The sequence below is a fragment of the Myotis myotis genome, unplaced genomic scaffold, assembly GCF_014108235.1.
Source record: "Myotis myotis isolate mMyoMyo1 unplaced genomic scaffold, mMyoMyo1.p scaffold_m19_p_9, whole genome shotgun sequence".
Classification (NCBI taxonomy): Eukaryota; Metazoa; Chordata; class Mammalia; order Chiroptera; family Vespertilionidae; genus Myotis; species Myotis myotis.
This window is the reverse complement of record NW_023416401.1, coordinates 62839311-62980899: the sequence shown is the minus strand read 5'-3', so window position 1 is coordinate 62980899 and position 141589 is coordinate 62839311. Positions and strand designations below refer to the sequence as shown.

Genomic DNA, 141589 nt, shown 5'->3' with positions numbered 1-141589 from the left:
TTCCATCCCCTGTAACTATTAATATTCCCGAATGTGTCACAGAACTGGGTGTGTGAGGTGTGCACATCGGAGGGTATGTTTGCATCTGTGCCGCTGTGGTTGCTGTGTGTGTGTGTTTCTGTGAATTTGTGTGTGAGTCAGGAGCGCTGTTGAAGACCTGTGTATTTGAGTGTGTGTGTGTGTGTGTGTGTGTGTGTGTGTGCGTGTGTGTGTGCCCATATCCATGTGTATGTATGTGTATCAGTGTGTGTTTGGTGTGAATCTGTGTGTGGGCTTGAGAGGACCTCTATGAGGGGAGGAATCCAAAATGTTTAGTTAAAAGCCAGTAAGTGTACGTAGGGCAATAGAAGCAGTTACAGGGAAGGTCTTTTGATGCTGCTGTGGTATAGAAGAAAAGAAACAGCCTACAGCACTATAAAACCTATAAACGTTTCCATCTGGAACCTGTGAAGATTAGCTACTTTTAACAATAAGAGCAGTTTGTAAATGAACAGGAGTATTGAAGAACAGATTGTTACTGCCTCCATGTAGAGAGCACCTACTGTATATCCTTTCACATCCATGATGAGCTATGCTCTCATCACTATTCTGTGCTATCATTATGTCCATTTCATAGAGGAGGCAACTGGGGTTCAGAGAGGTTAAGTAACTTGGTCAAGGTCACACAGCTAGGAGGAGTGGAGGCAGGAGGAGAACGCAGGTCTGCCTGACTTCAGAGGCTGAACTTGCCCACCACTCCAGGCTGCTATCCTTCACTTGCACCAGCCACCACCCCCTGCCCCAGCCCAGCCCCAGACCTGGTGGGGTGAGCCCCAGGCTGTGAAGAAGAGGGGGTCCGGCTGGCAGACTGAACAGGGTGATAACATGGGAACAATAAAGCTCTAGGTCCAGCTGGCTTAGTGGTTCTGTGGCCTGGAGACAGCAGCACCTCCTCTCTGGACCTGTTTCCTCATCACGCAAATGACCATTTGGATTCACTGGTCCGGCAGGTCCTTCCATTCTGACTGTGTGGCCGTTGGGCAGGGGGCTTTGTGGGCTCCCCCACACACCTGGAGCGTGTTGGCCTGGAAAGAGGCTCTGTGTGGGGACAGAAGAGGAAGCTCAAGGCATGTCCACCCAGCGGAGGGTGCCCTTCTCTTTCCTTCCTGTGGGAGCCAGGCTATGCCTGCTGGGCCCTCAGCACCCATTTCCACCTCCTTCCGCTTCTCTCTCCTGTGCCTTCCTGGACTACAGAGAGAAAAGCGATTTTTCCAGACTCCCTTGTAGCTAGGGTTCTGCATGCAAATTCAATCCTGCCAATCAGCGAAACCTGTGTGAGGTTTAAACAGCAGGCATGAAACGGGTGGGGGGTCCTGCGGCTGTGTCGGCCGTCTGCTCCAGCAAGAGCAGCTGGAGGAGTGAGGCTCCTCTGCAGTAGCGTCTCGAACACCGGTCATTGCCTTAATGAGCGCAGCGAGGCTGTTGTGACAGCAGCTTGGTGTTCCCTGGCCCCAGATTCCACATCCCTGGATCATGACATGGTAAGTTCTTGAACCTACTATTTGCAGGGATGGCGGCCTGTTAGCCCACTGTTGATTGTGTAGCTGGCGACCCTGCAGTGTTCTGAGAGTCATTCCTAGAGGCTCAGTCTAGCCTCTAGCAGCACTCCCCCACCCTCCACACCTTTTAAATTTCCTACTTCCCTACATTAAACTCTTTTGCTTTTAAAAGCCCGGATGGTTTCTTTCTTCTGTACTGAGCCCTGACTGATTGATCACTATGATGCACTCTTACTCATCCTTCAAAACCCAGCCTGTCTCCAGCTCCAGGTTCCCTTCCCTCATCAGCCAGACTGGCCTGGGTAGCTCTCCTCTGGGACTCCGCAGCTGGCTTTATCTCAGACTTTCCCACATGGTGCTGAAATTAACTGTTTACTTTCTATCATTCCACCAGACCGTGATCCCCGAGGGCAGGGACCGGGTCTTCTCGGCCGTGCATCTGAGCCTTTAGCGGAGACCCTGACCTGTGAGGGCAGGCGCTCTGGGAGCATTCTGTGGAATGAACGCAGAAAAGGGAGCAACTTGTCAGTTCAATAGGATTAAGGAGAAACTGTAAGATTCCTGGACTGAGAAAAAAGCAATTTAATCTCCCCCTTTGGCAAAAAGAAACTTACTTCTTATTAGGAGCTATTATTAGGAGCAATGTACCTTAGGGAGCTCCCGGGATGGTGAGGAGTACCGCTCAGATCAAGCATCTCATTTCAGATCAAATATTCGGGATCCCTCAGTGGGTCTGGCCCCCTGCTGATGCCCTGGGGCTGCTCCTGAGGAATTCCAGCAGGAGAAGCAAACAGAGCCCTAGCTTTTGAGGCGGATGGTCTGGAACCACCACTTATGGGCTATGTGAGGACGCTGCTTCGAGCTCAGTTTCCTCACCTGCGAGGTGGAGTTAGTCATCTCTCCACCCTAAGGCTGTTGTGAGGGGCAAATGCGGTGGTTTAGGAGAAGCACCTGGCAGGGTGCTTTGGTTCTTTGGTACTTTGACACATGCTGGCTATGCTTTGGGCAGGAATTTGAGTGTAAGTTTTTTCTCTTCTTCATTTGGACAAAAGCACCGCCCACCACTGCCCTCTTTCACGCCTGGTGGCAGAGGTCAAGAGCGGGCCCCAGACATGTGGTCATGAATGCAAAGCCTGTAGTTCAGGACCAGAACAGAATAGTTGCCAATGGGAGCAGGCGTCCTTTTTTGCTAAGTGCTGTTTGGATCTTGCCCGGGACCTGTTCCCAGGTGGCTGGGAACGAGGGAGGCGCATCGTGGGTAGATATGACAGCAGGAAAGGGCTCGGACTTCATAGCGAGACAGACCTGGGTGCAAGTCCTGGCTCCACCACTTACTTGGGGAGTCACTTCATCTCTCTGGGCCTCAGTTCTTCATCTGCCAAGTGGCTCTACCGTGCCTCCCTCTCGGGTCACTGAGAGCTCACTCCGTACAGATCACCCACCCCTGTCCCTGCATCGCAGCCGGCACAGGGTGGCTCGCAGTGAGGAGGAGCACGTATGCATTTCCTGCTCTTGGCCAGCAGCCTGGCTCTGTGAGGAAGTGGCTCACAGCCGCGGCCTTGGGGGCAGAGCACTCGGGCTCCATGCCTCATATGAGCTGTGTGACCCCAGCCGAGCCACTGCCTCTCTGAGCTCAGGTTCTTCCCCTGACACAGGAAACCGTGCCCCTCGGAGGTTTGCTTGCGAACTAAACGAGGTGACACTTGGAGAGGACTCAGCGGTGACGTGAAGGCGGGCGTCATCGATGGGCAACGACTATTCGCCAGAGTAATAAAGTTCAGTTACCAGCTGAGGCAAAATAGGAGAGACGGAAGTTGTGCCCGTTGGGAATGAGAAATTCTCTCCCTGTCAGTTCATCAACTCGGTGATGGGCCTCTGTCGGCGCCTCTTGGCTGGGAGAAGAGCGCAGCTGCTTCCCCGGCATTGCTGCCGGAGAGCTCGCTGCCGCTAGGAAAATGGAAACCTCCCCTAGGTCTTTCCAGCCCTCCTCATTTTAGCCATTTTCCAGTGTACAATTCAGTGGCGTTTAGAACATTCCTGCTGTTGGGCAACCAGCTCCTCTATTACCAGAACTTTTTCATCATCCCAAACAGAAACTCTGTACCATTTAAGCAATAACGCTCCATGCCCTCCTCCCCTGCGCCCAGCCCCTCCCTGGGAACCTCTATTCTACTTTCTGTCTCCATGCACTTGCCAAGTCTAAGGATCTCATAGGAATGGAATCATACAATATGTGTCCTCTTATGTATGGCTTATTTCACTTAGCATAATGACTCAGGGGTTGCCAAAGATATAGCATATCTCAGAACTTCATTCCTTTTTATGGTTGAATAATATTCATTGGTTTATAGTCTACATTTTGTTTCCATTGATCTGTGGGTAGGCACTGGTTTGTTTTCACCATTTGGTTATTGTGAAGAATGCTGCTGTGAACACTGATACACAGTATCTGTCTGAGTCCCTGTTTTGGGTTCTTTGGGTGTATCCCCTGGAGTGAAATCACTGGGTCACATGGTTATTCTATTTTAACACTTTGAGGAACCACCACATTTCCCCCCCCGACCATGGGTGCTCCGTTTTATATTCATACCACAATGCAGGAGGATTCCTCAGAGGGTGGGTGGGGGGGTGGGAGGTAATCAACCAAAGACCTTGTATACATAACCCATGGATGCAGACAGTGGGGTGGTGAGGGCCTGGGGCAGGGGGCAGGGGTGGGCTGGAGGGGGTCAATGGGGGGGGGGGGGAAGGGGACACATGTAATACTTTCCACAATAAAGATTAAAAACAACAACAACAATGCACGAGGATTCCTATTTCTCCATGTCCTTGGTTCTTTGAGGTCCCTTGGGAGATCCTTCCTGGTTAGCTTGGCAAACTCTTACTCATCCTTCAAAGCCCATTTCAAATGTTATCTATTCACAGAGCCCTTTCTAAACATTCCTTACATTTCTAGGCAAGGTTCATCACTGCCATGTCTGCATCTTGCCTTGCTTTGCTTTTGCACCTACTGTACTCCATACATTTGTTATGCCTTCATGTCGCCCACTGGACTTTGAACTTACTGAGGGTAGGAACCACGTTGGATTCGACTCTCAGTCACTAGCGCCAGAGAGAAAGAGGGAAGTCAAGGATGATTCCTCCGTCATCCTGCTCAGTTCTTCTTGCCTCTAGGCCTTTGCCTATGCTGTTCCTCTACCTGGAAGACCACTCCTTCCCTTCGCCTGGGGAACGCCTGCTTGTGCACCAGTTCTCACTTATCTCTCACTTTCTACCAGAAACCTTCCCAGCTCCCCTCCCCCCACCCCCTACCAGGGAGCCCCTCTTCTGTGTTCCCACAGAATTCTAGGTCTCCTCCTAGCCCAGCTAGCAATGGCTGGGCATTGTCTGCTCATACATCTGTCTCCCAACCTGGACCAGGGGCACAGGGAGGGCAAAATTGTGTATGGCACAGGTCACTCCCAGGGCCAAGCACAGAATGCCATATTATGAGTCTTCAATATGAAAATATGACAGAGAGGGAGAGAGAGAGAGAGAGAGAGAGAGAGAGAGAGAGAGAGAGAGAGAGAGAGAGAGAGAGAGAGAGAGAGATTGAGCATTGATACACCTTCAGCACAGCCTCTGACTCCCGTCTCTGTTCCCGTGGCAGCCACACACAGACATGGCTCCGCAGGTCCTCTGAGATTCATGACGGGCACATTGCGGCAGAAAGAGCGATGCAGGAGGCTGGAAGCTGATGGGAGAGTGGGGACTAAATTCCACTGAAAACCTCCCTGCTGCTACCTTCCCCGTGTAACAAGTGAATAGAGAAAATGCACAGCTTTGTGGGCGAGACAGAACCCGGGCGGAGAGAAGCTGGGAAACAATACAACTCGTGGCTGGCGCACAAGCCTGGGCTCAGCAGCTGCTGTCAAGCTGTTCTCTGCCATTTTCTAGCCCCAGGAGTTGGTGCCAGTGACTCCCCTTCTCCCGGCCTCCATTCCTTATCTGCAAAGTAGGGGTGGCAGTCATGTCTCACTGCAGGGTCGTTGGGAAAATCAAGTGTATACTAGTAAATGGCTTACAGCAGGGCCTGGTATGTAAAAAGCCCTTAAGAAATGCTGGTTTGGGGCTTTGTTGTTACTTTTCTGTCTTCTTCCAAGTTCTTCCTTGTTCCTACCCAACAGAATGTTTCAGGGCTGGTTGTTCCAACTGCTGCCTGGTCTGTAGCCCGGTGAACCGGGGACCGCCGTGCACTACGGGCATGCAGGCAGCGTGCTGGGGCCTTGGAGCTGGTCCTGACACCTGCATGGAGCTGGGATGGGCCTCCCTCTTCAGATGACTCAGGAGCTCAGAGAGCCCAGGCATCCACGAGCTGCCCCCTAGTGAGTAAGCAGGACATCAGGATTCGAGCCCCAGGGAGCCTGGGCCGCTCCCATGGTTTCCCATCCCACGGGCTGCTGCCCATGAGGCTGCGATGGACGGGTGGCATCACCGAGCCTGGGACAGGGCGAGCTGTCTGACAGGCCTCTCTGGGGCTAGGGGAGCAAGCTATTCCCTGCCTTGTCCTGCGGTGCGTGTGTAAAGGACATTGTAGAAGGAGAGGAAAAGCAAGTGAGTGAACCATTTGCTGGGAGGCAGACAATAGACTCTGGGGGTGAAGGATGCTCAACAGTAATGGCTCACAGCAGGCTCATCCGCAGCATCGCTACCCGCCCCGTCTTTGCTTCTCTTTATGATGAACAATAGCCCAGAGAGGCCCCCACTCCTCTAGTCCAGTGCCTGCTGGGGCCCAGGAATGGAAGCCATTTATCCCATCTCTTGGAGACGTTGTTTATTCCAACGTTATTACGAAGAGCTCATAGAGGCAGAGCTCAGGAAGAGGAGAAGGAGGAGGTGAAAAATAAGGAGGATAGAGAGCAACTGCCTGAGGATTTGCACTTGGTGGAGGGGAGAAGAAGCTCAGCCCGGGCTCTCCTATTCCCAGGGAATCAGTAAACAGACTCCACCCAAGTCCTGGGGTTGCGAGGCTGAAAGCTAAACCTTGGCCATGGCCATCGGTCACGGGGGCTGGGGCTTCCACAGAGGCCCCTGCAAGTCGTTTCTATCTGCCTGTCAGACCCAATGAGGTGCTTGGGAATAGGGAACAGAAGGAGAACGAAGACAGGGTCCTGAGGAGTCCCCCCTCCCCGTCCCCCCGGAGGGAGGAGGGAGACCTCATTTTGAGGCTGGAGGAAGGTGTGCAGGGGTTGAGTTTTGGGGCTGGGGTCCACTCCCTCTCCCTCCCTGTGTGGCTAGGACCTCCCAGAACTTCAGCTGCCTTATCGTTTTGAGGATGCATTGTGATACCCATGCCACATGTTTGCCTGCTGTGAGGGTCCAGTGAAACATGGGAGGTGTCTCAAACATAGCAGGCGCTCAGCAAACGGCCCCTTCCACTTTCCTCCTCAGAATGAACAGGGAGAGGACGAGGCCCCAGAGAAGCGGGATGTGTCAGAGAGCGGATGATGTGATTAACCACTGGGGGTGGAGCCCTCAGTAAGTGTCGCTGCGTTAAGTGCTGTTGCGCACATCCTCTTGTTTCACCCTCACAAGAGCCCGATGTCCTGGATAGCATTACCCCCATTTCACGGAGGAGCAAACTGAGGCTGAAGCTGGAAACTTCTTTAAGGTCTCTCCACTGGCGAGTGGCAGAGACCTCTCTTACATTGTGCAGGTGGAGAGACTGAGTCCCAGAGAAGGAAGCTCCCAGCCTCCCCCATGGTGGGCAGATTCAGGCTTCCTGCCCAAGGAGGGGGGAGGGAGTGGGCAGGGACTTGGGGGCAGACAAACCTGGGTTTGGATTCTAGCTCCATGACTTATTTGCATGTCTTTAGGCAAGTGCCTCTGCAATCAAGCCTCTTCTTCCTCATCTTCAAGGTGGGCATAATAGTCACGACCTGGCCAGGTCTGAGGATTAAACCCAAGGGCTTCGACTAACTGCCTGGTGCAGATAAGCGCCCACAAAATGGGCAGCCCCTGGCAGACTTCTAAACAGTCACGCCTCCCACCAGACAGTGTCTGCCGTTGCCTGAGGAGAAACTCCCGGGTTCTCTTCCAAACGCGGAGACCCCTGCCGTCTGGAGGGTGTTTGCAGCCACGGGGAGTGCAGCCCGCAAGCTGCTGCTGGCCCAGCAAGGGGATGCGAGGCGGGTGTGCCCCCGCCCGGCGCGCAGGCAGGGACACATAGCAGCCCATATTTTGAGGGGGATTTCATGGTACTCGCTTTGAGTTGCCGCCAGAGAAAAGTCAACTGCCGCTCCTGGCTGCCGGGAAGGGCTGTCCTCCTGCCAGGGCTGCTTGTGCCTGGCACCGGCGCAGGCTTGTTTCAGCATCAACTGTCGTTTGCAGACAAATGTGTGCACACGCACAACCCAGCACACACGTGCACCAGCCACACGCGGAGTTGCCACGGCACACCGCCCAGGTGCTGCAAGCCCTGCCGGCTTCCGCGGCCACTTCCCCGTCTCTGCCTGTGTTCCGGACCCTCTGCCTCTGTCCCAACATGTTTGTCTCTCTGTCTGTGAGGGTTCTGAGCCCCTCTTCTTTCTTGGTTTCCTTACCTCTCTTCCTTGGACTCTCTGTTTCTCCCTGTCTCTTTGGGAATCCTCATCTCTGACCCTCTGGACACTCGTGTGTCTCTCTGTTTCTGATTCTCTCTGAAGCTTTCTGTTTTTCTCTGTTTGTCTGACTCTGTCTGTCTCCATCTGTCTCTATATCCATCTGACTGACTCTCTCTCCATCTGTCTCTCTCTTTCTCTCACTCCCCTTCTCCCCCCAGCACCCAAACCCTGTACCCATCTGACTATGTCTGTCTGTCTGTCCCTCTCTGACTCCCTTTCGGTGTCTGTCTTTCTCTGACTCTTTCTGTCTCTGTCCTCCCCTACCTCTCTCTTTTTTCTCTCTCTCTCTGTGAAACTCTCTGGGAAATGCATCAAAGACTGAAGTGGCCGGATTTCAAGTGACAAACAGCACTCCACCCAGAATCCACCCCCTCCCGTCGCACCGTTCCTCCTCCGCATCCCCTGTCACGAAGCCTATTGTGTGGGGCCCAGGGAGTTCAAGTTGAAGGGCCCTGGGCTCTGCGCCTCTGACTGCTCAGCGCTACCTCCCCCCATTGGCTCCGAGCAGCTTGCGCTCAGCAAAGGCTGAGCCACAGGGGGAGGCTCTCGTCCATAAAAGGGGGGTGAGGCACCAGAACTGCCATTCGAAGGGGCTTCGGTGGCGCTCACAGCCGCCTCGTTGGCACCTCCTTCCCAGCCGGAGTCAGGGTGGCCCTTGAGTCTTGGACCGACCACCTGCTGCCACCTGCCACCACCCTCCGACCTGCTCAGGCAGAAGCTGCCCAGGACAAAGCAGGGAGAGCACCGGTAAGAGCCAACGGGGTGCTGGGATTTTGTGTGATTTGGTTTTGCTGGTCCTCTGAACCTGGAGGTGGTGGGAAGTTCCCGCTGGGGGATTTGGGGTTTGGATCGACCTGGAAGACATAGTTAGTTAGGAGGCTAGTTTACAAAAGACAGACCAGGGGGAGACGGACTGTTCTTCGGAATTTCTCTCTCCCCACAGCCCCGGCTGAAACAGGTGGGTTTCTCTCTCCCGGGAGGACCACCCTCCGTTTTAGCTCCAGGGTCTTCTTGGTCCTACAATCCACCTCCCAGCAGTTCCCATGGGAGAGTGGGACCGACCCCTGGGTAAAGGAAGGGAGAGTTCTAGCTCATCAGAGTGGTTTCAAAGGTCAGTGATTCTCACTGGACTTTGAGAACAAGGGTTTGGGGACATTAATGAGGTCCCTGGCTCTGGCATTTACTGCGAATCGTGTACATCAGCGTACAACTGAGTTCAGCCTCTTCATCCTTTTTGGATCGCGTTTAATTGCTGACAGAGTCCTGGCTTGAGTGGCTCTCTTTGACATAATTCCACGCAGAAATGGGGCTGCCTTGTTGGGAGGGAGTGGGCAAGAGAGTGACACCGGCCAGCAGAAGCAGCCTCTGAGGGCTTTGCTTGTCCATTTTACTTTGAAAGGACTTGTTGCTTTCATGTAAATTGCAGTCTAGTCAGGCGGGAAAGAAGCCCTTTGCTCCCTGGTAAAGATATCCACACTCAAGGAAAGTGCTACAGAGCCTCAAAGTTTGACTGTAGCAAAACAGCTACTGAGTTTTGGGGGGTGGGGAGCGGGAGGGTGCCGGCAGGAGCCTGCCCAGGACTCTGAGGCTGAGGAGTGAATTCTGAGACCTGCTACTTTTTCGGGGCATCTTTTATGTGGAATCTTTACAAGCATCCCTTCATGATGCCTCTAAGCTTGGAGGGGGAACGGGCTCTTCCCATTGCTGGATCTGATTTCAATTCCCCTCCCACAGATCGAAGCCTCCCATACCATCTTTCTTAGGAGGGCTGGCGAAACAGACAGGGCTTGTCTTTCTCATTTGACAGGCATTCTAGCTAAGATCCAGTGCAGTTTCAAAATGTGAATCCTTTTATCTTCATTTCCTCCCTCCTGCTCCCCGCCCCCCATTGAACCTGCCACCCCAGCCCCACCTCTTCTTGCCTTTTGTTCTATTTTTGCAGGTCATTTACCTCCAGGCTTTGAGATCTGCCAGGGGAGCTGTTGCAGCAGCCCAAGCAGGTGAGTTACACTGCCTGAGGGGAGGGGGGGTTGCATTCGTTGAAGGGATCTCAAGCCCACCGCTTTGCCCCAGGTGAGCTAGAGGTGTGGGGGGTGGCAGGTAAGTCCTGTGATCTGCCAGCAGGCGGCTGGGAGCGAGTGTCCCAGTGGTTCCTGAGGAACCCAGCACATTTCAGAGGAGCAGGCAAACAGACCAGCCCTGGGGCTGTTAGAGAAATTTGCAATCTCCTTAAAACACAGGGAAAGGGATTCGGGTCTTGAGGTAACTCCATGTAGCATCTAAATGTCTGTCTCACAACACCCGAGACAGTGCTGGTCCAAATCCCTCCACTCATTTGCTGTGTGATTTGGGGATAGTAGCCGTCCCTTTCTGAGCACGAATTCTTCACTGGCACAGTAAGGATAAGAATAGCACTCACCTGCTGGGGCTGTGGTGAGACCCCTATGGGATATTGTAATGCTATGCCTGGCATGCACTAGGTGCTCAATAAATGCTAGTAGGACTGCTCAGGTTTTCCCTGTTCCAAGTGGCAGAGTTGGACCCCTCCCCCTCCCTCCCCCCCAATCTGCTCTAATCCTTGATCACCTCACTCATTATGTTGTGTGTCATAGCCACAAAGTAGCATCTAAAGTCTATTTTTTCTGTTTGTGGGGCGGGTGGGCACTGCTCTCCCCTCCCCAGCCCCTTCTCTCCACACAACAGAAGACTTTATTTCTTCATTGGATCGATCTTCCCTGACTCCCCGGCCCACTGCCAACCTCCTCGGGCCATTCTCACACAATTGTTGTATTTATTAGATGCCTTCCATCAGTCTGAGCGGGATCAATAGCTGGTGGTTTGATTTCAATGCGTGTCTGAGCAAGTGTGTCCAGCTAGCTGATTTCTCTCATCATTTTCGCTCATCTCAGCCCATAAATGATGGGCAATCTCACTGGGTTTGACAAAGGTCTAAAACGATTTCACGAAGACAGAGCTGGCCATCGTGGTGGCAGTAAACCTCAGGGGAGACACCGGTTAGCCAGGATCAGCCTGGGGGTGGTGTCCCTGAGTCCTTTAAGGTGGACCTCATTAACGCCTCCCACTCTGGGTCCAGATGATGCTCTTGGCAGAAGGAGGGTAAATGGCCCAGGTCCACGAGACACATCTCTTGGCTTGGGGGCTTCTCTCTGAGCCCATCCAGCCCTCCTGCTGGCCAGAGCGGTTGGCTGCAGGCTTATTCGCCAAGGGGCAATTTGTCCACCATCACTTGGCTCCTTGACCTATTCCTGGACAGTTCCGTTTAACCCGACAAGGGTTTATGGAATAGTTATTATGCGGTTGGGTCTTCAGTGCACTGGCAGGAGGAGAAAATTGATTTGTGATTCACATAGTAGGTCAACCTCCTGAATCAAAGTCCCCTTCCTTTCCTTCCCTTTCTCTCTCATTTTGTTTCCTTCCCTCTTCTTTTTACGCGCCCCCCCCCCCCCCGCCTTCCTTTTCCTACACCTTCTTCATCTCATTCCCATTCATTCTCCATCTCTGTTTCTCATCTTTACTTCCTTTTCCCAGGTTGTTTATCACCTCACATTTTGATTTTCTTTATTATTGTTGAGATGTCCCGCATTTCCCCCCTTTGCCCCTCCCCTCCCAGGCCCTGCTCCACCGAGGCCCTCACCACACTATTGTCTGTGTCCATGGGCTACGCATATATGCAGATAAGTTATGTGGTTAATCTCTTCCGGCTCCTCACCCGCCCTCCCCTCTGAGACCTGTCAGTCTGTCCCATCTCACTCTGATTTTCTAGGCGTCATTTCTCTCTGTGTGCGGACTGCGTCTCTGCTGCTCTTTTTTGTCTCTCTCCCTCTCTGTGGGTGTCTCTTCGCTGCCATCTCTCTCTGGTCCCCCCTCCTGTTCCTTCCTTCCCCCCCATTCCCTTAATTGCATCACGTAACAAAGGGTGGGCGTTCCATGGGGGTCCTGCTTCCGGAATACATTCTTTGAAAAGTGCAGTTAACAGTCCCGGGGTGACCATCATCGGCAAGCGTCTTTCACTCTTGCTTCTGGACAAGGAGTGGCCTGAGAGGTTGGCCAGCCTTCGGCGTGGGCCCTCATCCTATGTCTGTGTTTTAATTCTTGCAGAACTAAATAATGGCTCACTTCCCATTCAGATCTGAGCTCCCCATCTCCCTAAAATGATCATCCATTCTTTGTTAATGACGCTGCAGGCCTAACAAAAGCGCTGTGCTCTAGTTTTGGGGTGTCCCTTTGCCAGCCCACTAGAGACTCCCAGAGATGAACTTTATGTATTTTCTTTCCTTTTTTAAGAGAAAAGATTGATTTTTTAGAAAGAGTGAAAAGGAGGGTGGGGGGAAGAGAGAGAGAGAATCGGTTGTCTCCTGTGTGTGCCTGGGATCGAACCTGTAACCCAAGTATATGCCCTTGACTGGGAGTCAAACCCATGACCCTTCAGAGCACAGGACAATGTTCTAACCACTGAGCATGCCGGCCAGGGTGAACTTTATATATTTCTGAGTGAAATAACACTCCTGAAATAGCCTCACCATCAAGAATATGATAGTTTGGTGGGGGGATTTGATGGGCATTCAATGTGTACCGGCACCTCAGGGATGGTGTGGGGAGTGGAGTCACAGACTGACTGTAAGCCAGTTTCTGCTCTGCCTTGCCTGTTGGCCTTGACTCAGCCATTTCACTTTTCGGAGCCTCTGTTTCCCCATCTAGGAAAGGGGACTCACAGTGCCCAGGCTACTGGATTCTCCCGAGGGTTAAAATGCAGTAATTGAAATAAAACAAACAGCAATGAGCTTGGCCCCATAGCTGTGTCTTAAACAGTGAAGGTCAACTCTGCCCTGCCCTCGGTGCCCGGGACCTTGGAGGCACTTTGTCACTTGGCTCTCACTCTTCCCCCTGGAACCTGAGACTCATCATAGCCCCTGCCATGTGGGCTCCATGGGCGGCCGGCGGCACAGGGCGGGGCACAGAGCAGGGCGCAGAGCTCGCGGGCTGTGGCGATGCGTGCTGCTGAGGGTCACTGAGAGGACGCCATCCCCTCCCTGCGAGTCACGCCCGGTGTGGGAGGCCCCAGCTCCGGCTCCATTTCCCTCCTGATTCGTGATGTGACCTTAAACAAGTGATTTCATTTCTACCTTTTCCCATTTCCTCTTCTATCAAATAGGGATAATCATATGCGATAAAGTGCTTGGGGAGATAATTGCGATGTTAAATCAAGCCATTATTATTCCACGCTGGCTTTTTAAACAAAAACGCTCGCTGTTCCTCCAAGCCTCTGAATACAATATAGAAATGCCATCAAGAGGAGGTAACAGGGCACGCAGTCTTTTCCTTTTCAAGGAACTCTGGGCCCTCGGTGTAGAGGGGCCTGCCCTGGTCGGAGTGGCTCAGTTGGTTGGAGGGTCGACCTGTGCCCTGAAGGATCCTGGTGTTTATTTCCCTTCAGAGCACAGGCCCAGATTGCAGGTTCCATTCCCGGTCGGGCGCATGGCAACCGATCGATGTTTCTCTCCTACATTGATGTTTCTCTCTAAAAAATCATTCAGCCCTGGCTGGTGCTGCTCAGTTGTTAGAGCACTGTCCCACGTACTGAAGGGTCTTGGGTTCGATTCCTTGTCAAGGGTAGATCCCTGGGTTGCAGGCTTGATTTCCAATTGGGCACGTGGAGGAGGCAACCAATCGATGTGTCTCTCTCACATCAGTGTTTCTCTCTTTCCCAACCTCCCTTCCACTCTCTCTAAAAAAAGGGAGGGGGGATATCCTTGGGTGAGGATTAACAACAACCACAACAAAAATGAATTTAAAAACTCCCTTTTTCTAAAAAAAAAACCACCCCAAAACATAAAAAGGGCCTACTATGTGCTGGCCCTATAAATGATGGTGTCTTAGTCAGTCCTTATGGAGACATGGCAGGAAGGTGGTACCCCATTTACAGATGAGAATACTGAGGTTTGGAGAGAGACTTGATTCCCCTCTGATCTTCCCAAGAAAATCAGCTTTAAAACTATTAGAACAATTAAAATTATAAAATGGTTATAAAATTAATGAAGGCAGGGATCAGCAAAGGGCCAGACAGTTCAGTATTTTTGGCATTCTGGGTCTTTCGGTCCCTGTTTCAATATGCAACCGTGCTTTTGAGCATGGAGGCAGCCATGGACACTACGGCAACAAACGGAATGAGATATAGAAACGAGAGAATGTGAAAGAGATTTATTGTCAGGAATTGAATCATGTGGTAAGGAGGCTGGTGGGTCCAAAATGTCCTCCCTCCCCTCACCCCCCGGCCCCCGGCCCCTGCTTCCCTCGCTGGGCTGTCACAAAGCACCGTGAGGCGGTGGCTAAGGAAATGCTTCCAGAAGAAACCTGGAAGTGTGGAAGGTTTTTCTTGGGAGGCTATTAGGAGGCCCTCTGGCCTGCCAAGCCCGTGAAGGGGGCTCCTCGGTCACAGTGGGCCACGCAAGCCCTCCAGCAGGGTCTGTGTGCCTGCTGCCACCAAGGCGTTCGCTATCTACCTCTCATACCAGTGAATGGCCAAGTTCCTTTTCTCTTTAGCTCATGCCAAATCAGAGGCAACAAGCAGGCAGGACTACCTCTGATGTATGACTTTCGAGCAAATCCCCATAGCTGGCAGAAGAGAAAATACTCCCCCGGGACCCATCTGACATTGCTCAGTAATTGGTTTATTCCACCAAAGGAAGGAAACAGGATATCTTAGGAAAATCTCAGGGCTGATGCATCTTTATTAGAGTCACCTTTTAACCCAGAGATATCCATTCCGAAAGCCCAACACTCCCATTTCCAAGCCGAGTGAACTTCTCTCTCAGCCTCAGTCTTGTCCGCTGTATATCGGGTATAAAGACACTTACCTCTGGGTTGTCTGAGGATTAGAATAATGTGTGTAAAGTGGTAACACGCAGCCTGGCATCTCGTAGGCTCGTGAGAAGGGGTGGCTGTTTTAGATGGATGTGACTATGAATAAGGAGCACTCAGCTCTGCCTGGCACCCAGTAGGTCTTCCATATCTGACAGTCAGTTCACTCAACAACTTTTGTTTGTTTGTTTGTTTGTATCTAGTGTCCCAGACTCTAAATTAGCACCCCTTTTTGCCTTCTTCTTTTCCCCCCTCCTGTAGCCCAAGTAATATTGGAATGGAGCCTTCCTACTTTACTCTTTAAATCACCTACTATGTGCTAAACATTCTATACATGATCTTTTTTTTAAATTCCTATACCGATCCTCGGAAGTGTTATTATTAGCTGCCTTTTATAGTAGAGCAAATTGAGGCACAGCAGAGAGGGGTAATTTCCCCAAGCGGGCAGTGAGTGATGGGTCCACGTTACTGGCCACTTGGTGACCTTGCTTCTGGGTCAGGAAGGAACCAGAGGTCTCACCTCTCCTTTCTCACCAGCTGTGCCCCTACTGCCCTGTGTGCTCCTCCAAGTTGTTAGAGCTGTGAGGCAATCCAGGGGCTGCAAACTCAATCGTCTGCCAGGTGCTCAACAGGGACAGACATGAGGGGAAGCCACAGGATGCAGACAGTGGGGACCATGCTGAATGGGGCCTCTCTGTGATTGTTGCCAGATTAGAATGCAGACCTGATGTCTCCATGTCTCTGGGTGCAGAGAGCAAGGGGGAGGGAGAGATAGAGAGATAGAAACATCAATGATGAGAGAGAATCCCTGATTAGCTGCCTCCTGCACGCCCCACACTGGTGATCGAGCCTGCAATCTGGACATGTGCCCTGACCAAGAATCGAACCGTGACCTCCTGATTCATAGATCGGTGCTCAACCACTGAGCCATGCCGGCTGGGCTAAGGCTTTTGATTTTTTAAGACAAGTTGGAAATGGAGACTTTTAAAATGTAAAAATCTCCCAATTTTAAAATAATGGTATAAATGTTTTTAAAATCCCTGTGCACATCAGCACACCCTATGCCCATTTGCTGAGTTTGTCCTGCAGGTGGCCAGTGTGCACCTGTGGACACTGTGTTAGGCTGGTTTGAGGAAACCAGAGGCCTCCGCCCCGCCTGACCCTTCTGGACCCCTAATTTCTGTCCTTAAGAAAAGGGTACTTAGGTGATAGAGCCAGCACAGGTGACTGTGCGGGCCCAGAGGAGGGGTCTAATCCAGACAGACTTCAGGGGGAGGCAACTGAGGCTAAGGTTTGATGAACAAGTAAGAGTTGGGTCAGAGGGCGATGGGAGTGGGTAGGAAAGGGCTTCCAGGCAGAGGGAACTATGTGTGCAAAGGCTTGGAAGAAGGGGGTGCTTGCTTTAGAACTGCAGGTGGTGTGGCCAGGCCCAGGTCCAACAGAGCCTGCACCCAGTGTGGGTGCTGTATTTGCTGGGGTACCTTGGACAGATGGCATAATCTCTCTGTACCTCCATTTCCGCACCTGTAGAATGGGGAGAATATCTGTCCCAGCCTTACGGGTTGTTATAAAGACCCCTTATGTTAAGATGCGTATGGGACTCAGTGCGCCCGGATCAGTGTCAGCCCTTCTCAGCAGGAAAGCCCTTAGAGCAGTGGTTCTCAACCTGTGGGTCGCGACCCCTTTGGTCCTGCTATACCCCTTTCACAGGGGTCTCCTAAGACCATCCTGCATATCAGATATTTACATTATGATTCATAACAGTAGCAACATCACAGTTATGAAGTAGCAATGAAAATAATTTTATGGTTGGGTCACAACATGAGGAACTGTATTTAAAGGGCCAGAAGGTTGAGAACCACTGCCTTAGAGGCAACATGAGGCTGCTCTGGGGCCAGGAGGAGGCTGCTATGGACCCCTGGAGGGAGAAGCAGGAGGCTGGGAGGGGTGGAATTAAGGGGCTGGGTCAGTAACCGTGGTTACCAACGTGAGCTCCGGAGCCAGACCACCTGGGTGCGCATCCCAGCTTGGCCACCTACTAGCTTTTGACTCTCTTTAGGCAGGCGTCTTAACTTAGTTTCCTCCTCTGGAGAGCAGCATGACACCGGTGCTCACAGCATGCGGTTGCTGTGAGTATAAATGAGTCGTCCTCAGAATTGCTCAGAGCTTCAGAAGTGCTCAACAACCATTAGACCAGCTAGAATGATTGCTGTTAAATACAAAGTTAACAGATGAAAGGAAAAGATGCTGACACTGTTTTTGCCTGGGACAAGGAGATCTCAAATCAGGCCTCCTACTGCAGCAGCCTCGCTGTGTGGGGAGCCTCCGGCCAGCAGAGAGAGGGCAGTGTCGGCTTCCTTCCCCAGCTGGTCAATTCACTGCTCAGCTTGTAACAGCCCAGCCCAGCCCAGCCCTCGCTGGGTATCAAAGAAAACATGAGCTGCCTGCTCTGTGTCTGCATATAAGAGGCACCACTCGCCCACCTGGAACCCAATCCCCTCAGCAGCTGGTAGAGTGTGGGAGAAACTCGAAGGCAGGCGAGGACATGGGAGGGGCACAGGCCACCTCCCTCAGCTCTCTTCTCTGAGCCTCCCTGCTCAGGGGAGCCTCTTGCCCAGCCAGAGAGGCAGACGGACCTGAGTCCTCACCTTTAGTTGCTCTGCAACCTCAGGGGATTCCCCACGCCTCTCTGAGCTCCAGTTTCCTGATTTGTAAAGTGGGGATAGTGATGCCCACCTCTCAGAGTTGGCAGGTGGATTGAGAACAACATACAAGTCAAAGGCCTGTGCATGGGGCCCTCTGGGCCTCATGGAGGGTTCAGCTGTTAATGAGTCGGCTGTTCTAGAAACTGTGGTCATTAAGGGCACACGTGTGGTGAGTCAAACAGGATGACTTTGCATCCCAGCTTCCACTCACGGGGGCGGGGGAGGGGGCGGGGGGGGGATGGGCAATGCATCGCACTGGAAGTGCCCCCTCACTGGGAGGGATAAATGAGACGATGCATTTAGGGGTGTAGCTCAAGGCCTGAAGCACAGTAAGGGCTTCATAAATGGTGGCTGGGACCACTCTCAGGCTGGCTTTGATGGGGGAACCGACTGTGGGTTCTGAGGAGGGAGAGCTGCCCTGGGCTGCAGCGTGGGGCTCTGAGGCCCGCGGTAGAATCTTCCGAATCCCTAAAGACATGAGCAAACAGGACAATTTGCAGGATTGGGGCCCTTGGAAGAGGGAAGGACAGCCATCCCTGACAGCGGCATTGGAAGAGTCGGGTTACAAGGACCAGGCAGGGAGGGGCATGGAGCCCTGCCCTGCCCGGGTGGGTGTCTTGAGGGAACTCCCCATTGCCAGTTGGGAGAATTGCCTTCTGCCCCCATTTGAGTAACTTTGGGTCTTGATATTTGGTTTATGAAAGAAACAATGTTAGCAGGCTATTGTGAGGCATTCATTCATCTGCTTAGTGTTTATTGAGGGCCTACTGTGTGTTGGTCAGACTTGTCGGTGCTGATACCGCAGGGACTATGACCAATACCATCTGTGCTCTAAAGGAGCTAATGTTTCAGTGGGGGAATAATAATAGGGCAGCATGAGGTGTGATGTCAACACAGCAGGGTGATGTGAGAGAGGCCCAGGAAATGGGAAATGTTAAATACAGGGGTCAGCAAACGCCTCCCTGGCGACGGGATATTTAATTCACTTGGTTACAAGAAGGAGCGACCCATGGGAAAATCAGGTCAGAGTACTGCAGCCAGGGGAACAGGAAGTGCCAAGGCCCTGAGGTAAGCGCCAGCATGGCATGTTCGAGGAGCACAGAGAGAGAATTACAGAGACACAGACAAGACACGCTCCTGCCTTCATGGAGCCAAAGTCTGAAGCCTCACACAGCTAATTACCAGATAGTGGAATGTTTTCATGGAGGAGGCACAAGTTACTGGGATAATGCGAAGGAGGAGCTTCCCACAGAGCCTAGGGAATCAGGGAGGGCTGCCTGGATGAGGTGATATCTAATCGAGGACCCACAGGACAGGTACCAGAAGAAGAGAGGAAGGATTTCCAGGCAGAAGGAACAGGATGTGCAAAGGCCCAGAGGTGGGGCAGGGCCTAATGGAGCCATATGGTAATTAAGTAGCTGGATGTGGTTGGAACCCAGAGCAGAAGCGTTGGGGTGTAGGAGTGGGATTGAGGCTGTCCCTGACATTAGGAGAAGGCCACACATGGCCCACCCCAGCGGGTCTGATCACAGAATGGATATAGCTGAGCAGGGTGAGCAGGAGGGATCAGAGAAGGAACCGGAGGCAGGGAGGCCAGCGTGGAGGTGAAGGTGAAGCTGACCAGGGTGAGTAGAGTGCAGGGGTGGAGAAGGCAAATTCCAGAGACCTTACCCAGCAGAGGCCTGGCCTGGGGACAGCCTGAGCAGCGGGGACAGACAGGTGAGGGAAGCCTGAGAGAACTCAGAAAAGCAGATGGCCCAGTGTCTTCTGTCTTGGTATGTAATCAAAGCGGGGTTTGAAGGATGACTAACTCGGGTCAAGTCCTGGCTTACGCACTGCCCAGCTGTGTGGACAATCGCTCCCCCTGTCTGAGCCTCAGCGTCCCCACCTGTCCAATGGCACAGCCCGACTACCTTCAGAGCAGTTGTGCCAATTAAGTGTGAGCTGTGTAGGAAAGTTCCTAGCACATAGCACAGGCACTCACTGCATGTTTATTACCTTCCTGGACCCTTGACCCTTGGCCGTGGGCCCCCACTGTGCCTCTCTGGGCCTCTGTGTTGTCATCTGTAGAGGGGGAACGAGAATACTTGCCTTGTAGCCTGCCAGCAGGAACGGGTGAGTTCACTGCAGGCTCGGGATACAGCCTACAGGACAGGCGACCACAGATCTCATTGTCTCCTCTTTCTCCCCTCCCAGCAGGAAGAACCAAGACAGAATGGAGTGGCAGGGGCTGGTGCTGGTGGCTTGCCTCCTCGTGCTCCCCTCCGCCTCCGCGGACTGCCTGTCCCACTGCTCCTTGTGTGCCGTGAAGACCCAGGATGGGCCCAAACCCATCAACCCCCTGGTAGGTTTCAGACAAGGCTCCTGGCTGCCAGGCAGTGGAAGGGCCCATCTGTGGATTGAGCCCAAGGAGGGAAGAAGGCAGGCCTGGGCGGCGGTGTGCCTGTCCTGTAGACTCGTCCCATCTGTGCAGGGCATGCCCTGCTCTGTGGTCAGCCTGGGAGCCTGGGACTGCTGCTTTCTAGCTCCCATTCTCCTTCCAGACCTCAACAGTATGGCTGACTCAGGGCTGAGGCTGACTCAGGTTTCCAGGGAGCCTGATGCCTGGCAACAAGCAGTGTCGTTCATGAAGTGTGCTGACTTTGGGAGTCTGCATCCTTAGAGTAACTTTTCAGGGCTTCTTACCGCCAGGCTGATGGGCACCTCCAATTCTAGTCGCTCCCGTGGAGGGAGCTCTTTCCACCGCCCCTAAATACCAGGATCTGGTTAATGGGATCCAAGTCTTGACCCCTTTCTTGGGTCTGAGCATCCCTTGACCCAACCTTACTGGCTTTGCTTTGAGTCGAGCTTCCTCACGTTCCTCTCCTGTGACAGAAGTCTGGAGTAGAGGTACCAAGGGTGTGGTGGACAAAATGCAGGTTTGGTTCTGCTACTTTCTAGTTCCATGACCTTGGAAATATCTCTCTGAACCTTAGTTTCCTCATCTGCAAAATGGGAGTGATTCCATTAAATGATGATGATGCAAAGTTTTAAATTTACAATTCTAGCCACTCTTTATTGAAATGAGCACAGATCCCAGCAGGGAACAGCGGTTAAGCATGAGGACTTGTGACATTAGACTGACTGGGGTCCCAGTTCCAGAGTTGTCCAGTACTGTCATTATCATGTTTGAATACTTCCAGCACTCCTATGAAGTAGATGCTGTTGTCCCCCAGATTTGATGAACCCTTAAGCGTCCCCTCGTGTGTTCTTTCCACCGTTCTGCGTGGCTTTTGTCCTGCTCTATAAAGTGTCTGCAGCTCCTCCACACCTAGGAGAGGCTGGGAGAACCCACCACTCTCCCTGGAGTCAGAAGTGGAAGAGACAGGTGAGCTCAGCAGAGCACTGTGGGAAGATCTTGCTTCTAGTGTTGTCCCCGCCACCTGTAGCCATGTGCCCTGGGGAAGGCTGTTTCATTTGTCCACATCTGTCTCCTCATCTACGTAGGCACAGCGTCACCTGCCTTTATGCACCGCTGGACGCATTTGCGTGGGCAGCCTGGGCTTAGTGATCACAGCTGATGTTGGTTTTCTCAGACATGGGGCCGAGGACAGTTCAGTGGGGGTGACCTGCTTTCTAGCTCCCATTCTCCTTCCAGACCTCAACAGTATGGCTGACTCAGGGCTGAGGTTGACTCAGGTTTTTTGGGGTCTTTTGCAGACTTGCTCCCTGGAATGCCAGGCTGTCCTGCTGCCCACTGAGGAGTGGGAGAGGTGCCAGGGCCTCCTGTCCTTTTTCACCGCCTTCCCCCTGGGGCTCAACAGTAAGGAAGACTCGGAGAGCAAGGCAGCTTTGGAGGAGGCGTATGGTGAGCTGGCCAAGCGCGGGGCACCCTTCCTGAAGGAGCTGGAGAAAAGCAGATTCGCGGCCAGCACTCCGGCAGAGGAGGCTGCTCTGAGCAGGGGCCTGGCCGCCAGGCTCGGGGGTCTCTTCGGCAGGTGGGAGGAGGGATCAGAGCCGGAGCTGATGGGGGACACTCAGCTGAATGATGGCGCCATGGAAGCTGGAGCCCTGGATTCCGACGAGGAGGACCCCAAGGAGCAGGTCAAACGCTATGGGGGCTTCTTGCGCAAATACCCCAAGAGGAGCTCCGAGGTGGCTGGGGAGGGGGATAGTGTGGGCCATGAGGACCTGTACAAACGCTACGGGGGCTTCTTGCGGCGCATCCGTCCCAAGCTCAAGTGGGACAACCAGAAGCGCTACGGTGGGTTTCTCCGGCGCCAGTTCAAGGTGGTAACTCGGTCTGAGGAGGCCCCCGATGCCTACTCCAGAGAGCTCTTTGATGCTTAAACACCGCCCCATCCTGGAGATGAGTCAGGAGCTTCCCCCAGAGGAGTGCACTCATTCTTCCTCCCTCCGTTCCCCATCCCCACGCTCCATTCAGCATTGTCCACAAAGCATCCTACCCAGCCTGCCTCTCTTCTGCCTGGAGCGCAGTGTTTGTCTGGGTCAGCGAGGGGGAAGGAGGGCGGTTCCCCTCTTCAGGAGGCTTGTGCTTGGCTCAACCCTAGACTTCTAAAACCACCACTGTTCATGTCAGCCCCTCCACCCCACTCATGGGACTCGCCAGGTCCAGAAACCCAGGCTGACGACTTCATGCCTCTAGATCTGTTGTTCCCAAGCTTTGCTGGGCATATGCCCCTCTCAGAAGAAACATGAGCACACCTCCATGCAGATATTCTCATTTATCATAAAGCACAGCAAAGATAGAAATGTAAAGCAAGAGAAATAAACAAATAGATAGCCTCATGTTTTATTCCCAAACCTCAAAGGACCTCCTGTGCATCCCACTTTGAAGACTATGCTTTAGGCAAAATGCTCAGGCACTGCCTTTTATTGGAGCAGGGGTTTCTACACCAGAGGGTTCCGTTTCTAGCGGGTTGGATGTTCAGCCGGTGTGGTGGCACTCTGAGTTCTCGTTGTTTAGAAACACACAGCTGGAAGAACAGAGTTCCCGGACTTCAGTCCACGTTGGTACCCTGGACAGCGCCCACCTTCTCCCAGGAGAAGGGAGGGACAGCCCCTTCACGAAATGGTTGCGGAGAGCAGTTCTCCCTCTGAATGCTGAGATGATCCAGGAGGGAGCGAGGCAAACCAATTTGTTCTGTGCAACCAACTCAAAATGTGGACCAGCTCCCTCAGCCCTCATTAAACTAATTAAACTGATGGGTATCATACTCCCACCCCAGGACGAACTGAAGCTGCGTCGAGTTGATGAGGTTAAGCACAACCATGTTCTTGAGCAGCTGAATCTGCCACCAAGCGTCCAGGCCATCTGGCCAGACATATGCAGTGGGCACGGAGCGGGGGGATCCAGGAGCAACAGTGAGAAAGAGAAAGGCCCTCCTCAATCCCCAGGATGACGCTTTCCTCTTCGTGTCAAAGGAAACCAGAAAGAGGAAGGAAATGATTAAGTGCTTAATGCCGGATGAGTTCCCTTGATTCACACATCCCAGAATGAGAGGCAGAGATCTCCCGATGCCTCGATTTCAACCAGAGTTTTCTCTCTGTGTCTGTCTCTCCTGCTCACTTGTCCCCAGGCACTGTGGTTTGGTTTGTGGGTCCAGGGGGCTGGACTGGACAGGAGAGGGAATGGACTTGAGTTCGGTTAATTTGTATGAGACCCTACTGAGCACACCTCTTCATGCCCAACTCCCAGCTCTCTCATGATGTTCTGACATGTACTGATTGTTTTAGGGTTATTTTGTGTGCTTTTTAAAAACCCCATTTATGCAATTTACTTGGAATTTGCTTAATCCTTAGTGGGCCTGTGTTATTTCCCACTCCCTAAGTACAATAAATAAATAAAATTGCTGATGACTTGGGGGCTGTGTGTATGTATGCCTGAAGTCCCTAGAGAGTGAAAATACCATTTGCAGAAAAGAGAGCTGGGAAATGAAAAATACACACACACACACACACACGTTTTTATGTTAGAAAACTAAATGTAAGGGAATAGAAAGAGCACAAATGTTAGAGTGCGTAGCCCTAAGTTTGAGATCTGTGTGGCCTTGGGTAAGTCGGTTGGCCTCTCTGCACCTTCATTGGCTCTGATGGGGTCATATTTCCAATTCTGCGCGAATGCCAATCATTGTGGCTAGACTTAACACAATGCTAGGATCTGTCGGTACTGAACTACATGGATAATTAGAACCAGGGATGGATTCAATCCAACTCAAAGTAGCTGGACTAGGAGTAGGAAAGGGGGTGGTTCTCAAGAGGAGGACGGGAGCATGGTTCCCATAGGAGAGCGAGTGGATGCCAGACCATCCAACAGTAGCTGGTCACCTGCCTAGTGAGTGAAGGTGGCTGGTGGAGGGCAGGGCAAGCTGGAGAGTGTATACATGGGAATATGGGCCCAGCGTAGCCAGCTCTGATTGCTAAGAGACTGCAGAAATCTGGCTTTGCTTTTTTTTTCCCAATGTAGGCAAGTAATTTTTTGTTTTGTTTTTAACTATTGAGCAGGACAAACAACATGTTTGGGATGAGACACATCACTCTCTCACTACCCTTTTGTGACCTCTTTTTTAAAGGAGAAACACTCCTTTTGCTTTTTATTTTTAATTTCCCCATATGAGATGGGTTCCAGAATGGCACCCTTCTAGAATTCCTTTTCTGGATGCATTTCTCTTGGTCAAGGAGGATGCCCATACAAGGTGGACAGAGCATGGCTCGGGGCCACAGAGACCTGGGCTCAGGCCCCCCTTCCATGGGGACTGGGCAAGCCACTGCACTCACTGAGCCTCAGATTCTAATCTGTCCAATGGGGAGAAAAACACTGAGTTCTCCGGTCTATGACCCACTGACATTCAAGGGGTGTATGACACAAGTTGCTGCCCCGTCCAGATGTCACCCGAGTGAGGTTGAACGGACAAAATTCTCCAGGTGATAAGAAAAGGATGAAATTAAATGTTTTTTATTGACTATAACTTACGTGCTATCAAGTACACTTAATCGTAAGTGCATGGCTCAATGGATTCTTATATATGTTTACGCCCCTGTGACCACTACCCAGTCACCACATAGAACATTTGCAGCACCCCAGAGGGGAGATTATTTTTTGTATGAGCTGTTTGTGGAGATGGAGAGCAAGCCCGAGGAAAAATTGGAATAAAAACATCACCGACCTTGCGGGATACCGGTTCTTTGTCCGTGTCTCCAAGGCCACGGTGCAGCGATCATGCAGCAGGCACTGGTTAAGGGATGCCAGCATCCCGGCAACCTTAAAAAGCGTGTTCCTTCTAAGCACTCCGTTTCCACGACAACGCCGTACGCCACTGCCAGGGAGGAAAGTCTTGTCATCATGATCATGACACTCATAATGATTCCCTCAGATTCGCATCACCCCTCTCCCACCCCCAGCTCCGAACCCTTCACACAAACCAGCCCAGCGATGGGGCTTGTCTGTTAATTAAAGGCCCCACAAGCGAAGACGGCGAAAATCCCCACAACAGTGTCAGGAACAATGGGGCCCTAATAGATGTCATTTCAGCATTCTTGATTCATGTCTCCTCTCATTGTAGCTGTGGAGATTTATCACAAAGGTTTGTAATTACTCTTCTAATATGCAAATGCGCCCATGAGTTGTACTCCCACCCTGTTTGGCTTGTCTCTGTCTAACTCAGTCCAAGCCCCATTACTCTTGTCCCCAGGGCTCCCCTCATCCTTAATCTCCTTTGATGTGAAGCTTGCCATCTGAAAATGCCCACCTGGCTCACTCATAAACCACCACCCCTCCCCCGCCCGCATCACACCAGCTTGGCTCCTAAGGGACCTGCCCTGGTGCTGCAGAGCTTTCCCATCACAGGGCCGATCCCTGTGACGTTCAGACTTGGAGAAGGAGCACTAGACAGAGAGTCAGGGACCTGGGGACCTGAGTGTGGTCCTGTCTCTGCTGTGGGAGGTGGGCGTTGAGTCCTTCAGGACACGGTTTTCTGTAAAATGGTGCAGATAATATCCTTTCTGAGCTGTCGCATGGTGCCTGCTCAGCATCAGGTGCTGAGTCAATATGTGAAGAAGCAGGAGACCCTCCGTTTCCTCGTCTGGAAGTGGGCTGATGAATGCCACCCTGGCGGGTAGTGGGGGTCACGTGAGATGACACAGAACCCAAAGCTGTTGCATAATCAGTGCTCATGCCCTCCACCCACATTCATCCAAGCGCTTTTTAAAAGAACTTATTTCATTTTTTATGCAACAAGGCTGTGTTTAATGAACACCAAAACGCAGGCGAGGGCAGTAGGGGCTCAGAGGAAGGGCCGTGGTGATGTGGGTGGTGGGTAAGCGGTGACACCACCTCCCAGCACCTTTCCCCTCACAGCCTTTCAACAGTCCTGGGGGGGACAGCAAGGCAGGGGGGCAGCAGAGCCGGTGGCTGGCCCCATTCTACAGCCGGGGAAACTGAGTTCTGAACAGTTCACTGTTTGCCCAAAGCCGCACAGCATCCCTGGTCCTTTCTCCAGCCCCACTGTGGCCTGGCTCAGAGGAGAGCTGAGTAGGTGGAAGGAGGGAGGATGAACACCCCCAGGAAGAGCAGGCACAGTGTGCACATGGGCAGGGGTGGCTTGCAGGGACACTCAGGGGCTTGGCTGGAGGGCAGTCACCTTGACACCCGCAGCCCGGGCTGCTGCAGCACAACCACTTAAGTGTCTGCTTCTCCCCTCTTCCCTCCCGGGTGCCCAGGCCCTCAGCACCAGCTGCAGGAGGTCACGGGCAGGAGGGCTGCCCCCTGCAGTGCTCCCTGGCCAGTCTTCGCTTGGTGCCTGCCATGCACGAGTCTGGGGCAGAGGCAGGCAGGCAGGGTGGATGGGGAGAGGGGGCAGCACAGGAAGGTCACGCTGTGTCACCGACCACAGGGCTGTGACAGGGAGGCAGGGGAGGACACGTGCCATGCAGAGGGGCTCGCAGGGAAGGTGCCGTGTGGGCAGGGAGCTGGGAGGGTGCAGGCCTGGCACATGGACTCGTGGGCCCAACGAAGTGGAGGTGGGAAGCACTGGATGAGACAAGTGTGACACACTGAGGAGTCTGGATGGGGACCTGGGAAGCAGGTCACGGCAGTGACAGGGAGGAGGAATGGGGCCATCGAAGAGACTGCAGGGGAGCTAGACGGCCTGGCTGGTGAGGAGGAGGGCCGGAGAAGGCTCCGTGGGTCCAGGCTTCTCCGCAGGCCCCTGGGAGTGGGACTGGCTGGTTCGGGGTGAGTGGGCCCCAATCAGGGAGGCCTTTGCAGGTGTGAGTGCACAGCGAGGCCCAGCAGAAGCCTCAGGCTCCTGGGCATAGGCCTGTCAGTGGGCACCGGGGTCCTGGAAGCCCCGGGCCTCCATGGCAGTGAGAGGAAGTTCTCAGAGCAGAAGGGCTGGTTGTTGAAAGTGTCACAGTGGGGTTCAGGTTCAGCTGGGTGCCCCCTCCCCCTGTTGTGTACCCTGCATTGGGGGCGGGGGCAGGGGGTTCAGCAGTGGGTGGTTAAGTAGAGCCCCTACTTCACCCTTTGGGGAGGGGGAGAGAGACTCACAGTTTATAAATGAACACGTGGGTCCGTGTTTCAGGTGGCCGAGTGCTGTGAAGGAACATAAAAGGGGGCGGGCATGAGTGAGGGCAGGTGGGAGGTGCCCGTCACAGAGGTCACGAAAACCTCTCCGAAGGGGGGCATGAGCAGAGATGTGCAGGAGGTGAGGGCACTGTGGGTGTCTACCTGGAGGTGGCAGCATTCCAGGCCGGGGAACAGCGAGTGCAAGGGCCCAGAGGAGGGCTCAGGCTGTACAAGGAAGAGTAAGGGTGCTGAGGGGATGAGCGGGGACAGAGGGTAGGGAACAGGCCACAGAAGCAGCCGGGGACCCGATGGCACAGGCCCTCCAGGGACTCAGCACTGTCCTGGTTTCCGCTGTTACCCGTGGGGCGAGTAGGGCCCCCTTCACTCTCAAAGTGCCCCGGTTTGGACTCTATGCCATATTGTTGCCTAATGTATGGGCCGTGGAAAGGACCTTGACTTTTGCTCTGGGTGGGAAGGGAGCACTGCGGGGTAGTGGGATAGGAGGGATATGATCTGACATGGATTTGGATGGGCCAGGCTGGCTGCGGTGTGGCGAGCAGGCTGCAGGGGGCACCAGGGCAAAGGGCACCCACCAAAGATGCAGGGCACCTGGACGACGCCCTAGGCACAATATGCTCTCCTAACAGGCAGCAGTGGGCTCAGGCCACGGTCAGGCAGAGGCCGGTGCTCGGGACGCCGCCCGTGGTGCTGGTGAGCTGCCCTGAACCAGTCTGCAGAAGCCAACCGGCAGCACCCACTCCTGCCCCCGCCACACTAAGCCTTGAAAAATGTAGCCTTGGTGGTGTGAGCTTGGAGCTTTTGGGGAGAAAATTCCCTGAATTGGGGACTTGCTTTCCATAAAAGATGCGCCATTGGAAAGTGCATAAATGAAATTTTTGCAAATCAAATTGTATTTAAATGCACTGGGGAATATTGCTATTCAATTACCTTATTGATTTTATGGATTGCAACAGTGTCTCTTGCCCATTAAGGAACATTCGAAATCTCAGAAAAGCATCAAGCAGGCTCATGTGAAATGAACCAACAGTCAGGGTGTAGACACCATAGGTTTACTGAGCCCTTACTCTGGCCAAGGCACAGTGGGGATCCAAACATGCATAACCTTTGCCCTCAAGGACTTTACCATTCAGCAGGGAAGACCTCATAGAACAAATCGCAATGGAAAATGAAGGAAGAGTTTCTCTGAGGAGGGGTCTATAGCTAAGGGAGTCGTGGTGTGGAGAACAGGGGCCTGGCCTTTTGGAGGTGCTGGGGATGCTTCCAGATGCGACTTGAAGCTGAGAGCTGGAGGAGCAGGAGTTAGCTGGGTGTGAGTGTGGGGCGGTGAGAGGGGAGGGGAGGCGGGTCCAAGGACCGGTATGGGCAGAGGTCAGAGGTGGAAGGAATATTGTGTGCATAAGAGTCTAAAGGAGAGCCAGGGTGGCTGAGCAGGGACATAGAGAGGAAGCTTGATCTCACAAGACCTGTAGGCTGCGTTGTGATTGGGGGAGGGAACTTTATTTCAAGAACAAGGGAAGTGGAGGATTTCAAGCAGAGAAGTGACATGATCAGGTGTGCTGAACCAGAGTTTTCTAGAACAGGGCGAGGCATAAATATTCCTATATAATAAAAGGGTAATATGCAAATTGACCAATGGTGGAAGACCAGTCGCTATGATGCACACTCACCACCAGGGGGGCAGATGCTCAACACAGGAGCTTCCCCCTGGTGGTCAGTGTGCTCCCACTGGGGAGTGCCGCTCAGCCACAAGCCGGGCTGATGGCTGGCAAGTGCAGCGGCCTGCCTCCACGGCAGCACTAAGGATGTCTGACTGTTAGTCATCCCGGACTCCCAGACTGCAAAAGGGCACAGGCCGGGCTGAAGGACCTTCCTGCCCTCCCCCCCTCCCCCCGCCAGTGCATGAATGTCATGCACCAGGCCTCTAGTTTACATATAAACCTCCAACAAAGCAAACAAATATTTGATTCCATCTCTTAGAGATAGCTGTGATGAATATTTCAGCATAGCTCCTCCCAGGGCAGTTCTCTGCTTGTCTCTGAACACTGGATTGTATGCTTTCCTCACGTAACATTCTATGTCTTAAGCACTTTTTACACATTCTTTATAGATGTCATTTATAAATCTACATAATCATCATAGCTCACAAATTGAATAGACCAACACTTACTCAAGCATTTCCTGATGGGCAGAGACAGAACATCCCGTTTGCCTGGAATATTGCCAAGTTTGTGCCTTAGCTCTGATGTCATGGTTGATAGCCCTTCTCTCACTCTTCAGAGTCCCGGATGAAAAATTATTGAGTCACCCTTCCTACGGGGTAAACATGTGAGTGGCTTACATTATTGCGAATACTATTGTTACTGCTGTTGTAGGTAACCCTGTGATGAATATATTTCAGTCAATCGGCCTGAATAAACCATAGAGTCACACCAGTTCTTGCTGAAAGAACCCGCAGAATTCACCTTGTGGTGTTTGTCAAACTTCAGATGTCCAGGTGCCGTCTGCCACAGCCACACACTGCCAACACTAGCCTTTCCTAACATTATTTTAAATTCAACTTACTTTTAAAAACCTTCTTCGAACCTTCTGAGAATGAGTCGATTAAAGAAGGAAACTTTCTGTTACTACCACGAGTGGAGAGGCAGCAGTATAACTCCTAAGTCGTATAATGAATCCAAGGAACAGTACGATGAGGGACCAGCTCTGGGCTGAGTCCTGCTGGAGGCAGGAGAAAGAAAGTGTTGGCGCAAAACAGGGATGTTAAGACTCCAGCATCCATGGGAGCTTTTCTCTTTAATGGAATCAGGTTTCAAAGAGCATTTCTCCCTTTGGGGCTCCTGAGGCGAGGCTGAGCCCCGTGTCATCACTGGGGGCTAAGGTAGCTTCAGATCATGGCTTTGTACATGGAAATAAGTTCAGAATTCACTCCGAGGGTTTTAAGCGTGAGAGTCGTGTGGTTATAGCCCATTTTCATATAATGAATGCTGCTCTGTGCCAAGCCCTGAGCTGCCAACCGACTCTCACGGAGTCACTCACTCATTCATTATTCATTCATTCATCCATCCGTTCGTTTTGGGGGCTTACAGATTAGCTTCCTGTTCTGGAGTTCACGGTCTAGAGCAGTGGTTCTCAACCTTCCTAAATGCCGCGACCCTTTAATACAGTTCCTCATGTGGTGACCCCCAATATCATTGTTACAAATTGAACATAATTAAAGCATAGTGATTAATCACAAAAACGATATGTAGTTATATATGTGTTTTCCGATGGTCTTAGGCGACCCCTGTGAAAGGGTCGTTCAACCCACAAAGGGGTCGCGACCCACAGGTTGAGAACCGCTGGTCTAGAGGATAAAACAGTGATAAATAAAGCCCCATTTTAACTTTATATAAGTGAAATGCTGTAAGAGCTTTAATTTTAAAAAATTAATAGACCACTTTTTAATTTTAGGTTTAGAGAAAAATTGAAGAAAAGTACAGACAGTTCCATGTACCCCATCACCTTCCCCAGTACATCCAGTTCCCTCTGTTATTTAACATCCTGAGTTTGTTATAATGCAGCCAGTATGGATGCGTTATTATTTGGGTTCACTCTTTGTGCTGTATATTCTATGGGTTTTTACAAATGTATAAGGACATGTATTCATCATTACAGTATCATATAGAATAATAGCTTCACTCACTTAAAAGTCCCCTTTACTCCATCTATTCACCCTCCTGCTCTCCTCCCCTAACCTTTGACACCCACTGATCTACTGTCTCCACAGTTAAGTCATTTCCAGAATGTTATATAGTTGGAATCATGCAGTGTGTAGCCTTTTCAGATTGGCTTCTTTCACTTGGTAATATGCATTTAAGTTTCCTCCAGGCCTTTGCATGGCTTGATAGCTCATGTCTTCTTAGCACTAAATAATATTCTATTATCTGGATGTACCTCGATTTATGTATCCATTCATCTCCTGGAGGACAAAGTTTTGGCCATTGTGACTCCGACTGCAATAAACATCCTTGTGCAGGTCTTTGTGTGGGTGTGAGTTTTCAACCAAGAGCTTTCCTTTATATTAAAGTTATAATTTCATGCTTAGCTAAAGTTCTCTTTATTACTTTGATTGGCGGGGGTAAGATGAGGCAGTTTGGTTCTATTGACAACACCCTTAGGGAAGGTGACTTTCTAAATAAGACCTAAAGGGTAGAGCAGGGGCCCTGGGGGAGCTGAGTAAGAGCATCCAAACAGAGGGAGGGGGATTCACGGCAAAGGCCCTGAGGTGGGAGCACTGGGAGGGGGAGTGGCAGGGGGCCAGTGTGGCTGATGGGGGGAGGGGGGGCGGGAGAGCGAGGTAGGCCCCCAGGCCACAGTGAGCACCTGTCAGTGCCAGTGCTCTGGGAAGTCATTTGGGGCCTTAGGCAGGGAGTTAAGGGCTGAGAACCACCCGGTGTGGCAGACATTATCTCAGGGATCTCCCAGCAACCCCATGAGGTGGGGATACAGTCTCCACTTGCAGATCAGAAACCAGGCTTGGAGCAGGAGAAAGCGCTCGGTCTGTGTCTAACTCAACTTCAGGGGTGTTGCTGCACCGAGCATGGAGAGGGAGGTGTAGAATCCAAAGGAAGCCTCCTATTATTTATCTGAGTTGCAGCGTGGGCAGATGGAAAGGGTAAGAAACAGCTTCAGAATTCAATTATATGGTAAGGACATTAGCAAAGGAAGTCGGCCTTGACCTCGGGGCAGTGAGTGTGTGTGTTGGGGGGGGGGGGGCGTGGGTGGGTGGGTGGGTTATAGTTTCAGATCCGACAGAAGAATTAGGTAATGGGTATAGCCAGAATCTAATTGCTATGAGACCAACCTTGTTAGAGGAACTGGAGTCCCTTGTTGTCATGGCAACCAATTTTAAAAGGGCTCAGATGGTCATCCGCACAAGAGCCAATCACCTTGGACACTGAGCTCTCGCATCCCAGCAAGAATCCCTGGTCCACAGGTGCATCAGGGTTCGGTTCACCCAAAACCCACAGTGATGATGGCTTAAACCAGATCAGTTTCATTCTCATGAAAAAGCCAGCGGTGGCCAGCCTAGGGCTGTGTCTTATTTAGCGTTGCTGCATAAACAAACTGCCCTAAAATTTAGCGGCTGAAAACGGTGATGGTTTATTTCTTCTTATTCTGTGTGATGAGAGAGCGAGGCCTCCCCTGTGGATTTCCCTCAAGCAGCCACAGGCAGCGGGAGGGTTGCCTGGCCTGGGAGGTCCCATGCAGCAGCATTCTCGGGCCTAGCAACTGGTGCTGCTGGCGGGGACCCCATCCTGTGCTAGGCTACAATGACTTCCTCACGTGGGGTCTCAGCTCAGGACTCCAAGAGGACACAAATATGGAAGCTGGGTGGCCCCTGATGGCCTCGCCTCAGAAGTCACCAAGGCCGGAGTCTGTCGCATATGACTGACCAAAGCAAGTCACAGGACCAGTCCAGATTCAGGGAGGGAAACAGACTTCATCTCTTGCCAGGAAGAGGGCAGAGTCACATTGCCAAGAGGCACTGGGATGGAAGGGATCTTTCCAAACAACCAATCACAGGCTGAAGTGGCTGCTTTGCTTCATGAAGTGGCCAGAATCTCAGGACCCTCTTGGCTCACCACGCCACCATCCCTAGAGTAGGGTCCTTCCTCACAGGTTCAAGAGAGTAGCCAACGCCGACCATCATACCCATGGTCCAGGTGGCAAAAAAAAAAAAAAAAAAAAAAAAAGCGGGGGCTGGGGAGAAGGCACACACACTAACTGTATTTCCAGACAGGTTTCTGGTCGCTGCCACAAAACATTTCTGCTTATATCTCACTGGACAGATCTTAGTCACATCACCATACTTAGCTGCAAGGGAGGCTGGGAGATACTACTGTCTTTATTCCAGGTGGCCAAATGCTGACTCGGAATCTGAGGTCCTAGTTCTAAGAAGGAAGGGGAGCATGGGACCCAGTGGTTTCAGTCAAAATATGAAACCTTTGCCCCTGAGATGGTACAATGTACCGAAGGAAGTCACCCCGATCCAGTAAGGACATAGAAATGTCCCCTTATTAGGCAAATGACAGTAACCCTGAAAAGATTTAGAAGTCAAGCCCATATCATTGTGTATTTGGTATTTAAAGTATTTATCACATTGAAGAGACTTTTTTTGGCATATTAGAGTATGAACAAATTAGCCTTGTGACTCCAATTTAAAATGTGTAATTGATTTTAGGCTTATGAGCCTTCTGTCAAGAAGCATATGAACCTTCTCATACTAAATTTCTAAATGATACCAGAATGTATGAGAGATCTTGAGACTCACTGTATGTGCAAGTTTTCAAATTAGATTTTCCAAAGCGGTTTAAGTACTTTGGAAAGTTTTGCTTGCTGGGTCAGGCAATGGAAGTATTTAAGAATGGAAATTGAATGTGTTAAATTAGTAAGCCCTGTGTAAAATGCTGAAGATAATTTAATTAACCAAGTTTTGTAAATGGGATGGATCGTTTGACTGTGTGAGTGGATTGGCCATTAATCAAAAGCCCCTTAGAAGTGACTGTATAGAAATAGAAGAATGTTTTGTGAACTGAACTTACAGGCTTAGGAATGACTAGGTTATTTTAAAAAGCAACTGTAATACACTGAATACTAATTAAATAAAAAGCACTAACGAGAAATTTTTTCTGAATACAAAAAATCTCCCTGACACTGACATTCCCAAGCTCACTCAAGAGTTAAGTTGGACCTAGCTAGTTTGGCTCAGTGGATAGAGCATTGGCTTGCTGACTGAGGGGTCCGGGGTTCGATTCCTGTCAAGGGCACATGCCCAGGTTGTGGGCTCAATCCCCAGTAGGGGGCGTGCAGGAGGCAGTTGATCAGTGATTGTCATCATTAATATTCCTATTTCTCTCTCCCTCTCCCTTCCTCTCTGAAATCAATAAAAATATATAAAACATGGCAGCATCCTCATAAAAAAAGAAGAGTTAAGTTGGGATTTTTGGGGTGACCCCAAAGTCCTTGCTTGTGCCTTGGCCATACAGTGATGCCAGCCTTGCAGAGTGGGGGAGGGGGGATTGGCAGGACATGACACCTGCCTGGATGGGTTGGGACAAGAGAAAAGGCCTTGAGAATGAACTGCCTGCAGGTTGGGCACAGGTGTGTGTGCTCAGCAAGTCCATGTAGCCCCAGGAGCCTCTGGGAAGATCCCCACGGCCACATCCCATCATCTCAACCTCCCGGGTCACACGATGGAGACTTCCCTTTGGAGAGAGGAAGAGGTCCTGGGAGACACTTGTGAAAGAGTCAGGGCTGGCACTGAGGCCTTCAGAGGAGTTCAGGGAGAGGGGGCGTCTCCCTGAGCCATCCCTGCTCTCTGTGTATTGGAAGGGACACGTCCAGGACATGATAATAATCGGAAACATTCATCACTGACGTCTGTAGCTAGTGCTGTGGAGCCTCACCCAGACCCCTGCTGCTCTGAGTCTAGTCAGCCGTGGGCAAACTACAGCCCGCGGGCCGGATCCGGCCCGTTTGAAATGAATAAAACTAAAAAAAAAAAAAAAAGACCGTACCCTTTTATGTAATGATGTTTACTTTGAATTTATATTAGTTCACACAAACACTCCATCCATGCTTTTGTTCCGGCCCTCCGGTCCAGTTTAAGAACCCATTGTGGCCCTCGAGTCAAAAAGTTTGCCCACCCCTGGTCTAGGTGCTCATCGCCACTGTCTCTTCCCCGCGAGTCCACCCTCCCTCACCCCAGGCCTGAGGGTGCAAAATACCAGGCTTCACCTCCTGTGGGTGCCATTCACACTCCAAGGCTCACCTGGGATCAGGCTGAAGCTAGTCCACAGCTGAGACCACTTCTTGCTTAGCAACATGTGTAAAACGCTATTGGCCACCAGTCAAACTCATCTGAGGGTCAAGTTTCCTGTTTGCACCTCAGTTTCCTCCCATACTGGGTAACCATCACCAAAGGCCCTCAGTGTTTGTGGGATGAAGGGCTTGAGTTACGTAAAGCCCTGACACATAGTAGGCCCTCAAATTAGTTCCCATTGCCTCCCCACAGGCCCAGACTCTTCTGTGGTGATCCAGAGAAGTCTCCAAAGCATCCTCTTCCTCTGTAGGGACCTTGCTCCAGCCTTCAGGGCTGCACCTGGTCTTCATGGAGACCTTCAGAGGGCGGGAGCCCCCTGGTCCAACTCTTCTGGGTACGTCTGCATCCACAGGAGATGGCAGCAACGGGGCAGGTGGCTGGTAGTTACCTGTGTCTGATCTGGGAGCTCCCCCTCGTGGCGAGACCGAGCAATACATGTTGAGGGAGGTTTATCCACCATTCAGGTGGTCTTGTGGTTCAAACTCTAGAAGACAAAAAGAAAATACGGATTTCAGGCAGGAGCTCAGGCACCTATTTAATATCAATGGACAGTTGCTAGCATTACAATGAGAAGTCTTCTCGGTACTTCCTATGAAAGCAGGCCAATCTTCAGTGCTGTCTTTTCTCTTTGGCTGCAAATGATTAAGCAATTTCCCCACCGCAAAGAAAAGGAAATAAGGCCTGCCCTAGCTCTCTCTCATCTACACCGGTGGAGAGGGAGCTTGGGCAATTGGCTTTCAGAAATGTAAGCCTCACTAGAAAACAAAGCATGTTTCTTTCTCCACCCATTCAAAATTTAAAGTACGGATGAAAGCAGGCCCAACTTATTTTGTCACCTAGCCTTGCCAGAAGCTCTGGGAGAAATTTTAAATGATAATGATAAAAAGCAATAATAACAAACTATAAATGCTGAGGGCTCTCAACTAAGATGGAAATGCCTTAGTGCAGTGGTTCTCAACCTTGGCTGCACATTAGAATCACCTGGGAATCTTTTTAAAATCCTGATTTCTGGGCCTCATCCTCTGGAAATTGTTTCTTTGTTACTAATGTTGTGGCCCCACCCCATAACAAAGAAACAGAATTTCTGGAAGATGAGGCCCAGAAATCAGGATTTTAAAAAGATTCCCAGAGAACCAAGATGGCGGCATAAGGTATAAACTTGTATGTGCTGCCCTCCACAACAACATTAAAACTACAACTATAAGACAAAACAGCTATCATCCAGAACCACAGGAAAGCTGGCCGAGTGGAAGTTCTACAACTAGAAGGAAAGAAAAAAACACATTGAGACCTGGTAGGAGGTGCAGAGGCGCCAAGAACAGAGGAACAAAGGCGCGCGCGAGGCAGCTACACCTGGGTGCGTGGTTTTTTTCAATCGGAAGGGGATACAAGCTCTCGAATGCACTGAACTAATTTATGGCGAGACTCTGGGGTCCCAGACTCCTACGGGGAGAAACTGGACTGTCTTGCAGTGGGTCAGAAAGCAAGGGTAGCTTTCTCGCAGAGCTGCTCACAGGGATCATTGCTGCTGTGGGGGCGCAGGACTCGGGGACGCAGAGACGCGGAGACAACTGACGACAGCCATTGCTGTTTGCTCCGCCCTGGTGATTCTCTGAGACCCCGCCCCACTCAATTTACATCCCTGCCCAAGCTGTGCGCAGTGGCACAAAGGAATCACCTGTGCAGCCTAACCTAACAAACTGCATGCTGGGTCAAAGAGCTCCAAAACTTCCAAACCCCAAACAAAGAGGAGAAATCTGCTGATATCGCTGTAGCTCTTGCTGGGTGGACTCACACAGTGGTTGACTTGGAGATCCAGAAGCCAGGGTACCCCTGGTCAGATACCAGATTTCAACTCCTCACATCCATAAGGGGCACACTCAAGAAGCAGACTCAGTGAGCACCAAAGCCCCACTGAAGCAAGTCCTACCCCATAAGGGTGTTTCCAGCACAGCAGTTCTTCCACTGTAGACACAGTGGCTCCTCGCAGTCAGCCAAAAATACAAAGACAAAGAAACATGTCACAAATGAAAGAAATGGAGGAAAGCAAACTAATGGAGGACATAGAGTTCAAAACCACAGTTATAAGGTTACTCAAGAATCTTCTATGAACCTCCAAGGAACTTAGTGAGACCTTCAAGGATCTTAATGAGAATGCCAAAAAAATGGAAAAAGACCAGTCAGAAATTAAACATACACTGACTGAAATTAAAAATAAATACAGAGATCCAACAGCAGACTAGAGGATCCCAAGAATCAAGTCAAAGCTTTGAAATACGAAGAAGCAAAAAACACCCATCCAGAAAAGCAAAACGAAAAAAGAATCCAAAAATATGAAGATAGTGTAAGGAGCCTCTGGGACAACTTCAAATGTACCAACATCCGAATTATCGAGGTGCCAGAAGAAGAGAGAGAGCAAGATACTGAAAGCCTATTAGAAGAAATCATGTCAGAAAACTTCCCCTACCTGATGAAAGAAATAGACTTACAAGTCCAGGAAGCAAAGGGAACCCCAAATAAGAGGAATCCAAAGAGGACCACACCAAGACACATCATAATTAAAATGCCAAGGGCTAAAGACAAAGAGAGAATCTTAAAAGCAACAAGAGAAAAACAGTTAGTTACCTACAAGGGAGTACCCATGTGACTGTCAGCTGATTTCTCAACAGACACCACACAGGCCAGAAGGGAGTGGCAAGAAATATTCAAAGTGATGACTAGCAAGAACCTACAACCAAGATTACACTACCCAGCAAAGCTATCATGTAGAATTGAAGGCCAGATAAAGAGCTTCACAGATAAGAAAAAGCTAAAGGAGTTCATCACCACCAAACCAGGATTATATGAAATGCTGAAGGGTATTCTTTAAGAAGAGGAAGAAGAAGAAAAAGGTAAAAATAAAAATTACGAACAACAAAGTGACAACAAATTAATATCTATCAACAGGTGAACCTAAAAATTTAGTCAGAATAAACTGGTGAATATAATAGAAGCAGGGGCATATAAAGGGAGTAGACTGACAATTATTGGGGGGAAGGAGGTGTGGGGGGGTGCAGGAAGAGACTGGACAAAAATCTTACACCTATGGATGAGGACAGTGGCAGGGGGTAAGGGCATGGGGTGGGGTGGGAACCAGGTGGAGGGGAGATATGGGGGGAAAAAAGAGGAACATCTGTAATAATCTGAATAATAAAGATTTATTAATTTAAAAAAAAAAGATTCCCAGGTGATTCTAATGTGCAGCCAAGGTTGAGAACCACTGTCCTAGTGGAAGAGCATTTCATGAGTACAGAGCAGAATCCCTGGGTGGGATTCAGCTGCTTGGATGTATAAATGACCAACTGTACTTCTGGGAGAGGGGGACATAGTGGGAGCTCTGTAATATTAAAAAATACATACCCAGAAGGTATTTCAAGTAGTACAAAAGGAGCGGGAGAACTAGAGTGAGCTAACATTTGTTGAGCCCCTATTATAGCCACGTAGCTCTACTGCATCTTTACAGGAGCCTGACAAATAAAGACAGTCATCCCACTTTATAGATGGGGCAACAGAGCGGGGGAAAGTTAAACTCCAAGTGACAGCATTGAAAGGTAAAAGGCTGGGATTTGGATCCAAGTCTCTTAATGTCAGCTCTGATGTTTGCCAAGCACTGAGTCAACTGAACTACCAACATTCATTTGGTTATTCATTTATTCAACAGTTGTTTATTGAGTACCAACTATGCACCAGATAAACATAGCTATGATTGCTTGGGTGGCCCAGATTACCCATGGCATTCTCTCATTCACTTATCTATTTGTTCTTAATTTTGTTCATGCAAGGAGTTTACTTAATTACTTATTCATTCATTCTCCTAGTTACTCATTTTCTCATTTATTCACTCATTTACTCATTCACTTATGACTATTTATTTATTTATTTGCTCATTATTTGTTCTTTGACTTACTCCAATCATTCACCAATTTATTAATCTCTTCAATAATCCATACACTCACTTATTTGTACATCTTTTTATCCATCCATCCATTCATCCATTCATCCATCCATCCATCCATCCATCCATCCATCCATCCATCCATCTTTTCATCCATTGATTCCTTCATCCATTTCTCCATCTCTCCATCAATCCATCCCTCCGTTCGTCCATGCCTCCATCTGCCTATCCATCTTTTCAGGCCTCATGTTGACCCTGAAAATTAAGAAATGGCTAAAACCCAATTCCAACCTCAAAGGCACTTATATCCTTAAATGGTAGTAAATAAGAAGAAAGGCTATCACTTTGTTGTGATTAAAACTATGTCAAGGGCTTGGTAGAACACAGAGGGATTATAAATCACCTGGGAGGCCCAGCCAGTGTAGTACAGTGGTTGAGCATCAACCCAGGAACCAAGAGGTCGCTGGTTCCATTCCTGGTCAGGGCACATGTCCCAGGGTGCACGCAGAAGACAGCCAATCGATGATGTTCCTTTCTCATTGATGTTTCTATTGCTGTACCCCTGTCCCTTCTTCTCTCTCTAAAAATCAATAAAAATATATTAAAAAATAAAATAATTTAATAAATCATCTGGGAAAGGAGAAATTTTGGAGGAGATCAAGGCCATGCCCTAAAGGAAGAATTAGCCAATTGGAGTGTGATGGAGGCAGTAGGAATTTCATGCAGAGGGAATTATATGTACAGTAAGTCTTCACTTAATAGTCATCAATAGGTTCTGTGACTTTAAGCAAAATGATATATAATGAAACCAACTTCACCATAGGCTGATTGATATAAACAAGAGTTAAGTTCCTATAGCATCTCATCAACATTATGGCAAAACGATGTTGAATGAAACAATATTATTGGAGGACCCGCTGTACATACTCCTGAAAGCAGAGCAGGTACAGAGTGATGGGACCTGCAAGTGAGTCTAGAACTGAGAAACAGAGGGAGGGGGAGGGAGGCAGTTGGGGCGGGGGGTGGGGGTGGGGGGTCTGACTGCCTGGCGTCACACTCCTTTCTTTCTGGTATTGACTCTTAGGATGTTTAGCTTTGTGTTGTGAGGATGGCGTGTTTGGAGCACGGTCTGCTCTAATCCTTCTGGCACCCATCAGCTCTGAGAGAACAGCCTGCAGGACTGCAAGAAGTCCAGCTCCCCCACAGTGTCCCTGGTGACAGAGCCCACCTCTCCTGGTCACTGTCAGAGCCTTTAACCTTCCCCTCTGTCTGTGGTCATACTCTGCACAAGGCACCTCCACAGAAATATCTTCTAGATCCACTCCAGCACAGCCTTTCCCAGCTTCTGCCTCCCTTCCCCCCATCTGATAGGCCTACAGGCCCTGCCCATTCCACCTCTTCACTCTTTCCAACCCCTTTGTCAGCCAGACTGACATTGACCTAAATCAGACCCTCATTATCTCTTGCCAGCATCTCCCTACCCGCCTCCTTTCTCATAGCTCTGCTTCTAGTAGCTTCCCTCAGCCCCCACATGGCTGTCCCCTCTGCCTCTGCCGTGGCCCCTCTGAAACTCCAATAATCTCATGTTATCCACCTACATAAAACTCTCCAAGGGCACCTTGCTTCAGCCCTGAAGGTCATGCCCAAACTCCATGGCCAGGCGTTGAAAGTCCTTTCCCATCTGGCTCATTCTATTTCTCCAGGCTTGCCGGGTTCCACCTCCTCACATGTACCCTCCTTATCCAAGCCCTGGAAACTCCCCACATGTTCTGCCCCTACTGGCTCCTGCCTCTGTGACTTCTGGCTGTCTGCCTATGATGGTCTTCTCTGCCTTGTCTCCCCGCCCCCCCCCCCGCCCCCCCAACCCCAGAAGACTCCTGTTCATCCTTCAAAACATGGTTGGGTGCATCCATTATACCTTGCCATGCTGCTATGTCCTCAGTCATCACGCTTTATTTCAAAGACTTATTTTGCACCCCTCCCCTAGACTGGGAACCCCTGGGAGGCAGGAGTATTTTCACAGTTCTTACTGCATCATCAGGACTGAGAGAGAGCAGTGAGAGGCATACTGAAGGTGCTAGGTGACTCTTCTATGGGAGAATGGATGAATGAACAAGACGTCTTTATGGATGTCTGTGTCTGAATTAGACCAATAACCCTTCCTGGTCTTCTGAAGTTTGTGTCCAACCTAGCTATTGATCCTGCCATGGGAGCAACTCTGCGACCTTTGACAACGGCCCACCTCACATCATCTGAGAATGCTAGAATAATCTTGTTGTTTGGTATTTGGGACCAGCTTCCAAGGGCTCCTTTTCCCACAGAGATCCTGTCTCTACTGTTGACTGGCAGAACAGCATCGTAAGGGTGGGATAGGCCACACAGAGATTATCCATATGCTGGGCTGACAGCTGAACTCTGGAATCAAAGTCAAGGCCCTTGGGGAGAAAGTGGTGGTGGAGAAAGATTCATTCTGAGGTTCTGGCAGCTGTTTCCTGAGGCTAACTTGCTGCATCTCCGCGCTGACATTCCTTTGGCACAGGCTGGGAAGTCCTCGCCATTCTCATCCCCAACACAGATGGTCTTGCCTTGTTCTTTGGCCCAGAGGGAAGGGACCACACATGCAAGAGGCAGCTCAGTGGGAAGTTAGGGCAGGCTGCTGGGGCTGCCTTGCTCAGCTCTACTATGAGGTGAACGTGACAATTTCCTTCACTTCGTTGGGCCTCACTTTATAACCTCAGATTTAATGCAGGGGTGACATTAGCTCCTACCTCATGGGGCTGTTGGGAGGATTAGATGAGATAATATATCTCAAGCCCTTAAAACACTATCAGGCCCACAGGAAATGGTCAGTAAGAGTTAGCTTTTATCATCTCCTGAGTCTTTATTAGAAGGGCAGCAAACTCAAGAACCTAAAGAGGCCTAGCATATTGTGGACTTTTAATCCAATCTGACAATTTTTGCCCATTGAAAAAGGGTATTTCGACTTTTTACATTTTATGTAACAATTGATATGGTTGCATTTAACCCACCATCTTGATATTTGCTTTCTATTTGTCCTATTTATCTTTTGTTTCTTTTTTCCATTTTTTTCTTTTGTACAGAATATTTCTGATGAATCCATTTTATCTCCTTTGTTGGCTTATTAGCTAAAACTTTTCTTTACATATTTAAAGTCTTTAATTTTTTAGATCCATTTAAAATTCACAACAAAATTGAGAGGAAGGTACAGAGATTTCTCATATACCCCCTACTCTCACACATGTATGGCCTCTTCCATGATCAACATTACCACCAGAGTGGTGCATTAGTTACAACTGATGAACCTATATTGACACATCATTATCACCCAAAGTCCAAAGTTTACATTAGGATACACTCTTGGTGCTGTATGTTTGGACAAATATATAGTGACATTTATCCACCATTATAGTATCGTAAAGAGTAGTTTCACTGCTCTAATCTGTCCCACTACTGAGGCATAAACATTGCCAGTACTCTATTTCCCTGTGAATTATGAGATTTTTCACCTACGCTCCTGGGAACAGGAACTATTCCCAGCCCTGTGTGGGCTCCTGGGATTGTTTCCTTTCATCTTTGCTGGCCTCAGGTAGTTTCCACACATAAATGTTTTGATGGCTAATTTAATGTCAACTTGACTGGGCTAAGAAATGCCTAAATAGCTGTAAACCAGTACTTCTGCATGTGTCTGTGAGGGTGTTCCTGGAAGAGGTTAGCATTCAACAGACTGAGCAAAGAACACCCTCGCCAATGTGGGTGGGCCTCATCCAATCCACTGAGGGCCTGAATAGAACAAAAATGTGGAGGAAGGGTGAATTTGCTCTTTGTTTGAGCTGGAACTTCCATCCATTTTGTCCTCAGATATTGGTGCTTTGTTTATTTGTTTGTTTGTTTTAGAGAGAGAGGAACACATCTATTTGTTGTTCATTTATTTATACATTCATCGGTCGATTCTTGTGTCTGCCCTGACAGGACTGAACCTGCAACCTTGGGGTATAGGGACGATGCTCTAACCAACTGAGCTACCAGGCCAGGGAAGATACCGGTGCTCTTGGTTCTCACCTTCTGAACTTGGGTCAGGACTTATACCATCGGTCCCCGTCCCCAGTTCTTGGGCCTTGGCACTTGGACTGAATTACATCATCAGCTTTCCTTGTGGGACTTCTTGGTCTCCATAATCACATGAGCTAATTCCTATAATAAATCTCTTTCTCTCTCTCTCTCTCTCTCTCTCTCTCTCTCTCTCTCTCTCAGATTTTCTATATTGATTCTGTTTCTCTGAAGAACCCTGCAGAACAGAATTGTAAGAATCAATTTTCTGAATTGGCTCTGGCATTTTTGGAATAGGTTCTCTAATATGATTAGATTTATAGATGCAAATGACTCTATATTCAGTAATAAAGAGAGCTGATATTCCATGATGTGAACTATTTTTTTAAATAATTCTTTATTGTTGAAAGTATTACATATGTCCCCTTTTCCCCTCCATTGACCCCCCTCCAGCCCTCCCTCGTCCCCTGCCCCAGGCCTTCACCACCCTATTGTCTGTGTCCATGGGTTATGCACATATGCATACAAAGTCTGTGCTTGATTACCTCCTACCCACCCTCCCTCCCTTGCATTCCCTCCAAGATTCCGCACTCTGTTCCATGCTTCCCATGATGTAAACTATTTATAGTGATACACAAAATAGCTGCGTTGGATACTCCTATTCAACCTAATCAATACAAAGCAAGGAGCTGGGTGACTGTATGATACTTGTAAACATTTTGGGGAAACTAAGGAATATAATGACATTAGCTGCTTGGCCTAGTGTCGCTGAACAAAGTGGGGGAAGAAAAGGATGAGTTCAGGGATTCAAATTCCCAGCTCAGGCTCAGGGTAAGTGACCTGAGAGTGGCTATGTGTGCCCTGAAGGAGAGCCTTATCTCCCGTAGTCCCAAGGGTGAAACTGCTGAAATGCAAATGCAGAACATCCTCCTTCGAGTGGCTGAATTACAACGCAAGTTGAACTCTCAGCCTTACAGGGCAGTCTGCTGTTACAGTGAAGGTGTTGATTGGGAAGGATGAGATCCTGAAGTTGGAATGTGGGTGTGTGGGGACACTGAACCTCTAAATTCTGATGAGTCTTCTTTGCCAGTAGAAGAGGTTTCCTGACCCCCAGGATAATTGCTCCTCTCCTTCCCCAGCAAAAGTGGCTTCCCCAACCCCGGAGGTATTCACTTTCCACCTTCAGGTAACGGGATTAACCCTATATCACCTGAGGAAACTGTAATGACCTCCCTGAGACAGTTGCAATGCCACACAATGCTGATTCTCCTCAGGATCAACCACCATCACCCTTTTGTTGCTTCCAGAGCTATCACTAAACTTAAATCCCAGCAGGTCCGTAAACTTGAGTTACAAGGTGAGTTGATCCCTTCACTCCAAAAGAACGACTTGAGTTTCCTAATGAATCCCAGCAACATGTGCAGGAACGACACTATGGGTGTGGGGTGATGGTGGGAGGAACATGTGGTTGGGGCGTGCCAAAGTTATGGACCTGGGCTCACTAAGCAGAGAGTCTGCATGCACTGTGGTCGCTCAGGACGTCAGGAAGGGCACTCATAGAAATTGTCTCATTGGCTGAAACATGGACCAAAAGCTGGCTCACGGTAAATGAATTGGAAATGCTCAACCTCCGGTGGTTTAATGCAAAGGAAGGGATTCAGGGGTTTGGGGAGATTCGAACGTTAGAGTGGAATTGTCATTTAAGATCTACTACCTCACATTGGGAGGGTCCAGAAGACGCACGCTTTACCAATACTGCGAGAAATAGATTTGTGGGAGGAGTGCCAGCATTGAGGAGCTCCTTAACCACTCTCCTCTGTAGGCCAGACCTCATGGTGGGAACCGCGAAAACCTAAATGCCATGGAAGTTATTAGGGTGCCGGGGTGGTAGGAGGCACGTGGCTACATGGATCCACCAAAGGCAAGGTGGGCGTGGTTCCCACAGTGGACAGGAGAACCAAAGCAGCAATCAGAATAGTGCGACCCTCGTAGACCTATGGCGTTGGCCAGTTCATAATGGTGTTTGAAGATGTGAAATAGATAGGAAGCCTACTAAATTCTTACTTGACCTGTGTAAGCAGAAAAGGACTAGGTCAGGTGAACAAAAGTCAAATCTGAGTCATAATAACAGAGTTATTGTCCCTCAAGTAATTCCCAGACCTGAGCTGGTTTATAGACCCAGAACCCTTTGAATGAAGGGAGACCAGGTCCCCTTGAGGAAGGATCCCATACACTTCTGAAAATGTGTACTGTAACCCCAGGCTTCTCCCAAAAGGCCCATGGTCCCTTACATTAGGGAACAGGAAATAATCAGAGCGTTTGGGGATCGCTGTGCTCCTGGTGAGACAAGACCTCGGTTCTGGTCTTCTTGAAGAAAAGATTTCAGTCAAGAAACAGTGCAGCAAAGGAAGCAGGAAGTTACTGGCCACAGCAAAAGCACATGCAGATGCAGATGGGACATTTATTAAAGCCGGGGGCAGTGGACCAAGGACGGGCCTAGCGTAGAAGAAGCAGCAGGAGAGCCGAGGCTGGGCGGCTTTCGCTCACTGTGAAGTCAGAGAAAAAGAGGCCTTGGAGACAGGTTGGGGGGTTAGCCTGGGACAAATTGCAGCTGCCCCTTGTTCCCCTGGTTGCAAGTCTCCTGGGGCCCCTTCATACCTATGGGGGAAGGAGAGGGGGGAGGGAATGGCACAGTCATGCTCCCTGGAGGGAGAGCATGCCCTGGGTCCCTTTATCCTGAGGGTATCTCTCTCTCTCTCTCTCTCTCTCTCTCTCTCTCTCTCCTGGGTCCCTTTATCTTGAGGGTATCTCTCTCCTTCTCTCTCTCTCTCTCTCTCTCTTTCTCTCTCTCTCTCTCTCTCTCTCCTGGGTCCCTTTATCTTGAGGGTATCTCTCTCCTTTTCTCTCTCTCTCTCTCTCTCTCTCTCTCTCTCTCTCTCTCTCTCTCTCATAGGGGAAGTCTCAGGGGAGGGTCTCAGTAGAATATTCATCTACTTACCATGTGTGCTCTTTTAGGGTCATGGCCTGCACTCATTGGTCAGCCCAGGACAGGGCGGTCAGTAGTCAATGCAGCTGGTCCTGAGGCATCACATGTCTGGTTTTGCTGCTTTTCTGGGCCTGGATCTGAAATACAACTGAGGCCTAGATGTTATCTTTAGGGAGGAAAAGTCAGGGGGTCCAAACCACATGGCCAGTGATATGAAAGGTCAGGGGATCCACACCACAAGACCAGTGATATGCTGGCGATGACTGGAACTGTGAGATGAGAGTTTTCTTCCCCAGGGTCACGTCTTGGGATGCTGAAGAATGAGCTCCGAGGACCGGAAGATGTAAGCAAAAGTGTGGGAAATTATTACAGACTGATTCAGACCCCCCTCACGGGAGGGGGGCAATGATGGGCTGCCCTTTAAAGCCTTGTAGCCCAGGGGTATATATTTGCTACACGCCTGCTCTATAGCTCTCCGTGTCGTCACCTGGTTGATTCCCTCATTGTTCTTGCCCAGCAACGGACCTGAACTTTCCCTGTTTCTGTGTGTTCTTTCTCTGTCCCTATGCTGAACTTATCTCTGTTTCTATGCATTCGTACACCTTATTGTTGCAGGCCCTCCCTCGGTTTCCCTGGCCTCCCGCTTTGAGTCCAGAAACATTTTGTTATTCTTGCTTGGTTGGTTTCTGTGATTAGGCTGATCAAAAGGCAGTGTCTGCCCCGGCTTATGTCCCACCTGCCTTTGTTTTCCACTGGACCCCTGCCCTGCCTGCCTGCGTTTCAAGTTAACCCTGTCACTGGGGATGAAAGGTTACCCTGGGGGTGAGGTCCTTGCTTTTCCAGTCTTGCCCCTTGCTCTGTCACCAGCCCTGGTGACCTTCTACTAGTATATCTGGCCCATCATCCTTGCTCTGCTCATGTCTGTCTAACTGCCTATTACAACTGGACACTGGCTCTGAACTGACATTGATTCCAGGAGACACAGATGTCATTGTGTCCCACCATGTGGAGTAGGGCTTATGGAGGTCAGGTGATCAGTGAGGCTGTAGATAAGATCCATCTCACCATGGGTCCATACACTCACCCTGTGCTTATTTCCCCAGTTCAAGAATGTGTAATTGGAATCAACTACGTAGCAGCTTGCAGAATCCCCCCATGGCTTCCCTGACCTCTGCAGTGAGGGGTATTATGGTGGGAAAGGCCAAGCAGGAGCCATTAGAACTGCCCCTACGTAGGAAAACAGTAAATCAACAGCAACACCACACCCCTGGAGGGACTGCAGAGATTAGTGCCACCACCAAGGACTTGAAAATGCAGGAGCAGTGATTCCAGTGTATCCCCATTCAACTCTCCTATTTGGTGCAAAAGACAGATGAATCTCGAATGACAGTGGACTGTCCTAGGCTCAACCAAGGGGGTGGCTCTAATGGCAGCTTCTGTGCCAGATGTGGTTTCATTCCTTGAGCATATTGACACGCACACCCTCTGCCCCTTGTACCTGGTTTGTAGCTATTGACCTGGCAAATGCCTTTTTGTTCATACATGCCTAGATGGCCCACCAGAAGCAGTTTGCTTTGAGCTGGAAAGGCCAGCAATACCCGTCACTGTCCTACCTTTGAGGTATATCAGCTCTCCAGCCCTATGTCATAAAGTAGTTGGCAGGGGTCTTGATCTCCTTTCCTTTCCACAAGCCATCACAGGGATCCACTACACTGATGGCATGATGCTGTCTGGACTTAGTGAGCAGGAAGTAGCAACTGCTCTAGACTTATTGGTAGAACCTGTGTGTGTGTCAGAGCACAGGACATAAATATGACAAAAATTTAGTAGCCTTCTTCCTCAGTGAAATTTCTAGCATGTTGAGATATGCTTCTTAAGGTGCAGGGTAAGTTGCTGTGTAGAGGGCGCCTGAGAAGGCACATGGGCATTTCTTTAATTATTGTCAGCTGAATCCAAGGGCGCTAGCAAAGCCACATCCTGGAAAGAAGCCTTCTCAAAAGGCAGGAGTGTTGTCAGCTTGACCTTCAGCCCAGGTGCCAGAGGGTGGGTTTTGTTATTTAAATCCAGCCAAGCACCAGGAATAAATAGGACTCTGGCCCACCCAAGAATGCACATAATCTCCTTTGTCTTGACTTTTAGTAAAACTTCCTGTTTTTTGCTGTATAAAATAAACACGATGTATTGGCTCTGGGTCCCTGTCCCTGTCTCCATCAGAGGACAGTGGTCCCAGCTTTTTCCTTCCATCTCTGTGTCTGTCTATTTCTTTCATTTTCTCAATCCCCAGCCGCCCCTACTCAGGAACCGGACTGCTCTCTAGCCGAGCTGGATGCGGAGAGGAGAGAAATATTCACATTGCTGCATCTGGCCCTTTCCACAACCAGGAAAGAGGCTCAAGGCCTAGTGCACCTCTGGATTTTGGAGGCAACATATTCTTCATTTGGGTGTGTTACTCCAGCCCATTTTCTGAGTGATCTGAAAGCTGCTAGTTGAGTGGGGCTCAGAAGAGGAGGTGTGTGGCAGGTCCAGGCTGCTCGGCCACTTGGCCACCTGATCCAGCAGATCCAGTTACAGAAACGAGGACTGTCATTGTCATGAGTATCCCCCGTATTTTACGGTGGATATCTTTGTGTGTACATGTACAGGTATTAAGTAAATATCTTTGTTTTCTTTCTTCTCTTATTACCTTTATCATGTAACAGAAGATGTGTTCACTTGATGTCAGTGTTTAAGTGTTAATTTTGCATCATAATGTTTAAGCTATGGGACATCAGGAGAAGAGTAAACATCACTTAAGGACTTTATCTCCTCTTCTGGGGAAGGGATTAGTGTATTTTGGTTGTACACAGGATAATTCTATCGTGTTACATGGTATTATGGCTTTTTATTGTCTTTATTTGGAAGTTCAATGCGGTTTAAGGTCAATATAGATGTGTAGCAAATTGGCAAGGGGTAGACTGATGATGGTTATGGACCGTAGATAGTTTTCACACATGTTATGACGGTTAATTTATGTCTCTACTTTACTGGGCTAAGGGATGCCCAGAGACCTGGCAAAACATTTCTTTTTATATTTTCACAATTTCTATTTTTTAATGTATATTTTTAGTTGATATACAGTGTCTCCTGTTTACTCTCCCTTATCCTCCTCCTCCCAGTCCCTCCTTCCCACCCTCACCACCCGTCTTCACGCCCTATTGCCCTTATCCCTGGGCTATGCATATAAGTATGCAAGTTCTTTGGTTTATTTCTGAGCGTGTCTGTGAGTGGTTTTGGAAGAGATTAGCACAATGTGGGTGGGTCTCATCCAATACCCCGAGGGCCTGACTAGAATGGAAAGGTGGAGGAAGGAAGGGTGGATTTGCTCTTTGCTTGAGCTCAGACTCCATCCTCTCCTGTCCTCGGACATCAGACATCAGCGCTCCTGGTGCTCAGGCTTTCGGACTTGAACTTGGACTTACACTGCCAGTTCCCCTGGTTCTTGAGCCTTTAGACTCACATGGAATCACCACACAGCTTTCCTGGTTGTCCAGCTTGCAGATAGCAGATCTTAGGACTTCTTAGCCTCCATACCTGCATGAGTTGCCCCCCCCCCCCCAACCCCAATTCATGGGGGATACATTCCAAGACCCGCCCAGGGGATGCCTCAAACCACAGATAGTGCTGAGCCCCAGGTATACTATGTGGTTTTTTTTCTATACATACATACACAGATAGCTTGTCTTTGGCATATCCGCATTGCCAGCATCACTACTCTTGCATTTCAGGGCCATTGTTGAGTAAAATAAGGGTGACTTGAACACAAGTGCTGCGAAAACCACGACAGCCCATCTGATAACCGAGACAGCTTCTAAGTGGCTAACGGCGGATAGTGTATACAGCTGGACAAAGGGGTGATTTATGTCTCCGGCAGGAAGGCATGGTATAGTGTGAGATTTCATCAGGCTCCTCAGAACAGCACGCAATTTAAAACTCACGAATGGAGTATGTTTAAAATTTCCATTTAATATTGTCAGACCATGGTTGACCGTTGGCAACTGAAACCACGGAAAGAGAAACCGCAGATAAGGGGGTGTCGTTCTAGAAGCCTCTTCACCCCTTGGCTCTGCTTCCCTGGAGAATCGGGGCTGACAGAGACGTGCTCACAGCACTCAGAAGGTGTTCTGCAGGGCTCCTGAGCTTGCTCATGCTCTCTCTCTTTCAATCCCTCTCCCTCCCTTCCCCCACCACTCGCATTCTGTGCAGCTTGCTCCTCGGTGACACTCTGCCCTGTGAAGTCCAGCCACCTTGACCTCCCAGCTGCATCTTGGAGCTGCAACTCAGGGAGACAGACCACTGGGCTCTGCTGGGCTCCCCTCCTGCCCCGCGGCCTGTGGCCATCACGGGCTCCCTCTTTGGTTTTCTGTCTCTCAGGGATTGATGCCGTTGTTGTCTGACGTCCAAGTCTTGAAAACTGTTGTCTCACATATTTTCCCCAGGTTTTTGTTTTAGGTGAGAGGATAAACTCATTCACTGTTACTCCCTCTTGGCCAGAAGGAAAGTCAATGAATGAGCTTAGATCTCTTCTCGAGGAACCAATCTATCTCCAGGTGTTTCTATTGAGCAATTAGGGAGAACCATTGATCGGAGCCATCCCAATTCCTCTTTTAAATTGTTTTTCAAAAACACTGGATGGACTAAATAAGACCTTCTTAGAGTCTATTTTTTGGTGCTTTGAGACTTATACCCTACCTGTTTCCAGATATTTTTTTTATTTGTTGTTTTAACTTGTGTAAGCCTCAAAATGGATATTCCTTACATTGCACAAAGGCAGAAGTTAAGACTCAAAAAGGTTAGCAACCTGCCCAAAGCCACGAGCTGGGAGAGACAGGTTTTGAATGCAGGGCCTCTCTGACTTCCAAGCCGGTGCCATTTCCCACACGCATCCCTACCCCTTGGTCCTCTTCCGCACCGTTGCAGTTCACTTTGCTTCATGTGTATTGGCTGTGTGCTTCTTCCCCTCGCTGGCCTGGCTGTTGAGACTTCCTCACCTTTATCCCCGCCCCTCCATCTTCAGCAGAGGGCCTGACCTGTGGGAGATGATGGAGGAATTTCTGTTGAACAAATGACTTCTCTCCATCTGTTTGCCCTTAATGTTTCATGCCTGCTCTAGTCCACACCTGCCTATTAAGTGGGAGGTCTGTTACCAGCAGCACAGGTGGGATTTAAATCCGGCAGCTGTTACCTGTGAGCTGACGCCTCTGCGCCCACAGGGGTGAGGTGTGTGGCGTGATGCCAAGTTACAGTTGGTTCATTAGAGGGAAAAAGGGCTGGTTGCTTTCCTATAAACACAGGCTTAGAGGGATTAAAACACATTACTTTTTAATCCTAAGATATTGGAGGGGGTGATCTTCACCTTCACTAGTCATCGAGAAAATTCCAATGAACAAACAAAATATTAGCATGGTTTCCAAGACAACAATACAGGTATCGATGAAGACCGAAGGAACGGATGCTCTCGTGCGCTCCTGGTGGCATTACGAATCGGTATAATTTTTCTGAAAGGCCATTTAATAAAGCTTATCAAGACCCTTAGATATGTTCATATCGTTGGACTCAGCAATTTCATATCTAGAACATTCTATCCTAAGGAGATCGTCGGTCAGGCACACCATGATTTATCCATGAAAACACTCATTGCAGCAGTGTCTACACCAGGGGTGGACAACCCCTGGCATGCGTGCCAAACATGGCACACCAGTAACTTTTGCTGGCACGCGAAACCCTCTCTTATAATCTTCCATTTACAATTGTGAATCTTTGTTCTCAGTGATGAATTTCGTTAAGTCTCGTAATAGGAGTAGCCTGACGGATGAAAGTAGTAGCCCGTGCATATCGCTGAAGGTCACGAAATATAAACCTGATGTAAAATCTCTGTCATCAGTGATGCAGCAGCAAAAGTCCCACTGATAATGTCAAACGGAGTCATAAAGTTTTCTGTCGGACTATCAGTGTACATGTATACATTAAAAAATGAATGTATTTTTCATCATCATATACTGTGTTTTTGTCGCTCGAATGAATTTTCTTATTTCTTCGAGATTCTTCACATACGTACGCCTTAAGAGATACCAAGTAGGCGTAACATGTTCTCAAAAAATTAGGGTTGGCACGCAGAAGAATTTTGAGTCAGAGATTTTGCTGGTTTTGGCACGCACTCACAAAAAGGTTGCCCACCCCTGGTCTATACTATGTCCATTGACACTGAAGGGCCCGATGAGTGCATCAATTTGAAAGACAACCCTGCAACCTTTAAACACAAATATGAAGAATAATGACTGGGGAAACGTTTGTAAACAATTGTTTAAGAAAACTCGATTATAAAATGATACGCATTTAATCAGAATCAATACTTACTATGTGTTTTACTTATTTCAGGAACTCGTTCAGCCCCTACAGTGATCTTCTGAGGCAGACACAGTCCTTGTTGGAGCTGGAGCTCAGAGAGGCTGCCCTGCAGGGGGTCAGGATTCCCACCTCTGACACTGCATCCCAGAGTCCAGGACCTTACCAGCCACACCAGCACTTCCAACAATGCGGTGCCTGGACCAGCAGCTCCACGTAAATGGTAATTCCCAGGCCGGCTCCAGGCCCTCAGGTCAGAAGCTCCGGGGAGGGGGGCGGGGAGGGGGACAGCCAGGTGTGTCTGAGCGAGCCTTTCAGGTGGATGCTCACTGAATGTGCGAAACCACTGCTCCACACTATTCCACTTTTTCTTGAAGTTTTGTTTAGAAAATGTAGGTGAATGTAGAAAAGGTCTCTGTTGAATTAGTCACTAAAATATTAACAGTGTCATCTCTGGATGGTAGCATTCTGGGTGATTTCCATTTTCTTCTTTGTGAGCTTTTTTTGGTCATTTCCAAAAGTTTCACAGTAAACATGTGCGACCAGGAAAAAATATATATTCTTTTAAAAAGAAGAAGAAAGGCCCCAGGAGAAGGAGGTCTGCATTGAACCTCGGGGAATAGGGGGTCTACAGAGGGAAAGCGTGTTTTCCTAAGCCCTGTGGAGGCGCCAGCAGTGCTGAGTGCGCCTGAATCCCAGGGGGCTTGTTAACACGCAGGCCGATGCAGCAGGGAGCGGGGCTGAGGTTCTGGATTCCCAAACAGCTTCGGGTGAAGCAGGTCCAGGGACCACACTTGGAGAAACAGGGACATGAGAGGTGTAAGCTCTGGACTCCCAGAATGCGAGCTCCACGGGGACCTTTTCTGGTTCAACGATGTGTCCCCAGAGCTGAGAGCAGAACACAAGCGTTGTCAGACACACGCGCTGAGACCCTGCAAGCGGGCGCCCCGCCGGGGACTCAGGACCCTGGGTTTTGATCGTGGTTATGCACCTGCCACCGGAATCCTCCCAGGCAAGCGGTGGCCTCGCCACATTCACCCAGCGGGGTGACAATTCTGGGCCCTCCTTTTCCGTGACCCGATGTCCCACCCGCTCAGCCTGGGCCAGGGCCAGGGCTGCCAGAGATTTCAGCCTTGAGCAAACCAGGGAGTACCAGGAACTTGGCAACGTGCAGCCAGGAGGTGTTTGTTGAGGCCCCAGGAAAGAAGTTAGTAATGGAGAAACCTCCAAGTCGAGGTTTCCGTAGAAACATTAACTCATCCACACAGTCCCTGTGCTGCATTTGGATTACAGGTTAGGCTGCTCGTAAGCCTGGAAGAAATTATATACTCTTCATATTATTCAGCCCTGTACTGTATAATAATAAATTATACAGTTATAGGCCTCAGCCCAAGTTATAACAAATTATACCACAGTGTATAATTACCCCGCACTGCACCATGTAATAATAAATTAGACAGCGAGAAACCTAAGTTGTGATTCCAGAAAGAGGTATGAGAGTGAACAGGGGCTGTTGATCCATTCCTCTGATCAGACCCTTGTCAGACAAGCTGGGGGCCCTTCTTTCCTTCCTTCCTTCCTTCCTTCCTTCCTTCCTTCCTTCCTTCCTTCCTTCCTTCCTTCCTTCCTTCCTTCCCCATATGTGGATGCCTCCTTGATCCTGAGTACAGACTTGACCTTGAAACCTGGACTGATTTGTCCCAATGCCCATCCTCAAGGGTTCCCAGGCTGTGGGGAGAACCACGCATAAACGGAAAATGCAACACAGTGTGATACCAGCTGAATGAACAGTAAAGGAATCAAAAGAAGCCGGGTAGCAAATGTATGAGCACAGGTGCCCTGCGGGGTGGGTGTCATCGTCTCCATCGGACAGGTGAGATGAGCAAGGCTGCAGGGACTTGCTCAAGGTCATACAACTGGAAACGGCAGGATGGGACTTATTCCAGGACTATCTGCTGGTTTCATTGTCTGAGGGTGCTAGTCCACGGAGTCAGCTTGGAGAGTGAAACTCAAGGATAACAAAAATGGACTTGGCATGTCCTTGGAGACACAGGTGGGAGACCTGCGCACCTTGTCTCCTGGGGAGCCCAGCACCGGCGGGCGGGTTTTCTGCAGCACCTGGGCCTGCTGCCTTCCCTCCCCTGCAGCACCTGGGCCTGCTGCCTTCCCTCCCCTGCAGCACCCGGGCCTGCTGCCTTCCCTCCCCTGCAGCACCCGGGCCTGCTGCCTTCCCTCCCCTGCAGCACCCGGGCCTGCTGCCTTCCCTCCCCTGCAGCACCCGGGCCTGCTGCCTTCCCTCCCCTGCAGCACCTGGGCCTGCTGCCTTCCCTCCCCTGCAGCACCTGGGCCTGCTGCCTTCCCTCCCCTGCAGCACCTGGGCCTGCTGCCTTCCCTCCCCTGCAGCACCTGGGCCTGGGGCAGCGTTGGTGGGTGTGGGGCGCTGCTGCCAGCCCTTAGCAGGCTGTAAACTTATTTGTCCTCTCAGAGACCTTTCAGAGAAGACACTCTTCCTATACCCAGTTTACAGATGAGGAGCCCGAGGCAGCAAGGTGCTAGCAATTTGCTCAAGTTTATGCTAGAGTAAGTGACAGAGCTGGAATCTCAACTTAGACCAGTCTGGTCTGCCAACCCCTCCTTCCTGACCACTGTGCCGCTACTTCACAAAAACCCAAGCACATTTATCTTCAAAGCCTAAACTTATCAGCAGTTGTAGGATGAGGGCCCTGGGGGACTGGGGGGTACATTATGTTGGAATGTATCTAACACTACATTCCAATATATTTGTGTCATGCTATTTTTTGATGCCGTCAGTGTAAAGCCTGAATGTTCATTAAAGTCCCATGCATAAATTAAAAAAAAAATTAAAGATTTTCTCTTGTATCTCACATCCATTGAACCACTGGTGCCGTAATTTAATTATTCATCTTTTTTTCTTTGTCTTAAGAACATATTAAACATGTAATTATAAGCTATGATTCCATTGTCATCTACATGCGAAAGAAGCCCAAAGGTCCAGAGACGTGAAGGCACTGTTGTGCCTTCTCTGACTGTTGTGGTCAGGGAAGGCTTCAGGGAGGAGGTGATATGAAAGGTGTAAAGGGTGAATAGGAGTTTAAAGGATAATCAAGGGAGGGAGAGGCATTCCAGGCAAGAAGAGTAAAGGTAAAGCCCTACAGGTGAGAAGAGATTGTCTTTGGGGAAATATCATCTTTCTAGGTGGTTTTATGAGGTAGGCAAGAGGTGAGGTGGGTGGCAGGCTGGGCCCTTAGATGCCTCACTTAAGAACTGGCCCGGTAGCTCAGTTGGTTACAGCATCGTCTCGATACACCAAGGTGGCAGTTCGATCCCAGTCAGGGCACATACAGGAACCAACCAATGAATGCATAAATGAGTGAAACAACGAATTTCTCTCTCTCTCTCTCTCTCTCTCTCTCTCTCTCTCTCTCTCTCTCTCTCTCTCTCTCCACCCCCGCATCTCCTGCTCTCCTAAAAAATCAATAAATGAAACGTTTAAAATACATTTTTTTAAAGAAAGAACCGGAACTTTACCCTGAGGTGGTGATAATCAGTGTGTGGACTCAGGGTCCCTCGGGGACTCCCCAGCCTTTCAGCATAGCCCAGAGAGTGAAACTGAGGTCCTGCAAGGACCAAGCTCAGCCTGTCCTGCTCCGTCCTCCAAGGCTCCCACACGCTGGTTGCGTGCTTCCTCGAATGTCCTTCTCGTCACGTCTGGCATATGGAAGAGGCCCAGTTGAGTGTTTCTCCCTGGAAGGGCATCTATGGGGGAAATGATAGGGTAGCCAGATAAACTACAGGTGCCTATTTCCAGTGAAATCTGAATTTCAGATAAATAACAAATGAGTTTTTGGTATAAGCATGTCCCAAATATTGCATAAGATATACTTACACTTAAAAAGGTGTCCATTGTTTGTGTGAAATTCAAGTTGAATAGAATGTCCTGTATTTTTCTTTGCTAAATCTGTCACATGTAGGTGGAGGAGAGCTGGTCACTTTCTCAATCAACTTCCAGTCGCTGTGCATCGGCAAGAGTCCCATCAGAGCAGCAGAGCCCTTTCGCGGGGTCTGGGAGGAGTGATTCACCGTAGGGCTGTGGCCTCACCAGTGTGGGAGCTGGTGGAGCTTCTGTGCCAGCTGCGCCCCTGCGTTTAGTGTGAGCTGGAAGTTTCCACGGGTCAGCAGAAAGAAGAGCTGCTGTGGGCGAGAGCAAGGACAAATTGGAAATTGCATCTATCTGTCACCAACCTCAATGCAAAAATGACCTGTCGGGGGACCAGGACCCCCTGGCCCAGGGCTTGGAGAAGCTGAGGGAGATCTATCTGGTGGGAACTCTGAACCTGAGCATCGCCCCGATGCCAACGAGGTGGACAGCAGGTCAGCAACCACATGCATGAGTGGCCTCTCTGCCTGGCACCAGGCACTGACCTTCAGCGCAGAAAATGATGGTGGTGCCCGGCTGGCGTGGCTTAGTGGTTGAGTATCAACCAATGAACCAGGAGGTCACAGTTCGATTCCTGGTCAGGGCATATGCTGGGTTGCAGGCTCCATCCCCAGCATTGGGCGTGCAGGAGGCAGTGATCAACGATTTTCTCTCATCACTGATGTTCTAACTCTCCCTCTCCCTTCCTCTCTGAAACCAATAAAAATATTTTTAAGAACATGATGGTGGCTTCTTAACGCATGCCTTGGCAACGTTGAGGAAAATGTTGCACGTGGCCAGTGTCAACCCAGCACCACAGGAAATGGGAATTCTGGGTCACATGACTCCAGCTTGGAGTACGTGAGCCAGTCCAAGGCCCTGTGGGCCGCGCAAAGCATGATTACAAAGGAAGGCATCCCAGTTCTGCCCTCGGCTAGCTCCTAACCTTGCGTACGTTAACTTCTCCATGCCCGGGTTTCCTCTTTTGTAAAATTTTTACAAAATTCATACCTCCCTTGTAGAGTTGCTGAGAAGATAGAATAAGACAATGAGTCTAATCTGACAGCTGCCACCTCATCAGCAGTTAATGAATAATAATGACTACTTGTTTCAAAGCGTTTGCTATCCATCTATGTTGCTATGGGAAAAAGAAGTCACTCGCCTTAAAAGATAAAATATTAAGAAACAGTATGTTGCAAAATCCTCTCCCAATTAAGTAACTCACCAGGTCAGTCTGGGAAAGATAACATAAACCTTCTTCAAACGCATCTCCAAATGCCCAGATTAAAATCATGCTCGTTATAAGTCTCAGCCACCTTCCCCTTCTCCCAAACAGACAGCACAAATAAGCCCTGAGTGATGAGAAGATAGTAAAATTATGCTTCGACACTGCTGCCGATGCCGTGGCTGCTGATTAAAAGGAAATTCTTCCTTTGAAAAGGCCAGTCATGAAAAGGGAAGTCTGGGCCTGGGAGTGGGCTTGGAATGCAAGTGCGGAGGCGGCCCGGCAGGTGGTGGCCACTAGGAGGCGCTGGTAAGGCTTGGTGCGGCCCGGAGGGGTGGGAGGCAGAAGGCTCAGAGGATCCCAGCTTTCTCCATTCCTGGTCCTTGATCATTTGTAAACTCAGGGCCCGTTCTCACTGCCATCTCAGTGCGGTGCCTTGTTTTTGTGGCTGAACAGGAAGGAAAAAAAAGCAACTTCACGGTGGTTGGAAGAATAGGGGTAAATTGGTCCTGTTGGGGTGCTGGAGGCCTTTTTATGATGCCCACTGGAACAGGTGGCCTCTGGGCAGTTTTTTGAGCCACTTAGCCTGATTCTACGCTTTTCTTTTGAACGAGAAATATGAATGCATTCAAGACTGGGGGGTGTGGGCCAGGGCTGGCGAGGGTGGGGAGTGTTCCCAGGAGCAAAGCCAAAGCAGGTGGAGGAAGTTCAGCCTGGCCCAGCCCTGCTGCCTGCACCACGGGAGAGAAATGGAAGGCAGTGTGGCAATCTGGACATGACAAAAAAAAAAATGTTCGTGTGTGTGCTCAGTCCGACCATCCCACTTCCAGGAATTTCTGTGCAATGAGGTTTATTGCAAAACTGTTTGCAAAGAGGGAGAAAATAGAAACAGCCCAAACCTTCACCAAGCGGGGGACGTGTGCCCCCCCTCCTTCTTCCATCAGCGCCCCTCCAGCTCATTCCCACCCGGCAGCCAGCCGGAGTGGTTTGTGAAAATTCGTGTTAGAGCAGGCGTCTCCCCTGCTCCAGCGGCTTCCTATTTCTCTCAGGATAAAAGCCAAGCTCCCACCACGGCCCCACCTGCTGGGCCCCAGCTGGCCTCGCCACCATCATTTCAAAAACGCTCATTCTCTACCTCCAGTCAAACGGCAGGGAGCTCAGTCCAGCCTCACGAACTTTGGCCTGGCTCTTCCCTCTGCCTGGAATATTCTAGCCCCGGCTCTTCCCGGGCCTTCCCCATTCTCTGTCTGCTGGTGGCTGTCTGAATGCCATCTCTTCAGGGAATCCGAACACTGCATTTCAATTGCTTTCTCCCTCGCCACCCAGTCTCTCTCCATCACTTTGCACCATCTTGTTTTCTTCGTAGCACTCGGCAGGTGAAATGAGCTCGATTATTTATTTGTGTGCTTGTTAATTGTCCCTCTACGAGAACGGAGAGCAAGGACTTAATATGTTGTGTGTCCTTGCCGGTTGTATAAGAAGCTGATACTACACACATGTTTGGCAAATGAAAGGAAGAATGAACAAATGAAGTTAAGAATTCTTATGAAGCTGTTTAAAAGAACGAGGTATTTGGAAAGGTGCCCCAAACTTAAGTAGTTGGATATGAGCCCATGTATGTAAAAACAAAATGCATGCAATAAGAATAGCTACCACTTTCTGTCCATCTGGACCCAGTGGTAATCACTTTTACATTTATTGTCTCATCTCCTTTGATCTTCACAGCAACCCCGGGGAAGTACCATCATGCTCACCATTCTGCAGGGGAGGAATCTGACCCAGAAAGGTTGAGAAAGTTGCCCAAGGTCAGCTGGAAAGCAGGGGAGCCAGAAAACGAATCCAAAGAGCCTGGCTCCCAGAAACATATTCACTAAGTGGTGATGAGTGATGACCTCGGTGAAGGTGAGGCTGAGGTGAGATTCGGGAGGCCCTGGATGTCAAGGGAGGGAGCCAGATGCCAAGTCTCTTCTTGGGGTGTGGTCTCAGCAAGTCACCTCCCTTCTCTCTGCCCCCCTGGGAGCCCAGGTGGTGGTCCAGAGCTTACTGAGAGGAATAAATTGGCTAATGTTCCCACGTACCTATCAGCCAAGGTTGTGAGCATTGGGAACAGGCCTAACCTTCGCTGCCAAAAAAATCCTGCTCCATTTTCTGGAGCCAAAGCCACACAGAGGCTCCGCAGGGCCTGGGTGCTTGGCTCAAGGCCAGGGTCTTTCCTCAGGGGCCCAGCTCCCAGCTGCCAGCCAGCATGCTGCTCCCACTGCACTGGAATGTGACTCCCTGGGTGGCCGGCCAGGGGAATGCACAGGGGGCATTCTCCAAATAGCTGAGCTCTAAGCTCAAGGTGCTAAGAGCAGGGCAGGCACGATTTCAAAGGGCCTCTGCCCACTGGAAAGACAAGATTGTAAAACTCGTCCTGAATCAGCAGAGCCTGCAGCTTGGAAGGGAAATGGAGTTACCAGCAAGTGGCTCAGGAATCTGGTGCCTGCCCCAGCAGCTCTGTTCCCACTGGAGGGTGTGGTCTTGGGCAAACTCCCTGGGTGCATTGTGCCTTTGGGTCCCCGGTAACCTCCCCTTCTGAGCACTCATCATGGACTGCAAGTTCACATTCATTTGAAAAATATATATGTTGTTTATAGATTTTTTAGAGAGAAGGGAGAGAGAGAGAGAGAGAGAGAGAGAGAGAGAGATCAATGTTAGAGAGAACATTGATCAGCTGCCCCCTGTGCACACCCCAACTTGGGACCGAACCCACAACCTGGGTATGTGCCCTGACTGGGAATCGAACCAGTGACCTTTCCATGAATGGGATGACGGCCAACCAGCTGAGTCACACCGGCCAGGTCACATTCATTTTTGTGATTATTTGGCAATCCCTGCCTCACCTGTTCCCTCCACCTGAAAGGGCCTGGGACTTTCCTGTTGCGTCCTGTGTCCACAGTGTGACCTCAAGCAGCTGCTGGAGAAATAGTTCTGAGTGAATTTCCCCTTCTGCCCGTTTTGTCAGGTTGGAGAGGCCCTGGGATTGCATTCTGCCTTCAGGACTCATTAGCTGCGTAACTCAGACTTTGCTTTCAAAGCTATAAGGCTGGAGAGGCAGCCTGTCTGGCTTTGAACTCACGCTCTGCCTCCCTTAGGAAACTTTCTTAACTTCTCTGTGCCTCAGTTTCCTCATCTGGAAATTGGGGCCCTCAAGTGCCCACGTCACAGATTGCTGTGAAGGATAAATGAACGGCTTCACACAGAGAGGACGCTTACAATAAGGACTGGGAAAGAGTACGGTCTAGATCAGTGATGGCGAACCTTTTGAGCTTGGCGTGTCAGCATTTTGAAAAACCCTAACTTAACTCTGGTGCCGTGTCACATATAGAAATTTTTTGATCTTTGCAACCATAGTAAAACAAAGACTTATATTTTTGATATTTGTTTTATATATTTAAATGCCATTTAACAAAGAAAAATCAACCAAAAAAATGAGTCCGCGTGTCACCTCTGACATGCGTGTCATAGGTTCGCCATCACTGGTCTAGACAAATATTAACTCGTATGTATCTATATAATAAAAGCCTAAGCGACCATTGCGGTGGAACTACCAGAACAACCGGTCGCCATGAAGCTCACTGACCACCAGGGGGCAGACACTCAACGCAGGCGCTGCCCCCTGGTGGTCAGTGCGCTCCCACAGGGGGAGTGCTGCTCAGCCAGAAGCCGGGCTCACGGCTGGTGAGCGCAGTGGCGGGAAAGGCAGTGCTAAGGAGCAGCAAGCCAAGCAGTTAAGGAGCAGCGAGTGGGCGGGCGGTAAGGAGCGAGGGTCCTGGACTGCGAGAAGGTGTAGGCCGGGCTGAGGGGCCGCCCCCGCCCAGTGCACTAATTTCATGCACTGGGCCTCTAGTTGTAAAATAATGATTACATCAACTTTCTTAAGGTGTAACTTACAAACAATAAATGCACTCCTTTTAAGAATACTGTTCGGTGAGCTTTGATGGATCTATACACTCAAGTAAGCACCACCTCAGTCAAATAAAGGACATTTCTGTCTCCCCAAAGTTCCCTCTGCCCTTCAGTCAACCCCTCCTCCTTTCCCCGCAGCCTCTTCTCTGCTCTCTGTCCTGATAGATTTGTTTTGCTGGTTGGAGAACTTGATACCAATGGAACCACACGGGGGGCACTCTTTAGGGCCTGGTTGATTTGGCTCGGCATCATGTGTTTCGGAGGTCCGTCCACGCTGTGGTGTGTATTGGTAGTCTGTTCCTTTTTATCGCAATAGCTCGTGTTATTAACAATCATTGTCTCAATTTCAGTTTCCTCGTCTGTAAAATTAGGTTAATAATTTCCACCTGGTAGAAAGCAGTGACGAACAAACAGGAGCGTGAATAACGCCTCGGCCACGGTGACTCCCCCACAGGGGACCCGCAGCCCCAACTCAGGCATGCTCCCCCCTTCCCCAACCATCTCCCCATGACCCCCAGATGGCCCCTTCCAGAGAGCCTGAGACCAAAGGGTCAGGGCTTGTGAGCTGATGGGGGAGAAACTTTCTGAATAGACGCGCAGCCTGAGATGATGGCCGTGTTTATAAAGCAGACTGTTATTATTTTAATCCTTTGCCTGTGTCCTTTCCCCTACTTCCCTCTTTTAAGGATAATTAAAATGCAGGCTGGCACTCCCTGCAAGGAGACAGCTGAAGATTTAATTGCCCCAAGAAATATTTTTCAGCGAAAGGTCCTGCGGTAATGGCAGCTCCGGGCCCGGCCACCCCAGCGCCTTTGCAACCCGCACATAATATCGGCGGTAATGCGTTCGTCCGCATGTGCACAGGGTCTGTTTACGGGCACCAAGGGAGCCGGGCTGAAAGGAGCTGACAGCTCGTCCGCCCACAGCCTGCTCGCCATTAAACGCTCACCCGGCCTCCTTCTGGAGACAGGTCTGTGGCCCAGATCCATGTGACTGGCTGCTGCACCAGCTGACCCTGCCCAGAGCAGCCTGCGGGGGCACAGGGCCCGGGTGGCTGGGAACAGCACCTTCGCCATGCGGCCTTGGCCTGTTGTCCTTGAAGCGAGGCCAAGGAGGAGGCTTTCGCGGAGCAGCCCAGCCCCACCAGCCCTTGAAGATGGGATACCCACCAGCGGCGCCAGGTTGTGCAATGTCAGGGTAGGGAAGGACCTTCGCAATCTGTCACCCTGTTTTCTAAGTGTGGCCCCAGCTTCCCCAGATGAGGCACCAAGGGCTCAGACAAGGGCCACAGGCTCCTCGACTGTTGGGGCGCACATGTCAGTTTTTTACAAAGTGACTGCTCTGAAGCCAGGGTCATGGTGAAAGGCAGACTGACTCGGTGGGGAAAGCCAGGCGGACTGGACTTTCATTCCTGTTCCAAACTTGCCAGCCGGGCACTTTCAGTTCTAAGGTGCTACACAGTCTCCAGCCCCTAGGCTTCTTTACATTCTCTTATGTTATTTCCTCACCTTTCCTCCCTCCCTCCCTTCCTCCCTCCCTCCCTCCCTTCCCTCCCTCCCTCCCTCCCTCCCTCCCTCCCTCCCTCCCTCCCTTCCTTCCTTCCTTCCTTTCCATATATCCATTCTCCCATGCATCTATCCATCCAGCCATTCATCCTCTCTTCCTCCTTCCCACTTACCCATCTTCCCATTCATTCATCCTCTCATCCTCCATCCTCCCACTCCTCCATTCCTCCTCTCATCCAGCCAACAAATATTTATCGGATGCCTTCTATGGACTGAGCACTGAAGTTACATTGGTGAGCAAAGGCAATACCTACTTTGCCCCAAGGCAGCTCCCAGGCCAGTGGAGGTGAAGGATGTTAATAAAATAATCACAGGGTGAATGTATAATTGCAAATGGTGACAAAGGTTACAAAGGAAAATCCTGGGCAGGGTTAGGATGGTGTTGAACAAAGGAACTTGGCTAAGTTTTTGGACTGGAGGCCAAGAAGGAAAGACCCAACCAGTGTTCCAGGCAGAGGGAGCAGCATATGCAAAGGGCCTGTGGTTCATTTTGGGAGCTGTCAGGACACTTGTTGCAGAGAGTGATGGGGGAGGGCTGTGCCATGCAGGGCTGCGGAGTTTGGCAGGGGCCGGCCCATATGGGGAAGGCTTGCATCTGCCCGGCACTGCCTCCTTCCTACCCTCTTCCATTGGCTCATTCATACACATCTTTAGGTCCTTAGGTCCAAGCTGAAAGCATTTCCTTTTCAAAAAGCCTTTTCTGCCCTATGTGGGCTGAGTGAGGACTGTGTATTTTCTCCTAATAAGAAAAAGTATTGGAAACTTATAATTAAGACAAAAGAAGGTATCACTTCTTTTTATTGCCATCCTGGGGCATTGTTTAAACAGGCCCACTGAGGGGTTAGTTCAGTCTGTGCATTCAGTTTGACTTTGCTCTTTGACCAGGGCTCAGCTTTTGTGCATTTTTTGTCCAGGAGAGGTGTAACTGACTTCTGTCGTTAGAAACAATCGCTCCAAAGATCTGAGTTTTATTATTTTGTAGAACATTAACCAGTTTTATGTGTACCCTAAAAATGTTATTCTGTATTCCTTTTCCAAACGTCTGTAAATACCCATTTCCTCTTGGACTGGGCCGTCCCCTCCTTCTGGCTCGCTCATTAATGAGCTCCTTCTGTAGTTGCATGTATCATGTTTTATAGCTTCCTGAAAATCACACGCTGACAACCCCTTGTCCTAGCAACACTCATGCACGTATTGGAACTACCAGATGCGCTGGCTCCCTCACAGCCCATGAGCTCACCCGGGTGTGGCCATCTTTTGTCAACATGGTCGCCTCAGCATTTTTGCACAGGGCCAGGTTCACAGTAATTATTGAGAAATAATTATTGGCTAAGTGAGTGACCTTGAGCTTTTATCCCTTTACTGTTTGGAGCCCCGATTTTCTTATCTGAGAAATGGACACCATAGCACCCATCAAACATCCAAAGGAAGTAGGGTTCAGTGAAATAACGAGGTCAAGTGCCCCGATCTGGCCTGGCACATGGTGGTCTTCAGTGCCCCTTCCCGGGGCTGGATCCTAACGGAAGGAAGTGAAGTTCTAGTAGTCGGGAGGTCGTGGTCTGGCTGGGAGCACTGAGTCATATGGGGTGAGTCGCTGTGTGACCAGGGCAGTCACAGGTGGGTCTACCTGGTATTTGATGGGCCGGGAAGACTAACCTGGCCAGAATCCAGGCTGGGCTGGGGAAGAGCAGGACGTGTCCTTAAAAAGGTCAAGTGGGGTGAAGGAAGGTGACTCTGAAAACCAGGCTGGTGTGTTGTGTTCTCCAAAGTTGGTGAGAGGGAGCCAGGCTAGTGAGGGAGGGAGGGACTGGATACCATTATTTCAGCCAGGAGAGGAGGCCCACCATTGCTGAGTTCCGCTGAGAACCTGGCCTTGGGGTGTGTGTGTGTGAGCATGTGGGTGTGAGTGTGCGAGTGTGATTATGTGTGTGTATGTATGTGAGTGGGAGTGTGTGAGTGTGATTGTGTGTATATATGTGTGTGAGTGTGATTGTGTGAATGTGTGTGTGTGAGCATGTGGGTGTGAATGTGTGAGTGTGGGGGTGTGAATGTGTGTATGGCGTGTGAATGTGTGAGTGTATGAGTGTGATTGTGTGTGTATGTGTGTGAGCATGTGGGTATGAATGTGTGAGTGATTGTGTGTGTGTGAGCATGTGGGGTGAAGTTAGTGATTGTGTGTGAGCATGTGGGTGTGAATGTGAGTGTGATTGTGTGTGTGTGAGCATGTGGGTGTGAATGTGAGTGTGATGTGTGTGAATGTATGAGCATGTGGGTGTGAATGTGTGAGTGTGGGGGTGTGAACGTGTCTGTGGTGTGTGAATGTGTATGTGTGGGTGTGAGTGTGGGTGTGTGTGAGTAGACTGCTGTCTGCCCCCCTCTGTTGCACAGGGTCTTGATTAGACTCTATTTAACCTTCATGAGAAGCTTGTGGGAGCAGACATCTACTGTCCCATTTCTCGGGTGACTAAACCAAGGCAGAGGTGAAGCCGTTTGCCCAAGGCCACAGGGTGAGGACTGTGTGTGCAGCAGCCTCCATAGCCTAAAGCAGGAGGGGCATAGGGTGAGCGGGGAGAGTAATTAAGGGGCCTCAGTAGATGGAGAGATGACAGATAAGTGGCTATCCTCGTGGCCAGCCTTAGTCTCCTTGCCCAGGTTGGCACTTCTTCACGTTTCATGTGCGATTTTGATCCCTGGGATGCTGGCGTTCAAACGAACTCAGCAGCATGCCCCCAGCCCTCGCGGGAGCCGGGCCCTGGGCTGGCCTGAGGACAAAGATAAAGCATTGACACCATCTTTAAGAAACTGACAGGCTGGGGCAGGCATCAAAGTTGGGGGGTGAACCCCAGGGAAACAGGGCACCGGTCTTTCTGAAACTTTGAGATAGAACTTACACACAGGGAAATGCAGACATGTTATGGATGCATTTGGTGGATTTTTATATCTGCAAGGCCCCAAGTAACCCCACTCAGATGGAGACTCGGAACATCCCATCGCCCAGAGGCCCCTCCAGCTCCTCCCGTCACTGCTCCCTCCAAGGATAGCCCCTCTGACCTCTGTCACCAAGGTTTTGCCTGTTTTTGAGCGCTTGTTTTCTAAAGCATTTACCATTTTACATTTATAATCTTGCATTCAGAAAACAAATCCAGACCCTGGTCAAACACAGTGCCGTGGTTAACGGATGGGTACAGTGGGACCCCAGTGGGGGCAGGCCAAGCCTTGGGAGGCCCAAGGGTACATGTGCTGGCTGGTGGTCAGTCAGGTGACCAGGACAGCCCTGCTGCTCTTATCTTTGGGGGTGAGGCAATGTGATGTTTTCTGGCTCCTTGTTAGAGTTCAATGCACCCCAACACTCTCTGAGGGCCTTGCTGTCTTTCCAGAAGCCCCCAGACCCCTACCTGCCCACCCAGTGCCCACCCACACCCACAGCTGCACCACTTCCTGGATGGCAGCCCTTGAACAAGATGCGCAATATCTCTGTGCTTTAATTTCTCTATTAAATGGGATAATCATAGTGTCTACCTGACAGGTTTGTTGAGAGGATGGAGTGAATTGATATATAACTTACTAGAGGCCCGGTGCACGAATTCGTGCACAGGTAGGGTCCGGCTGGCCCGCCCCGATTAGGGCCGATCAGGGCTGGGCCAGCCTGTGGGGGGGCCCCTGGGTGGTGGGCAGGCCTGCCCCGCCCCTGGTCGAACTCCCAGTGGAACTCCCGGTCTAGGGGACAATTTTCATATTAGCCTTTTATTATATAGGATTATTTGTACAGAATTTATGAGACTGTTGATACGTAGTCGGTGCTTATGTAAAAGTAAAATAAACTTGATCCACGTTTAACTGGTGGGAGTCTGCTAGAAGACACAGGGGCTTGACAGTTGGGCATTAGAATCTTGAGGAGGGACAGAGACTTTTCAGATTATTGTGTAAAGTGGGCAGGGCCCCTGGGTCCTCATGGAGTGGGGGTTCCTATCACTCTCCTTTGCAGAATGAAGAAGCCGGAGGAGGTGCCCAGTAAATGCCATGGGCCTGACTGACTTCCTGGCGGGCAACAAGAGGGTCACTTGGCTCCTGGCAACTCTCATTTGCCTGCCAACCTGTGGCCCTGGAGATGTGCGCTGTGGAGAAGCCAGGCTCAGGTGCTGTATGAAATACATTCTCTGAGTCTCCTTGCCTGGACACACGGTCCTTCATCCCCCACCTTCCCAGGAAACAGAAGGCGCTCCCCGCCCACTCAGCCCCGATTCAGGCCTGAACAGCTCATCCCCACAGCAGCATCCAGATTTCAGAGCCGAGTCTCCATCCCAGCCAAGGTCCTGGCCTGTGAGGCAGCTGACCTCTGGGCCCTGCAGGAGGCTCTTTGCCTCAGGTGCCCGCTCACCTGGACCAGGCCAAGGGCTCAGGGATGGTCCTGGGAGCTTTTATGGATCTGAGTGCAAGTCCCAGCTCAATTAAAGATTCCTTGAGGGGATTGGTCAGGGTGTGGTCAGGTCACGTGCATGTCCTGAGCCTCAACTCTCCTTCTCTGCAAAATGGGCATGAGCACTGCTGACAGTGATGGGAATTAAAGGAAGCAGTAGGGAAGAGCCAGGCTCCTCGGGCTCAAACCCTGGCTCTGCTATGGGACACTGGGGAAATGACTTAACTTCTCTGTGCCTCGGTTTCCTCATCTGTAAAATATGGATAACAAGAGTTCCTACCTCACACGGTGGTTGGGGGGATTAGATGAGTTAATAACGATAAAGCACTTGGCATATTACTTACCATACTACATAGTAATAATCCATGATGTATTGGTATTAGCTCAGAGGTTAGATGTTGGGGACCAGAGTCAGAAAGCTGGAGTCCCAGCAACATCACTCATCAGCTGGGTGACCCTGTGTAAGTTACATTGCCTCTCTGTGTCTTATTCATACAATGAGGTCAAGACTATTACCTACTTCGAGTTGTGAGGTTCAGAAGAACGAATCAATGAAAAGTGCCAACTCTCAGGAAGCATGAAGTATTATGTAATTGCCACTAAGACTATTACTATACTAATGGAGGGGGTAAGGAAGCTAACATGTATTGAGCACCTACTGTATACTAGCAGTTGACATGAATCATCAAGGATATTCTAGGACAAACGTTAGGTTTCTGCATTCGGTAGAGGAGGGAGTGAGGTTCTGCTTGTTCCAGATCCCATGGGTGGTGAGGGGTAACCAGACCTCAGTGTGCAGTTGTGGTGGGAGAAAAGGCCCAATGCTTCTGAAGGACTGCATGTCCCAAGCATAGGGTTTGGCGCCCCGTGACCCCCTTTAGTCCCCAGAGTAACCCTGGCTGGGGGTACTGTTGTCCCCACTCTGCTGAGGACAGACCTGAGTCTTAGAATGGTGAGTGGTTTGAATTCCTGCATCTACAAAGTGGCAGAGCCAGATTCAAACTCAGTTGTCTTGTCAGAATTCTGCTTATACTGGTGTCTTGGGCACAACCGTATCCCGACTCCCTCTGAGCCACCAACACAAAGTCTCTGTGTCTATTCAAAACCCCAGAGAGACGACCAAACGCCACGATCACTGCCAAGCCCCAGGCCCACATGCGATCCTCTTCCGGCTTCCTGGGGGCAGGGGGACACTCTCAGAGACACAAAGACACGCAGCACCCAGAGGGGTCGTTGTTACCCAGAAATCTTTATTACAAAAATATTTTGCAAGCCAAAAAGTTTAAGTTGCAACTATATACAAAATGGGGCCTGTTTCCTTCCCAGCAGTCTTAAAATAAACTCTCCAAACCATGATCCTTCCGCACTGTCGTCTCGACCTCTTCCTCTTCCTGGGGTTCGATACACAAGGTAGGAGAATCTCCAGGCTGCCTGCCTGCAGCTAAAACTACACGGCTCCCTTGGCCTCCTTCCCTCACTCCCCTTCCAAAATTCAAAATTAAATTAAATTAAATTAAAATGGCACCAAGAAAACATTCTTTCGAGATTCCGTGTGAGTGTGTGTCCGCGTGTCTGCGTTTTCTCTGGGCAGAAGACAAGGAGACGAAGGTTCACAAGCCAACCTTTTGGAATTTGGAAACAGTCCGAGGCAGGTGGCTGGGACACTGCGCTCCCAGATGCCACAGAGAATCTCTAGCTCGTTGGGCCAACGCTGCCCACATGGCCTGTTGGCTCAGCGCATTCCTGAATGCCATCATGTCAAACACCAACTCACAGTCCCCCAGAGAGCTGGGCCTGCGCTGAGCTCCCAGAGTCCCATCTGTAGGCCACGCTGATGGGCAGGATGGGTCAGCTTCTCTCTTGCTCTGCTGGTCTGAGCAGCAATCCCTTGGACACCAAACCTCCGGACCCCGGCGGGGGCAGAGGGGGGAGCAGCGAGGATTAGTGTCTCAGTTCTAAGAGCTGATCAGTTACACGGAGACCGAAAACACAGCGTGTACCTTTTGCTTGCCCTGGGCCCAGCCAGGCTCCCTCGCTGAATTGGAACCGGGGGAGGGAGGGGGGTCAGAGGACAGTGGGTCACAGCTTCTGCCCAACCTCCCGTGACAGAGGGACAGAACGGTGGGCCAGTCCTGGCCTTACAGCTGCCCAGACTGTTTGTCTGTCTTGGATTTATTCCAGTTTGATCCCAATAGGGTTTGAGAGCAGAAATGGAAGATTTCTCTTGCAGAGATCAGTTCAGAGAACTGGAATGGGGGAAGATCGCTAAGGGGTAGGGGGTGGAGTGTGGGGGGAAAGCCAGGCATAGCTTCCTACCCTGCATGGCCCTAAAGTGCTTATGAGAAATGTTGGGGAGGGAAGGCACCTTCCTCTCCCCTGTCCAGGTGAGCAGACTGAGGCATGAGGTCCGGACAAGACCGCAGGGTGGAGGAGGCAGCCTGCAGCAGCACTGGCTGGTTCCGACTTACCGCACCCAGGGCAGGAAGGCAGTAGTACCAGCCACGTGGCTTGGCTGAGAACGTGGCCAGTTTAGTCCTGGAGAGAAAGAAGGCTAAGCATCTCCACGGAGCCGCCAGAACGGAACCTTCTTCCCCATCCTCGGGGCTCTGGGACATGGAGGAACTTGTTTTCTGCTGTAGGATATTCCCTCCAGGAACCAACTGCTAAACCTTGGATGGCACAAGACCCAACCATGTACTTCAACACATGACAAAGAGCCAAGATAATGCTGCCGCTGTTTTAACAAAACAAAACAAAACAAAACACCACAGATCAAATTTTTCTTACACCTCAGTTTCAAGATTGCACGTTTCACATTTATCAATAATTTACAGGCGTCCACAGCGAGCTGTTGCTGAGTTAGTGCTAGCTGGAGGAAGCAAGCTCAGGTCTAGAAGGCGAGGCGGGTCCAGGTGGAGCGTCACGGTCAGGTTGCTGGCCCTCATGGAGTCTCGGAGGGCAGGAGGAGGAGGGTCTTGTTACTCAGTCCTGGTGGTGGTGGAGGATTCCCTGGCGGGTCCCCTCCTCCCCAGGGCTTGTGACGTGTCAGTCCGGGATGCAGGACCGTTGGCAGCAACCTCACCGAGTCTCAGGATGTGGTCCCAGAATTTGTTTTCTGGATTCTCCGTGGATGGGGCAGTTGAATTGACACAGAACTTTTCCCAGAGCCCCAGCTGGATGGTGGTGGTAGTGGTGGGAGGAGCAGGTGAGGTTTTCTCCGTCCTCACCTTGGAAGATCAGGCTGCAAAGCATCTAGGAGGCTGTCAAGAGTCGCCAAGACCATGGCCAAGACCCTTGGTTGACGGAGAGAGGCAAGAGAATTCCTGGACCCCTGGCAGCTCCGGCCAGTTCCCACGTGGGTTCCCCAGCTGGTCTGGCAGCATCGGCCTCCATGTGTGGCAATGTGGGGGGGGGCTGTGGCCACCCTGGAAATGCTAGAGAGCCAAGCGGGTTGGGGAGACAAGATCCAGCCTCATCTTTGGGTCCCAAGACCTGCACCACCCCGGCCCTCCAGGAACGAGGGTGTCTGCCCCACGTGGGACAGGAAGGCTCATGGGCACAGACCCAGAGACGACCGAGGCCCCGTTCACTTCCTCTGGACCTGGACGCTGGCATACTCCGAGTGAGATGGCTCGGGCTTGGGGGCTGGCTGCTTGGGGGCCCGGTTGAGGTGGACCATGTCCAGGTCGGCATAGGTAAGGGTGTCCTCAGGCGCGGGCGGGCGGACGGCCTGAATGCTGGCATATTCTGTGTGGTTGTTGGACTCAGCGGCCCGGGGGGCCGACTTCTTCCTCTTGGGCAGGTTCAGGTCTGCGTATGTGATGTCATTGTTGTCCTGGGTCTGGATGGGATGGAGAGAAGGTCACTCGGAGCCCCTACCTCTCACCCACTCATCAGCACCAGGTCTGGATGCGTGTTTCCTCCCCTGACTCAGCCGTAGCTCACACCCAGCTCCTCTCTGGCCAAGGTCACCTGCCAGCAGCCTTACCCTGCCAATCCACCTCCCTCCCTCCTCACACAGCCTGAGGATCTTCTAAATGCCACCGTGGTCGCCTCCTAGGCTGACTCAGTGCCACCTCCTCCCACCGTTCTGTCCTGCCTTGTCCTCCTCCTCCCTCTGCCTGGAGTCCTTCCCCCTCCTTCTCCTGGTGATGACTCCAACCCACCCTGCACATTTAAGAACAAGCGTGGCTTCATCCTGGCTGGGTCCAGGCCTCCTCTGTGCTTCCACAGCCTGTGTTTCTCCCTAACAGCACCCACCACCCAGGGCTGTGTCTGTCTGGGGGGGTCTGAGTACATGCTGATCCCCCAGGGGGAGGGGACATGCATTCATTTACTCTTTTAGTCAACAAATATTCATTAGGGATTTGTTCTGATGCAGAAACCAAGGCCGACACAGAGGAAGCTTGATTGGTGTTGAATGAACGAACAAGTGAATGGCAACAATTTCAGCCTCGTTCGGGGTGCAGCTGGGCACCGGGAGACAAGGAAGGGCATGCGAGAATGAGACCAGTGGGGAGGGCGGTAAAGGTTCTGCAGTCAGAAGCCTGGAGTTCGAATCCTGCTCCTGCTCTTTCTAGCTTAGAGGCTTTGGGCAATTCATGTCACCTTCCTGGGCCTCAGTTTCCCCATCTGTAAAGTGGGAATAATAATCATATCTATCACCAGGATCACTGAGAGGATCAGGTGAGATCAACCAGGGAAAGCTCTTAGAATGGATCCTGGCACCCACTGGATGAGCACGCTTGTTCAATAATGGCCACAATTATCAGCCACCCAGCAAACCCGAACATCTGTCTCCCGTGTACTAATCTTATGACTCGCAACCTTGGCTTCCTCTGTGCCTGGCACCCATGCTGCAGAGCCGGAGAGGAGCTGCCGGCAAGGTAACTCTGGTTGGTGCATGATAACCACCACAGATCTCAGTTCCCGACGGCCATCAGCACCATGCCGCCATCTGGGTCACCTTATGTAGGCCCTATCCCAGCCCGGCTTGGTCGGAATGATGTACCCAGTTTATAGGTGAGCAAACTGAGACCTGGGGAGGTTAAATCATTTGGTCAAAGTCACACAGCTGGAGAAGAACCAGTCTGTTGGGTTCTAGAGCTGTGATCTGACCACACAGCTTCTCTTTCCCAACCTGCACATTCACACTTCTCTCTAGGAAACCCAACCCTCGCAAGGGCTGGCACGTGGCACCAGGAATCCCAACACCAGGCTGCCAACGCCACCAGAGCTGGGCTGTGAGTGCCCTGCTCCCTGCCCAGGGTCAGGCACATAGTAGGTGCTCAGCAAGTCTTTGCTGACTGAATTTTGTTCAGGTTTCCTTGCTCAGTTCTTTTTGCCATCATTCTCTCCCCGGAAGGTTCTGGAAAGAACTCCAGAGGTAAAATGACTGGAGAGAAGGTCCAGGGCACTGGGGGGCCGCCCTGGGCCGGGGAGCAGGACACAACATGTTGGCCTACAAACATCATGTCTGTTAGCAGCCCTGGTTCTCTCCAACAGATTACATCTACCATGATGACAGCAGCCAGGGAAATGTCAAGGACAGCTGGCGTGCACGCGTTCCAGGTTCAGGGCAGGGCCTGTCTTGTTACAAGACACAGGGGAGCCCTTTGCCTCCAAGGGCTGACAGCATCAGCCCGGAAGGAGCAAGGCTGGGTTTCTCGGAAACAGGCCAACCGCGCTGCCCACGAAACCTCCTCAGCCACGATGAGGAGACGCTGCCAGCTGGAGGAATGAATGGCACAGGGTCTTTCCATCAGAAAGACAGGCTCTGGCAGCCCGTGCTGCTCGGTGTGAGCCAGCAGGAGGAGCCAGGAGGGAACTGGGCAGGGGCTCCTGTTGGAGGGCTGGCCTGGGCAAAGGCCTGACTCCACTGACATGGAGCGCACTGTGAAGGGTGCCCCCTGGAGGTGTGCAGTGGGGGCACTGAGGCAAGGAGGTGAAGGCAGACATCCTGGCTGGAGTGGAGGGTGAGAATGTGCAGAGAACCAGGGGAAAGGGAGGAAGGAATGTAAAGATCCTCCGCCCTCCACACCCTCCCTCCCGCCCTGGGAAAGGAGTCTTAATTTAGAAGCGAATCTGCCGCTCCGGCTGGTGCAAGAAAATCACACCATCGAGTTTCCCAGGAAGGGCACCTCACCAAGGACTGTACCTGGGTTATTTCTCTGGCGTTCTTCTCGGGCTCATGCAGCCTAAAAAGGAAAGAGACACACAGATAAAAATATCCTCCCTATCTCAAGCGCTCATGTAAATTGATAAGAATAACATTGAGGCTCACTTCCTATGGGGTGGAGGACATGGAAGAGTGGTTCACAAAAGAAACAGCTGCTTATCAAGTGTTTGGACAGATGGTCTGTCTCATAAAAAAGGGAATTTGAAGCAATTTTTAAAGCTACTCTATCAGTAAGGATCTCTGAAAATTATAACACTGGGTGCTGGGGAAGATATGGTGAAACTGGCATCTACAGATATAAAAGCCCAGTGACCAGAATGGTGGAACGACCAGAACGACCAGTGGCTAAGACGTGCACTGAGGCAGCCAACCAGCCTGATCCAGGCCCTGATTGGCCCACAACACAGGGCCTGCAGCCCCTGTCCCCCTGCCAGCCTGGCCCAATGGGCCCCCAGCCAGATCCCACCCATGCATGAATTTGTGCACCGGGCCTCTAGTTTTCATATATTGCTGGTGGGAGGGGCAAATTGAGGCAACCCTTTTGGGAAGCAGCTTAGTTAGGCAAACCAAGAGCTTGGAAGGTGTCATCATCTTTGGATTCATAATTGCATTTGGCGGCGGGGGTGGGGGATTCAAAATATCAAAAAAGCTGTCTGCACGGAGGCACTGGTGCAAGCAGGGTGGGGGAGGGAGTCACATCTAACAGCTCTGCCAGGGGGACTGCCTAAGGAAATTAGGATAGACTCGCTGATAAAGATTTAAAAGGTTTATGAAGAAGTTTCTGTTTTTAAATTATGAATGATTACATTAAAAGATTAAGTGAAAAAACAAAATTCTCAGTGGAATGATCTTAATTATGAAAAATGTGTGGATAACACTGGGAGGAAACAGTAAAATGCTAACAGCAGTGGTCTTTGGGTGGTATTTTTTCCTCTTTTTAGTTTCCCATATTCTCCCACTGTTCCATATCATACACATCTAGGTTTTATCATTAGAAAAGAAGAGGGCCCGGGCTGGTGTTCTCAGTGGTTAGCGCGCCCACAGGCTGGATTCTGGTCAAGGGCACACACCTTGGTTGCAGGTTACTCACCCTGGCTGGGGCACGTGCGGGGGACAACCAATCGATGTGGGTCTCTCACATCCATGTTTCTCTCCCTTTCCTCTTCCTCCTTCCCCCCTCCCTTCCACTCTCTAAAATCAATGGAAAAAATATCCTCCAGTGAGGATTAAAAAAAAAAGAAGAAGAAGGGGGAAGGATCAAGTGTCCTGGTTAATCAAAGAAGCCATTCATGCGCTTGATTCTGTAATTGGAGGCCATGGCCTGGCTCACTGCAGGGTCACAGTCAAGGTGGTGAGCAAGTCAGAGCCACTGGTTCTGCAGGAGCGGTATATATTCTCAGGCCACACTCTGGGGATTAGCCTGGATAATGTCAGAAGCGGGCAATGGGGCTTGGCCGCGGGGTCAGTCATGGATTTAGCATGAGTGCTTGGCTCAGAAAGCAGTTCTGGGCATGATGGGCCCCACCTGGCCACAGAAACGACCCTCCAGGAGCAGGGACAGCGTCTGGTAAGGAGGGTCACACAGCTCTATCCACATCCCACCTGCTTCCAGCCCTCCGGGGCTCCCAAGGTCTCTGGTTCAAGTCCAACTCATCACCCTGCTCATAAGCCCCATATGGTCTGGCCCCTACTGCCCCCCCCTCCCCCCACCCCCCCCCCCAGGACTCATTCATTCCCCTGCCCTCATTTCCCCACTATTCACCCACCAAATATTTCGAGAGGACTACTTGATACGACACACTTTAGGTGTCAAGGCAACGTCCTTGAATGACCTTCTTAGCCACCTTTTTTGGTTAACTTGTGCATCATTCAAGACTCAACTGTGGTGACATGTCCTCGGGCCGGCTGGGCTGAGCCTGATGACAATTTCAAACCTCCTTATGTGTGTTCCCGTCTGGTGTACGTGTCTGTCTGTCTGCCTGCCTGCAGTGCGTCCTTTCCGTACGGGTGCTCAAAAGTGACTGGGAATGAATGTGAGTCAGACTGCCCCAGGGCCTTTGCACATAGTCCTCCTTGCCTCTTCATCTAGTTCACTCCTCCTCTTCCCTCAATCCCTGTTTCAAACAGTCCTTTCTCCGGGAAACTTGCACTGAATCCCCCAACTCCTCTCTCGGAACACTGGGTTCCTTTCTTTCGGAGCAGTACTCCAGACTGGAAGAGATTTTCCTTTGTGTGCGTGCGTCTGCCTCTTCTCTGGCCTCTCCTATCTCTGTGAGCGGAGCTGCCATTACTCAGCCCTGTGCTCGGGCTAAAGAGGTGGGAGCCATCCCGACTCTCCTCTCTCCTCCTTATAACCCACGTCTGAGCTGCATAAGCCTTGCTGACTCGGCCCCCAAAATACACATCAAACCCAAGCACTCCATCACCTCCACCCTCCCAGCTCCCTAGATTCCCGCGGTGCCTCCTCCCTGTGTTCCTGCTTCCCTTCCCGACTCCCTGCATACCATTCTCCACATGTAAAAATGCATACATGATGTCGTATCATGTGTCTGCTCAAAACCCTCAACCCTGCAGTGAGTATCCTGATAGGCGAGGCCCGCATGGCCTGCCCCCCAACTCCCATCTCTCTCCCCCTGGCTCATTCCACTCCAGCTGCCCTGGCCTCTCCATATGCACGAACGTCTCCAACTGCTCCCGCCGCGGGCTCTTGGCATTGGCTGTTCCTTCTGCCGGGCCCACTATTGTCCAGATAACCCCATCCTCCAGCTATCCTCTAAATGTCACCTCCTCAGAGAAGCCTTCCCTGATCACCCACCACACCCCATCTCCTACTCGGCTCTGAGCCCAGCTTTATTTTATTTAGTCAGCATCTGCGTCGCGCTGTGTATTAACCTCCCGGCTCGTTTGATCACCTGCTTCCGGACTATGGTCTCCATGTGAGCAGGGACTAGGCCCATCTGTTTCACCACTGGAGCCCTGACTCCCAGTAATGGGCTGGTGGGGCATTAGCATGCGGTAAATATTTGAGGAATAAATGAATGAATGAGTGAATAAATGAATGAATGAATCAACCAATGTCTGTCCCAAGTGCCATGAAACTGGGCCTTAGTGTCACTTTTGCTCCCCTTTGCAATCTCCCAGCTTAAGGCCTGGCACTGAGCTGGGCTCAATAAGATGAATAAATGAAAGAATCAGGGAAGCCCTATGTATTCCAAGAATAAACGCAGTGAATGTCTGACAAGTGAACAAATGGCCAACTGAATGAACCCCAGTGCCCAATTAAGAGAGCAGACACATTCTGCCGTCGGAGCTGGGGAAGATTACAGACAGTGTTCTGCCTGACGTTCCTCACCCAGGAAGGTGGATATCGCCAGTCCCTCCACCGGCTCTGCAGCCTGAGGGGCGCTTTGAGCTCAAAGCGGCGGCATCCCCCCGTGGCACCCTCCCCGTGGTGTGCAGTGCTGCCCACACCAACGTCCTCTGGAAAGCGTCTGATTCCAGCCGGCCCAGCGGAAGCGGCTGCTACATGGGAAACCACCATTACGGCTCGCTAGCTATTGCTTTGGTTTAGAGAGATGAAAGGGAGCGAGCGATCTCCCGGCTCCCTGGGTAGGCTCCTGATGGAAAAATAAAAAACAGGCAGAAAACGGCGGGCTGGCTTCTCTGGGGAGGAAGAAACAGGCAGCAAGAGCACTGGCGCAGACAAAGAGCGTCAGCTTTGGTGTGGAGACACGGGGAGGGAGTCGCGGCGCCAGCACTCACTGGCTGTGGGACTTGGGAAGGTCACAGGACCTCTCTGAGCCCCAGCTTCCTCGCCCACACATGGGACAACAGTAACCTCCTAAACGGGGGTTCTCAAAGTCTGGCTCGGGAGCAGCAGCAGCAGCACCACCGAGAACTTGTCAGAAACACACATTCTGCATTAGACACTCTGGGGGCGGGGCCAGAAGTCTGTTTTAACAAGCCCTCCAGAGGATCCGCCACACACCCGAGTCTGAGAACCACTGCTCCATTACATGGGATAACAGTAAATCACAGGGTTTTTTGTGATCATTAAAATCACCTCTGGGCTAATACCGGCAAAGGCTTAGATCGGTTCCTGGAGCCCAGTGAGGGCTCAATACATGTTAGCTGCTGATGCGGTTGTCATTATTATTATTGGCATGGCCCTTTTCTCCCAGAACTTACTGTCTAATTGGGAAGACAAGACAAATACAAAATAATGACAACAATAAAAACAAAAACAAAAAAGAGAGATACTTTCCTATTTGGGGCCGTGAAGCCACTGAGAGGGGTGGGGTTTAGGGATTCCAAGGAGGAGATGGAAATGGCTGCACTGGGTTAGGGTGGCATTCATTCATTCATTCATTCACTTGCTCATTGAACAAACCTTTGTCGGGCACCTATTCCATTTGCCATGGTCAGCACCGAACATGAGGGAAATGAACCTGCCCTCGGGAGGAGGGGTTACAATTTGGGGCCAAGTGCGGGGACAGCTTGAGCGCGTGAGGATGCTCTCACCGAGCCCAGAGGAAGAGCAGGAGGTAACCGGGTGAAGGGAGGGGTGCCCATTCTAGCTTCCATGTCGCACAACTCCGGGGGTGCCATTCACAGAGCCCCCTCTGATGCCCCCTGGAATTGTGGAGACCCTGGGTGGTGAGTGAGCAGGGGTGGGGGAGCACATCTCAGAGAGAGTGCGGCCTGAGGGAGGAGAGAAGGGAGTGTGGCCTGGCTGAGCCACAGAATGAAACACTGGGGCGTGGCCAGAAGGGAAACTGTCCGTGTCAGCAGGGGCCGGACCATGAGGGACTCGAAGGCCTCTGGACTATCTTGACAACCATGAGAGCCACTAAAGGCTTTTAGGCAAAGGATGGAAGCCGAGTCTTGGCCTTGCAAAAGAGTATACTTGGTGTGCACACACACAGCAGTGGAATTGTCCTTGGCTCTATATTCAATCCAACAGCAAGTCCTCTGAGCTGAACCTCCAAAAAGTATCCAGCATGTACCATTTCCAAGCCCATCCCACCACCATGGTCAAGGCCACCATCATCTGCTTGGACCACCGCAGAAGTCGCCTCTCTGCCTCCACCCTCCTCCCCCATGGCCGGGTCCCCACATGACGCTCAAGGTGATACGTCTTAAACAAGTCAGATATCTCCCTCCTACGGCTCCTCATTCCACTGCGAGTAAAACCCCAGGTCCTAGCGGCCACAGCCCTAGACCACTGGCCTCCCCTCCAGACCCTCAGTTCCTGCTCGGTAATTCTGAAATCCACAAAGCTCTACAAAATCAAAATATTGGCAAAACCCTTTTGGTGGCAAAACCTGACCTAAACGTATTTATAGTTTAGCTATTTATAGTTTTTATTTGTTGCTCTTAGTACAGACATTCATATATTTCCAAGCAGGTACATTCACGTAGTAGATTGTGGCGTGCTGCTTCTATTCTGCTGGGTGAACGTCGGGGCCTCCCTAGAGCTGGAAAGCCTGGATGAGTAACACATCTGGCTGCATGGGCCTCAGCTAAGAGCCTGTGGGCCTGCATCTCCCTGAGCTCATCTCCTGCCCTTCCTCTCCTTCCTCTGCCCCGGTGCACAGGCCTCCTCTGGGCCTCCCGTCACCTCTCACCTCGGGCCTTCGCCACACCTGCAGTCTCACCCTGCACACACCTCTGCTTCTTAGCTCCCTGGCTCAGAACCTGCTCACATCTTCAGGGGGCCCCTCCTCCTGCCTAAGAGAGACCTGCCTTAAATCTCCATCCCTTTGCTCTGTTTGATTTGTCACATGACATTACATATCATTTACCTCTATGCTTACTGCCGGCTTCTCTCACTGGTGGGTGAACCCCATTTGGGTCCGGACTGATTATTTTTTTGTTAATACTCACCCGAGGATAGGTATATATATACATACATATACACATATGTATATGTGTGTGTGTATATATATAGATATATATGCATATGTGTGTGTGTGTGTGTGTGTGTGTGTATATATATATATATATATATATATATATATATATATATACACACATTTCCCCCCATTGATTTTTAGAGAGTGGAAGAGAGGGAAGGAGGGAGAGAGAGAGAGAGAGAGAGAGAGAGAGAGAGAGAGAGAGAGGCACTGATGTGAGAGAGACACATTGATTGGTTGCCTCCCACACACACCCCTTCAGGGCCAGGGATCAAACCTGCAACCCAGGTCCATGCCCTTGACTAGGAATTGAACCCGTGACCCTTCGGTGGTTAGAGCTTGGACCCACTCACCACTAAACACTGGCCAGGGCAAGTCCGGACCGATCTTTGTTCACTGCTATATCCCCAGCACCCCGCACTGAGCCGGCACATAGTAGGGACTCAGTAAGAATCACTGAAAAGATGAATCAACAAACTAAGACAGCATTTGTGACACAATGTCATCACCTTAGCCTCTGACCAGGGTGCGGGCTTCAGGATGGCGCAGACGCTTTCTACCTTACTCACCCGGCATCCCCAGGGCCACCCGTGCCAAAGTACTTAATAAATATTTAATGAACAAAGGAAAGAGCAAAGTATATACAACTTGAATCTGGGTGGTGTGTTTGGACTGTGCTTCTGCCACAGTCCAAACAGGATTTCATAAGAGTCTGGTTGTCTGTGGAAGTCCCCTCTGATCCCCTGGGGTCAATAATTAAAATGGGCCTGGCCTGAGGCACTTCCAAAGCAGAGACAGAAAGGCTGACTGGCAGAGCTGGGGGTCAGTGGGTGTGGATTCTGCTTTTCCGGTTTGGGGCTGTCAAACAACTAGGTAACAATTGCAAAAGCATCGTAGCCCAGAGACGCACTCACCTTGTAGAAGAAGTGGAGCCCTTGGCTGCAAGAGAAAAGAAACAACAGCCAGTTATTTAACCTAGAAGCATACTTTGCTTTTTCATTTTTTTTGCGGGGGGCGGGGGGGGGGCGGAGTGCGGGGGCAAACGTTTTCCTCCAGTGACACTGGGAGAAATTGTTGAAATCATATCCTCCCAACCATAGGAAACCCCATGCTCACCCCAGTGGGGTGGCCCACTATCTCCCATTGGGGAAAGCCAGGAGATGAGCCGTCCTGCTTTCTCACCTCTGGGAATTGCCAAAGGTCAGATTCCAAAGCAGCCTTCAGCCTGGAGGGGCCACCTGCCCTAGCCCTAGTCTGGACTCCACCACACTCCTCACCCCAGACCCTGCATCAAGGCTCAGTCCCAGCCGTGGCCTTTCCCTGCTGGAGAACAGATTCCAGCGGGGCTGTGAACTGGGGAGAAGGTGTGAATCCCACTTCTGCCACCAGCTCACTCGCTGTGTGGGCCTGGATGGGTCCTTTCTCTCTGAGTTTGGATTTCAGCTCTCTGACTCACAGGACTGGGCTGGACGTTCATTTATTTTCGTGTCACCTTTCCCAAAGAGGATCTTGGGAGAAAGAAAGAGTCCATCTGGTTCAGAGATTTTTAAACCTGTGATATGGGGCATCCCACAGAGAAGCTGCTGGGGTTCAGCCACCATTTGACTCGAATTTCACTGCAAAATTGTAATTAAAAAGCAACATGCACACTCAAATGTGCTCTGCACCTCGTGTCGGCAGGCTGGAGGCTGCCACAATGCAGCCATTCTCGCTGCTGGGTTAATGCTTGGGGCCTGGGCAGGCAGTGGGTTTTCAGGTGAGCGGGTAGCAGCGGGAAGGCTGCAGCTCAGCATCTGACATCTGAAAGGAGGCCGATGGGTTGCAGAGCACTAGGACATGAGATGTCCCAGGGAGTCCAATGACTGATCACCCCCATTTTACACCAAGGAGATTGGGTGACTCCTTACGGGTCACAGGAATGGTAACTGGTAGAATAGAAATGAAGACATCTCACTGTATTGAGGTAGAGGATGGGCGGATCCTTCCAGAGACCAATGAGGGAGAAGGGGCATCTCATTAGGGTGGAAGTGATGTGCAGTGTGGTCCCTAGAGTCCCATGGCCAAGGTTTGAATCCTGGCCCCACCACTTGCCGGTTGTGAGGCCCTGAGCAAGTTTTACAACTTAGCCGTGCCTCAGTTTCCTCATCTGTAAAATGGGCTTAATAATACCACTGCAGAAGTCTGTGGTAAGAACAGTGCCTGACACATCAGAAGGACTGTGCGAGTGCTAGTTGTCACTGTCACTGGAGCGTATGTCTGAGAGCTGGGTTCTGCATGTACAGACCCACCACCCAGGTCTGGGTGGCCCGCACCCATGTCTACAGCTCTCCAAACCACCACTCCTACTCTGGAACACCCGGTCGCGGATGCCTAAGCCCCCAGGAATGAGCTCAAGTGTGCCAGGAGTGACATGGTGCCCAGGGATGAGGCTCTAGATCAGAGGTTCTCAACCTGTGGGTCGCGACCCCTTTGGGGGTCGAACGACCCTTTCACAGGGGTCGCCTGAGACCATTGGAAAACACATATATAATTACACATTGCTTTTGTGATTAATCACTATGCTTTAATTATGTTCAATTTGTAACAATGAAAATACATCCTGCATATCAGATATTTCCATTACGACTCATAACAGTAGCAACATTACAGTTATGAAGTAGCAACGAAAATAATTTTATGGTTGGGGGTCACCCCAACATGAGGAACTGCATTAAAGGGTCTCGGCATTAGGAAGGTTGAGAACCACTGCTCTAGACGAAGGGCTGGGATTTCCCTAACACCCACTGTGAGCACTTCCCCCTAATGGGCTGGCTTGTCGGGTGTGGTGGGCAAGGAGTCCTTCCTGTGTGGGGCTCCCAGGAACTTTAGGGAAACCACTGGGTAGGTCACTTGCAGAAGCTCCTCCAGATTCCAGAGACATGGGCCTGACTCTAGCCCTCCTGGACCAGGAGCCTGAGGCTCGGCCAGTACTCAGAGCTAAGCCTTCCAGCCAGCCCAGGAGAGGGGCAGCCTGGGGGCAGAGGTGAGGGTGCAGAAGAGGCGTGTGACTGACGCGGCATGCCCCCTCCAGCTGAGCCCGCGGTCGGGCAGGGAGAGGCAGCTGAGGAAGCGCTTTATGGGCTGTGGCACGTGGCAGTTCGCCACCAGTACTTTTCAGGGGACTTAGGATAGACTCTGACAAGAAAGAAAATACCACAGTTCTAATTTCATCTATGGGGCGTGCATGTGTCAGGTTGACATATGAAATGCATTTCTATCACTTGTAGTCAAATAAGTTTCAGAAACCCTGGCTTAAACCTGTCTCCTTCGAGAGCAGAAAAGAGAACTTGCATTTTCTGAGGCCTGAGAATGTGTCAGAGCTGTTATTTCACATGAGCTTCTTTGGTTTCATAACTATCCTTCAACATAGGCATTGCTATACCCATTTTGCAGGTGAGCAAACTGAGCCTCGTGGAGGCCAAACTGATTGTTTAGAACCTATAACAGCCCTGGTTTGTCTTGACTCCAAAGGCAGAGGCCTTGCCACAGCAGGAGCTACACAACCACACACACACACACACACACAAACACGGGACAATGTCCCCTCCTGCCACCGGGAGGGGAGTTTCCCAGGGAGGCGGCTCATGTTTAATGCTGACGACAGGAGGTAACATTTATTGAGCACTTGCTGGGTGCCAGGTACTCTCCTAACTTTTACATATACCACCCGCTTAATCCTGCCAACAGCCTTGGAGGTGGGTGCTGGTGTGATCCCTACCCTCTTCCAGCCTCCTGCCTAGGGGCTGGGCATGTAACTGCACAGGTAAGAGGAAAGCAAACGTTGGCCAGGGGTCCCTGGAAATATTACTTGCTCTCTGAGACCCTCGCCCCACCCTGTAGCTCCGTTTAGCACCTCGATAGAGGTGCCATGAGGAGGCAGGGCCTGGAGCAGAGATACCATCTTGCAGCCATGAGGGGAAGGCCCCGGGAGGGACCCACCCAGACCCACCGGGTGAGGGTGTCGTGCCAGCGGTGGCACTGCTCCCTCTGGACTTCTATCTCATTCCTGGAAGTAACTGCACATCCTAATGGCTAAGCTATGCGGCGCCCAGTGCCCTCCTGTGACCTCCCGTGACCTCCCCCTTTGGAAAGGACAGCCTGGGGCACACTCCTGGGGAAGAAGCAGGGAATGCACCCACCTTTCTTCTGTCGGACTCGCAGGAAATAGAGGGCGGCGATCAGCAGGGCCACCAGCAGGGCACACACCACGCCCACCGTGATGAAGATGCCCTTCAACTTCCCAGGATCATCTGGGGACAAGGCAGAACAGAGGCTTCAGGCGCCAGATGAGAACCAGAGAATCGCCACCCACCGCTCTCCGCACCCCTGGACGGGCCCCGTTAACTGAGAGCATCTGGCTGGGTCTTCTCGGGCGTTTCGAGCCTCATGGGCACGTTCATGGTTCCGCACACACGTCCCCACATGGGTCAACTGCGGGTAACACACAAACCTTGCCGCGGTGCCAGGGGGAGACCGCGTGGTGCTGCAGCCGTGGTGGAAACCGGGCTGCAGGACGGGGCAGACCTATCACTCCCGGGGAACAGCCTGCTCTCCGCATCGGCCTGAACCAGTGGCCACCGAGGCGGCACAGGCCCACTCAAACTCCGGATCTCAATGGGGGCGGGGAGGAATGGCCGCTTGCAGGTGACCAGTGGGCTCTGCAGACCTCTCAGGGGCCGCCCAGGATTAGTGCCTGGGACCCAGGCAGAGGGGCTCTGAACCCAGACACTGAATGAAGCAAGGGCTTGGCTGGCCCCGGGGCACAGGGAGGGAGCCTACACGGAGCACAGTGGGCTGCGGGAGCAGGGCTGAGCTGCAGAAATGTGGGTTCAAATCCACGCCCCTAGCTGTGTGACCTTGAGCCAGTCACCTGAACCTCCACACACTGGCTTCCCTTGTGTTACTGAGGCCAAGAATAAGCTCTACCATGTTGGATGGCCCTGAGGATTAATCAGCAACTAACCAAACAACCAACTCATGCACTCTTTCCTCCTGTCTACAGGCATTTCCTACTATGTGCTGGGCTGAGGGCCGGGTCCTGAAGCTGCGATGCCCGGGTTCCTAGCAGCTGAGACTCCAAGCTAGGGTCACAGCGCCTCTCCTTCAGCACTGCCAGCAGCAATCGGAGGCCCAGAGAGAGGCACTGACGGGCCCAAGGTCACCCAGCAGGTCTGGGCCAGGTCCAGAGGTCGACCGCACATGCTGCTCTAAGGGCAGGCCTCGTCCGATGAGAAGCAGGCATCGGGGACATCAAAGGGCACCCTGACAGGGCCCCGGCCTTCGTTGGAGCTCTCTGGCCCCTTGAAAGATGCACGAAGGAAAGAAATAACCTTTATTCTACCAAAGGCTCTGCTGTGTCCAAGGCACAGCCGTGCTAACCATGGAACATTCCTCGCTGGCACCGAAGCACCAACTAGGTGCTGCCATTGTGAAGAAAAAAGGGAGATGCACGCCAACATGTCAGAGGGGTGCTGGGGTGGCACCCTGCACCTTTGACTCTCCCAGGAGGTGGCAGCATTACCAGCATCTTCATGAGCACGCACTCTGGCCTAGAAATGCTCTTTGGGAAATGGTCCCATAGAAACAGCTGCACATGTAGCACAATATGCACAAGGACATGCACCGCAGCAGCGATTACACTGGACGGAAGCCACACACATCTGGAAGCCCCGCCCCGCTCCCTGTGGGGCAGACATGCAATGGCAGCCAGGGGACCAGGCAGAGGTCAGAAAGAGCCAGGAGGAGGCAGGGGCCGACATGGCCGGTGAACACAGTGACTGTGAGAAGAAAGCAAGAGGCAGGGCACTGTGAGGGCCTCCCGCCCTCCCTCACTCTTTCTTTTCTTAATGTACATTGAGGTCAAAAGATCTATAAAGTATGTACCAAACTCTTACCAGTGGTGACTATGGAGTGTGGGGTTTGGGGAGGGGAGCTCACTTCAAAATGCTACTTTCTATCTATAGACTTCTGGATTATCCTATAATAAGCATGAATTACTACTTATAACAGTAAAGATAAAATCTAGTTAGAGCCGGGTCAGTTAAAGTGGGGGCCTCACCAGAGGGTTCATCTGGGTCCTTCTGGTGAGCAGGGGCCGCCACGGTGATGGTTTTGGTGACAGCCGGCTGCCCATAGTGCTCCACCTGGCAGGTGAGCATCGCATCCTCCCTGTGGGCAGACAGATTCACGAGGAGCCAGCTCCTCCAGCTGAAGGTCCCATCCTTGTTCTCTACGAGGGTCGGGGCCGTTTCTGTTCGGGACGTGTTCCCGTTCTCCAGCCAGGTCAGCTGTAGGCGCTGGGGGTAGAAGTTCTTCACCAGGCAGGTGACGTTCTTCTGTTTCTCTGACACCGTGTCCTGGGTGACCTCCAGGGTGGGCGGAACTGAAACAGCACAGGGCACAGCTCTGACCTCATGGGACACAGACCACCCAGGGCGGCTCCAACCTGAGCTCCCCCACCACAGGGAGGGGATCTCAGAGGGCAGGTGCTCAGACACCGATGGTGCTCTTTCATAGGAATGAAATCACTAAGCACAGGAGCCTGCACACAGTAGGTGCTCAGGGACCCAGCTCCTGTGAGAGTAATGTGACTAAAGTAAACAAGCACAGCCCGCATGCAGTGGGACATTATAACTATAGAAAAATAAATGAAATTGCCAAGCGCATAGGAGCTTGACTTCTAGTAGGTGCTCACTTATTGGCGTTGCTATTGGTAAAGTAGATAAAACTGCCAAGTACAGTGGTGGGTGTTCACCTGCCAGCTGCCATTAGACAGGGGTGAGCGATGGGCAAACCCATGTGAGTGATGTTGGGAAGGATTGTCAGGCATTAGATTCCAGACAATTCCCGGCCTGGAGCAAAGAGCAGGGGGAGGAGCAGGCTGGGAGGACAGGGGCCAGGTGTGGCTTGGGCTGGGTGTGAGGGGCTCTACCTCGGATGGCCTCAGACACGTTGGCAGTCCCACGAAGAGGAGGGTCCCCCTTTAGGGTGTCGTGGGCCACCTGGCAGATGACCTGGGAGCGAACATCCCCCGGGGCCAGCAGCACCCTGGCTGTGCTGGAGACGTTGTAGGAAGGGCTGTCTCCTTCTGGGTGCACGGTGGTCTGGGAGGCTGGGAGCTCATTCCCATCCTTGAACCATTTCAGGGTGATGTCTCTGGGGGAGAAGCCGTGGGACTGGCAGGTGAAGCTCACTGTCTGCCCAGGCGGCGACCTGCCCGTGGGGCCCGATACCACAGGGCGAGAGGGTTTGGCTTTAAAAGGAACAAAATGAACAATGAACATGATTGTGAATATCATCACTAACCATAAGCATGTGACACTGTCAAAACCGTCTCATATATCATTTTTTAAAATCCTTCTATTAATCCGGGGGTGTCATCATTCCCATCTTACTTGGGATGACATTCCGGTCCCCTGACTGAGGGGCAGGGCCAACAAGCAAATCCAGGCCTGAGTTCAAAGTCACCTTCTTTCCTCTCCGGGTGATGTCCCACCAGCTGGCCCAGGGACAACTTTACTGAGCAGCCTCACCCTTCATACTAACTCCCCTAGCTGGCCTCTTCTGGAAACGTCCCAGATGTGGACACAGAGGAAGCAGTGAGCCCAGGGAGCAGCCCAGTTCCCATCTGTGAAATGGGGCAGCAGGCATTTCTCCTTCCCGGACTGCATTGCGGGTTGAATCAGGGAATGGAAGCCTTTTTGCTTTAGCAAAACAGAAGATGCTTCACAAAAATAAAGAAACACAGATCCATTGTGAACTGAATGTGTATCCAGAGCTCTCCCTTCCGGTATTCATGAGCTACTCCATAGTTCTCATTCGTTCCACAGATACTCCAGCGGGGTCTGTCTCACCTGGGCCAGTCCCTGAGTTTGAAAGGGAGAAGACAATGGGATGTTTTTTTCTGAATTTGGGTTCTTCTCTTGGGTCAGTTTTGGGTTTGAACACACAGATCACTGAGTGCTGAGAAAGCCAAAGGTGGTTTATGTCTTAATCTTTATTAAAGTAGAAGAGGCACAGACACGGGCCTAGGAGCAGGCGGGACTGCTGTGTCCTGAAAGCATCCACACACAGGGATCGAACGCGAGAGCAGCTTCTCCCTGTAGAAGGGGCCTGGAGGGCGCCTCCACATTGTGAGCTCTTACCCAGCACCTTCGCTAACAGTGGGCAGATGGCAAACATTAACAAGAACTTGCATCTGTAAATATCTAACTTGCTTCCTGAAACTCATCGAACATTTGAGGACATAGATAAGGGAATGTCACTTGAATCATCAAGTGGTAAAAACACCAGCAGCCTGGACGCCCCTGGAGATGCTGGGATCAGTTACCATTTATTGAGAAAACCTGGCATCCTGATGCTGGGCTTGTCCTCTGTGCCTCAGCCCCTCATTTTCCCACCGCCCTGAAGGCAGGCCCTGGGTGGTCTCACTTAGGGGATGAGGCTGAGAGAGGGACCCCCTGGTCCAGGGCACACAGGAAGGAAAGGCAGGGCTCATCTCACCACTCACAGGACCGATTACTTTTAGCATCTCGGTTCTTTATCCTTGAGCCTCAGGGTCTGGCTCTGTACAGAGTGGCTGAGAATACCACCCTGGTAAGGGGAGTGAGGATGTATGGCACACAGAGCCTGGCATACGGGGGCAGGCAAAACACAGAGTTTATTTTTATATTCTTATTTATTAATTATTGTATTATTTTCCATAAACAACTGCAAACAGACTTTTGCCCACCCTTGTACAGTAGGTGCTTAATAAATAACACCTACCATTGTTATCATAAGACCTGGCCTTACTAGTTCTGAAACTACCTATTTGTTCTTTTTTAAAAAATATATTTTTAAAATTGATTTCAGAGAGTGGAGAGAGAGAGAGAGAGAGAGAGAGAGAGAAACATCAATGATGAGAGAAAATCATTGATCAGCTGTCTCCTGCACACCCCACACAGGGGATCGAGACAGAAACCCAGGGTTGGAACTGCAACTTCCTGGTTCACAGGTCCATGCTCAGCCACTGAGCCACCCTGCCTGCCCGGGCCCTATTTGTTCTTTAGGCAGTAAGATTGCAAAACAAAAGCATAGCGGAAACACCAAGAAAAGTCTCAAATGCTGCTCCCCGCAGCTGCCGTGCAGAACTCAGATGAAAAAAGCAGAGAAACCACCAAATTATGGTTCTCTCCCTCTTTTTTTAATGATCCCCTCAGGAAACAAGTTCGGCAAAATGAATTTCAAAACACACACGAGATCACAGGCGTTTCCCCACAGGTTAGCTCTTTACAGAAGCAGGAAGCATTTTGCAAAAAGGGAGGACAGGTTTTGTCAGTGACGTTTTGGTGTGTTGGGGCAGGAAGGGCTCTGGGGCTGAGCAGGGGTATCTGTGGGGATTCCGACCCTGTTTAGACACGCTGGTGTCCCCAGCAATGGAGCACGGATCTGAACAGGGTGCTGGGCTGCCCCTCCTCGGGGTGGAGAGGGCAGGGTGCCACTCTCAGCCAGGCCTGTGCCATACGAGGTGTCCCTGCCACTCCATTTGGGCTCATTTTCTTGGGCCTCCGATGAGCCGTCACGGGCACATGCTACTCTGAAGCACCTCCACCCCTAAAGCTGTTCTCTCAGCCCCAGTAGCAGGGGGGGGCACCTTTGTGTGTGTGTGGGAGAGGGGGGAATGCAAGGTTTCCTGTGGCCTCAGAGAACATCTAGCTCAGGCTGTCTGCCTGGCTCTGATTAGCACCCTCTGGGAGTTAACAATTCAGCTGCCAGGCCCATGTCTGAGCAATTAAATCAGACTTCCTAGGGTGGAGCCAGGGACTAGGGACCAGTTTCCCAGGTGATTCCAATGAACAGCCTTTCAAAGCTGAAAGGCACTGAATCCCACCTTTAAGCCCATTTATACTGAGGCCTGGAGGGGAAAGTGACCTAAGGTCCCATGGCTTTGGCGATCATAGCTCACATCAGACATGTGCACAGCTGTCTCACGATGTTCACTGAACTTTTACTACGTGCCGGGCCCTGCTCTGAGCACCTCACATGTATTCACGCAGGCCTCGTAGCTGCTCTGTGAGGTCAGTGCTGTCACTGCCAGATGAGGAAACCGAGGCACAGTGATGGGTCAGAGGTCACAGAGCTGGGAAGTGGCAGAGCTGGGATGTGAGCTCATGCAGGGGACTGGCCCATGCTCCCACCCGCTGGGCACTGACCCTCAGTAACACCCTGAGCCACTCTATGACTTTCTAGACATCCTCTCCTACCTTCACAGACCCCTGAGCGGGAGCTCTGATGGTCACCACTTCACAGATGGGGAAACTGAGGACTCCTGGGAAACTGAGACTTGCCTGAGAGGGCCCAGCTGTGGGTGACACCGCTGCCCACTGAGGGTCTGTCCTCTCAGCTGTATCCTCACACCTTCCTGCAAAGGGTGGTGAGACCATCCACTGCCTACAGGTGGGGAAACTGAGGCCCAGCAAGAGAAACTTGGCCACACCATGAAATAGCACCTGATTTTAGGGTGCTACTCTGTGCTGGGGTGATTCAGACAGAGCACCCCAAATCCTTCCCCTCTCCTAAAAGGAGTCCATGATTATTATCATTTTACAGATGAGAAAACGGCTGAGACAAGTGAAGGGGCTGTCTCCTCCACCAGCACCATGTCCGGGGGCATTTCCTGTGGCCCCCAGGCTTCATGTCCATCACAGAGTAAGTGCACCACCTCACAGCCCCAACACTGACTGCCAGCCTCCTCTTTCCCCCTGAGATTCCTCACTTCAAGGAATTACAGGGAGGAGTGCCCTCCAGTGCCCAGGCCGGGGGCCCTGCAGCAACAAATGGGAGAACGGGCTCCTGACAGTGAGTCTAGAGACTATGAGCTCCTGCTCACTGGGGCCGCAGGGCCCTCTAGGACATGCCCCCTCCTCACCCTCAGTCTGCAGAGACAGGGATGGTGCCCACAACGGTGCTGGGGCTGCAGGACCCCTCTCTGCTCTGTCCAGGCCACTGAGCCAGGTGGCTCCTGCAGCTGCTCAGTGAGGAAAACACCACAAAGAAGGGAAAGGCCTCCTGGATGCTGCTCTATGCTGAGCCATGTGGTTGGGAACAGGGTCAGCCCATCGCTAGACAGCTGTGTACATGTCTGATGTGGGTTGTGAAGCTGACCTGCCTCTTTCACAGGACCTTTTTGTAAAATGCTTCTTGATGAAGAACAGAACAATTCAAGATTTTAAAAAGAGAGGTTTGGAGCGTTCTCCACACTCTGACAAGCACAGTGGGGTGTGGCAAAAAGCAGGGCTGTGAGGCCGCTCGGGGTTCAATCTTAGCTGCTGTACCTGCTCGTCGGTTAGGTCCTCCTCTGAGCCTCAGTGTCCTCATCTCTCAAAAGGGCCAACAGAGAGCCCCTGCCACCGCGCTGGCTGTCAGAGTAAATGCCATGAGGAAGACAAGGATCCTGACCGCTCCCACTGCCTGCTTTCTAGCCAGGGCCTCACTGAGCAGGCAGAGGGGGAAGGGGAACAAGCTCTCTACCAGGAGGCGGCAGATATGAGTGGTGATGGAGCCACTGACACCTGTGATGGTCTAGGCAAGGGACACACCATTGGGAACTGTTATAATACCTGGAAATTCAGGGTAAAGCCACCCTCCCTGCCTGTGTCCAGGAGTTGTGGGGAGACCCCACTGCCACCATGTCTAGGGGGAAATTTGGCAATACCCACACAAATTAAAATGCACACACCCTGTGCCTTAGCAATGCCACTTCCAATGAGCGCCTCCCTCTAAAGTAGGGTGACCCATGGACAAGGGTATCCCCTGTGTCACTGTGTGAATAGCCCAAGGCTGGGAACAACTCACATCCACCAACAGAAGACAGTGAATGAACGATGCTGTCTCCACAGGCCAGAGGGCGGCAGCTGTTGAAGGAGGGGCAGCTGTAGGTGCTGATGTGGATGCTCGATTTGGGGCGATGTGGCTGACGGTAGGGGGAGGTTCCCCATCACCTTGGGGATCAGTGTCTGAATGTGAGGGGCATCTGAACCTTTGAGAAAACAATGGAAGGAGGATTCTGGCTCCTTGTTCAATGGTTTGGTGTAATCACCTTTTATTCAGCACCTACTATGCGTCAGGTCTTCCATGGGGGTGGGTCCTACACCCGGGGGCACGAAGGAACCTGCCTGGAGTCAGATTGGGTTTTGGAATGGGCCCCTCACTAACTGGCCATGTGACGGAGGGCCTGTCACTTCTTGGCCGCAGGCGCCCTCTGTGCCTGGGAGGGTTGGGAAGGAGGGTCTAAAGGTGCTGACATTCCAGGATTCAGGATCCGGGGCCTCTGGCAGAAAACCCCAACTGAGCACTTCTGCTGCCTCTATGGGGTGACTCCTAAGTCACCACATGGGGAGCCTCCTCCCTGGATGAGGGACAGTCTGAGATTCCTCTGCTCGGAGCCTCAGTGGCAGTGTGACTGGGTCCCTGAAATAGAGGGGTTTATCGATCGGACAGACCCACAGTGAATGCCCAGCCTCTGGGCATCCCTCCCCCCAGGGCTGCAGAGTCAACAGCGAGTCTGTGCCTCTTAGAAATTCCTCTCGCCTGGTGCTTCTGAGGATGAAATAAAGAAAACGTTCTCTCTCTCTCGGCCCTAGCAGATTTCTCCCCACTGGAGGGAAGAGAACGAAGCTTCGTGGGGGCAAAGACGTTGCCTGCTTTGTTCTGCAGCTGCCTCAGCACCCAGCGCAGAACCTGGCTCAGAGCAGGTGCCCAGTGGGTGTCACTAAGGCCCATTGAGGGGAGCACTCCCTGGAGGTGGGTGAGGTCTGGCCTTGTGATGGGCAAGTCACTCAGATCCTCAGTTCCCTCATCCCTGGCACCAAGGGGCTGACAGAATTGAAAGGCCAGGGCTGGGGAGCCAGACAAGCTGGGTTCCAGACTTTTCCCACCATTGACCAGCCGTGGGGGCTGAGCAAATAGCATGACATCTCCAGGCCTCAGCTTCCCTGGTCTGCAGACGGGGTGAAATCAGACCACGAATCAGAGCAGGACTATAAGCACCCACCTCCGCACCTGACTCTTAGTTGTTCACAGAACTGAGGGCATCTTTATTGACTGTTGTAACACATGAGGGACAAGGAATCCCACCCTGTACTCACCACTCACGGTGAGCTGAGTGCCTGCCCCAGACTTGAGCTCCGTGTCATCACCTCCTCTCCGGAACTTCACACAGTAGTAGGTCCCTGTGTCTGCTGGGGTGATGTTACTGATGCGGATGGAAAAGTCCATGTTGTCTCTCCTCGTGGCGTCTGCAACCCATGTTACTCGGGGGGAGTGGCCTCCTTTGAGACTGTAGATTAACTCCCGGCCTGGTCCTTTCCCTCTGAACCACAGGATGGGCCCCACGGGGGACAGGGAGGTCACGGTGCAGCTCAGAGTGGCCGTTTCTCCAGCTGCGACGGACACTGACTTCTGAGGCTGAATCACCTGCAGCTCCTCACCTGCCCCTCCTGGAGGGAAGCACAGAGCAGGTATTTATTCACCATCTGGGAGCCTGTGGGCTGGTCAGTATTTATCAACAGCAGCTTTCATCGACCGAGTGCACACCCTGAGCGGGCCTTGAGCCCAGCACATTGCATGTGTCATACATGTAACCCTCACAACCAACCTGTAATAAGAGAGCTTATAACAAATGTTGAAACTGAGGCACAGAGAGAAGTTAAGTGATGTGGCAGAGTGGGTTTGAGACCTGAGCCCTCCCTGAAAGTGTCATGTCTGAGATGGGCTCTGAATTCAAATCTGAATTTACCAGGAAGAAAGGGGCACAGTGTTCCTATCAGAGGGAACAGCATGGGTAAGGCTCAGAGGTGGCAGCCTGGTTTGTGTGGGGTTCTCTGGGAGTTTAGACTCTCTTTGGGACCTGGCCCAGGAAGCAAGCCCCCAGCAGGAAGCCAGACTCAGCAGCTGGGGCTGGTACAGGCTGTGAGGCAGTGAAGCAGGAGGACTTGGGTTTGGCTCAGGTCTTACGACTGTGACCTTGGCCATCACTTGGGCCACCGAGAAGTTCCAACAGGGACTCTTGTGAGTGGGCCTGACACTGCGCGCATGTGAGCGCTGCCCTTAGTAGGGCAGGTCTCTGTGCTGTCCTCTGAGACTTAGTGTCCTCATCTGTCAGTTATATGGTCCCGTTTCCACAGACCAACCAACAGGCCTGGGCCAGACAGAGTCAAAAGGAAGTATCTGGGCCCTGGCTGGTTTGGCTCAGTGGACAGAGTGTCAGCCAGCAGACTGAAGGGTCCCAGGTTCAATTCTAGTCAAGGGCACAAGCCCGGGCTTGATCCCCAGTGTGTGTGTGGGTGTGTGTGTGTGCAGAAAGCAGCCGATCAATGATTCTCTCTCATCACTGATGTTTCTAACTCTTTCTCCTTTTCCCTTAAAAAAAAAAGAAGTGTGGTCGTTGAAGCCATCTGACCTGGTCTGAAACCTGGCTCACCTTTTATTTACATGTAACCTAGTGTATCCATTGGTTTTGAGCCTCAGTTTCCATCTATAAGATGAAGACACCCCCAGCCCTCTCTTTAAGTCACTTAGCACCAAGCTGGGCACAGTGGAAGCTGCTGTCCTTGTATAAGGAACACGTGAGGGGGGGTATGTTGCTGATGCTGATGGTCCTGCAGACCAGGGTGCTGGGGACCCACAGGAGGGGGGCATGGTCAGACTTCAAGGGGTCCAGGCTTGGCAGCTGGAAGGAGTCCTAGAGGTCGGGGGGGGGGAGGGGCCTGAGCCCCACATTGGAGAACTGGGGCACACGAAACAGATGTGGGGGAGGAGTTGGGGGAGGGGAGGTCACAGCCAGGAGGATGACCAGGCAGGTGAAGATGCTGTGAGAAGGGCCACAGGCGCTCAGAGCAAGTCGCAGCCAGGGCCCCGATTCAGAAGAAGGTGGGGGTGGGGAGAAAAGACAGATCATAAAGACCTTGGAGACACACACACACACACACACACACACACACACACACAGATTAACTTCACACTGCAGAGACACAGAGATAGGCAGAGGGAGTCAGAGTGAGTGAGACTGTGTGTGTGTGTGTGTGTGTGCGGGGGCTGCAGCCTGCTATAGCTGCAGACCATCTGGTCTCCGCCCGGTGATCCCCTCACTCACAATGTGACCCTGTCCTGCCCTGGCCTAGGCCCACCACTGCCTTGTACATCATACAGGGTTTGGGCTGGTGCCCCGAGCAGCCCCCTCTGCCTCTGGTCGGGCAGGAGGGAGACTTTGCGCATTTGCCCACCAGCCAGTGGCCCGGTACCACCCCACAGTCAGGATCAGGGTGTCCGAGGGAAGGGAGGCCAGGGACTCCATCTGCCCTCACTGCGGGCAACCCAGGGCTTCAGGACAGGCCTCCCGTCCCTCCCCTGCCTGTTGTCCCAGCCCTCATTCCCATGGTAGGTGAGCCAGGACTCAGATCGGCAGCCTGAGGACAGCCAGGCCCTCACGGGTACAGGGAAGAACCCCGGGTCCACAGAGGACAGGGGCTGGGGTGTCGCTGGGGGCCAGTGTGTGAGAGGCACACAGAGGAGGCCGGCAGAGACCCCGAGACACCGGAGGCAGCACCAGCAGCTGCCAACAGCATCCAGCCAGGTACATCCCAGTGGGTCTGCCTTCCAGCACGGAGACTGGGGAACTGGAAATGCCGCCGGGGGGCAGCACAGGCTGGGACCAGCAGGCCTGGGAACTGGGGCCCCCCCTAGCCAGCTGGGCCCCGCCCTCCCTGGGCTCCCACTCCACCTTCATGAAGTGGAGGAGCACCCCCACTCCCGATAATGTCTGACACAGTCGGACGTGGGTGCTTGCTGCATGGGTGCTGCTTAAATTTGAGTCTGCGTCCCATTATGATCGGATGTATTATTTACATACCTGATTTTCTCTGGCTTGTCATGGCCCCCCAAGCAAGATGTAGGATCCACAAGGGTCTCTTCCCACCCCGTCTACAACCGTGTCTGACATACACCAGGCCCTTGATAAACACATGTCAAGGGCACGCGTGAACGAAGGGAGGTGGGTTTCCTTGCTCCCAGGAAAACCCCTCTCTGAGCCTCTTTCCTTATCTGTTAATGGAGCTGCTACAGGCCTATCCCGGCGACAGGCAAACCTGGAGCCTGGGACTGCGCCTGGCCCACAGAAGATGCCTGTGACCCATGGAAGTTATTATTATCTTCATCAATAACACCACGCAGGGCTGTGAGTCAGCGGCTGAGGGGAGCGGTGTGAGCAGGGGAGGCTGCAGAACCAGGCGTGCGCGTGTCGGAGCAGGTCTATTCTTGTGGTGCCGTCGGAGGCCCGCAATCACACCCGGGCAGGCGACAATAAAATCTGGAGCTGTGTAGGGCTGCCCTCCCCACCCCCTTTTAAGTTCTCTACCAACTGCAGCCAGATTTTGGCGGCTTAATTAATTAGCTAGTGTTTAGAAAGCGTTTGAAGAATTTTAAAAGTGCGACGTAAGTGCCAAATATTATTTTAATCTGTGTACGTGTGTGTGCTTTCCAGCAGAGAGTTTTTTTCCTGCTTGCTTGCTTTTCTTTTTCTCTGCAGGTTCTGTTCTGGGAACCGGGCTTGTTAAAACCCACTCCTGCGGTTCTGGGTCTGGGGTCATCATCCTGGCATCCCGGACAAAACACTCTCCTGCCCTCTCCTGCCCTCCTGGCAGAGAGAGAGGCTGTCCAGGGGCCTGAACCGCCCGTCTTGGCGGGCATTCTCACACACTATTGGTGGGAGTGGAAACTGGAGCCTCCTTTTGGGAAAGCAGTTTGGCAGAATGTACCAAAGGGGTGGGAGCTGTTTGAGGTGGGGTTCCTGCAAAACGATCTTGAAAAAGTTGGGGCAAACTCCAAACAGGCAATGAAAAGGGGTGGTTCGGGGAACTGTGGCCTATCCTCTAGATCAGTGATGGCGAACCTTTTGAGCTCGGCGTGTCAGCATTTTGAAAAACCCTAACTTAACTCTGGTGCCGTGTCACATATAGAAATTTTTTGATATTTGCAACCATAGTAAAACAAAGACTTATATTTTTGATATTTATTTTATATATTTAAATGCCATTTAACAAAGAAAAATCAACCAAAAAAGTGAGTTCAAGTGTCACCTCTGACACGCGTGTCATAGGTTCGCCATCACTGCCCTAGATGGAATTGCAGGTAGCCATAAAAAGTGACCATCCTGAGGCCTGTGGTCATCTGGAAATTTCTGCATGGCATAACTTGAAATGATGTTGTGATTATGCAAATAAAACCTGTTCATTGCAAAGCATTTAGAGAAAACAAAAAAGTATAAAAACAAAATAATGATCACAGAATACCATCAAGGACAACTGAGATCAACATTTTGATGTAGTTAAAATATGAGTGAATAAAAACAATGTAAAATCTGACTCAGATAATAAGGCTTCTAGTATGTGCAAACCTTTTGCTTCATGTATTCAGTTCTGACCAAAATGAAAAATTGGAACTACCCTAATGTCCAAGAAAAGGAGACTGGCTGGTCCCATGATGTTGAACCCCCCACATGATGACCGAGTCTACAGCCACGAAAATGATGGTGTAGAATTTCAATTATCAACACGGAGATGTATTAGAAATTCGCAGGGAGTTACTGAGTGACACGTTCAGCATGATCCCAAACTTTCAGTTTTGAAAAAAATGAAATATGATATTAAAGATTAGCAGTGATTAATTGTGAGCAGTAGACTTACAAGGGATTTTGTTTTTATGTGTTCTGTTTGCATTACTTGTGCAATAAAAAAGAAGGGAAAAGCTATGCTCTCAGTATGCTCCTGACTTTGTAAAATAAAATAAACCTGAATATAAATAAACAGCTGCAAGGTGGTATACAAAGCTATAAAACACTTCTCTCGTTGGATCATGAATCTAAAGCCGATGGGTTTCTCTTTTCTTTTCCTTCTATTTGGGGGACTTTTCAGATTTTCTAAACTGGATGAATATTAGAGAATATTTACAGTATCCCACTTACTAATGAGAAGAATCTACGTGTGTAATATGTAGGTTACATACATGTTTGTTGTTTGAATCTCCCTCCCAAGAAGTCTGCCTGTTTTGCTCACTACTCCTAATACAGTGCGAGGCACAGAGTAGATGCTCATTAAACATTTGCAGACTGACTGACCAATCAAATGTCTAGGGAAAAAGGTCTCGAATGATAAACACGGTAATGTTGAGGTATGTTATGACTGGGAAATAGGATCGGGTGGGCACATTTTCTTTTTACTCTATGGAAAACATTATATTGAAACCTCCTTTTTTTTTTTTTTTTTTTTTTTGCAGTGAACATTTACTGCTCTGGGAACAAAACTAAAGTAAGGAAATAAAATGTGTGAGCAAGTTTTCTAATGGAAGAAGTCAGCACAGTGGGTGGTGCCTGCCCTGTGTGCTTGTTGCAAGAGGAACTGTGTCCACAGGATGCGGGAGCCCACAGCGCCGGGGCGGTCAGGGATGAATTACTAGAATCTACTGTGCGCCAGGCCCTGGGCGAAGGGCTGTGGACGGCTCTGTCCTTGGCCTTCTGGAGCCTGCTCACAAGCAGAGAAGATAGACTTTAAAGAATTAAATCAAGTGATTACATTTGGAATGAACCACAACCTCTTAGACAAGTAACTCCTACTGCCATCTCCGACCCCATCCCCGCGACCTGCTGCTCCCACCGCCCCCGTCTCCTCCACAAACAGGCCAAGGAGGGTGAGAGATGGAGCCAGATGGGGGCTGAGGACGGACCAGCAGGCCTGGGTATGTTTTTTTGTGTGTTCACGCCTGGCTTTTGAGATTAAGAAACAATGAAAACGATGTTCATTAGGAGTGGAAAAATAAGCATGGGTGCTTTTCTGATGGAAAAACAAATCAACTGAGAACTGAACCTTGCTGGAAAGAAACAGGGCCCCTGTGATCCCTGGACGTGATTCCTGCAGACGCCTGTCGCACGAGGCACAGAGAACAAGGCTGAAGCACACGTTTGACCAGAGCCAGCCTTTCCCAGACCAGTGCTCACTGCCTCTCCCGGTAGGGGCCTCAGAACTGGATGGGGGCCACCCACCAGGTTTCCGAAAACTTGAGAAGCCCTGGGCCCAGAGCTGTGGCGGGAGCTCTGCTGTGCCTGTGGCTCAGCCTCCACAGATGGTTCAAATGACACCCACCCGCCCCGCTCAGCCTCACGGCGGGGAAGCGTGGCACCCCTTCCCTGACTACAGTCATGATCATTACAGCGGGGGAGGGGTGTGTATGTGGGGGGAGCTGCTGGTTTATCAGCCCACGAGCACAGCAGCGCCTCCTCAGGCGCCCCCACAGCGTCTTCTGGGTTATGATCCGATGGCGGTGAGTGTGCAGTGCAGGAGTGTGGCTGAGTACGCACATGGGAGGGAAAGGGAGCAGATGTGGGCGTGTACACACATGTGCCTGAGGGTGCCAAGTGCAAGCACTCACACACTATGCATGGGGGGCGTGTACACAGGTGAGCGTGTGCAGAGATGATGCATGTGTGCGGGGATGTGCGACGGAATAGCTCGGAGTGTCTGAATGGGGGCCAGCCACAGGGGCAGGAGGGGTGTGAACTGTGTGCACAGGTATCTGAATCCTGGCTGGCGTGGGAGTGTGTGAGCATGTGGGTGGCACGAGAGGGTGTGTCTGAGCCTGAGGGTGTGAGCAGATGCCTGGGCGGGGTGTGAGGGTGGCAGGGCGTCTGAATGCGCCTGCAGGGAGGGGAAGGCAGGAGAGACATGCATGTGAGTGGGATGTGTATGTGTGGAGGGTGTGTGTGCAGGGAGACTACGTGTGCAACAGGGGCGGTGTACACGCGAGTGTGATGTGAGACGTGTGTGCTGACACAGTGCAGGGGAGCAGGGACCACAGTGTGGGGGGGGGGTCCCACTGTGTGTATACACGTGGTGTGTCCATGTGCCCAGCTGTGAACGTGCCTGGCACGTGGGAGTTTCCAGGCACAAGTAGAGGGAGGACGAGGGTGGGAGAGACGCTTCATTCAAGTCTATCTGGTGGGCAAGGTCCTGCGTGGCTCCTGGCACAGGGTCTCGCCCTTGAGAGGAGGCTCAAACCTCTACTGACACCTACTTACTACGTGTGGCCACGGGGCACGGCAGTGAAGAGGCCAGCCTGGAGCTCACGGCTCTGGGCGGGGGCCATAGTCTCTGGGCTGACTCATGGTGGTTGGGAGGGTGGGAGAGGCGGGGGCAGGGCTGCGAGGGTCGATGGCTGTGGACTCTGCAGTTCCCAAGGGAGCTCAGGATCTGAGCAGGTTGACCAGGGCTCCGGCAGCTGTGGCTAGTCATTGATTTTTCTCTGGACTCAGACTGACTCATTCATGCCCCCAAAGCTCACTCTGCTGCCAGCCCCTGTCCTGGATGCCCCAGGACACAGCTGGGTAAGACAGGTCCCTGCCCGTGTGGGGTTGAGCCCTAGACATGGGCAATGCCATGTGCAGGGTGATCAGTGAGTAAGAAGAGGTGTGGGGGAAGGTGTCTTGGAAGAGGGGTGTTATCTGGGATGGCTTCCTGGAGGTGGTGGCCCCTGAGCTAGGTCTTGAAGGCTGGCAGAGGCTAGGGAGAAGGGAAGGCATTCCAGGAGGGCAGAACCACATGAGCGAGGGTACAGAGGGGAGAAAAGGGCTCTGGACAATCCAGGGACGAGCAGAGTCCTTGCCACATGGTTGTTGGCTGTGAGCAAGCTGGGATAGGGCCAGCCTGAGACAGGGCTAACCTGGTACCCTACAGGATGGCTTCAGATATCATCTGGACAACAGGCCACCATTGGGAGCCGTCTACTGCTACAAATGTATAAACCCACTGTGCGAAGACTCCCCAGGTATTGCAGAAGCTACCACCTGCATTGGAGCCAGCAAAAGTGGGGTCACACTCGGCCTTGCAAATAAGGTGGGGCAGGCCCAGCAGGCTCAGGGTGCTCTCTCGTCCACCCCCGCTCCAGGCAACTCAGGGACTGGCACTGTGCCAAGTCCTTGCAGGGGAAGAGTAGACCCTGGTAGGGCCTCCCTGTAGCAGGTAAACTCTTAAGGTACCAACAGAGTCTAAAGCTTAGGCGCTGGGGCCAGAGACCAGTATGTCTCATTTCTGGGGGTGGCTTGCAATGTTACTTTTCCCTAAGCCCCCACTTTCCCACCTGTGAACAAGGGAGCACCACCACCTCTCCCTCTAAGGCTCGGTGGTTAGTGGTCAGAAGAGCAGGCTGAGAACTGGACACTTCTCAGCTCCCCTTTGCCCAGCATGTCCCTCTATTAGCAGATCCTGCCAGCTCAACTTCCAAGGCTTGGTAAGCCTCATCTCTCCTTATGCCTCTCCTGCACCCCATCCCGCACCTGGGCCATTGTTTCAGCTTCTGAACTGGCCTCTCCGCCTCTACTTCACTTCTCTCCAACGCACACTCCTCCGGCAGCCAGAGGAGCCTCCGAAACCTGCGCCAGGGGACAGCCTTCCTTTGCTCAGAGCCCTCGGTAGGCCCTCCTGCACTCAGAGTGAGACCCAGAATCCTCCGGTGGCACCAGGACCCGACAGCCTTGCTCCCAGTCACGCCAGATTCCCCACTCACCTCAGGGCCTTTGCACTTGCCACGGCCTCTGCCTGGCACTCTCACCCCCTATAGCTACAAGCTGGCTCCCTCACCTCCTTCAGGCCTACCCGAGGCCTTCCCCGGCTGCCCTGTATAAAATATTGCCCCTCAATGCCCCTTGCTCTGCTTTATTTGTCTCATACCACCCACCACCCAACATACTATGTTCGTGTCCCTCTCCCTCCCCTAGGCGTACTTATAAGCCTCCTGAGAGTTAGGGTTCGGCTCTGTCCCCGGCAGCACCCTCCAGGTTTACACCAGGCCGGCATTGGGTGGATGCACGTTTTGGTTTGAACTCTGCCATTTAAAAGGCCTAGGACAGGTCTTAACCCCTCCCCCCGCCCCAACCCCTCCCCCCCTCCCGGTTCCTCATCTGTAGAACGGGGATAATGACCATCATAGTAGTAGCACCAGGGTTGCTTTAGGCTGAAATAAGGACAGAGACCTCAGCACGGCGCCTGGCACAGAGGAAGTGCTCAGCGCGGGGCAGCCGTTCCCACGCCCAGGGGTTTCAGGCTGAAGGGGATGACACATGATCACAGCCTTCAGGGTGAGAAGCTACGGGTTCACTCTGGGGCAGCACCAGCTCGGCCCCAGCGTGTGCAGAGACCACTCAGAGCAGGGCCTGAGAGCAGGCTGCTGGCCAGGCGGCCGGCTGGGGCAGGGAAGGCCAGAGGCCCGGGGAGTGTTTGCTGGTTTAGACGAGACCTGCTTGCCGCGTGGCCCTGTTTGCAAAGCAGGAAGGAGCGACCATCAGTATGTATGCGCGGTAACTGCCCTTTGCGGGGAGCCAGGGGAGGCGGGGCAGCATGCGCGAACACGCACCCCCACCATTCACCGCACCTAGTGCCTTGACAACCTAAGGACCTTCTTCCCGCTTCCCTCTTGCAGGGGAGAAACTGAGGCCTGGGGAAGCTGAGAGCCCAGGTGGCGTCCTTCCAACCTCCAGGCCCAACTGCTCCTCTAGACGGCCCGGTGCTTCCGGCCATGCTTTCCAGGCTCTCATGGGCACAGCGTGTGGATGAGGCCAGATAATGGGGAGCCCTCCCTCACCTAACTGTCACCACAGCCCAGCGAGGCGAGTGCTGCTGTCAGCACCCGCTCCCTACAGGTGAGGAAGCTGAGAGCCTGAGAGGCAGGGAAGAGGCACAGATGGTGCTCGAACACACCCACCGTCTGCCATGGAAGCTCTGTGCAAGCGCTTCTCCTGGCGACAGGGTCCCCTCCAGCTCAGGCTCTTGGGATCTCAGGCTGCCAAGGACGCACACACATTTCCCAGCCGAGATAAAGGCCCCCTTAAAAGCGACACGCAGCTATTAAACGGCATTTGCCAAGGTTGCAGCACACTGCTGCCTGCAGCAGACAGTCTCCGGACGAGATTTCCCCCAAGCTGACACTATCCACTGATGCCTTTTATAGCGCCTTGTGCAGCTCGCGAAAGCACTTTCCATGGCTCTTAATTCCCTTAACCCTCAACAGTCCCCATGCAGGAGGAAACTGTGGTCGTGTATCCATTTCACAGAGGGAGAACTGAGGCTCAGAGCAGGCAAGACACCTGCTCCCGAGCACAGAGCCAGGAAGCAGCACATACTGGATCCATATTCAGGTGTGTGCCCCAAAGCGCGTGCCCTTTCACCGCCTGCCCTGTTAGAGAAGGGCTCTGGGGAGTCATCAAGACGAAGGACAGATGGGCATCAGGGTGGAAGGGACCTGCAGGAGAGCAGCCACGCTGAGCCTCTGCCTCACAGAAGGAGAAATTGAGGCCCAGAGGGGCAGCATAGTAAGTCTCAGGTCTCCTGGCTGGTAAGTGATAGAGTGAGGGCTCCATCTGCTCCTTCAGCCCCAAACCATGAAATGATGATCACCCAACAATAACAGTAATAGTAATAATGGCTAACAAGCATCCAACACCGACATTGCCGGGAGCATGACAGGCCTCACCAAACCTCCATGGGGGCCCAGCGAGACAGGGCTGTCACTACTCCCATTTCACAGAGGATAAGACTGAGGCTCGGGTAGGGACGGCCATTGGGCCAAGGTCACAACCTGACTCCACCTGCATCCTCATCACAGCACCAGATGGCCTCATACCATGAAGGGCCCTTTGGGGGACCCTGGGTGGGCCCGCCAAACCAACCCCTGGCCGAGAGGGCAGCAGACCGTGCCACGCCTCATGTTCTGCCTGCTCATTCCGTCATGGTGTCTACATGGGGCAAGTGGTTTTGTGTAGCCAGAACCTTAAGTACAAATTCTGGGGTTTCTTGGCCAACACTGCCCATTCAGGCTGACAGTGATATTTTTGTGCTTCCTGATACTTCATGGATCCTTGTGTCAGCACGATGGGCAGGGATGTGTGGTGTGCTCCTGGCCCTGGGCCTGGCCACAGAGGGACTATGTAGTAGTTAGGGCACAGCTTGGCCTGTGGACCCGGGTAACTGCCTAGTGACCTTGTGGCTCTGAGCATCTTCCTTAAAATGGGGATCTCAGTACCCACCTATTCCCTTCATTCAACCAATGTGTATTAACCCACCTACTGTTGCCAGCCCCTGTGCTAAGGTTCTGGGAGACTTTGCAGTGAATAAGACAGACATAGTCCCTACTCTCATGCAGCTTATATCCTATAGGGGGAGACAGGGCTGAAATAATGAAACAAATATAGAAATAGTTAGGGGTTCCAGGAAACAAACAACTCCGGAGCCATGATAAGGTGGGGACCTCTTTTATATTGGGGTGGCATCTCTGAGATCAGACTGCAACTGGAACACAAAGGAAGCAAAAGCCCAGGGAGGTGTTCCAGGGGCGAGAACAGCAAGTGCAAAGGCCCTGGGGTAGGAAAGAAGTTGGTGCATATGAAGACCAGAAAGAAGGCCGCTGTGGCTGCACCACAGGGAGGAAAGAGAGTCTGACACGAGATGAGGATGGCGAGATAGATGTGATCCAGAAAATGCTATGCCTCATAAGTAAGGAGTTTGATTTTATTCTAAGGACAGTGAGAACTACTAAAAAGTTTGGAGCAGGAACAAAGAGGATTTGATTCACTCAGCTCCTATGGGTAAAGAGGCTGAAGGGGCCAGAGTGGAAGCAGGAAAGCAATGATGAGGACGCTGCAGTATCTAGGGGCCTGGGCTCAAATCCTAGCTCTGCATGTATAAGCTGTGTGACCTTGGGCAAGTCACTTCACCTCTCTGAGTCTCAGTTTCTTTACCTGTCCAATGGGTATAATAATAGTTCCTTTCTCACAGAACTGTGATGAGGACTAAATGAAATCATTTACAGAGTAACCATCCTATCACACGGCCTGACATGTTCAATGTCAGGTACTCAATGAACCAGATTCTACTTTGTCTGGCCCTGAATTCTCCCAACTCTCCCACTCCATCTCCCATTACTCCAGCCTCTCAGCCTTTCTACTCCTGGAACATAGCAAGCTCATTCCAGCCTCAGGACCTCTGCACGTGCTATTCCTTCAGTGTGGAGCGCTCTTCTCCTGATATCCCCATGGCTGCTCCATTGAATTCAGGCCTCCACTCCTCAGAGAGGCCCTGCCTCTGTCCCCACTCGACCTTCCATTCCCTCCTGCTTTAGTTGATTCATGGCACTTGTCTCCACCTCATGGAACGTTTACTGGGTCTGCTTTTATTTCCTCGTTAGCATGTCAGTTCCGTGAGAGCAGTGTTGTGCTTGTGTGGTCCGCAGTTGTATCCCCAGCACCTAGAGCCACCCCTGGGACATAGTAGATGCTCAGAAAAACTCGTTGACTGAATATTTATAATTAAAACAACCATAAGGACAACCAAGTGGTGAAGATTAAACATGGAGCCGGCTTTAACTCTCACTGGCTATGTGGCCTGGGGAAGAGCCCAGCTTGGCTTTGGGGAGCCTCAGGGTCCTTCTCTGTAAAATGGGGAGGAAGGACTCCATGCTTTGGGGCTCATTTTGAGGACTAGACAATGGTGCACATCAAAGTACTGATGGATGAAATGATCCCCAATCTCCAGCAATTGCGTCACAATATTCCCCCACCCCCCAGCCCCTGCCAGGTGAGGGCAGGTGAAATAAAAAACAGTAGATCAGTGTGGAAGCTGGGGTTCCCTACCCCATTCCTTCTCATTTTGTGCATATTTGAAATTTTCCAAAATAAAAAGAGGAGGAAAACACAGATTCAAGGCTCAGCCCCTGCTACCATGAGCTTCCATTTCTGGAGGACACGTGCCCTTGACTAATGGGGCCAGAGAGCGGCCCTGGCATCAGCACCCACCCTCTCCACCCGGCTGGAAGCTCATGGCTCACGCCCCCCCCCTTCCAACCTCCCTCCCAATCCTGATCGGCCACCTGATCGCCTTCAGCTCCTGGCGCTCATCTGCAGCCATCTAACACTCTCGCCCCCAAATGGATGTGCCAGGAAATCTTACAGACACAAAGATCCAATTTTCTACCATTTCCGACTTCCACCTTAGCTGTTTTGCATCTCTGTGGACTGAAGGCCTGGCAGGACACCTGGCAGGGAAAACTCATCTTGCAGAGGGCTCCCACAAAGACCTGCCCAGGAACGGGCGGCCGAGCTAACAGGAAAGCCATTTCAGCTGTGAAAATAGAGGCTTCCTTCTCCAGTAGGGGACGGAAACACATCTTGGGAACAGCTGCCGCCTCCGGGGAGGACACACTGATTGACAGAAACATGAAAGGAGAACCAGGAAAGCAAGACACTGGCACCCCCGGGCCTCAGTTCCCCTACCTGTCAAACAGGGTTAAGTGCTGTCCAGTTAACCGCCTGGGCTGATCTGGGTCATCATCTCCACTTGGCCACTTACTGTGTGGCCTTGTGCAAGTTGCTCCACCTCTCTGTTCCTCAAGTTGCTTGTTTCCTCATTGTTCAAATCTGACGGTCACTCCACGCACTCCCCAGGGTGCTGTGAGCGGCCCTGGGATCGTACACATGAAGTGTTGAGCCCAGGAAGGGGCCAGAAAAGATGACTCGCAGTATTTTTACTGTAGTCCTTTCCCATGGCATTTGGGATCCTGTCAGATTTCTAGCTTTAACGATGGAAACTTCCCGCACACCCCTGTTTTAAAAAGCCTTGGCCCGAACCACAGGGGGCTGGGCTTGGCGTCCCACCCACGTCTTGCCACGGATCTGCTGGGTGAGCCCGCCAGTCCCTTCCTCTCTCCCACTGCCATCAGGTGCTGGAGGAGAGGACTGACTCTCTCAGGCCCCCCTCTGGTTTCCCATGTTTGGGAACCCACAATGCCAGACCTGTGGCTAGGGACAGAGACACCTAGAGGCAAGCTATGCCCACAGCACTCAGTCCCACCACCAGACAATTAAATCACACAGCTTGGGTTTCTGCTCAACTTATCCATCCCCTGCCGGCATAAAAGCTACAGGGGAAAACCTCCGGCCGAAGACATTCACTCCCTTATCAGCTCTGCTGTCCTGTGAGTAGCCGCTCTGTGCGAGGGGCTGTGCGAGGGGCTTTACAAGAGCATGGCTTGCTTTCATGGGTGAGGAAATCCAAGCAGAACAAAACTGACGATGACGACACTGGCTGAGCACTTCACTACGTGCCAGGCATGGTTTCCAGCATTTCACTCGAAGTAATGGACTTAATCCTTGAAACAGAGCTGTCGGTTCATTCTGTTTTACAGATGAGGAGACCGAGACGCAGAGCTCGGTAAGTTGTCCATGCGGATGGTTCTGCTGGATTCACACCCAGGGGCCTGGCTCTGAGCCTGTGACTCAGCACGGGGCTGGCTGTGTCTACACGGAGAGGCTCGCCGATCACTGCGCGCAGGACCACCGGGGGCCAGCGTTAACCGTGCACGCACAGGATGATGAAACAAGCAGAAAGCCATGCGCAGAAATTGAGCTGTGAAGGAGGAGTAAGATTTGGACCTAGGGAGGTAAGGAGACACAGGGAAGGGCATCGCTGACGGCAGGAACAGTATAAGCAAAGGAACAGATTTGAGAGAGTTGAGCTGAGGGCATGGCTTTGTACAAAATCATTCACCAAACTGGGTGAGGCCAAGTTAACGAGTGTTACCCAAACCAAACGCCTCTTGTTCCTATGAATGGGGATCCGACAAGCGCGGGACTTCTCGGGGTCTTTTGGGTGCTAAGGGGGTTGAGTAGCCGGGAAAGCTTGGGTCCGCAGAGAGCAAGCCTGGCTACCTTGTAGCATCCCATAGGTCAGCTCTCTGGCAAACATGTGGCTGAGAAAGGCGGCCTGTCATGGGAGGGAGGCCCTGGTGCAATTTTTGTGTTGTTTTTTTTAAAGAAAATTTGGACCCACTCAACAGTTTTGAGCAGGGGAGTGACATGATCTGAGTCGTGTTGACAGGCCAGAAATCTGAGCTCATTTAAAAAGAGGGGGGTGGGGGGGAACCAAGACTACAAATAAAAAAATAACCTGTCACACGGAGCCATTGGAAGCAGCAAGCGAGTGAGTGTGGGATCCGCACAACACTTTTAGACTGCCTTCCTCTCACACACCCCCTCTCCATCTGCCGCAAAGGGCACCAGGAAGATAGATGCAAGGAGGAATATTCCAGCTCTGGGGGCTCCAGAGCTCGGCAGCCCAGATGGGGGGCTCTGACGGGAGCCACTTGTGACTTGTCATTTGTGAGGGCCAAGGGGCTGCCAGTGTTTCCATCCTCAGTGTATTTTCAGAGAAACAACTGTGACTCAGTTAAAAACTTCTGCCCCAGAGGGAACCTTTCTACCAACTTCCATCGGAGCCGGGAGGGGAGGGCTCCTCTTGCTCCCTCCAGCTTGGACCAAGTCATCCTAATTAAATCAGGGAACTTCTTCCTTCAGAATCCAGGCTCCCTACCTTGGACAAGTTACTTTTCCAGTTTGAGACTCTATTTTCCTTATCTGCAAAATGGGAATAACAGCCAGCTGAGTCTTTTCTGACTGATGAAATTATGCAGATTAGGCAGTCAGCACACAGCCTGGAATACAGTTAACATTCAAAGAACGTTTGGGTCTCCTCGCTTCTCCCAACACATGGTTCACATTAGGAGTTCATACGTGCTGAGTGACTACAAGTCAAGGAATGAATCACACCCCGCGTCTCGCGGGACTGGTAAAGGAATAAATAATTAATGGGCAGAAGTTACCCAAAGAACACTCGACTTCAAGGACTTTCCGATAGCCTGAGCCCAACAGGCTAAAGCCCCCCGCCCTTCTCTTCTTGTGAAAGAGGAAGTGAGATTAATTTCACCATTTAGGAAAGTACAGAGGAGCCAACAGCATGCCACCCTCTACCAAAAGGTCAGAGCTTCAGCAGAGGGCCCAGATGCCCCCTACACCCGAGCCCCTACTTGGCCTTGCCTTCTCCAGGCCAGGGCGAGGAATGAATGGGAGCTCGTTTTGAAGTCAGCCCGGTGGGGCCAAGACGGGCAGTCGGCAGATTCAGTGTCACGTGCCGTTGCTGCTGCTAGAAAACCAAGCTGCCCAGATGTCCCCGTGCCCCTGTCCCCTGCCCTTCTCCCAGCCTCAGAATCTCCCCCGGGAAGTTGTTTTACGAAACAAGCCTCCCATTGGCTCCCAGAACACAGGTTGGTGACTTCACTGGCATCTTTTTAGAATTTCCCTCTGGCAGCGTTTGTGATGAAAGCAATCTTTAGCAACTTCTTCCCCTGCCTCCCCCAAGCAAGATCATTCCCGTGACCAGCCCCCTCCAAACAGTGACCATGTGAAGCCACGGCAGTCACGTGACCCCACCCAGGCTGACAGCTCTGCCTGAGACACTAGTAGTCATTCAATCCAGAGCCGCCTTCCGAAGCCTGACATTTGAGTTTCTCCCTCAAACAAGTCCATTTTCTTAGAAAATTGCACGACGGCCTCCTTCTACCTTCCTGCCCTTCTGTTCTGCCTCTAGTTCTGCTTTGTGGTATCCCATGCTTAGATCCACTGAGGGAGGGGCCTGAAGCCCCATCCTGCAGCCAAACCAGAGGAATGCCAGGCCAGGGCCAGGGTGTGACCAGGACCCTGTAGAACATAGAGTGAAGAATGCTGGGAGGCTGCAGTTAGGATAGCGACACCCCACCCCTTCCCCACCAGCCTCCGCCAAGAAATGTATTCTCACCTCCCAAGATTTATTTATTTCAAAGTTAATCTTGGCCCCTCTGCTGCTCCCACTTTTTCAGGCTATTGATGCTGAATGGATTGGAACGAAAGTTTTATGGCCTAATCTTTACCTTTTTATAGATTGTTTTTATAGACAAAAGGGAGAGATTCTCTCCCAGGAAGGGTGGTAGTGTTCCCAGCCAGGGCCCTGGGAAAGGTAGGCTGTCCATCTGAACACTTGTTAACTAACGTTACCACGCTTTTTGCCAGAAACTGAGCCACTGGGTCCTGACTGGAGGAGGGTCTGGAATACACATTTAGACATTAACTTGTGCCCAGTTCCCTGTTTTAGGAAAATTAAGCGCTTGTGAGAGAGGCTCATGCATTTCCAAGCCAGGAAGGGTGGCAGGGCAGGGGCTGGGACTCTGCAGGGTATGCACCGGCTCAGGCAGGAAGGAGCAGATCAGAGATGCCACTCACCAGAGAGAAATGAAATATACCAGTGCTTCCTTCCGCCCAGCAAGGACCCAACTGTAACAGAAAGACCCGGGAATGGGGCGGGGGCAGAGGGGGGGTCCTACGTGGATCCCCAGGTTCAGGAGAACCTGCAGGGCAGGGAGAAGAGGCTGTTTACCCCCACTTCTCCCTCCACCCACTCTCTGCTAGTTCTCCCTTTCTCGCTGCTTTCAGATGGTTACCCGTCTCTAGGCAAATGCAAAAGGGGGAGGTGGATACTGAGCTCATCTTTGCCTCTTTCCTCAAGGGAGGGAGGTGCAGAGACCCCTCTGCCGACAACACCGCTCCAAGAAGCCAAAGATTAAGATCCTCGTTTCTTGTCTCCCACCCCTACTCTTCAATGCCATTTCTCTGCCCCCCCCCCCAGACCCTCCCAGGAGACCCATGGTTTTGCAAAACCCCTTTAAGAAGCAGGACTCCCGAATGGTGACCTCACCCCTTGGCGAACACATGCCAGCCTTCAGAGCCTGCGGGCTGCAGGCAGCCAGGTGTTTGATGTAGGCCAACAAAAAGACCTGCTCAGAGCCACAGGTAATAGCCCCACCGAGCCCCAGAACTGCAGGGAGCTGCCTGGCAGCCTGGGGAAGGGGGGTTGGGGGGGGGGGGACGGGCAGCAAGGAGAACTGCCATCCAGCGAGAGGCTCTGGCAACCACAGGGACATGCACCGTGTTTTCATATCAGGATCTGTTGATCTGATCGCAGCAGCTCACCCCAGGGTTACAACGGCCTCCCTTCTTCTCTCCCCCATACACACACCAACACCGTTTCACTCTGCGCACCCGCCGGGCGGCTCACTCTTCCCTAATTGCAACGCCTGTTTCTATTCCATCCTAGGCAGTGCCTGGAGGACCTCTGCCCCCCACCCCCTTCTCTCAGACCCCGAAATCAAACCTGTGGAAAGCATGGGTCCAGGCAGAGAGCTTTAGAGAAGCCAGGGGTGTCTGGTTCGGAAGGCTGCCCGCAGCCTGCCTCCCCCTCCGGATCCGGCAGGGAGCAACTCATCGGGGTCTGTTCCGGTGCCCAGCACAGTGGCACGCAGTGAGAATCGGGTTCCCTCCTTGGCTGTGTGACCTTGGGCAACTCGCTGGCCCTCTCTTGGCCTCAGTTTTCGAATCTGTAGCCCTGCTCACAGGCATCTCTACCCCTATTACTGCTGACAGCCCCGTGGCCCCCAGTGGCGGCCTGAGAGGCCGGAGCCCGCAGTTAGGGGGCCAGCAGCGGGGACGAGAGGTGGGGGTGCTTACCTGCCCAGGTACAGGACACAGCGATCAGCAGGCAGAGCAGCGGCCCGAGGCGGCCGGGGGCCGGGCCGGCGGGCTCCATGGGCCGCGGCTGCGGAGCGAGGAGGGAGAGCGGCCGTGAGTGCGCGCTCGGGCAAGCGCGGGCTGGAGCGGGGAAATGACTAAGCCCCCCCTCCTCCCCTCCCGCCCTCCCCTCCCCTCCCCTCCCCTCCCGGCCGGGCTCCCCCCTCCCCGGGATGGGCGCCTGGAGCAGCTCAGGAGCCGCCGCCGCCGCCGCGATTTTAGGAGCGCCCCCCACTCCCCGGAGAGATCGGGAGACGGACAGACCCCGAGCGCGCGAGAAAGAGAGCGGGGCGGCCGGCGAGAGGCGGCAGGAGAGGGAAGCAGACCAGGGTAGCCAGGCAGAGAGCCAGAGACACAGGCAGGCGAGGGGAGGGGGGAGCGAAAGGAGGGGGCGCAGAGAGAGGAGCGCGCGAGGCGGCGCGCAGAGCCAGACGCGCTGGAGAGGAGGACCACGAGCCGGGGTCCAGGGCAGCTCCGCCGGCCGCCCCCGCCGCTGCCCACCTGCCCCGCCCGCACTCCGCGGGCGCCCGCGGCTGGTCTCGCTCCGGCCGCAGTCCGGGCCGCGGCCCCCGCCAGCCGAGCCGGGCCCCCTCCCGCCCGCCCGCCCGCCCGCCCCCTCCTCCCTGCTCCCTGCTGCCCGCGCGGGGGCTGCGGGGCTCCCGCCGCCCGGCGCCCTCCCGGCGAGCGCCCGCCTGCAGCGCGCCCGGGGAGGGGGCGAGGGCTGGGGTCTACCGCGCGGCCAGGAGGCCGGGGTCGCCCCTCGCCTGCGCCGCGGCCCGGCGCCCACCCCCGCCCGAGCCCACCGCGGCCGCCCCGGGAGGTGGCCCGCCAGCCCCCGCCGCCGGCGCGCCCCGCTCGGTTCGGGACCAGACCAGCCTCCGCCTACAACAATGTCCCAGTTCAGAAGCCCGCGCGGCTGTCAGCCGCCCCGACCCGCCCCCCTCCCGCTCCCTCCCACCGCCCGCCGGACTCGGACCTGCGTGGCGGCGCGGGCTCGGCGGCCGCGGAGGTAGCGCCGGGGCGGCCCGGGTCCGAGCCGCACTCCACTTAGCGCAAACTTGTTTGTCTCCGGTCGGCGCCGCGAGCTGGGCACCGCATCCTCTTAAGGTGGACTGGGGAAGTTGCGGCCGGCCTCCCTGGCCTCCTGGCTCCGGCCGCGGTCAGTCCCCGCTTCCCTCTGCCGACCGGCTGGAGGCGGCGGAGGAGTGGGGGAGTGGTGGGGCCTCGGGGTGTCCGCCTTTGCCCCTTCCCAAGTGGCCCCGCCCCTGCTCCAAAGGAGGGCCCAGTTGGGGGTACGCTGGGGCCATAGGGGCCCCGATTCTGTCCGAGCTGGGCCTCGGTGAAGGAAAAGCAGGAAGTAAGTGAATGTGGGGGGAAGGGGGAGAGGAAGGAGAGAGTGATGGTACAAAAATAGCGTGTGTGTAGGAAGGATTTCAGTGCCGCCTGGAAAAGAGGCGCAGGGGAGAGGAAGAATGCGAGGAGGGCTGTGGCCAGGAAACTAGAGGGGAAGGGTCCTCACCTCCCTGGGGAGGTGGGCGCTCTCTGCCAGGTGCCTCCCTGTGGCAGGCTCAGGGGGTGCGGGGATGGGGGACTTGAGTCCTGGGCTCCAGGAACATGACAAGTAATGAGTAATCAATCATATGAGGGCAAAGGAGGGGAACAGAGGCAAGAGGCTTGGAGTTGGAGAGGACAGAGCCTCAGTATGTCTCTGTCTTTCAGGCTTTCTGTCCCCCTCCCCTCCTTCCTCTTTCTCTCCTCTTGTTCTTAAGCTGAGCTGTGTGCCCAGTAGCAGCCAGGGCAGTGACAGGAGTGGGAGTGCTGGTCACCTGGCGAAGGTGGCTCAGGACAGTGGGAGGGAACGGAGTCCAAGGCTCTCTGCTAATGGGGCTTGGAAAGCAGCCACATCCCATTTTGCTTGGCGGCAAGGCTGTGAAGTAAAGAATATGAATGAATCCACAAAAGGGAGCCCAGAGAGGAAGCGGACTTGCCTCAGGCCACACAGCAAGGCCAGGGGTAGAGACAATTTTGACTTTCTGAATCCCAGGCTAAATAGAGACCTTTGCAAAGAGATACCCTCACTCCCATCCCAGCCCCCCTGTCAGATGCTGGTCCTGATCTTGTGCTAAGAGAGAGGCAGGCCCGGCACAGCTTGAGAGCAGGAACCAGACTCCCTGGTTCCAGTCCTGCCAGCTACCTCTTACGAGCTGTGTAGATTTGGGGAAATACCTTATCCTGTCTGTGCTTCACCTTCCTCGTCTGAAATGAGGCCAACCTGAGTATCTACCTAAAAAGGCTGGGGTGGGCATTGGGTGAATTAATACTTGCACAACACTTTAAAGAGTGTCTAGCATGTCCCAAGTGCTCCATAGCACTTGACAAATAAGTAAAGTGTTTGACAACTGTCCTGGGGAGCCCACAGGGTTCTGGGCAATATTTAAAGTACAAGGGGATTTTTTTTTTCCCTGTGGGTATGGGAGATACAGCAGGAACCCTCACAATGTTCCTGTCCATGAGGCATTTACATTCTAGTGGAGAGACAGATAAGTAGACAAGTAGAAATAATTAATGAACAACAGAAGATTGAGCTCAGAGAGTGAGAAGGGTGTGCTAATTTAGATAAGGGTGAGGCCTCCCTGAGAAGCTGGGAGCTGAATCACAAGGGGTAACAGGGTGAGGATTTGGGGACTTGCTGTTCCAGAAGAGGGAGCAGCATAGATAAAGGCCCTGGGGCCAGTTTGGCTGGAGGGGAATGAGTGAGGGATGGGGAGAGTGGTCCAGGTAAGTGGTCTTGCAGGCCTTGGTAAAGCAGGCATTTATTCTGCAGATAGGACGTCATTGGAGGGTTTAAGCAGGAGAGTACCATGGTGTGATCCATATGTGTAAAAAGCCAGGCCGGCCTGGTTTCCAGTGGAGAGCGGGCTGCAGGGAGGGGAACACGGAATCAGAGCACCAGTGAGGAGGTTGTCCTGGGGTCCTAGTATCTGAGTGGGAGGTAGCGAGTCTCTAACTCTTCAGGCCACATCTGGCGGAGACCATGAAGGTGACCAGCTGAGACTCCTGGGGAAATCCATTATTAGAATCCATCTGGGTGGGAATGGGGGCAGGGGCTGCTGATGAAGGTCAGAGATGAGGCAGACTCCTGGCCTTGGCTTCCAGAAGGTTCTGCCATTCCCCAGGGCAGACACACACACACACACACACACACACACACACACACACCCTGCCTGGGATTAGGACATGTCGGATTAGGGAAGGATAATCATTGAACCACCTGCTATTTATATATAGCACCTCCTCTGGCAAAGGACCCAGCAGGGCTTCCCCACACTAGGGCAGTTTCACTGTCCCAGGAGGGGGCCTAGGCCTTGGTTCCTTGCTCCAGCATCCATAGGAACATCACCCTTGGCCAACCATCAGGGCTGGGAGGTCACTGAGACCAGTGGGCAGCCGGGTAGCCTGAGGTTGCGGGAATTTGTTTGAAATCACAGAGTGAGATTATGGCAGACATAGGAGGCCTCTGGGCTGCCCTGGATTAAAATTGAATTGCCTCATACATATACGATTCATTCATGCAATCAACAGTATTAATTATGCATCTACTATGTGCCAGGCTCTGTGCTAGGCACTGAGGATGCAGCAGATGGGGAGGAAAAAAAAACAACAGACAAAAACTCCTTCCCCAAGGAACTGACATTCGAGCTGGGACAAACAAGCAAATCAGTTTGTACACTATTTAGTCTGTCCGATGGGGATAAAGCTATAGGAGGAAAAAAAGCAGAGAAAGGGCCCAGGAGGGCCAATGAGAGGGAAGGGGGTCCGTGAAGGCCTCAGAGGAGGTGATATTTAAGCGACTACAGGAAAGACTCGACAAGGGAAGCCAGAGGCGGCTGCATCCCTGCATTGCTCCGACTCCTCTCTGTCACTCCTGGTGCGCCATCTGCCAGCAGCACATCCCACTGGCTGGACCATCCCCTCAAATCCAGAACCAAACCCCTTCTCAGCGCCTCCACAGCTGTTACCGCCCTGGTCTAAGCCTCCACCATCTCCCTCCTGGGCACCCTCTTCCTCCATCTATTCTCCACTCAGCAGCCAGAGGGATCTTTTTATAGAAGCCGGTCCATGTCCCTGCCCTGCTGGAAAGAACTCTAGAATGAGCAGGAGGAGGGGAGCACCAAGGGCTTTGAAGCCAAGACTCTGCCCACTTGACTGATGAGACTTGGGGGAAACTTTTTTTATGAGCCTCAGTCTCTTCATCTGTGAAATAGGAATAACCAGGTCTCCCTGGTCCCAGGGGCAGTACTGGCACAGGCGTGAACGCAGCCATAGTGGGAGCATCTAAGGAGTTTGCCTCTGGTGGGGCAGGGTGATGGCACCCCTGTGTGTGCCTGGCCCTTCTACATGCCTCATCTCCCCTGATGTCACTCCAGTGTGTTACCAGAGGTAGGGAAACAAGGCCAGAGGCGGAAAGCGACTTGACCAGGGTCTCTCTGCCAAGGCATGCTGGAACCTGCAGGGACCCAGTTCTGCCTGGCACCAGCCCTGCCCAGGCTCGGCTCCTCACTTCCTGGAACCCTGGGCTGGCGTCAGCAGGCAGGCCCGCCAGGCCGCTTTTGTCTGGGGCCTGTCAGGAGGCTGGAGCTGCCAACGACCTATTTTTCTGGGCAAGAGGAGCCATTTGGAGTGAGAGGCCTCAGCTTTGGAGCCAGAACAATAAAAATAAAAACAGCTAGGACTCCTGGGCAGCCTGGACCAGGGAACCAACAGCCCCAGAGAGGAGCTGCTGGCAGCCTGGAGAGTAAACAGGGCGGGGCAGGAGGTGGTGGGGACCCTACTGCACAGGGCCCCCCACCCCCGCTTTCGGTTCTGTTCTCTGACTTTATCTCCAAGGCTCCTGCCCCCCATTTTACCATAAACTGCAGAAACCAACGTTCAGAGTGATAGTGACTTGCTGGGGACACACAGTTACTGAGGGGCTGAGCCCGTTAGGGTTGGAACTCAGTTCTTCAAGTAACAACAATTCCTATTTGTTCGGCGTCTACTGTGTGTGCTTCACAGGCATGTCCGGGTGGCATTCACACCGCACCTGGGAGGGCTGCTAATAATTCATTTTACAGATACGAAAGCTGCTTTAGAGAGAGGTCTCTGCTCACAGGTCACCCCCTCAGAGAGGCCTTGCCAGGCCACCCACCCAGTTAAAACAGTCACCACCACCCCACCTCCCCCCATCCCAATGCACTCTATCCCCTTCCCTATGTTATTTTTTGTCTTCAAAGCACACATCATGACCGGCCTGTGTTGTCTGTCTTTATTGCATTTTGTCCATCTCCTTAACTAGCCACAGCTCAGTGCAGCCCCAAGGCCCAGCACCTGGCCCTGGAAACACATGTATGGCTCAAACCTCAATGCTGCTTAAAACTAGTGGCGGAACAGGTTACATTGCCCATCTGTGCCTCACCTGCCCAGAGTCAGGTAAGCATAGGACCTTGTAAGGGTTAAATGAGTGAATATAGGAAAAGATGTTGGCTATTGCCATTGTTTTCTCCCAGCAATGCAGCCCCAGGGCCTTCAACAGCAAAGAGTAGGTTTCAATAAATATGTATTCATTTTAAAAGTGACCTGTGCAAGATCACATGGTAAGACTTCAGCAAGTCTGGATTTGAAGGTGGGTGGGTCTCTCTGAGCCTGTGCTCAACACACCTCACTTTATAATCACCTCTTCACAGCATACACAGCCCCCCCCCCCCCCCCCCCCCCAATCGCCACCACCATAGCTGCACAGGACTCAGAGCTGTGGTTTCCCAAGTGAGCAGGCATCAGTGACACCTGGAGGGAGTTGTTAAACTGGGATCCTAGAATTGCTGATTCACAGGTCTCGGGGGAGGTCTGAAAATCTGCTTTTCTAACAGTCCCCAGCTGATGCAGATGCTGCTGGTCTGAGCTCAGCCTCTGAGAACCACTGAATAGACTGGTGGGAATGGGTCATGAGCCCAGCCCCAGTTTTCCTGTTTGTCCATCTCTCTATCCCTGTTTTCTGTCCTCCCCCTGCCAGGCAAAGCAAAAGGGTGACAGCACTGGCTCAGAGACAGCAGCCAATGCCCCGAAGCTGAGGGGCTGTGACAGGTCACAGAGCCAGGGCCCAGGGGAGTCAGGCTGTAATTAATGCTTTCCTGGGGAAGTCGGCGACTCAGCGGCAAGCAGGCAGTTCTCCGAGCTCGTCGGGGGTGGGACCACGCTGTCAGGCCCTAAACACTGATCTCAGGCTCTAGGGATCTGACTCTGCCAGGAGCTGAGCCCAGCTGTGCAGAGCTGAGCCTCCCCTTATACTACTGGACCGGGGTCCCCTGCAGGGTGGTGATGCAAGAACTGTCGTCAGGACAGAGAGCTGATTGCCTCACTATACACTGGGAGACCTGAGTTGATGTGCTGACTCTGCCCAATGATAATACTAACCATAGCACAATGTAGGAGCACTTATTAAGCTCCAAGCCTAAAGGATTTCAGTGGCTTCTCCTATGCTTTTCACGCCCTATAATTCTTATCCCCACTTAACAGATGAGAAAACTGAGGCACAGAGAGGTTAAGGGACTTGTGCAAGAGCACACACCTTGTGAGTTGCAGAGCTAGGCTTTGAATCCAGGTGTTCTCATTCCCCAGCCCCTGCCCCCAACCTCTATACATTCTGACTTTGAGCCTGGGTGGCCCCACAGTGCCCGCTCTGGTCTCACTCAATCAGCAGGGGCTGGCTGGTGATTTCTGGGCCCCTCTGGCTTGACTGTTGCTGGGCCTGCTGAGGCGCTGTAGGCATGGAAGGATCTGGTGAATGAAATGATGAATGAACAGATGAGTCTCACTCTCTCAGTTGTGATGAGACACCGGAGCTCAGGGCTGAGAGCTCCGGGCTGTGCCCCTCACCACCTGTTGGATCTTGGGTGGGTCGCAGCCTCCATGCTTCTCTGAAAACAGGTTGAGGGCAAGATTCATGGCTACAAAGGGAGGGGGGGCAGAGATGGAGGGAAGCGACAGACAGATGGAATCAGCAGACTGCAGCTGAGAACCATGGCTGGTGCCTGCCTCTGTCCCATCTTCTCCATCCCATTTTCGCTCATGCAGTTGCTCAGGCAAAATTCCTTGGTGTCTCCCTTGAACCCTCTCTTTTTCTTCCTCTCCACTCACAGTACTGCCAGCCAATCACCGGGGCTTTGCCTTCAAAATAAACTCATTATCTGACCAGTCCTTACCGCTGAATCCCCTCTGGTCCCACCCACCTCCTCACTTGCTTCCTGCTTCCTCACTGGACTCCCCAGCTTATCCTTCCTTCCACCTAAACCTCCAGGTCTTAATGTGGCCCACGAAGCCCCTATGATCCCACCCTCTGCCCCCTCTCTGACCTTGCCTCCCTCCTCTTTCTCTGGCTCACTCCATTCCTCCAACATTCCCCAGGGCCTTTGCACTTGCTGCTCCCTGTGCACAGAGTCCTCTCACCCAGCTGGCAGCCTGGCTTGCTCTGTCCCTTCCTTCGGATCTTTGCCCAGAAGTCCCTTCCTTGGAGAAGCCTGTCCCGGCCACTCTAAAGGGGACCCGTCATATCTCACCCCCTTACCCCACTGGATTTTCTTGAAAGCATACAAGTCTGATAAATCCCTTGGTTGCTGTGCCTTTCCCCCACTCAGATGTGGGCTCCGTGCAGGGTCTTCGATCTCCAGCGGTGCCTGCACAGAGCAGGGCCTCCATGAAGGAGTAGAAGATGCCGCTAGAGCCAGCAGATCTGTCCGCCAGCACTGGCAGCTCCGCCAAACGTGCAGGCTCCTCTGCCCTGATGGCCCGGCTTGGCCTGGGTTTCCTGGAGGAATAGATGCCCTCATTGAACTTGGGTTTCCTTCCCAGGCAGGGACGCCAGGGCTCTAGTTGGCCTCATTCCTGCTCCTCAGAGGAAGTGTCTGTCCCGGCAGCGGCAGTGGCCCTGCTCTCAGGGAAAGCAAAGCAACTCGCCCGCTTTCTCTGCTCCCAGCTTCTGATGTTACCTCGATGGACTCCCACAGTCCGCTGAAGAAGGCTGGGCGTGGATGCTGGCCTCACCTGACTGAGGTTTGCACCAATCACGGCCCCCCATTTGTACAGATGGGCAGACAGAGGCTCCGTGATGGGCAGAGACTGACCACCTGGGCTGCATATTGGGTCCGTGGCAAGCAAGGGGGATGAGCCCAGATCTTCTGCTACGAAATCCCTTATTCTCCTCCTTTCCCTCACTCCACCCCTCTCCAAACGCCAGGGGCACGGCGTGCTTCATACCTGCGATCCCACCTTTGGCGTTTGTCCGGCCAAGAAAGCAGTGACTGACCCCTATATGGATAAGAAGACTGAGGCACAGAGAGGGCAATGGGGAGGCCCTGTCTCACCCACCGCCTGGAAGTCTGACGGGCCAGATTGGAACACGTTAGCCCGTGTTTGTCCTCCTAGTGTTTCTTCTCCCCAGTTTCAAGCAAAGAACTGGGCTTCGTACATAGGTGCTGCAGGCATTTGGGCAGAGGGTGCCATAGTAAGGCCTCTTGGTTTTTGGTAAAGTCTAAAACTAAAGGAATCACTAGACTTGGAAGAGACGGGGGAAGAGGCAGGACATGTTGCAGAAACTGGAGGGTCCCAGACTGGTGGGGGGGCTGCTCCTCCCTCAGTGGAACTGGGGTGTGGGGGTGCAACCTTGGGGCAGGCCTCATGATGGCCCCAGGAAGCCAGACCCAGGTTCCAAGGCCTCTGCCTCACCACAGGCCCAAGGGCCCCCCTTGGGGCATGGCCTTCATTCAGTCGACATATTTATTGAGCATCTACTATGCGCCTTGGCTGTTCTGAGTTCTGGAACAGCCTTTGTGGGCCCGGGTGGAGGAGGGAAATGAAAAATAAATACATGCATACTATGTAGGCAGTGAGAGCTGCTGAGGAAAAGGAAGCAGAGTGAGGGCCTGCGATTCTGCATTTCTAACAAACTCCCAGGTAAAGGCAAAGCCGCTGGTCCACAGACCGCACTTTGAGTAGCAACTGTGCCCAGCTGTGCCTGTGGCCCAAGAATCCTACCTGCTGCTCAGTTCCAAGGCCAAATGCTTTGGGATGTCATTTGAGGCTCTTGACAAATTTTACAGTCCCTCCCACTTACCTAGCCTGGAACCTTAACCTTGTGACTATTGCCTACAACAACAGAATGGTTCTTCCCCGCCCCCTGCCACGCCCCACCCCTTCCCTGCAAGCCCTGAAACCTCTGGGTGGAGCACTGGGATCCAGAGCCAGCCTGGTGGGGTCCAGATTCCAGCCCTGCCAGCTATATGCTGCGTGACTTTGGGAAAGAGACTTTGCCTCTCTGTGCATCAGTTTCTCATCTGCACAAAGGAAACACACACACACACACACACACACACACACACACACACATTACAATTCTTTTCAGGGATATTTTGAAGATTCAAGAAATAATATTCATCAGAAGTCTGGCACACAGGAGGTACTCAATAAATGCTACATCACTCTCCTCCAATTCTCCCTGTCCTTTAGGGTAGCGATCTATGTATTTTCATCTCATTATTTCAAATTTTTCTATTTTTGTTTCTGTTCTATAAAGTACATATGTGTCCAAAAAGGATATAATGCATTTATAAATAGACAAATAAACATACATTGGGAGCGCATGTTGAAAATGTTTTTACTAACAGGGAATATGATTTTAAAAAATTCTGAAGCCCAGTGGGGTTGATAGGAAAAGAATATTAGCGCTGGAAGGAATTTTAAAGGCCTTCAGCTCCCCCCAGCACTCCTCTCCCACCTGATGTGCAAACCTCTCTGTTCCACTAAATTGCCTCTAGCAATGGGGAGCTCACTGCCTTTCTGGGCAATCCATTTGTATTGTTCTGGGAGGGGTTTTCTGAACTCACTGCCCCATGTGTTCCAGCTGCTTCCATGGCCTCCCAATCCACCGTGTCCTAGCTCTGGGATGCCCCAAGGGCCCAAAGCCAGGCTATGTGCATAGAAGCCCTTCAATAATGTGCCAGAAACAAGTGGGAAGAGTATTCTTATTTGGAGGGTGCACTGACAACTCAGTATCCTGTCACCCTGGGAGTGTGTTGGTCTCTGTAATTTGCATCTTTATTTGGGTTTGTTTACATGTGTTTGTACATATATGTATGTGTGTATGCCACTGTGTTTCTCTGTGTGGCTTTGCCTCTATGGATGTGTGTGTGTGTGTGTGTGTGTGTGTGTGTGTGTGTGCGCACACTACAAATATCCATGTGTGCTATGCATGTCTTTCTCTGGGTCTTTGCATATCTGTACATTCAGGGGTGTGTGTGTCACTGTGGGTCGTGTGTCTGCCTATATCTGTTTGGTTTGTTTGCATGTGTGTGAATGCGTGCTGTCTGCAGATGTCCATGTGTGGTGTGCATGTCTCTCTCTCTGTCTTTGTATGTCTGTGTGCCTGGAATCTTTCTTTGTGTGTTTCAGTGTGTGTGTGTGTGTGTGTGTGTGTGTGTGTGTGTGTGTGTGTCTGCATGACTGTGTCTCCCTGCTCAGCCCTTTCAGGGAGCTGGGGGTGACTCCTTGCAGCCTGGTCGACTTAAGGCCGTCTGACTGGCAGGCAGCAAGGGCTCCACACCCCTCCTCTCCTGCTCAGCTGTGCTAATCACTGGGTTATATGCAGATGGCAAATGTGTGGCTGCCAGGCTTGGAGGAGGGGTTGTGAGGGGTGTGTAGATGAGCAGACACTGAGAAGCGAGAAGACAATTTAAAGGCAGAGGGGGGAGATAAGCCTGCGCTGGAGTTAGGGTGTGGGGGTCTCTCCAGAGGCATGAATTTCATTAAGAGAATGTTAGCCCTCCCCAATCAAGCTCGTCTTAGAATCACAGAATTCTAGCATCCTAGAATTTTGGATCTAGAGAATTCTAGAATCTCAGCCTCATGCCACTCTAGGCTCTTAGGATCCTATCCCAGGACTCAAATCCTCCTGCAGTCTTCGCCTCTTCAAACATTGCTCTCTCCCTCCCCCTTCTCTTGCCTGTCTTTCTATAGAATCACGCCCAGGGAATGACCTTGAAAGTTCACCCCTCCGCCCCCTGGCTGGGGCAGGGCAGTGGAGGGGGCAGCCCAGTCAGCTGGACATTCTTGGGATGTTGATCTGGAACCCTCCCTTGGCAAGGACTTGTCTCCTAAGTGGTCTGGGCTCTCATATTACCCCCGCGGCTTTCTGCAGCGACGGAGACAAAGGTGCCTGTGTTCTCAGGATGTGTTCTCAGCCATTCAGGAGCTGGCACAACAGGCTGCAGGTGTGAGGAGAGCCAAGGGGCGGGGCTCCTCTGCGGCCTCACAGAGGAGGTTTAGGAACCCAGCTGGGGTGGGGTGGCCGGCTAACCAGGCACCTCCCCCAAGAAGTCCACTGGGTGTTTCCTTCCTTACAGGCTTCTCAGGATGGTGGCTTAAAAGGCCAGACTAGCCCTATCTTAGGGATCTTGGGAGCCATGGATTGTCTCCGAGGGAGGTCACTCCCTTGCACCCTGACATCCACCAGGACTCACCCAAATTCTCCAATGTGGCAGCTTTTCAGGCCTTGACTGCTAGCCACCTCCTCTTCCCCCTCCCCCATGTCCAGCCACACTCAGCCTTCAATATAGCTTACCTTCAATACATCACATGGAGCCTTTCATGGATCTTACCTTCAATATATCTTATTTTCTCATGCCTCCAAATCTTTGCATGGGCTTTCCTCTCTGCCTTTTCTTTATGGTGCAAACGCTTGTCCATCAGTAGAATGCAGGCTCCCGCTCAATTAAGCACCACGAGAGAAAGTGTTTGACGTAGGTAATACTTTATTTCCCAGAATCTACAGTAATGCTTGGCACACAGTAGGGATTCAAAAAATGTTTGTTGAATTTTGAACTGATTGCACATTTCCCCTTTGAAGCCTTTATTCCCCACTCCCATACAGGTGTTTCCCCGGGGCCCACTCCACCCATAGGCTTACCTGTAGCCCAGAATTTACCAGCCTAGGCCGTCTTCATTACCAGACTGGGGACCCCTTTGAGCTGAGGCCATATCTGGTCAATCTTTATACCTGCAGCATCCAGTTCGGAGCCTGGCACCCAGCAGGTGCCCAGTAAATGTAGGGCTGCTGTGAACAGCCTGGCTTGGGGACTTGAAATCCCCTGTTGGTCCCAACTGTGAACGCTGGTCCAAGCTGTTGGCAACATCTGTTTCAAAGTCTCATTTGCAATTATACGTTCCTAGGCTCTTGCCTCTTAATATTTAATAACCAGGCAGCTAGCCTGTTCTGGCAGCCACTTAAGCCCCTGATTGCCTCTTGTCTGAACTTGGCCGTGAGTGAGGCAAGGGCCACACTGGGGTTAAGTATAAAGCATGTACCCTGATTCTGGGGCCAGGAGAAGGAGCCACAGGAAGGAGGAAGGAATACCTAGGAGCTGGAGGCTCCTGGATGGCCTTACCATCAAGGCAGGCTGGGCATTGGCTCCAGCTGGCTCTGCCCCCCACCCCCACCTCCACCCTCACCTGGTGAGGCGGTGCCTGCTCATGCCTTTGCGGGCTGGGGTGGAGGAGAGAGGACGATGTCATGGGACCTTCCCTGACTCATGTCCAATCTGGGCGAGAGGGAAGAAAGGGGGATTCCGCTGGGCCGTGTCCCAGCAGGAAAAGTGGCTCTATCCTGTATGGCTCGGCCCCCAGGAGCCAGGGCCAGTCCACGTGGGGACCTGTGGTGCCACAGAGTGGGTGCTGGCAGCCACGGGGCCGGGAGTCCTTCCAAGTCAACCATGGAGGGAGATGAGACAATAGTAACGGCCTGACCCTTGGGACGGCCGAGCTGCTGGGAAATCCTGCGACCGAGAGGCCTGGGTCAGCTCTGCAGGCCGACCTCGGCGGGACCGCGGGGCCGGGCGGGTGAGGAGCAGTCACGGGGAGGCTCAGGAAGACAGAACAACAAGTGCACAGGCTACGAGGCTAGAGGGCGGCCACTGAAGGAAACAGCCTGCAGGGCCAGTTTCTCAGCGGATGCGGGAGGAAGGTGCTGTCGGAATTCCCGCCCGGGAAGTCAGACTTTCCGGATCCCAGAGGGGATTTTACAGCATCAGGTGACTGGTTTCCAGGTCCTGCTCTGCTCCCAACCTGCCCAGTGACTTTGGGCAAGTCCCCGTCCGGTGCTCATGCTGTCACCGCACACCTTGAACAACAGTGGTCATCTGGTCCAACCCAAGGAACTGGGACCAGAAACATCCGCCTGCACGGCCTGCAGGGTTGATCCTGGGAGAAGGTCAGCCGCGATGCAGAGCACTCGGTTCCTGTGGGCAGTATTTATCCAGCGTGTGTGCAAAGTGCCACGCTCAGTAAACCCTTTGCCCACATACATAATGTCACGTAATCCTGGTCCTCTTCGTCCTCTCTTTCCCTCACCCCCTTATCCATTCTCAAGTCCTGTCAATAGCACCTTTTAACCCCAGTTCCACCCTATTTGCCTCTTCCCACCTCCCCTGTGCCACCCTCACTGACCACCATCTGCACCAGGACGCCACACCAGCCTCCTCCCTCCCCGGCCCCTGCAATCCATCCCCCACCGGCAGCCAGGAGGCCTCTGAACAGTCTAACTCCATTCAGGTCCCTCCCCTGCCTTTGAACCTCCAGGGGCTGCCATGGCGCTTAAAATCAAACCCAGACCCAGACCCTAGAGCCCACGGTGCTCTCTCTGCTCCTGTCTTGAGGTCCTGAGGATCATACCATCCTCACTGCCCACGGTGCTGCAGCCACACTGGCCTCCTTCCTGTCCCCGGTGCCCTGGTCAAGTCCACCCCGAGGCCTCTGCACTCGCTGTTTCCTCTTGCTGAGATCCCCTGTGCCTGCTGGGGTGGTGGTGCCCAGGGTGGGGATGGGCTTCTTGATTTTGTTTCCAGCTGGGTCACCTGCCTTGAGGCTGAGGATCTAGGGTGGAGCCAGCTTCACCCACCCCCCTCCTCCCAAAGGCCACCACCTGTCCAACACCTTCCTGTCCAGGCTGCTGGGCCCCCTGGAAGCCCTGGGCCTGGTTGCACGTCAGCCATCTCAGCCCCTGCCACCCTGTGGTTTCCAAATCTCCCTTCTCTCTGCGGCAGTCCGTTGCTACAGAAGTTAATGAAATAACAAGACCCATTATCTGATGCAAATACCTTTTGTTGCCAGCGCCAGCCCGTAGCTCAGATCTCCCTGAGACCAGGCTGCCTCCTGCTCCAGGCTCTAGCCCTGACCAGGCCCAGGCACCCTCCCACCCTACCCGCCCCCCTCCACCCCCCAACACCCCAGCCAGCAATCAGCTCCTGCAGCTCCGGCCCAGGAAGGCACCAATCCTTGTTCCAGCCACGTTACAGCAAGGCCCGCAGTGTGCAGGCCGTGGGCATATTTAATTTTCACATGATTCCATTCAGGTTTGACCCCTGACTGTGCAGACTTGGAGATGGAAGTCTGTGTTGCCCTCTAATGGGGTCCAGTGGTGTCTGGATATGCCCTCTAGCACTTGACCCACCCTCCATCCATGCCTTAGGGCTTCATCCATGCGATCCCTTTAGGCCCTGTTTCTCTATTAGTTACATATCAGCATCTCTATTGACAGACGAAGATGGGAAAGGTGGGTGGCGATGTGCTCGTGGCCACACTGGTGTAAGTGGGACTCTGTGCTTGTCTGGGAGCCAAGGAAGGTGGGTGTGTGAGTGTGGGGTGCATCGGAGAGCTCCCAAAGCGTGCCCCCTTGAAAGCCTTCATCCTGTGACCCCATACCACCAGACACACCCCGCCTGGTTCACCCTTAGTATCTCAAGCTGTACAGGCCCCCGGAAGGTGCTGAGGTCGCTCAGAGAGAAGATGGACTTCGCCTAAGTGCGTGTGAGCCTCAAAGGACAGCCGGACAAGAGGCACCTCCCTCCTCCCAGCTGAGGCCGTGGGGGGAGAGGACGGGTGTGACATGAGGCAGGAGAGGGGTCTGGTCAAGGCGGGACACCTGGTGTGCACAAGGGCCTGTCCCAGGTCACTGCCCCTCTCAGCAGTGCCTTCACCCATCTCCAGGCTGGACGCTCTGCCTCACCCAATGCCCCCCACGCAGGCCTCTCTCTGGCTTTTCCCTGGACACCCCTCCTGGATGCCCCACGGGCTCCCAGATCCAATGTGCCTGTGAAGACACTCACTGTCACCCCCACCTCCTGGGGGCCTTTGTCCCCCCAGTTTCACACACCCTTTGCCTGCCTCCCTCTCCCTTCATCTCCATAGCCACCCGGCCTCGTCCTGTCTGGTCTCTCACAAGTGTTCCTCCCAGCAGTCCTGTCCGCCCCATTCTCACTGTTGCTAGCCTAGCTCAGCTCCACCTGCCCCTGCACCATGGATCCTCCGGCCTGCAGGCTCTCTGCCTTCCCAGGCCACAGGTTGGGCTTTCTGAAGGCAAAGATGGCACCCTCCATCCTTCAGCGGCACCTATGCCATCCTGCAGTCTGATCCCTACGCCAGGACTGCAAAGTCGCCAAGTGTCCCCCAGCCCCATGTGGCGCCACATGGCAATTGTCTGAGTGTGCCTCCTGATGTTTGCCTGGCCAACCCCTGGCAATCTGCCAGAGCCCAACTCTCAGGTGCCTCCTCTCAGGAGGCTTTTCCAACAAGCTCCCTCCTCTGGGTGAGGGGTCCCTTTCCTGCGCCTCCCCAGCCCAGGCACGCCCCTCCCTTAGGGAACGTCCCCATGAAGTTCGTGACCTGTGCATTCATCTTCCTTCCCCGCTAGCCTTTGGGTTCCAGGGTGGGGGTGGGCAGGAGGGCTGGGTAGGTAGAGGTAAGACCCTGATTTTAGCTTGGTGGTAAGAGGGGCAGCTTTGAAACCTTCACAGGAGTGGCCCTGGGTTCAAATCCTGGCTCTGCCCCTTTCTAGCTGCACAACCTTGTACAGGGGAGCTTACACTCTGTGGACAGCTAATCGTATTGCCTCCACTGTGGGGCTGTGTGAGAATGAAATGAGCTTGAAGCAGTTAGAAGAGGACTTCGCACACAGTAAACGCTCAATAAACAGTAGCTCCTGTTGTCCCCTCCAGATCCCAGTAGGCAGCTCTTCTAAAGGTCTAGTCGCCTAACAAATAGAGTGACTTCTGTTTAGGTCAGCGTTGACCTAAGCCCATGGTTCTGAAACTCAGGTTGCAAATCAGAATCAACAGCCGTGGGCAAACTACGGCCTGCGGGCCGGATGCGGGCCGGATCCGGTCCGTTTGAAATGAATAAAACTAAAAAAAAAAAAAAGACCGTACCCTTTTATGTAATGATGTTAACTTTGAATTTATATTAGTTCACACAAACACTCCATCCATGCTTTTGTTCCGGCCCTCCGGTCCAGTTTAAGAACCCATTGTGTCAAAAAGTTTGCCCACCCCTGAACTAGGATCTTGTGAGAAGGCAGGTTATCGAGCCCCCGCAATCCAGGGGGGCCCGGGAACGAGGTTTCCCACACGCCCCCTGTACCCCGAGGTCAGGCTCATACCCACTGCTCTGAGGGCCAGGAAGGAGGCCTTTGCCGTGGAAACATGATTCCAGGGATCAGCCCCTCCTCACCCCCATCTGCTGCCCCAGCAAGGAAGGTTCAGGGTGTGGCCGAGGCATCAAGGCCCTGGCTCTGGAGTCAGGGGGGCCTGGGGTCTAACACTGACTCCCCACTTCTGGGCAAGTGGCTTCCCTTCCCTGTGCCCCATGCCCCTCTCTGAGACATGGAGACCCCATAGCTCCCTGTTGTGAGGGTGGCATGCGTCCCCATTGGAGACACCCCCGGAGTGAGACATCGTGAACGCTCAGCAGGCCACGGCGGCTCTCACCCTCGGCCCACAGCCGTTTGTCTTCCGAGCCGGCTCTCCCTGAGTGTTTTATTTTCTGGTGATGGATTCCAGCTCATGTTCGGGGCCTGCACCTGCATACAAATGCCAAGAGGACAGGGGCCCTCGGGATCTGTCCTCGCCTGCTCTCCGCCAGGCTCAGGCTGTGAGTTCCCAATGGCCCGGAAGTCCCAGGGCCTCCTGCGAGGCGGGGACCACCGGGCCCTGTCGTGGCCGGAAGCAGCCAGCCCGCCGGCCCCTTTGAGAGCAGGCGTCCCTGTGAGACTGTGGCCACTGGGAGGTCTTTGGGGGACTTGGGAGCTGCTGGGACAATCGGTGGCTGTTTGGGGGAGGGAGGTTGGCAAGGCCTTGCCCCTTGGCACTGAGCCCCTTGCCAAGCCCCTGCCAAGCCTGGGTCTGGTTTCCCACCTCCTGCCAGTTCCAGGGCTCGGGGAGGGGCCAGGGCCACGCACTGCCCCTCTCTCCAGAGTCTCAGCTGTGGTCAAGGAGGAGGCCTGAGCAGTTGAGGGGGTGGTGATGCGTAGGCCCCGCTGTCTGCCAGGCTAAGGGCAGAATGCAGAGAACCAGCCGCTCACAGACACCTCCACTGGCTGCGGGGGATGCACAGCCACAGGGAGACAGAAGGCCTGTGTGCTCCTGTGGCCTCGTCAAGTGCCTTGGCTGGGGGAACAAGTCTGCCCTCCTGCAGCCTCTGCTGTTGTGCAGGGAGATGGCAGTCAAAGCTGAAGATGGTGCGAGGGAGCAAAATAAAGCGCATGAGGGGACACGAGGCGATGGCCAGGGCTGGTTTTGCCAGGATGATGGCCTCCTGAAAAGGTGATGTTTGAGCAGAGACCCAAAGAGCCCAGTGAAGTGAGAGACGTGCCTGGAGGAAAAGTGTTCGGGCAGAGGGAACGGCTTGTGCGAAGCTGCTGAGCAGGGAGAGGACCTGGCATGTTTGAGGAGAGCCTGGAGGCCAGGGCGATTGGCCTGGAGGGATGAAAAAGGAAGGGGGAAGGCAATAAGGCCAGAGGGATGAAACTCCTCACAACCACCCTGGTCCCTCCATCATCCCCATCTTATAGACAGGGACTGAGCTCAGAGAGGTTAGACCACTTGCTTGAGGTCACACAGCCAATAAACAGAGGCGCCTGGCCAGATGCCCGCTCCTTCTGACGCCAGAGCCTTTTATCACTATGTTTGTATGATGCTCTGCCATGAGGCACAGGCGGCGCCTTATAATGGGCTCACTGGGTGCTTCCCTTTCGCATTCAGTGGGGCTGTGTGCTGGGCACCCAGAGGCTGGGCTATCTCTGAGGACCTTGCTGGTAGGGTTCTTGCCCTGCTCTGCCTCACTAGTCACTGGGCTTTTCTGGGCCTTGGCTTGCTTACCTGCAAGCTGGGGCTAATTCTCTCTACCTCAGAGGCCTGGCAAGAGCTCAGGACAGCCCTAACCGGTTTGGCTCAGTGGAGAGATAGAGCATCGGCCCCGTGGATTGAAGAAGGGTTCTGGGTTTGATTCCGGTCAAGGGCATGTACCTTGGTTGCGGGCACAATCCCCAATAGGGGGCGTGCAGGAGGCAGCTGATCGATGTTTCTCATCGATGTTTCTAACTATCCCTCTCCCTTCCTCTCTGTAAAAATCAATATAAAGAAAGTGCTCAGGACATGGTGGGTGATTAGAAAACATTTACCCCCACTCCCTCCAGGCCTCTAACTCTGGCCCTCACACCTCAGAGCAGCCTTCCCGGGAAAGTGTTCAGGAGGAAGCCTGCCCCGGTAGCCCGCAGGCCTGGGGGCTGCACTGGCCTCCCCAGGGGGTTCTGGTGCAAGGGGCTGCAGGAGCCCCCTGGGGCAAGGCTGCTGTAAAACCTTATACAAATGGAAGAAATTGGCGGCTCCCTCCTGTCCCCTCCCAGGGCTCCCTCTGCTTTTCCTCAGTGGCATCCATCATGCTTGTAATTACTTGTTTAGCATCTGTCTGCTTCTCTGGGCTGTGCGCTCTCATTCTCGTCTGGCCTTGTTCATGGCTGGGTCCCCAGCACCGAGCAGCCTGCCTGGGGTGTAATAAGTGTTTGTTGGGGAAGCAAACAAACAGACGCCTGGCTGGCTGAGTGAATGTACGGATGCTCTTTGGAGCAGCTGGACTCGGGGTCCTCCTCCCACCCCCCCCACCCCCCGAGGCCGGGGTTCTAACACAGGCTCTGCGGCCACACACTTCTTGTGTGATCGTGGGCCAGTCACAGTGTCCTCTGGGAAATTAGATGAATGGGTGAGGAGGAGTGGTGCTCGGGGGATCCCAGAGAGTTCTGGGGGACCGTGAGGGCGCAGATTCCAGGGAGAGGAAATGGCACGAGCAAGGACGGGAGGCGTGAAAGTGCAGGGCCAGACTTCCACGGGGCCAGAGCTCGCCCTGCACTGCGGTGTGTGTGGGAGGGCGCCATGTCTCGGCGTGTGCAAGTGTGTGTTACACAAGTGCAGCGGGTGTCTCGGTGAATGAGGAAGCGAAGGCACAGAGCGGGTCAAGCCCTGCCTAGCGCCCCTCGGGGGCTGGGTGGCAGGCAGTTCACACCTCCTCATGGGGACCAAGTTGAGGGGGGTGATGCCACGGAGCAGGGAGGGGGCAGGCCTTCTGGAGGAGCCTTTCAGGCTGTGGCTGGGCGTCTCCAAGGTCAGGCTGATGAGCCCAGACTTAGGCCGGCAGACCCGAGGAGCTCAGAGCAGTCCCCTGGCTGCTGGCACTGCGGTGGCAGCTGCAGATGGAGTACTCAGCCAGCCCTCCTGCTCACTTCTCCTTCGCTTCCTCACAGAGGAACCACAGGGCGAAGGTCCCCGTGCTGTTTGGGCAGCTTAGCTCAGTGGCTGGGGGGGGTGCATGTGGAGGGAGGGGTGGGGGCTGTTTGAGGGTGACTCAGAGCGGACTCCACGCCCCTTCAAGAGGGAATTCTATCATGGAAATCGTTTCGTGGTCCTCGGGTGGCACAGGGTCGCACAGCAAGCTGGCACCAGAATATTTCGAGCTCGCAGTAATGAAAGCAAATGGCAATTTGCTGTGTCTTCAGGCTTGAAGGCCTCGGCGCGGCGTTCAGTCATTGGCGGCCGCATTACCCGCCCGCTAATGGGGGCTGCTGCTCCCCGGCTGGGGAGGGAGCGAGGGCTCAGAGAGGTTAAGTGACTTGCCCAGCGTCACAGGGCCGGTAATAGGAGGGCAAAGTTTAAGGGGCCGAGTTTGGCCTCTCCCCCTCCCCCAAGGCCAGGCTGCTCCCCGGAATGGATCAGCTCTGAGTGGTTCCTAAGCGCTGGTTTCCATAGCAGCAGGGCCATCCATTCCTGCACACGGATCCCATCTTCCGCGGGCTTTGCTACGGCGGGGCTGCAGGTGTGGGAGAGGCTCTGACTTGGAGGGCAGCCGGGCTGTGAGCCAGGAGGAGCTGACAGGCCATTTGGACCATCTTGGGGCCCCCAGCCCTTACCAAAGGGCCACTCTTTTCCAATTCTTCCATCAGTTCTGGGGTTGGGTTCACTTTCAGGTAGAGAGTGGTGAGAGAGGTGAGAAAAAGAAATTTAAAAAAAACAACAAAACACATACCAGAACAGAGAATAGAGAGAAGACAAAGACAAAATAAATTCTACAAAAGCCAAGACCCGGGGGGGGGGGGGGGTGGGGAGGGGAGACACATGTGCTGTTTCCCAGATAAATCACTTCATTTCATCGTTACAACCGTGGAGGTAGATTCTGTTTGCTCCCATTTTACAGATGAGGAAACTGAGGGCAATGCAGTGCTTCCCAAAGGTTAGTGCAGGAGCCAGCCCACCTGACCTGGGAGGTGGGGAGAGGGAGATGGATAAAAGGCAGGTTCCCTGACCTGCTCTGGACCAATGGAATCGGGATCTCTGGAGCGGGGCCAGGAATCTGCATTTGGTGAATTCCCCGGGAGAATTTTCTAGAGAAAAAGTTTGAGAGTATCCACTGTCAGGATGACTGCTCCGCACTCTGCGTACGTGTATGCAGCACATTCACACAGAGCCAGGATTTAGGACCCAGAAGGGAGCAAGAAAGAGGGGAAAGTGACAAAGAGAAGCTTTTCAAAGCAAGATAGATATGCTGCAGAAGAGAAGGCAGAGAGGCAGAGAGAAACAACATAGAAAGAGATACCTGAGGGCGCAGCCGGTGTGGCTCAGTGGTTGAGCATAGACCCATGAACCAGGTGGTCGCGGTTCAGTTCCCCGTCAGGGCACATGCCCGGGTTGCAGGCTCAGTCCCCATGCAGGAAGCAACCCATCAATGATTCCCTCTCATCATTGATGTTTCTGTCTCTCTCTCCCTCTCCCTTCCTCTCTGAAATCAATAAACATATATTTTTTAAAAAAGAAGGAGACACCTGAGGAAAAGTCCACAAAACTCAGAGAAGGAGCAACGAGGTAGGACCAGATTGAGCTTTATCGAGTATGACGGCCTGGCAGTCCACGCACAGCCCTCACCTGGTCCTCACTGTAGCCCGATCAGATGGGCCCTACGGCTCCCGTTTTCTGGATGAGGAAACCGAGGCCTGGAGAACCAAGGGGCAGAGCCAGGCTTTGAGCCCAGTGCCTGGCTTTGGAAGAGCTCATGGCTCTAGCCATCGAGCGAGGCTGCCTCGTAAGTGGGAAGCTGCTACGGAGAGAGGAGACACCAGGAGGAGAGTCAGGCTTCAGCTCCAAGGGGCAGCAGAGCTCACCCACAGCCCAGGCTGGAGTCGGGGCTCTGCCTGGAGTCCCGGAGGCCCAGCTGGCAGGGAGCCGCAGGCTGGTGCCTGTCCGCTCTCACTCTCCCACCAGGCAGACAGAACAGGGGCTCAGACCTTTGCCTACATTTTGGCTTTCATCACTTACTTTCTGTGTGACTCTGGGCAAGCAACTTCGCTTTTCTGTACCTCAGTTTCTCCACCTGTAAATTGGAGATCATAATAAGACCTACCAGTATCTCAAATGGTTATTGAGGGGCCTCATCTGAGATGGAACATGAGAAGCACAGCAATAGCTGGTCCTAGTAAGTGCTCAGGAAGCACCTAGAAGCCCAGGGGTCACATGGAGGTCCTCACAAATGGTGGGTTTCTTGGGGCTCTCTTTGCCCTGAACTGGGGCAAGGGAGGGGGAGAGGCTCCCTCCCAGTGAGTCCTGCCCTTCGCCGAGCCCAGGGCAAACCTACCAATTACAGAATCATCGGTGGAGCAGAAACAATGGCTCCACTCAGGCCCTGCTGCTGCCAGGCCCAGTCCTGAGACCCTCACCAGGTCTTACAGGGAGTCCTCAACCTGTCACTCACCAGAGCTCACACCCACGTCAGCTCTGCCCAGATGCTGCCATGGCTCCACTGCACGGCTGTGTCCCCCGGGGCCCCTGCAGGTGTCCCCCAGGTGTCTGGGAGAGGACCCAGCTGAGGTATGGGGGCCCAGGGACACCCCATCCACCTCCCAGGAGGAACGCGTCCTCCCATTTTATAGACGAGGAAACAGGTTCTGAGAAGTAGAGTGACTCACCCCAGATCACACACCAGGAAATGGTGCAGGCAGGACACCCACCTACCTCTATTTGTGTTCTGTTGCCTCCAACAAGCATTTATGGAGCCCTTGCTGTATACCAGGCATTGGCGAGACATGTGAGCAAGTTCACTACCCGCCTCTTACAGGCTGGGGGCAAGTGGAGGACGAAGGAGGTCTCCCCATGGGATAGGCAGCAGCTGGCATTTACCCAACCCACCAGGGCACTCCCAAGGATGTTCCCCTGTCCTCAGGTGGGTGGGGATGAGCACCTTGGTCCAGCACCTGTTCTGAAACATGGGTGGTCTTGGGTTGCATGGGGAGTGGGGTGGGGAGGGTAGGAAACAAGCCTGTGGCCCCTAAGCCCTTTCCAGTGGTGGTGGTGGGGGGTGGGGGGGCGGGCAGTGAGAGTTTCTTGTCTTTACTCTTGTGACAGTGCAGACCAGCTAGCGCTCTGATGTCCATTAACGCTGAGCTGACCCCATGCTGCGTTCCGTATGATTGGACTTCCAGGGTTCCACTCACTACGGGAGGTGAGTCAGTCATCAGGGATCACCCCATCGTATAGATGGGAACACTGAGACACAGGGGTTCTAAGCTGGGAGGATTTGAAACTGGTACTTAGGTGCCAAGACCTATCCATTGATCCTGCTTCTTGGTTCTCCGGGAAAGGAGGGACAAGGGCAGGTTTACGGCTCTGGGCTGGTTTCACTGAGGAGCTGGGATTTAGGCTAGACCAGGAGATAGGCAGGAGACAAGAGGAGGGAACGGGGAGAGAGCCCGGGGCCTGGGAGTGTGGAGTGCAGCTGGAAGGCAGAGTGAGGGAGGGCAGCTGCCAAGGGGCCAGGCCGAGAGCCCCTCCAAGCGCCCTCCTGCGGGTAGAGGAGGCTGCAAGCACATGTTGGCACTGGGCTGCGTTCTGTCAAGAAAATGAAAGTGAGGTCATGCCCTCCTCTGCTCAGAACGCTCCTTGGCTCCCTGTTGCTCGCAGAGAAAAACCAAAGTCCTTCCAGTGGCCTGCGAGGCCCTGCCCTGCTGACCCCCGCGGCTCCTTAGACCTACCCCGGTGCTCACGTTGCTCCAGCCACAGGCTCTGGAACCTGCAGGCGCTCTGTGGCCCTTCTGGCGGCAAAGCTCTTCTCTGAGCCATCTCTGTGGACCCCTCACCTCGCCAAATTCTTTTTTAGAGAAGCCTTTTCCTGACCAGTCCATTTTATTATTTATTTTTTTGTTAATCCTCACCTGTGGATATTTTCCCCATTGATTTTTAGAGGGGGGGGGGAAGATGGGAAGAGGAGAGAGAGAGAGAGAGAGAGAGAGAGAGAGAGAGAGAGAAATTGATTGCCTCCCACATGCACCCTGGGGCTGGGGATCAAACCTTCAATCTAGGTATGTGCCCTTGACTGGGAATTGAATCCACGACCCTTCCGTGTGTGGGCTGACGCTCTAACCCAGGGGTCCTCAAACTACGGCCCGCGGGCCACATGCAAATACAAATATTGTATTTGTTCCCGTTTTGTTTTTTTACTTCAAAATAAGATATGTGCAGTGTGCATAGGAATTTGTTCATAGTTTTTTTTTTAAACTATAGTCCGGTCCTCCAACGGTCTGAGGGACAGTGAACTGGCCCCCTGTTTAAAAAGTTTGAGAACCCCCCCCCCCCGCTCTCACCGCTGAGCCACACTGGCGAGGCCCTGACTATCCTATTTTAAGTTGTACCTTCCCCACTCCCCATTCCTTCCTTGATTAACTTATTACTTTTCACAGCACTTATCACCATCCAAGACGCTGTGTATTCTACTTGTTTCGTGTATGGCTGCCCCTATGAGGTCAGCTCCATCAGGACTGGGTCTTGTCTGTATTGTTCGCGGCTATATCCCCAGAGCCCAGCACAATTCCTGGCACACAGTAGGTGCTCAGCACACACAATTGTTGAATTAATACAAACACCAACGATAATCTCATTTCATCGTCATCCCTCTATGAGTCATTTCCTCTATTTTGTTGATGAGGAAATTGAGGCTCAGAAAAGGACAAGGTCACACAGCAAGGAGGGGGCATGGTAGGCGCCCACCTTCCCTGTAGGAAGAAGGACTTACCGCCCAGCTGCCCGGACATAGTAAGTGGGATCCCAAAGATCCAACCACGTACAATGCAGTGTCGTGCCGTCACAGGGTGAACAAACGTCAGGGCTGTTGACTGGTCTGCACAGCCGAAGAGTAGAGACTGGAAACTCACACGGCCCACCACCAAGTGCCAGAGGCCCAGTGGTCACAGGGCATCATGCGCCTGACGTATATTAGCTCATTTAACCTTCCCAGCAACTTCTAGTGCGGCTACTATTATCATCCCGCTTTATAGATGAGAAACCTGAAGCTCAGATGAGCTAAGTACTAGGACATAGTCCAAAATCTCACAGCTAATAATCACCCAGAACCAGGATCTGAGCTCCAGAGCTCAAGCAATTAACTAGCACATACTACATATGTGGCGTGGACACCCCCACCCCCACCCCAAGCACAGGCGTGCAGTTTGGACGAAATCCCTGAAGCTGGTCTATCCCTGAAGCGGGTCTCCAGCAAATAGAACTGGATGCAAAGAGTTAACCTTTCCTGAGATGGTATTTCAACCTGTGAAAGAGAAGCTTTACCCAGAAGCATATCAGCATCCCACACTCACGTGCACGAGGCCAGGGTGAGAAGTCTGCTCCCACAGCCAAAGCCTTCAGAATGTGATTTCCTGACTTGGTGTCATCCCATCCCCACCAAAGCCCCAAAACCCTCTGGGGCAGGGCCTCCCTCTGAGAAGCACGTGGTCCGCCCCCCCTGTCCTGCTATGCAGGGCTCCGCCTCCCCGGTGGAGTCCGGGCGCAGCCAGGGACCAGAGAGAACAGACTCCGTTGGCTTTGGGGTAGGCTAGAATCTGCCCTCCCCCTGAAAGCCTTTCCTAGCCCTCATTGAAGCCATTCTTTCGGCTTCAATGGACAAAAACCCAAGTCAAACTCACTTAAGAAATGAAGGGTATGTGTTGGGTCCGGTCAGGGAAGGCAGGTTCAGGAATGGCTGAACAGAGTGTCAGGTGTCTTTAGTCCGCTCCTTTTTACTCTATGGATATTTGCTGAGGACCTACTGTGTGCCATGTAGCATCACAATCAGAACCTCACTTAAGACTCCCAACAAATCTGTGCATCTGGCCATTTTGCTAAGGCAATGAATTGATATTTATTGAGCATTTACTAGGTGCCTGGCATTAAACAAGACAACAGGGACACCACATAAAAGAAGACAACGACTTGGCTTTGGGGACCTATGGTCCAGGTGGAGAAGACAGACAGATGAGAAAAGAGGCGATCGTGGGCAGAGCAGAATGAAGAGAAATGCAGGGGAGCTCTGTAAGCACAGAATAGGCGGAGCTCAATATACATCTGTGCTGAAATGCGAAGCTCTGGGATTCCTGCAGGATCATTGCTCTTGGGTAGCTCCCCAAAGTGCCACCTTATCGCGAAGGGCGGGACCACTGCGGTAACAAACATTCCCCCAGCCCCAGAGGCTCAGCACAATCTGCTTGTCACTGAGTCACAGTCCTCCATGGGTCAGCTCCTCACAGTCATCCAGAGATCCTGGCCCTTCCACCCAGTGGCTCTGATAGCCTTTGGGGTCGGGGTTCTTTTCTGGACCTTGTACATCCCCCATCAGAGGAGAGGAAAGAAGAGGCATGGAGGACCATGTGGGAGGTGTCATGGTCTTAGAAGGGACTCGTGGCCAACTCACCTGGGGTGTTTGGGGATCCAGGTAGTGCTGGAGAAGTAGAGGGAGTGGAGTCAGCACCCAGAAATCCCTCCAGATATTTTCAGGGGGAGAGACAGTTTTCCTAAATAATGAGGCTGCTCAGAAGGGTGCTTAGGGTATGAATTTGAGTGGCCACACACTTCCAACCAACAGAGATCCGTACCAGTGTGCGAGGCAGGATTCTTTCAGCTTCAGTGGACAAAAACCCAAGTCAAACTCACTTAAGAAATGAAGGGTATGTGTTGGGTCCGGTCAGGGAAGGCAGGTTCAGGAATGGCTGAACAGAGGAACTCAGCAGAGCCATCTTTCCCCTGGGCTTTATGCAGCAACAGGCTCTCGACGTGTCGTAGGGAAGACGGTCACCAACACGCAGGCCCAGATTCAAGTGCCCCAAGGCCAGCAGCCGGGCTGGAGAGAGAGCTTCTTTCCACAAGTCGTAGGACCATGTGCACGCCCTACCCAAGCCCAGAAAGTCGCTTTGGTTTTTGCTTGGATGGTCTTGATGGAAGTCCTGTGAGGCCCACGTGGTGGTGGTGGTGGTTGGAGGGCGGGGGAGGCATTTCACAAAAAGGGACTCAGATCATACCATCAAGTCCACCATGGGAGACCCAGTAGAATTTTCCAAGAGCATGGGGCCTATCACATTGTTCCAGATGTCAAAGGTGATCGGGAACAAGAAAAATTGGTGGCTAATATCTGTATGAATAGGCAATTTCTCAGATCGAGGTGTGGACCTTGTGATTTTATGGTGTCAGCATAATTCTTTTTCTCTCCCACTTAAATTCAGAAACAGTAGAAGGAGAGCTAAGAGCCAAGAGATGAAGAACAAATGCCAGCGGGTAGACAGAGCCGTATAGGAAATGCAGGCAGACGCAACCGCCAGGCTTGCCCTCTAGGCACGGTCTATGGACAAGCACAGACCACTGTCCTCAGACCCCAGGGCCAGAGCCCGTCTTCATAGGCGGGCAGGAGGGTGGGCGAGCTGCAGGGAGCTCAACTCTCCTCTCTCCTCACAGATCAGTCAGGCCTCCCACCCAGGGACTCGCTGGGACCCTGGGACCCTGGGAAGTACCAACGAGCATCCCCTGATGGGGGGAGTGCTGCTTCCTGAGAAAGCAGATGGCATTTGTGAGGAGCAGGGAGCCAGAGAAAGAAGTGTGCTTGTTTCCCTTTGCTTTTGGAAAATGACTACTCAAATAATACAAGCTACTGTGAACTTTTAAAAGAATAAAAAACAAAAACAAAACAAAACAAAAGAATTGTTAAGACACAAACCCCCTTTAATTCCACCATCCAGTGTTAACTGTCATTACATGTTGGTATATGCCCCTCGGGCCTTTGTGAGTGTGTGTGTTTAAACGAAATTAGAAACATGCTTTATGCACAAGTTCCCATTCTGCTCCCTTTAGCGTTCCGCATGAAGCGTTTCAGCATGCCCACAGGCTGCGGGCGGCACAAAGGCCAATCGGGGACCGTGTCTGGTGGCCACTGTGTCCCTGGGGCCTAGCACGGGCGCCACGCTCAGAAAATACTGTCGAAAATAACAGTAATAACAGCCAAAGTACTTACTGGATGACTTTTAGGCTTCCCAGTGCATCATCTAACATCCTCGCACAAACCTATGCAGTGGGCACTTCTATGACCCACATCTTACCACGGATGAGGACGCTGAGGCCGGGACAGGTCACACCTCCGGCTGCATCTCCGCATGCACACAGCCTTCTGCGTGCGTTTTCTCACTTGGCGCTTTCTTGCCATATTCTACTTTGAACCAGGGGCCAACTGAGGGGCAAGTCTGCCCCCCTGATCTAGGACTCCCATCGGGAAAGAAGGTCCGGCCCACCCCAAGGCTGTGCTGGGGCACCGGCCAGCATGTGGGCAGTTCCCATGTGACCGGCCTTAGCCAGCCCAGACCCAGGACGGCCTTGGGTCCATCCTTCCTCAGGTCCTGCTGCCCTTGCCCCCTCTCCCTGTATCAGGCTGCATGTGCCAGTGAGTCTGCCCGGGCTCCCAGGTGCTGGGTCTTCTGTTAGGTCCATTCACTACCTTCTAGCACCTCACAGGACAGCTCCTGTGGAACCCCCACCCACATCCCTGTGGCCTTTCTTTTCCATTTCAGGGCGCACTGGCCCTGTGTGCATCTGCCAGCACACGAGTCTGTGTGGAGACTGTCTCTGGCCAGTGCAGCCTCCTCGCTCCCAAGCCTGCACGGCAGGTCAGAAGTGCCAGGGAACAGGCCTTCCGGGAGCAGCCCTCAGCCAATTAGTATAGCATCTGGCATTTAAATAGCCAGCTCCCTTGCCCTCAGGGGGCACAACTCTGAGGCCCTGGCTCCCAGAGCTCCCCAACAGGGCTCAGCATCAGTCAGTCACTGGATAACAAACACTCATTGGCTTCCTTCCCTTCCCTGCCTGCCTTCCCCACCCCCTTCACTGCTTCCTGGGATGCTCCTACAGAAGCTTGAATCCTTGGCTCAGGGTCTGTTTCTTAAGGAACCAAACTACGACTTCCCTGCTGCCATCACCCACTTCAGGCCTCTCCCACCTCTATCCCCACAGGCTCTGTCTCCACTCTCTCCCCTCCAGTCCATCCCCCACTCCTGTCCCCAGAGCCATCTTTTTAAAATGCGATTTGTCCCTGCCCATGACTTTGCTGGTGTGCCCCGGCCTTGAAGCAGAGTCCACACATAGTGGTCTAGGCTCCGTGTGTTTCTGCTCCACTGACCTCACTAGCACCCGCTGAGGCACAACCCTCGCCCTGTGCAGGTGGGTCCTTCTAACCTGTCTCTTGCACTTGCTGTTCCCCTGCCCGGCATGCCCTTTCCTATCTTGGTCACTCAGAAAAGTTATACTCATTCAGCAAGACCCACCTCGGAAGTCACCTCCTCTCCGAAGCCTCCCGAGACCACTCTATCTTCGACAACCCCTCCATTCTTTTGTGCCCCATTTGTACATTATTCACCCAATTTATGCAAGACTTGTCTTACCTTATTATAATGATCTATTTATACGTCTTCCCCACAGGACTGTGGATTCCTTGAAAGTTGGCTCCGTCCTCCAGAGCTCTCCCTGTCTCCCATCCCGCCTTCCTCCCCCCCCCCCCCCCCCCAAAGCCCAGGACTGTCCCTGGGGCAAATTAAGCTTCGAATGAATACAGGTGTCCCTTGCTAGCCAAACTCTTGCTCTTATCTATTCAAAGCTTAGGAACCAAATCAGTGGGGATTACATGGAGTCCCTCATGCTTCCGAACCCATGGCCCAACCTCCTGCACCCTGCCCTTAGGAGTGGCATGGATTTGGATGGCAAGAGATACTTGTGCATGAATGAATGAATTACTTAATGAATGAGGGAGTTTGAAGCTGAGCATGTTCGTCAACTCTGGGCACAGACCTGCGGGAAGTTGGAAGAGAGGACGCAAGGAGAGAACATGGAGATGCCGAGCCAGAGCCAAGAAAGTTGTTTTGCCTTGGAATATATTATTTTTGCAGGTTGCTATAGTTACCGCTGTGAAATTAAAAATTAAAACCTTGTGAAAGAGAGAGGGTTGACTGAGATGAGGCAGTTCCTTGACAGGCTGAGTTATTTATCTTTTCTCCATGTAACATCTGGTTATGTGCTTGCAAATTTATTTTTAATTCAGAGCTCTAAAAAGGATTTCGTGGTGGTGCGAGGGGCCCGGATGATCAGCTCCCGGGGGGAAGGTTAAGCGGGTGGTATCCTGGGGCTGCTGGTGACTCCGGTTTGTCCCAGGCCCTTGTCCCCTGATTCTGGCTCAACCTCTAGGAACCAGGGGCTTCAAGGCATTCCGAACCCCCTGCCAATCAAAAGGCAGCGGTAACCATGGTTCCCAGATGCAAAGCCAGGATGAGAGCTATTCTCTCTGTTTGGTGGTTCTCTGAGCAACAGCTGGGGGAGGAGGGAGACTTTGAGTTTTTCTCTCTCCAGTCTTTCTCTGAACCTGTGTGTCCCTCTGGGTCTCTTGGAATCTTCCTGAACTCCTTTATCTGACACCCAGAGAGGCAATGAGTAACTTCATGGAGACAACACTGGCTAGAATGAGGAGATGTGGGATCTGGGTCCAGTGCAGCCATTACTGGCTGTGTGACCTTGGGAAACCAGCTTTCCCTCTCTGGTCCCT

The 141589-nt window shown here is 52.4% G+C and overlaps 2 protein-coding genes and 1 long non-coding RNA gene across 6 annotated transcripts; 1 reads left to right on the top strand and 2 right to left on the bottom strand.

The window, feature by feature from the left end:
- The first annotated feature begins 8619 nt into the window (after nt 1-8619).
- Nucleotides 8620-23619, top strand: PDYN (prodynorphin). 2 transcript variants are annotated; one of them, XM_036322751.1, is made up of 4 exons: nt 8620-8926; nt 10122-10179; nt 19960-20107; nt 21463-23619. In XM_036322751.1, the coding sequence occupies exons 3-4, from the start codon at nt 19979-19981 to the stop codon at nt 22090-22092; spliced, it is 759 nt and encodes a 252-aa protein (XP_036178644.1). In that variant the 5' UTR covers nt 8620-8926; nt 10122-10179; nt 19960-19978; the 3' UTR covers nt 22093-23619. The 2 variants fall into 2 exon arrangements, with proteins under 2 accessions (XP_036178644.1, XP_036178643.1); XM_036322750.1 differs by having other exon boundaries at nt 10086-10179.
- A 32449-nt stretch (nt 23620-56068) lies between these two features.
- On the bottom strand, nt 56069-60024 carry LOC118663648. Its single transcript, XR_004970105.1, has 3 exons — nt 59499-60024; nt 56490-56794; nt 56069-56359 (listed from the first exon to the last, which is right to left on the bottom strand). It is a non-coding gene; the product is annotated as an uncharacterized LOC118663648 (long non-coding RNA).
- An 8880-nt stretch (nt 60025-68904) lies between these two features.
- Nucleotides 68905-112618, bottom strand: SIRPA (signal regulatory protein alpha). Of its 3 annotated transcripts, none has more exons than XM_036321814.1 (9): nt 112284-112618; nt 111248-111335; nt 92934-93284; nt 86738-87058; nt 85865-86188; nt 83946-84056; nt 80682-80706; nt 73832-73871; nt 68905-71515 (listed from the first exon to the last, which is right to left on the bottom strand). In XM_036321814.1, exons 2-9 carry the CDS (start codon nt 111324-111326, stop codon nt 71261-71263), a joined length of 1506 nt encoding a protein of 501 aa, XP_036177707.1. In that variant the 5' UTR covers nt 111327-111335; nt 112284-112618; the 3' UTR covers nt 68905-71260. The 3 variants fall into 3 exon arrangements, with proteins under 3 accessions (XP_036177707.1, XP_036177709.1, XP_036177708.1); XM_036321816.1 differs by lacking the exon at nt 112284-112618 and adding an exon at nt 111809-111878; XM_036321815.1 differs by lacking the exon at nt 112284-112618 and adding an exon at nt 111572-111696.
- Between the last annotated feature and the right edge of the window lie 28971 nt (nt 112619-141589).

What these genes read in the sequence shown, in the direction of transcription:
- PDYN (XM_036322751.1), top strand. Translation starts at nt 19,979, where the DNA reads ATGGAGTGGCAGGGGCTGGTGCTGGTGGCTTGCCTCCTCGTGCTCCCC. An exon ending in CCAAACCCATCAACCCCCTG is followed by an intron (nt 20,108 to 21,462) that starts GTAGGTTTCAGA and finishes GGTCTTTTGCAG; the next exon opens with ACTTGCTCCCTGGAATGCCA.
- SIRPA (XM_036321814.1), bottom strand. Translation starts at nt 111,326, where the DNA reads ATGGAGCCCGCCGGCCCGGCCCCCGGCCGCCTCGGGCCGCTGCTCTGC. An exon ending in GGACCCAGATGAACCCTCTG is followed by an intron (nt 84,057 to 85,864) that starts GTGAGGCCCCCA and finishes CCTTGTCCCCAG; the next exon opens with ATGATCCTGGGAAGTTGAAG. An exon ending in ACGCCAGAGAAATAACCCAG is followed by an intron (nt 71,516 to 73,831) that starts GTACAGTCCTTG and finishes CATCCCATCCAG; the next exon opens with ACCCAGGACAACAATGACAT.